Source organism: Parambassis ranga, chromosome 13 (genome assembly GCF_900634625.1).
Source record: "Parambassis ranga chromosome 13, fParRan2.1, whole genome shotgun sequence".
In the NCBI taxonomy this organism is placed as follows: Eukaryota; Metazoa; Chordata; class Actinopteri; family Ambassidae; genus Parambassis; species Parambassis ranga.
The window spans coordinates 11,064,116-11,208,202 of NC_041033.1; the positions used below are offsets into that span (position 1 = coordinate 11,064,116).

Here is a 144,087-nt window from a genome sequence, read left to right on the forward strand (position 1 = left end):
TGGCTAGCGTCAGATGGTGATCTGTATCAACTACAGGCCCATATTTTGTGGAAGCAAGCTTGCATCATTTAGCTTGTTTACATACCATAACATGACAACCCATAATTGGATATGTGGATAACGAGCTGACAGATGATAATAGGTGTTTGTTCCAGTAGAAACGTTAAGCTTTCTGACTCGGGCAATTATCTACGCACACTCTGTCACACTACTACGTAACTGTGGCATTCTGATGAATACGTTGACATGTGTACAATAAACTAACAGAGTTTCCCTGTAATCTGGGGAGAGATATGTCTGCATGTGTGTGCTTGTTCACACAGAGGGATTTAAAACATGTGTAACTGGGGAGGTGTGGGATGATGGGAAGTAGCACTAGCTTAATGTTTTTGAGGTCACTGTAATGTTCCCCATGAAGAACACAAGAGGTGTCATTTCAATCGGTGCGGTATCTACTTTGCAGCAGAGAGCAGGCGTCCGCACACATGGGATAATCATTTATTTATAGTGACGACACAGTGAGAGGAAGAGGGAGCATGAGGGCAAGTTCCATTTAAAGGATTATTCCATTTTATTTCTAGGTGTGTCCTCCATAAGCAATTGTTGTTTTATGGGTCATGCTATCTTTACACTTGTCAAAATACCCCCTGTGCTTGTTACCTTTAGTCTGTAAGGAAGTGTGCTTTCTGCTCAGTCATGAACGGGATAGTAAAGTCATGGTAAACAGTGTTTAAGCACAAAGGCTGTAATGATGCTGCCCAGCTTTGAAACAACACTTACGTAAATGCTAAAAATCTTAGCTTGACATTTTTAATTTTTGGTTTTAAATAGTTCTAATAGAAATGTGAAGAAATCACACAGTTTTACAAAACAAAACAAAGTAACATTTACCTTCTCTTTGTAGCTTAAAACTGGCAAACAACAGCATTCATTCAAAATACTCAATGCCATGTATCAAATTCAGTTTAAAGCATTCAGTTTCACCATAAACAAAATTGTACCTTTGCTTTGACTGTAATGCTGTTCACTCAGGTGTCACTTCACTGGCAGTTATCAAAGTTATGGCCTGAGAGGAACAAGGGAGCTATAGATGAAATTAAAACTCACTCTGTTTTCTTTGATTTGGATTAAAAATTTAAATAGAGTCAGAGGAATTAAATATTTGATAGAGTTTCAATGCAGAAAGGTCCTGGCAGCTATGACTATGAAGTGGTTGTCAAACGCACGTAAGCCTACACTATGTCGTATGAAATCAAATAAGTAATATAACGCAATTAACTTATTTATGTGTTTATATTTACACATGCTCAGAACTGCCACAGATGTGTTGCTCCTCCTAGTCCATCTGCAGTCTGTGTTTCATCTATGCTCTGTGGATAGGCATCTGTGCAGCTGTGACGCTGAAGTCGTAGTTTAGTTACACTATGTTTGTTTGTCTTTATGTCTTCACAGTATGTCTTCTTGAAAAAAAATTGAACTTGTATACAAGTAGGATTATAACAATATAATTCAGGTGACTGAATGTACACAAATATGGCTGTGGGCTGTTGTTTTTGATGGAGCTTGCACTGTATTGGAGTGTGAAGAATGTACCTTTCCTGGGCAGCATTATCCTGATTTGTTCCATCACGTGTGTGAGGCTTTGTTAAGTATTTTGTTGGTATTAGATTAACCTTTATTCCTCTGTGTTTATTTGTTTGTCGTAGAAATTTTGTGTAAATTAATTTTCTAAATGATTTTCATCTTTAGCACACATTACCCCCCCCCCCCCCCCCCCCCAGCCTTTAACACACACACACACAGAGGGACCAAGAGACAACCATCTCAGTCTTAATTGAAAGATGTAATCTTGGAAATGGAAGCCATGAAACATTCAGTGTGTGTCTGTTTGTGTGGTTTCATGTGAGTGTTTGTGTGTATACTGTATGTGTGTAAGCCTCAGGAGACTCACACAGAGACACTTCTATGTGGACGTGAAAAAAAACAAACAAAAATCCACTGGTGACCTCCCCTCATCTGCTCTTTTTTTTAACAATCACTCCTGTTTCCCTGTTATTTCTTTTATTGCTTCTTCTCTCAGCTCATTCTATGTTCTAACTTGTATCCTTCCCTGAATCAGAATCTCAGTTTCCCCCCCCCCCTGTCCCTCACACATCCTCTCTCATCTTATCCTGCCAGCTCCTTTCTTTTTCTCATAGTATCCCCTCATCCCTGATATGTCCCCATCTCTCACTTCCATTGAACCCCTGTCATCCCACACACTCGACCACTCAATCACCCTAATTCCTATACTCTCCTGTTCATGCTTGTGCCTAATAGGTATCACGCCTCATAGCCCCCGCTCATGTTTTTTTATGCAGTTTCATATCGGTTCTTTTTTTTAGGTCCATGTCTTCCCATGGTAACAGCTGTCACTCAAGACAATATTTTGCAAAACAGGAATAACTGTGTTGTTGTGGGAAGGCTCTGCAGCTTGTAAAATACAACTCATATCCTCCATGTCCATCTACTGTATACACAATCTGAAATCTGCCTGTGTGGTAGCAGCATTGACAGCACATAAGTACAGAGGCATAAACTATAGGTTCACAAAAAATCAGCAGTGTTCCTCAATTAGTTTCTTGTTTGAGCTCCTTTAAACTGCAGATTTTATAAAATGGAGAAAAAATGAGTTGTTTATCTTCATCAATTTCTGCTGTGGGTTAAAACTGACTCACATTTGAAAATGCAGCTATCAATTCTCCTAATTTAGCACTCTGCAGTCACTGATGCTGCCACCAACACCAAGCTGAACACTGAAATTCACTTGTACGTGCTGAAAGCATTAGCATTGAAGAAGTGTGTTCTACATCACACAATGTGATGGATGACTCACATGAGCTGCAACAAGCTCCTTAACTAACCAGAGGAAAAGTGATGGAGGATCAGTGTTACAGTAACAGACTGAAAGTGAGCAAGGAACCAGGGAAAAAGTCACAGAACAAACTCATCAGGGGGTTAACACAGAGAAATGTTTACGCTGTTTCCACAAACAAGTAAAGATCAAGAATCTAGACCTCCTTAAAACAGACATCAGAGCCTTAGTTCAGCGAGACAACACACAATAGCCACAAATTTGCTGTGTAGCCACACATCCTGAGACTGACAGAAAGCTGCCTCTGCAGCACCTTTATTCAGGCTTGTCACTGCTGCCTCCACAAGAGAGTTTTTAGTTCTGTTTTTAGTTTTTTCTTTTATGTCACAGCATTAAGCTAACAGGTGTGAGAGTGAGGTAAGAGCAGTCACACCAAGCTGGACCATTCTTTGAGGGATATACATACTATGGATAAAGAAATGACCTGTGAGTGAAGTGTGGAAGAGCTTTAACCTGGGCAGAGCAGGTACTATTGATCCCAAATTAGTAATCTGCATCATGATTGCTTCTGATGGGGTTTTTGGCATGTATTTCTACCCTAGCTGTAGAAACAGTTGGCTAGTTGATTGGTAAGTGTTAAAAATCCCAATGGGGATGCATATTGTTAATGTGAAACCCTGCCTACACCTCAATAACACCATGAGTGTGTCGCCTATGCAAAGCAGAGCAGCAATATTTAAATCACTCCGGGCAAGAAAATCTACAGATAAGAAAAAATATGAGGTAATAAGATAAATGCAATAAAGAAATAAGATGTTTGAGATGATAAAAAATACAAAATAACAAACCAGCTGAGTGAAGACTTGAGTTAAAGAGATGAGAGATAAACAAGTTGAAGGAAGAAAAGCAGCTAAAATATCACTAGGGAATCATAATGATGGTCCACAAAAGAAGAAAAGGGAATTTAACTGAGAGGATTCCTCAGAGGGCCAGACAGAGAGAATCTGAGAAAATGTGTGGCGTGTGATTGAGGGAGGAGAGAAGATTTAATGTTGAAAATGGGAAGAAGCAAAGGACAATGAGCAGAACAAGAGCTATTAACTAATGGTGATAGTGAGAGAGTTCATTCACCAAAAGAAATTGGAGAGGAGACAGTTGAGAGGATGGTCCAGACAGAGAGGGTGAAAAAAAAAAACGAGAGTAAAAAATGTGATTCAGAAAGGATGGGGGTGCAGCAGGCAGAGACCAACTCAGAAAGGGGGCTCTTCTTCCGCTCAGCTGTGTGTCTTGGCCGGCTGTGAAAAGCCGCTCTCTTCCTGTCAGCGCAGGAAGCCCACAGGGCGCCATTGTACCACACTCAGAGAGAGAGAGAGAGAGGGTACTGAGAGAGAGACAGACAGAGGTCTGAATAATTTAGTAAGTTATTGACAAATTTAAGTTTGTGAAGGTTAAGTGTTAGTTGATATTCATGTCATGCTGGTTTGGTATAAAATATATATATACCGTAATATATGTATACTACATGTGCATAGGCGATACCAGGCAAGTCTCATCAGGACTAATCAGAGACTGATCTGTGTTTGCTGGACTGATTAACTTTCCAAATGGCCACAGAGATGGAATGAGCGTGCCTCCAAGCATGGCAGTTGCACTCAGTCGCAGTGAGGCCAGAAACACACTCACCCCCACCCTCTATGCCTATGTTGACGTATGAGGTTTAATTATAGGGAAATTGTACCCCAGGTCTCTGCTTCATAGACTGTCTATTGTCCTCTTTGGTCACATTGGCCTTTAATGTCAGTCAGAGATTAGTTGCCAGAGCCTGCAGTGGTGATTACTTCTCCTCCAGGGAGATGGCTCTATCAAATCCTTTCAGTGAAATGAGAGAATCATTTCATTTTGCTTGTTTTTGTAAGTAATTGGACAAGTCACAGAAGAAGTGGCTCAAAGCAGCAGCGTGCAGCTGTGTATTCACTGGTACAAAAATGTGAATCATCTCTCCTGACTCATTCAAACACTTGTATTAATTGACCCAAATTGAACCTCACAGGATTACAGGACATGACCAAGAGTCTTCTGCAATTTCATTGGTTTTATACTCTTTAATTTCTGTGACTCTTTACTTGATTGTCCCATGTTTGCATGTGTTGCCTCGGGTTGCAGTGCATTTCTTGAATTTCCCTCTAGATTAGTAAAGTATCTATTCTCTTCTCTTCTATTTCTATTAAGCTCTCTCAGCCAATCTAAATTCCTTCATCAAATAGCTGCTTGTCCAACTTGAAGTGACTCAGCTGTGGTACCACAACAGTGTGGCGTTGCACTGCAGAAAAATGAAGACATGTGACAATAGCTGCTGAAAGAGATGTTTACTTGTTGGTGCGTTTATGGGTGTATGCACTCAATATCCTATTCTGCAGTCCATTCCTGCCTCATTTACTACATGTATGATTTGTCTTCTGTAACTTGGATAGTTTGATTTATCTCACAGAAGTGACATGACAATCAGAAATTACAGTAATTGCTAGCAAAGTTTGAGAGATTGAAGAGGCAGAAGAAAGACTAAAAATCAGTGAGCATAGGAGAAGCCCTGAAAAGGAAAAGGAGATGAAGTAAACCAGTGGATAAATTAAATATGTTTCAGCAAAGAACACTCATCAGAAGTGGGGCAAAGAGTTCCAGGGATATCCCTCTGCTCATTCACTAACAATGTTTTCTTGTCCCATATCACAGTTTAACCACCACATTTTACACAGAAATAACAGAAAAGGTCAATTACTAACAATTCTCAAAGGTAGAAAAGAGGCTGACAAACTTTGCAAAGAAGGATGGTGCAGTTAAATTACTGTATTAGACTATTCATTTGTCCCTTAGGGTTAGCTTTAAGGCAACAAAACTACTTGGTAAGGTTTAGAACAAGCTTATGGTTTGTTCAAGTTCAAGTTGATGTTTTCACAACCTACAAGAAATCACTGGAAGGCACAAACACCAGTAATAACTTGCTTTTACCCATCTTTTTAATATGATTTATTTTTGCAACTTTATTCATGTTTCAGTTTTCAGTTTTTTAACATGTTTCTCATTACAGTATAGTGAGACTTAGTCATTTGTATTTTGTTCTTCCCTAACCCTAAAATGTAGTTGTTCAGAATCATCCAATATCAATGTTCTTTGTTCATATTTTCTGCTTCTTTGCTTTTCTGTATTTTCTGTATACCCCTCTTTCATCTTTTCCTTTCCCATTCCTTCCTTGTTCTCCTCAGCTTTACTTCTACTCCCTCATCTATTTTCCCTCCATTATCCTTGCTCCTCTTCTACCCTGTTTTGTTCTCCTTATTCTCTCCTGTTTTGTCTCTAACTCTCTTGCTTCCCTGTTTAAGCCATCCGTTCCTTTCATCTTATCTTTCTGTATTCCCCCTCTCCCATCTCATATTCGGACTTCTCTGACCTATTCTTATTTCTCCTCCTACTTTCTCCTTCATTGCTGCCACTCATTCCTTTTTTCCATTTGCTCTTCTTATTTCGCCATCCATTCTTGGCTTCTTCTTTCATCTTCTCTCCTCTCCTCCCCATCAAAAACTATTGGCACCATTACTCCACCCTGAACAAATGGATCGGTTGTAGGGCAACCACACTCTTCTTATTCACTCCACTGGTTTTTTTTTGACTGCAGTAATGCACTACGGCTGTGACTATTTTATACATAGATGCTAATGTTAGAACAAAACATCTGGGGCAAACTTCTGAAATTCTTCAACACTAATTCTAACTAGCTGCTAGCTACTTAAGCACAGGCCCCGCTGTGCATCAAACAGTTGCACCAGAACAGTGTCAGCACAGGGTTTCCCCTGCTCCTGTTTCCTCCTTTTACTTGATGTAGCAGCTCCCATCTGTGGCTTTTTCTGGTGTTCATTCTCAGCAGATTATCGAGCTGACCTACAGAAAACCTGACAGTTCCTACACTCAAACAGCCCTCTGGAAAAAAAACCCACCAGAAGCAGTTCAGCAAGTGCCCCAAAACATTAATGTGGTGCACAGTGATCATGATGGTGGAAAATTAAGAGGAAATTAAATTAGCCTGCATTGATATATGAATATCGGCTGATTTTAAAATGTTCACTTACACTATGCGCACCCCGCCCCCACTTCAGAAACTCGGACCACATCTCTCCGTTCCTGTACCAGGCCTACAGACAAAGACTCAAACATCAAACAGCTCTGGACACCTGAGACTGAGGGCACACTGCAGGACTGTTTTACTGCTATAGACTGGGATGTGTTTAAAGCTGCAGCCACTCTGGAGGACTCTTCTGTCAGTGTACAGGATTATGCTTACTTAGTTATGTTACTGGGTACATTAGCACTTGTGTAGATAATATCGTGCCCACCATTCAGGTCAGGAAGTTTACCAACAAGAAGCCCTGGTACGTCACATGCTGCGTGCTCCCTCCACTGCATTTACATCTGACTATGAGACTGAATACAAAGCTGTGAAGTAAGGACTGAGAAAGCAGCCAAGAGGCAATACAGAGAAAAGCTGGACGGTTTCTATTCTGCTGCTGAATCTGGGTGCATGTGGTAGGGCTTGCATCATACCACGGACTAAAGGAGCAGCTCCATTACCATCAACGCCACAGACATGAGGAAGAAGTGGAGTCCTCGTCAGTCACTGCTTATCCAGGACTGAAAGTGGAGAGGATGAGCAGCTGTAAATATCTGGGGGTCCACATCAGCGAGGACCTCACCTGGACACTTAACAAAAAAGCAAGCTCAGCAGCAGCTGTACTTCCTGAGGAGGCTGAAGACATTTGGCATGCTGCCAAAGATCCTCAGCAACTTCTACAGCTGTGTTGTTGAGCCCGTCCTGGCCAGCTGTATCACCGCGTGGTACCGCAGCTCTACCACCATGGACCTTAAATGCCTGCAGCTGGTGAAGACTGTGTCTAGTATCACCTGCCCTCGCTGCATTTACCAGTGCAGAGTCCACAGGAGAGCTGTCTCCCCACCAAGGACCAAGGACCCCACCCTCCTCCCCCTAATAAAGTCTGTTCACTCTCCTCCCATCAGGCCAGAGATACATGCGAAGTGCAGGACCAGCAGAGTCAGGAACTCATTCTTTCCCTCTGCCATCAGACTCCTGAACAGCCTTTAGTGTTATGATGCAGTGGCAAAAATGTTCAAATAAATTTTCCGTAGAGCCACTTTGGTGTAAAACTGCAATACAGCAACATTAGAAACACACAAATTGCTTTTCTTCTAACATACACAAAATACTACTTTGCCAGTATTTGCAGGCATTTTAGAGTGTCAGAAAATAAACGAAAGAATGAAAACATTTTGTTAAAAAAGGATCATTTGTGTTTGTTATTGTAAACATCAGTGTCTGCTCCTCTGTGTTAATGCAATTACAATGCACCGTCATATGTAAAATCTTAAGCATGGCGGCTACACATGTTAGTGTGGTGTAGATAGCCAACCATGCATGGACATACGTGCAAATCCACAGATGATGTATAAACACGTGCGCACGCACACACAAACACACACGCACACCACTCCCTGTCACACCCCATTATCATCATGATCATTTATTAAACGTGGTTTCCGCCAGAATGAGTGAGACTAAGAATGAGGGAGCTCAGGGGAAGGAGGGATTGCTTTCTTAATTAAACGAGAGGAAAAAAGAGAAGGAGCACGGCGCCACAGGCTGGGCTCCTTTGAAGAAAAAACATTTATCTCATTCACTGCATTCCCCTGCTCCTCGTTTCTCCCTCTCTGAGTTGGCTTAGTTACTCTGTGGCAGAGAACAACACACATACACACACACACAAACTGCACTGCGGCTCATTTTTTTCTTCTTTTGTAGAGGTGTTACATGAGCATTATTTCTTTCCAGGTCACAAAAAACACATTAAATTACATGATAATAAACATTTTTATGCACCTGCCACACACACACACACACACATGCATACTAGTAACAGATTTGTACTTCTGTGCAGCAATATTATACTGAATATCAACTTCTTCATGCATATAAAGAAAATCAAATCACAAAGTCAGTTAAGTATTCCTGTATAGACAGGAATTGTAATGCTGCTGCCTGTTCGCTGGATATAGTTACCAATGACTTTTACAGTACTAGGCCTGCATCTCTTGTACCACTGTCAAGGATTGATTCAATATTTCTGCTCTCTCCCCAGTGTGGTGTGAAAAGAAAAAAGCTTCATGCTGAACTGCCCTAAACCTAAAATAATGCCTGCCACTGTTACGGTCGGGTTGAGGTGAAGATCCCAGTGACTGTCTCGTGGTGTAAGGAGACATTTGATGAAAAGGCATGAGGTAAGTGGCCTCTCATTATAGTGTAGGAGAGCAAGCGTGGGATAAAGAAGACAAAGATAAGGAAGAGAGCTGGAATGTTTTTTTAATGCATGCCCTACAGCTTGGCAAGAAGGATTTTATGAATTTGTAATCTCATGAAAATCCATAAATATTTCCATTTTTGTACACTTTAAAGTTTGCCATTAAAAAGTATGTAAAGGGAAATAGTGGATTGCTGCTTGTGCAATGCTGTATTATCAGCATGTACACTACAGATTTGAATCAATGTTTACAAATTCAGTAGGCCTAAAAAAAAGTCATCTCAACAGAAAATGAAATACACTTGATGTGCTCATGCAGGGGGTATTGAGCTTCTTTGGCTGAACGGATTTAAACACACACTGTGTCTTCGGCCTCAATCGCTACAGGAAGCATGTTAACATAAAGTGACTGAATACACCTCTGTTTCCAGAAGCTAAATGGAAGGTAGGTGACACATAGATAATACTCTGACCATGTCCAGCACAGAGAAGGGGGACGAAAACAACATAGAACGTTTTTGACAATTTATATATCTGTATCTTTTTTTTCCCTATGCTTCCCAGAAGTATAGATTGGTCATTTCAATACGTGTTTGGTTATGTGTGTTGTCCTCACCAGCTGGTTGTACCTGACCTTTGTATACAGGGGGGAAATCTGATGTGGCAGGAGCAAAACTTTCTGCAAACACCCAAGAATGGACTGTCATGTTGGTTCAAGGAAAACCTCCGGGGTCAACGTCAAGCCTTTCAGCAGATAGGAATGCTGCCACCAGGTTTTATTTTACAAAAGGCAGGTAAGTCTTCTTGCATCACAATCTGAACTGATTTATCAGTGGTCCATTGATGGAGACACAGATAGGAATAATCATATCTGGCGTTTTTCACTAGGCCTGTGCATTTATACACCGATCACATATGCCCAGTTCCTATTACTTCTGCTGATGAGAACCGAGCTTATGAACTCCACTCTGACACAGAGGGAGGCCCAAAGTTATTTTAGGCTTCAGCAGTTACAGATGGGTGATAAATTAAAGGAAAAATCATGAAGTCTTTCGTTGTATTGAAAACTTGGACCACCAAAACAGCAACTTAAAATTCCCTCTGAGTGTTTAACTGACATGACTGCGCTAAATGGAAATGCATGAACAGTGAGCTTGCAGTGCATACACTTGAAAATAATTAGGTTCATCCTGTGAGGACGAAAACATGCGCAGAGGCTGCAAAATAGTGACAGTTATTCATGACATGATGAGGAGGAAAATACATTAATTAGCGTTTCAAATAGGGTTTAAAATAGCAATGGCCATTTTCCAGTCCCTTAACAAATATTATTATTTATTTATTAGACATACCTGCATAGAGAGAGAAGGCTGATTGCACTGCGGATAAAGGTCAGGAAAGGTTAGTGACTTCTCCCACTGCTCACAGGCAGTGCTCAGTCGGAGAATGAAGGGGGGGGGGGGTACTGAGGTTGAGATTGGGGTGGGGGAGGGGGTGATATGAATGAGAGGATAGATTAGTGATTGAGAGAGAGCAAGTGAGCGAATAATGCACAAGAGAGGGGACCTGAGAAATATAGAGGTTAGAACCAGAGGAGAGTGAAAGAGAGAAAAGATGGGAGGATGAGAGAGGGAGAGAGAGAGGAGATTTCAAACAGCAGACCACTGACGGATGGTTGACATTTAGCTCCCCGCTACCTACGGAAATAACTAATTAAGCATAGTCTGGTGTCTGTGTGTCTGTGTGTGTGCGTTTCTTAGAGGACAGATTGTTAAGAGAATGTAGGGGTGGGCGATATGGCAAACATTTTATATCACGATTCTTTAATGATAAAATCACGATCTCAATTTTATCACGATTTGTTTTTACATTGACACTAATTTGCATGTTTCTGTGTAAATGACTCCAGGTAGCATGCTCTGTCACCTCTCAAAAACTATTAGTAGATTTTAAAGGCAAACAACTCTGATAACGTGACGTCATTAGCTGTTGCCTCTGTCTGCATCTGATGTACACATGCGGCCCTCCCACTGCGCGCACACACACACACACACAAGTGTAGAAGAGCTGCTGAGGACAGAAACAGCAGCGAACCTGAATATAACGAGCTGGTAATGTTCAGAGAGGTGGGCGCACTATAATACATGCGGCCCTTCCACTGCGACACACGTCGCGCGCAAACACACACACAGACACAGGCTTAGAAGACGCGCCGCCGCTGCCAGCAGAAACAGTACCGAACATAAAGGTGGAGTTTCACATTAAGCGCACTGAGAGTTGGCCAAGTGAAAAAAACTCATGCGTCTATGCGCAAACATAGAACTGCAATTAATAGAACGTGCTCTATGGACGATAAAACGATCTGTCTGTTCTGGTAGATCGCCGATACGTTCAAATCCTTCACAATCATTTATCGTCAAATCGCACACCCCTAAGAGAATGATTTCATTTAAGCTATAAACGTGTCTACACTTTTTATTTTTTAGGAGCTTTAATCTGACTTTTCTTTCTGCTCGGTCAATTTATACTTCTTTAAAATTAATTAGTTTTATGATACCTATTTGCAAAGGAGCAAAAATGTTTATGAGATTACTGGTCACCAGGTTAACTTAGCCATCTAGTTCACCATTTGCATTGTCAGGATACACTCCTGGAATAATTTAGCATTCACCCCACATAGTTTTTCTAAGGCCACAGAGAGCTGTGGGATTACTTTCATGAAAGTACTCCAACACTGTTACAGTGAGCCGCAGCCACTTGGCAAGTCACAAGATGATTTTTGGAAGGATATTTCCCTCCAACATCCGCTCCAGAGTTCTACATCATCTGGCATAAACTCATGGGATCAAAGTCTGTTGATAAAATACTAATACTAATACTGCTTCTACTACACTGAAGCATAAACACCACATTCATAGTTTCAGCTGTTATCAACATGAGTTCTACCTAATGCCGAGAGAAAAATTAACAGAACATGTAGAAGTTGAAGGCAAAAAATGTGCTTTGAATAATTATCCAATTGCATTGTGCTAAATTATGCTTTTAGACACATTCAAAACACTGCATTATTTATCCACTGCCTATAAATACACCTGTCATCCTCTGCTTGTTTTGTTCACATATATCAATATTAGTCATTAGATATCAAAAGCACAGAAACACCAGATTGCACAATAAAAAAAAGACTGAGTGTTTAGCTAATACAGCTTTTGTTTGACTCTTACTTAATGATTCTGTGTCATCTTGTAGACAGATTACACAAAACAGCTTATTGTTTCCAGTGTATATGATGAATATTGTGTTTGCACAGCCGCAGGATTTCTCCTAAAATATTCTTCTGCTGTCCATCTGGTATCTTCCAGTGAAGTTTTTTATCCTGTTGATCATATGGAGGGCTGCCAATGAGCCGACAGTGTTGTCCTTAGACAGATTTGGTTTTACTAATTAGGGGTTCAGCAGTTTTGATGTATTAAAAGTCTAAAGTTCAGATGGTGCAGAATTAGCTGTGATGTTTCAATTAACGAAATATATACCACACAGCACAAAGACAGATTGGTATGCACTGGTTATAATAAACCTGCTAAAAATGCTATATTAATATGCAGATTTAGTAGTTTATACACAGTATAATCTGTGAGACAAAGCACAAGTGCAGGGTTGTGCCAGAACATATATTAATAGACCAAAATAATAGATAAATGTGTTTAGATAAATCACCTTTCAAACAGAGCCATGCTAAAAGAATGAAGACATGAATCCAGGTACTCAAGTATCTGAGGGAATCCAAAAGCGTCCTTATAGATGAAGTGCTGCTGGTCCTTCTTAGTCAAGAGAGGTCCCATATGTGGTGGCATAATTTGTCCTGAGTGGCTTGTTATGCTAGTTTTTGTGCACAGAGCTGTTTCCAGAGCTAATTGACCCTCCACCAGTAAGCTTTTGTTACATTGGCCCTGTTCTCTATATGTTTTAGCTGCATTAAATTGTTGTGATCACAGATGGATCTTAGATCTTGGTGTCTCTAAGTTGATCTTAATTGTGAAAATCCAGCAGATTCTGGGTGATTCTGCTCTATTTGAGATTTGTTTAGTGTTGCTAAAGGCGTTCATTTTTCAGGAACAGGTAATCAAACTAACAGCATTGTAACGTTGGAAACAGTAATTACAGTTACTGACAATAACACTGAGCAGGCTCTGTGGGAGCTGTGAAGTTTCTTCTTTTATAAGTATAACCTTCTAAGGTAGAGGTCAATTTTATGGTAAACCAATCAGAGGCAGAGAGGGGCGTTACACACATACAAAGTCTCACGCAAAATGAAGAAGTCACACATGCTGCTATGGCGACTCCACCAAACCCGAAGGTAGTTTTTTTTTTTAGGAACAACGTGTGTTTCCACGTAGGTAAGCAATTTGAATCTCATCAGGCACCACTTATTGTCACACGTTTCAACAAATTAGAGACTGTTGATAGCAGCACAAACCCAGGTGTTAACTCTGCTAACAAAGGAGGCGGAGCCTCCACATGCTAGCATACCAAGCTGATATATCTGCTCCACAAAATCTTGTGGCAGACAGAACTAAACAGACTGATAGTCAACACACATTCACATTTACAGTACAGTCAAATAAAGCACCTCAATAAGGATTTCTAGTACATTCTTACACCTGTCCTATCCCACCCAGCCCAAGCTGTGTTTATTAACAGAAAAAAACATGGGAAAAAAGATCTGTCTTAGAGTCAGACATTCTTAAAGATTTAAAAATATCACTGCTTCGCTGACAACAAAGTACAGTATTTGGTTCTTTCAAAGCGCCATAAGGACCATTACTAAGGCATAATGGGTCCTTTAATGCTACCAGGGTGCAATGTAGGCTCTGAGATGTGAGTCAGATGGAGGATGTGGGAACAAGAAACTGAGAAAAGAGGCAGACATCAAGACAATTGACAGAAATGAAGAGATGAAAAGGAACACACAGACAGAAAGCTTTTATACCACAGGGTAGTGACAAAGTGCTCTTGTGAAGGAAAGGGGGGGGGGCAGTCGAACACACTGATGAAAAGCGACAGGTACAGCTTTCCCACTAAACCCCACCCGAAGAGACAAAGAGCTCTTCAAGTATTTTGAGATACTGGCAAACACTTTTCACACTCACACACACGCACACATTTCTCTGTGCGAAGAAGGCTCCATGGATAAATTGCAAACACCTGAGCTACATTCACACTCACACACATTCAGACGTGTATCAGACCTAACACATTCCCATCTTTGCTATAAATACCTATATATCAGTTAGTGATATGCACACAAATGCACACCTCAGTAAACCTTATGTCACTTTTCTCCTGTAGAGTACAAAGGCAAAACAGTCTTTACAATGATGTATAACTAGCACACACACACACTGGCACATACGCACATACAGTACATTTTGAAGCAGGAGTGGAGCACAGACACGAGTTTCTGCTGTTTTACAGTAAAAACAAACGACTCTTCCATTATTCATGTTGATTAAGGAACAGCTCTGTTTCTGTGTTCCACTAACAGGCCAAACAGCAAGACAGGAAGACAGGGAAAACAATTGTCTTCATTCCCATCAGCACATTCATAGTCACAAATGCAGAGCCACATTGAACTACCTGCTTTCCATTTGTAAATGACAGACAGTTGGCCAGATTGCTTTGTTGTAGTGCTGTGTTGGTTAAAAGTATCCTTTTGTCATCACTGTGTAGGTTTGCACACATCTCTGCCTAGGTACCAAATGGACAGCAGGTTTTAAATGAAGTTCCAGGAAATCTACAGAGGAAAATTATTTTTTCATCTAGCATGGTTATGCAAATATTATGTGTTGGTTCATCTCATGCCATTAAACCACTGCAGCACAAGAGGGTGCAACAACATGACTTCGGTTAAAGATGATGGAAAGCAAGAGACAACATGTTTTTGGACATTGTGTTTACATGCATAGCATCTGTGAGGAATATCACATGTCTCCTCATTGCTCCACACAGATATGCTTTCTAGTTAAGCCAAAGCTTCAGAAGCACATTATGTTCTGTACTATAGCATGCTGTTCCAACTCAGCCAAGTATTTTATGTAATAAAAAAATAAATACTTTCATGTATTTTTTTTTATGCTATTGATGACTTTAATAAAACAAAAAACAAGCAAAAACCTCTGCAGCTGAGAAAGCAAAGCCAACATAGGATTGCAAAAACAAGTTCATAGACCTTCACACCTAACTTTACAGCAGGAATAATTTTTATTTAACTCAGTAATTCAAATAATGCTGTGGTTTAAAATTATACATAATTATGTATGATTTATGTATGAAATGGAATAATATTAATATAGAATAATATATTACACCCTTAAGTTAAGATAGGAGCTGTTATCTATTAGTGGGAAACATTTGGAGCCCTGCTTTTATATTAGAAACAGTATTATTGTATAGCCTATATATATATACATATTGTAAAGGATTGAGTAAAAAGTGTTTCCTGATTTTTTCTGGATAAGTTACTAGAGACAAAAATGATGCCAAGGAGTCCTTGTGGTACAATCATATCACAATATGTATGACATCAAGGAGCAGAACTTGGCATTGGCAGTGACAGATCACAGGAGTTCTTAGCTGGCTGTCATAACACAATTAAAGTCATTTCTTGGATTTGTAAGAAAGGGAGAGAACCTTGAGATAACCGAGGGATGCAGTGTTGCTGGCACGAGGAAAACTCTCCCAGTTCCGTGTGTTCTTGCAGGCTGTATTGAACAATTCCTGCTAAATTGCATTTCACATGGTGAACCCAACCATGCATACTGATGAAAGACAAGATCCTAGAGGAGGAGAGGGAGTTTTAGACTAAATGGTTTCTGGAATATGCTGTATCTGAGACACTGATGCAAGAAAGAAACCTATACTGGTGTGCACATATGGAGCATACACCCTATGCACACCCTCCTACAGGAATGCATGTGGGGAATGTTTGTTAGGTTGAAAAGCAGACATTTGGACCAGTTCCCTTCTTTTGAATATTCATGAGCACCTGCCTTCTACCAAACACTACAGATATACTAAGTATACCCCTGTTTGGCTTTGTGTGTGTGTGGCAAACCATTAGAAACCATTAGAAACTTATAAGATCAAATTAAATATTAAGTTATTTATACACATAATATGAATATTTTACACATTTTAAAAATAAAATATGTATAAAATAAAAAAAAAACAGTAGGCCTATATTAAATTAAAATCAAAGAAACTATTCAGCATGGAATCTGATTTTATCCACGCCTAGCTCTTCTTTGGCGGTGCTATAATTACTGTATGTGACTGAACAATAGCAATGCTTAATCTACTTACTGCTCAGAGCCACAGTTGTCTAATATGCAATGCTAAATTAGTACAGCATTATCCTTTGGTGCTTAGAAGGAGAGATAGGACTGTGCATTATTAGTATATAATACACGGTGTTTGCTGAATTGTCCTTTGCAAAACATACTGGCCTGGTGTACTACACAGCTCTTCTCCTCCAACTGTTCCCAACCTTAATGCTAAAAACTTAAATGCTAAAAAATTGACTGCTGTGACACAGATCATTGTCAGACCTGCTTGTTTTTTCTGTGATTGTGTCCTTGGGGAAGACACTTAACCCTAAGTTGCTCACAGCCATTTTGGGTAGGTAGAAAAAAAGTGCTATATAAATATACAACTTTAAGGATATACAAAAGATGCTCTCAGTATTTTCTGTCTAACATGGTTCAGCCTTACATTGTCTGACAAGGGAATCAACAGACAGAACTGTTGTGACACTGTTCTACTTTTTTACTAAAACCTGTATTTGACAAACTGCACCTTTTGATTTTTTTTTTTTTTTTTCCCAGAGAATTGGCATTTTAGTGACAGTGCTCATACCCTCTGACAGTATTCTGCAGGCACCCTGTCACCTGAGCTTAATACCACCACACAAGATTATTGTGATAGAAATGCAGACACACTGGAACATTTTACCATATTCAAAATATGAATGATAATGGTTGCAAAATTCTTGAGCACTGACATGGCACTGTGAAGATCTGGTTACATTAGAAGATTTAAGACACATATTTAGGCTTTTGACCCCCCCCCCCCCCCCCCCCCCCCCAAGTGAGTATTTGAAGTGACATAATCACCATCAAATGTTTAGACTTCTGGTTATGTTTACAGAGTTGCTGATGTTTTGCCCCAGCAGCCATAAACACTTTGCGAGTGTGGTTATCTGTGTGCAGCAGTATTGGAATTATGATGTGGGGTGTGGAGGGAGAGGGTACATTGCTCTGCCTGTTCAGTTATCAGACCTATGCTGCCATTTTACCTATTTTTAAAGCAGTGCTTTGCTTATAAGGCATGTTTTTAGAAATCCTAAATTGTTGGAAACATGGCAGGAAGTGGCCATCACACAAAGTATTTCATGTGTGTACACAATTAAATCTCAGGGGATTTCACCTTTCAATATTCGATTAAAAATAAAAACAGACACAATGAGTTTTATCAATATTTATGACGACGTAATGATTACCATTAAAACTGGATTGCTTTGTATTTTAATCATATTATTGGGAGAGGGCTCTATGTTGACCTCTGGGAACAATAAAGATTGATCTTACTACCAAAAGCTCCCAGCTAATTAACTTTGAAGAGCTCATATTGTGCATGTTTTACTTTAATGAGTAGAAGTTGATACAAGTAAAAGGTCTCCAAAAAAAAAATTTACACAAAGTTTTATATGCGCATCAGAGGATGCATGCCAAGCTCTGTTTTTACCATGCAAAGTGTACGTGCAGACACCATGTGACATGTGTTGTAATAGCCACCCACAAATCGTATTCAGCTGACACAAAAGCCTTGAAGAAAACCTCCACCTCCCCCCCTCCCAATCTAGTAATTTCTCTAAGGTCAGATCTCAGTAGGCACATTCACCTCACAGAAAAACCTACAGTCATTTTAACAGACACACACACACACGTGCTGCTGTCCGTCATGCGCAGGGCTAAACCTTGGGTTATTTTTGAGAAGGTGGGGAGGGGTAAATGGAACAGAGAGACACTCGAATGTGCACTGTTTGTGTGTTAATGCGTGTGTGAAAGAGCAGAAGGATGGATTATGCTTTTAAATGTGCTCCATAAATAAAATGAGTCCATAAATGTTTGTTAAATGGCTTGCAAGAAGGTCAGTCAAATGATCTCAGGCAACTAAGAAGTAAAGTAATAAAAAATGCAGAAATCTTCTTATAGAGGCTTTCTGTTTTATAGTGATGATCAAACAGAACCAGCATTAGAAGGATCAACTTATTACAACTAACTATAATATTGATTTACTAAAATTGTACTGCATTACAGTGCACTTTTCACATGTATTAAAAACGTTTTACATAATCAGACTTCTGATTATATCTTGATGTGCTGAGAAAACACCAAAAAATGAATATTTCAACATAGATTCTTACATTGTTTAATTGTAAACATCTAAAAAATAAAAACGTGTCCATATATAGAATATAGCTCAACATGGAGAACAGAGGAATGCCTGGTTGTTGAGGTTTTTTCCACCATCAACACAGCTGCAGTTTTTACTTTATTGAGGAAGAAGATAGCCATGATGATGATGATAGTACAGTCATACATATTTGAACCAAGACCAGAAACTACAGCACAAGGATCTAGCAGCTTTTTAATTGGATTCAAAATTTGTGTTTCATTAAATTACAAACTCAGGGACCTTTTAATGAATTAATTGGTAAATTCCTCAGTAAAAGAAGTATTTGGTCACCTACAAACAAGCAAGATTTCTGGCTCTCACAGACCTGTAACTTTTTCTTTAAGAGGCTCCTCTGTCCTCCACTCGTTACCTGTATTAATGGCATCTGTTTGGAGTCGTTATCAGTATAAAAGACACCTGTCCACAACCTCAAACAGTCACACTCCAAACTCCACTATGGCCAAGACCAAAGAGCTGTCAAAGGACACCAGAAACAAAATTGTAGACCTGCACCAGGCTGGGAAGACTGAATCTGCAATAGGTAAGCAGCTTGGTGTGAAGAAATCAACTGTGGGAGCAATTATTAGAAAATGGAAGACATACAAGACCACTGATAATCTCCCTCGATCTGGGGCTCCACGCAAGATCTCACCCCGTGGGGTCAAAATGATCACCAGAACTGTGAGCAAAAATCCCAGAACCACACGGGGGGACCTAGTGAATGACCTCCGGAGAGCTGGGACCAAAGTAACAAAAGCTACCATCATTAACACACTGCGCCGCCAGGGACTCAAATCCTGCAGTGCCAGACGTGTCCCCCTGCTTAAACCAGTACATATCCAGGCCCGTTTGAAGTTTGCTAGAGAGCATTTGGATGATCCAGAAGAGGATTGGGAGAATGTCATATGGTCAGATGAAACCAAAATAGAACTTTTTGGTAAAAACTCAACTTGTCGTGTTTGGAGGAGAAAGAATGCTGAGTTGCATCCGAAGAACACCATACCTACTGTGAAGCATGGGGGTGGAAACATCATGCTTTGGGGCTGTTTTTCTGCAAAGGGACCTGGACGACTGATCCGTGTAAATGAAAGAATGAATGGGGCCATGTATCGTGAGATTTTGAGTGAAAACCTCCTTCCATCAGCAAGGGCATTGAAGATGAAACGTGGCTGGGCCTTTCAACATGACAATGATCCCAAACACACCGCCCGGGCAACAAAGGAGTGGCTTCGTAAGAAGCATTTCAAGGTCCTGGAGTGGCCTAGCCAGTCTCCAGATCTCAACCCCATAGAAAATCTTTGGAGGGAGTTGAAAGTCCGTGTTACCCAGCGTCAGCCCCAAAACATTACTGCTCTAGAGGAGATCTGCATGGAGGAATGGGCCAAAATACCAGCAAAAGTGTGTGAAAACCTTGTGAAGACTTACAGAAAACGTTTGACCTCTGTCATTGCCAACAAAGGGTATATAACAAAGTATTGAGATGACATTTTGTTATTGACCAAATACTTATTTTCCACCATAATTTGCAAATAAATTCTTTAAAAATCCTACAATGTGATTTTCTGGATTTTTGTTTCTCATTTTCTCTCATAGTTGAGGTATACCTGTGATGAAAATTACAGGGCTCTCTCATCTTTTTAAATAGGAGAACTTGCACAATTGGTGGCTGACTAAATACTTTTTTTCCCCACTGCATATATATATATATATATATCTATATATATATATATAGATAATATATAGATATTATCATAAACAATACATATATATATATATCTATATATATATGTATTGTTTATGATAATATCTTGATATCAATGATTAAACCTTTATATTGTTGGATGGTGATGGTGTTATAGTATTATTAAATCCTAGATTATAGTGCATTTAAAAAAGGTGTAAGGTGCTAATTAGTCACATGGGCACTAATTATAACCTACAGAAGAGTGAGAGCTTCTAAAAGCTGAAACTTTCTGCACACAGTGGTGAGAGGTAATTGGATTCATGTTCAGGTTCACATGACATTTTTTAAATAGCTCTCATTGGCGCTTTGTATAGCAGCACATAGACAGCATTTGCACCCTGTTTAACCTCTAGGAACACAAAAGCAGTCAGATGACAAACATCTTCAGCGATGAGTAGTTTTTTCAGGAAGAGAGAGAGAAGGAGGCAGAGGTTTGTGACCACTACATTAGCCTCTGTGCTTGTCTCCCTCCAGCACCATTAGCATATCATTAGAAAACATCTGAACTCACAGATGTTGGACCCTTAGCCTGGCAGGCTTGCTGAGAAGCCAACTCACAGTAACACATACACAGGCTCGCTGCAAATCTAGTGCACTCCCAGGGTGAACACACACACACTCAGATACACACACTGTGAACTCCCAGATGTTTTAAGTTGGCCCATGGCAGGATCAGAGACGAGGAGAAGAGAGTTGGCACAGATCTGACTGAGAGGACGGACTGAGTGATACAGAGAACGATTCTGTGTGCATTCATTCAGTAAAAGCCACAATACAAAAGATGGATGTGCAGCCCCAACAACACATGCCAGAGTCTGTCCATTTTCATCTTCCTATCTGGCCTCAAGTAGTTCGATTTGATAGATTGTATGCATAGGAAAGCATGCACAGGCATCAGTGCACCAATTTGTGTGTGTGTTTGTGTGTGAGCGTTTAAAGGCGCTCATATTATAAAGGCTGTTTATAGCCATCTGCCAGCCTTTGGGGACAGTGCTGTCTATGATCTGTCAAACAGTTTGCAGTTAGCCTACCTTGCCAAAACCTGGGCAGAGCATTTAGACAAGGTGTGTGAAGATTCAGGACCACCGCACAAGAGGGTAATCATTATCTGACAGGCACCCAGGGATGGCATTTAATAGTTTTGGCATCGAGCCCAGCGAAGACATTTGCCTGCCGGCTCCATACCATCTTCACAAGGATTATTAAAAAAAAACAAGGTGATAGGGCAACTTAAGACATAAAATACAGCAAATGCAGATTTTGTAGTGTCCCATAGTATGTGAGGGGATTTTAGAAACTAATTGTTTAAGTGCATAAAGATACGTTATCATGAAAATTTTATGTAAAACGTCACCTGAAGCTACAAACTTTTTTGTCATTGCTCTGATGAGATTCTACACTACCGTAACAACACTGTTTGTTCTGTTGACCTTTGATCAAAGACCCATCTACATCCTGCGTGTGAGCACATGTCCATGTATTGTCTATGCACAAATGCAAGGTGCATTGTGCTAAAAAAGTATATGTTCCTCACCCATTAGACAATCATCATTCGAACAATAACCTGTTTCTTATTGGGACAATGATGGGCACATCTGTGCTGCCTTAATCTCTGAATTACTAGCTACCTTGCAGTTCGAGGTGTCTGTAATTTTGCTTGACGTTAATTCTTGCCGTCACGTTGATGCGGCACACTGCCACTCTGTCACTGAGTCAAACCATAATACCATTTATTTACAAGTCACGGTTTACTGGCACAGAGGGCTGTAATTTCACAGGTCTAAGTGAGACTGAGTGAAGTCTGTATCCGTAATGAGCCTGCTGCTTCAGTCAGTCATCAGTGCGCCCAATGAAGACCTCCAGAGCCCTCATTTGCAAAAACTGCATGATGTGTGGCTCTGGCATCAGCCTTACACTGTTATGCAACATTTTGCAATGAGTTGTTGACAGTTTTATTTAGCCTTGAATTTCTTTTATCGATCTTTCCTTTTCATATATGCTAGGGCCCCCAAAGCTTTTAATCATTTGTTTCTAAAGAGCTGTATTTTACCTAATTCCAACAATCACAATTAAAAAGTGTTCTTAACAAGCATTGAGGTGCATGGATTTGCATAACAATGAGGAAAAAAACAACATCCTAACTATGCTGCAAGCCCACTGCCTTATGTTCATTACTAAATATCCATCTTTACAATGAAGGAATCCGCCTGAAGTCACAGGATTGACAATAGCTGCAGCATGTTATAAATGCACTGTTCACCCCCTTCTATTGACTTACATTGATCCTCACCTTACTTAGAGTAATGCAATGAGTCCCCAGCTGCAACCTCGCACTGTAACACCATCAATTGATTTGTATCTGCTAATGTTCTTTTTGTCTGTTTCCAATACGGTACAAGACAGCTCCTGGGAGGAGGTGAGAGTGAAAAAGTCAGCAGAGAGGAGGGCTAAAAAATATTCTTCAGCAAAAATAAGAGGGAAAATGAAAGATTTTCCATGTCAAGGTAGGTCAAGGTGGAGAGAAAAAAAGCTTCAGGGCAACAAGGAGATGAAGAGATAAAAGTAAAAAAGAGGGACAGAGAGGGCTGGTAGATTCTGATACTGCTCTAATGATGAGCCAAAGGAAATGCAGGAGGGTTAAAGGAGGGGATGGAAAGTTGGAGGAATACAGTTAAGAGGATGAGTCACAGGGCACATGGCTAAGGTGGAGAGTAAGGCAGAGGAGCTGTAGGAAGAGGAGGAGTAAGAGGAGGGTAGGGATTGAGGAGGTGATGGAGGACATTTAGATTGATGAGTCATCATACGAAAGGAATGAAGGAGAAAGAGAAGAATGGATGGATAAATAAGCATAGATAAAAGTGGAAGGGAGGTAGAGTTATTCTTGTAACTCCTGTGGTGGCAAGTTGGCTGGATGTCTGCACTAAAGCAACTTGACAGACAGACAGACAGACAGACACTATACTATAACCCCCATATGTCAAGTACAATCAATGGTAGATTTGTCCACACTCTGCATGATGGCAGAGCTCATAGGTATAGAGGTCCTCAAATGAAAAAGCTAAACCAACTTGCTAGCATGCTCCTAATAGCTGTGCCTTCAACCAACCGTTGTTAAATGAAACAGTGTGGCCTATGTAAGGTTTCTCATTGGTGAAACCAAGACAGCTGTAGTTCGTCGCAACAAGGAAAAAAGAAGGCCACGTATTTCCTGTTCTTTCCTCTTCTTCATGAAAAAGCCTTTTTCAACTGACACTGGGGTGTTTGGAAATTTTTATTTACCACAAGTGTCAGGGACAGATTGCCTGATGTCATCTAATCAAATGACAAATACAGCTGCAAAAGTTCGCCTCAGGTGGTAGATGTTAGGGACAGTTGGCAGCACCCCAGGAGTCCGGGGTCTGTGTCCCCCTGAGACCATGAGCTGTTTCATTTTTGCTGGCTGTTGGGGTTATGCAATAAAAGCTACTGGTCAAAGTTAAGCACTAAAACAGAGTAAGGGGTTAAAGATCACAGTTTGTTTCAAAACACAAAAAATTAATAATATGAAACACATTTTACAATGTACAATTGTACAGTGCAGAATGGTTTCTTCTGCGGTCGCCATCATCAGCTACCATGGCAATGAGTCTCTACTCCCATAAACATAGATATGTGGCTGGGGAAATACGCATGCTAATTTTTCCAGAATTGAAATAGCGACCTCATGTTACATTTTCCAGGTGAGAACAGGCTTTGCACATGCTATGTTGTTAACTTGATACACTGATGCTGGATTATTTATAATATTATTAAATGTGCATTTTAATACTCTTTTAATAAGGCATTATACCCCATGACATCACTAACTGAGACACAGCTAATGGCACGTATGTTATTTCACGATGTGTGTGTGTGGGGGGTAAGCAATTAAACACAATTGTTCTGATTTTTCTGACTAGGTGACATCACACGTGTTTCAGCTGTGATCCAGGCAGGGTTGGCAGAGTCTTAAAGACTGGCTGAGGTGCAGGCATTGAGCCAGAATAGGCCATGATATGTTTGAACTCTGTCCAGTGGAGACTTGGCATTAGACTTCTGCAAACATGTAAGGCCATATTGACTATAATTGTAATCTGACGGAAGATATGTTGCAACATGAGATAGGACAAATGTTATTGCTCGTCTGATTGGTGGAGAAATATTCAATATAAAAGGTAAAGATTTCCTCTTCACGTTCACCCATTATAGTTGGAGTAATTGGAGAACGCTAACAGGAGAGTGTCCATTACCACATGCCTATAGCACTCTCTGTTGATGTGTCTGTATTACCAACGTGGTATATTGACTGTGAACTAAGTAATTGACTTGAATCCAGCAGACTAGGAGCATCCCTGGGAAGTTTATAGATGAATGGATTTAGTTATTGACCACAAATATATAGATTAAACACAGTGTAAGATATGATAGAATGAGCAATGTTTTTTACTGTGACACAATCTGCACTGATGCAAAAGTTAACACCAGTTTCCAGTCGGCAGGGTGTGGTGATATAAGTTTCTAAGCATCACAAATATGAGACCATAGAAGAAACTATCATGTTCACTCTTTTTCAGGCAACAAATCCTAATTTACATGGGTCAAACTGTGATCTGTTCCTAAACCTAACCAAGTGTTTTTGACCCAGCATAGAAAAGTACTGGCTTTACGTTACTGAAATCTTTTTACTCAGCTGTGTGCTGGCTTAAATAAAACTTTCAGCTTTTTATAACACTGTAAAGTGTTCTGGAGTCATGGTCCATTTTCTGTATTTTCGCAGTCAAGGAAAATGATAGCTACAAATCTCAGCAAGTGTAGAAAAGCAGGGTTTCAACAGGAGGCACACAAATACAATCATTTTTTTAAGAGCATCAGGAGGGCTGGCACAGGTTCTGTGCTGAAGTGTAAAACACAGACTGTTTGGTTGTTGCTTGCTTGACTAATTGCTTAAATCTTTTATTTAATTCCAGTCTGATCTCAAAATTTAATTTGATCTTCACATGTCAAAAAGTAGTATCTGTTTGCCTGTTTGCCTGAGTGAAGGAAGATTTGGTTTCTTTCATCCTTGTACCTTTACCACTGTTTATCAAGTGGTTATTCAGCAAACTGGTCAATACACATAGGCAATCCATCATTTAAATAACCGATAGATACATAAAACTGCACATGAACTGAACGAATGAATGATGAATGAATGATCTAAACTATGACTCATTCACTCAAATATAATAAAGTGTTTAACTGCGCCACAACCCTCAGTGCCATTCATAAAACGACTTGCAGAGAAATCTGAGGTCCCAAGTCTGCCTATACAAGCATGAAAGAATCCCTTACCTGACAGGGTACAAGCCATTATCACGTTCAGTGAGCAGTAAGTCAATACTCTCCCTTTGCAGGACCTTTTTCCCTCCCACATTTCTACATCTGCAGTGATTGCGAGCTAAAAATAAACTGCAATGAAACATCATTTCCATCAAACAATCAATCAAACAAATGATTGTACAGATGGCTTAACCCTGGTTTCCCAAGAAAAGTTTGAAAAAAATGACTTGACATAGTTGAGTTTCCTTGCACTTGCAGCTTACACACTCTGGGAAGCTGGCTGCTGTACAAATCAGAGAGTCTGCAGATGTTGTTGCCAGAGTTGCAGTACAGTATAAACTCATGTTCCTGCTGGATATACTGCCAGTCAACAACTTTTATATGTTTGAAACACAACGAGAAACCATCAGTGTGGCTCTATTCCTCACTCTGCATAGTGTCCAGTCAAGCTTCCCTGTATATTATTAAACCTTGACCATATTGTTCTGTAATAAAATGTAGCACGTGTTATGCAGCCTCCAAAGCATACACGGCTGATGTGTGTGGCATACGCGTTCATGCGCCATTGGGGCCGCGGAAGAGTCACACCGGGTGACTTTTACTCATTAGCACACCTTTATCCCGAGGGAAACGACTAATCAGCATTGTCTCCCGGTGTGGAGATTGTTTGCAGCCATACCCGCAGACACCGCGCTCTCAGCGGCGCGCGGATCCGTCATCCTGCAGCCTGCCTGTAGCGCAGTTTGACTTCAGCACCATGGACAGAGTGTGCGCAGTGGACAGCATTAAGTTTACAGAGCAGACAGGAGGCTGTGCTCTGTTGGTATATTTTTAACATGTGGCATCTCTTAGCTTATATTTAACTTATCATAGGCGTGACATTCTTTGAGACAAGTAAACAGTGCGCACCAATCAATGCAAGTTAGCCCACTGAGGCAGATATCCAGCAGTCTTAGGCGCAGGCTCTGTGGCTCCTATTTAAAATGCACCTTTAAATTACATTAGGAGCCCCCTGTCTGCACTGCTCTGCTGTGGAAATGCTTCAGTGCTGTGCGGTATAAAATGTAAGACATGTTAAAGTCGCATTTTTCTGGGTTGATTTATTCGTATACGCTCTGCATCTGACCGGGAAAACCCTTCAGAGATGGACAGACCGCATCTTTCAGTGGGACGCGCCGTGAAGCATCCCTTTCGTTTTGCCATCTGGAAAAATGAAACAGTGCTCTCCACCGTGTAACTACACGATCCCAGACCGTCTGTCAGTTTCACCGACCTGCAAGCGGCAGGCTGGATTAAACGAGTCTGAATGGGATACTATGTAACATAGTTCTCTATCAGAATATACTCCAGGCTGGGATTTTTTTTTACTTATTTTAAATGATGGTTCTCACTTTCTATATTTTTTCCCTTTCTGTGTCCAGATGTTTGCGCTCATGAGGTCGTGACGTTGACATAATGATGATTTGAGCAGGTCCCTAGGGCGCCATCAGCGTCCCGCAGCTGAAGGCGGCCTGAGGTTTTCCTCTGTCAGCTGGCCTACCGCACACACACACACACAGGCAGACTGCTGTGGGATGGATTGGGTTTGTACGCTCTGCCACTCATTGCCATTTTGGTCTGCCTCACCAATCAAAAGGCAACAAATCAGAATTGATTCGTATCTTTTTTTACTTTGTTTCCAGACATATGATTTAAACTGTAATGAGCGGAGTGGTGTAAAAAAAAAACCTAACGAGCTCTGTTAGGTTAAAGGCTGTCGAGCGCGCACAAATTTCATGGCCATGAAGAAGTGCGCGTAAATAGTGCGCACACTTGCACGGATGCAGTCCTGCTTCTTTCAACCAATCCTTGTGGTGTTAAGTTAAAGACGACAGGCAAGGAAAGAAGAGTGGAGGGGAAGGAGGAAGAGAGAGAAACGGAGCATCTCACCGAGAAAGAGAGAGAGCGAGTAGGGTGTGTGGCAGAGAGGGAGAAACGGAGAGAGAGAGAGAGGGAGAGAGCCGGGGCGCGCATGTCCAGTTCTTCCATGCAGCCCGTTCACCCAGCTCGCCAATCATTCTAGCGAGTTTCCCCACTCTTTCTCACCCCCGTCTTTACATGTGCTCCGGACACACAGCTCTCTCTTGAGCGGACACTGCAGGGAAAGAGACGAACGTACCCACCATGGAATAGGAATACTGCTGGGGGAAAACCTCTCATCTTTTCTCTTCTTTTTTTTCTTCCCTTTTTTCTGACGTCTTTTCTCTCTTTCGCGTCTCCCTCTCTTTCTAGATGTCTCTCAACAGTTTCTGAAGGGATTGAAGGAAAGAAAAATGAGGATTATGATTTTTTCTTGGCACTTTCTCGGGGTGTATTCCGCCCTTTGGGGGCTGGCGACAGGGGCTTTCCCCAGCTCAGTGCAGATAGGTGAGTTGGGAGGATTGCTGCTTTTACGCACGGACACTCACATCTCCCATCTGACACATTACATTGAATATTCGTGGACGTTTAGCGGGCAGCAGTCAGCGTGGAAAAAGAGGGAGGGGGGGGGGGGGTGCGCACCCCAAACAACTACAGCGCACTGTGAAACACAACGAATCGACACAGAGATGATAACACAGAAGAAAACTATAGAAACATTTTCTTTATGGCGCATTCTGTGGGTTTTTTTTATCAGCGTCTGTGGATCATATGGTTCATAACGGCACACAAAGTCTCTCTGTTTCACTCTGTCTATATGCTTTTACTGTTTTTGCGTGTATTTTAAAAGCTGTTCTTTGCTCATGAATGTTTCAGCGAGCTTTGTTCCCTTTTCGTCTTCTTCAATGTTTAGACACTGCAGTATTCTCTCTCTCTCTCTCTCTCTCTCTCTCTCTGCTACTTCCAGTTACCCGGTGTAGTGCGGGATAAGCCCTCTTAATAGTTCATAGATAAAGTTAACTATATCTAGATTATCGTTGGTTTGCTCAGTGCTTGTGGACCACACATGCATGGAATCTCCTCTCTCTCCCTCTCTCTCTCTCTCTCTCTCTCACACACACACACACACACACACACACATTCATGCAGGCATGTGTGTGATAATGAATGCACTGCATCACTCCTTGTGGGGGGCAGCTGGGAGGTCCTATAATGAGATTCGGCTCCTTGACTCTGTCTCCCTACAGCTGCCAATAAACTTAATGCGCTAAACATTTTCTGCTAGGTACACACACATTTTCACTGATGTGCATGTGTGCACATGCACCATGCACATGCAGTTAGAAAAATGCACATGCCTGTGCACTCAGTGTAAAACATCCAGTGTGCACATATACAGGGAAGAACACAGAGAGTGAACGCATCTGCAATCAGACGTACCAAACATACATGACTGTGCACACTTATCTCCATCCACTCGCCATCCTCCTTAAACACTCCAGTGTACATACATGATCATTAACTCGAGGAGTTATTTGCATATCTCTGCATCGCACACAAGTGTAGTGTCACACTTTCTTTTTACACACTGCGTGTGGGTGTGTAGGAGACAGACAGACTAGCACAGATGAGAATATTCCCATAACTGGCGCAATAATATGCCATGTTGAGATGTATCTCGACTCCTCATCTGGCAGTGTGTATGAACGTGTGCGCTCGCAGGTGCAATTCTACCTGAAAACTTCAAGCCATTTTAATCAGGGGTTACGGATAACACTGAGCTCTACACTTGACCCATAGTCTCCAGCTGCATACATGTACAGTGTATGTGTGTGTGAGAACCTGCAGAGTGACGTGCAGACACACAGATCAGTAACACTTCATGTAAGGATTGCTTCACTCAGTGTGTTCTGCCTCTGGATCCTCCCGTGTCATTTTTCCCTCTCTCACTCATTTTCTCTCGCTCTCCCAAAGCAATGTCAAGGCGTCACAGTCTGCCTGTGTAATCCAATTCACTTCAATTGAGTTGGATTCCAATAAACTTAACGTCAGTTTATTTCAACTCATGATGCGATGTAGAGGTAATTTATGGGATTACGCAGATGACCCCTATTCTGAGAGAAACTCCGAGCATGACACCAAAGCCGTACCTTTCCTGTGCAGCTGCAGTAGTGATGTTTAGAAGCAGCTGCAACAGTTTCAGCCTTGAAGTCTTCCTGCACTTCAAAACATTTTGGGATTATTGTAGCATCCCTCAGATGTTGGAGCTTCACAGTGCAGAATAAAGTTTAAGCCTTAGAAGGCTGTTGTCACAGTCATCAGGGGAAAGTTTCCTCTGTGCTCACGTCAAAGGACGTCACTGATATGTGTGAGGTGGACACTTGAAGATTTATGTAAACATAACCTTGTGTAACTATGTAGATGTTTTTATCTAAAGGTGATCTTTAAGTTGTCCTTGAAGATCTTTGTATTTTGTTGTCAATATATTGATTATGACTCACTATATAACACTCCTCTTGGTGGCAGTGGTTTTAAAATGTTGACTTTTAGTCAGTTAAAGTCAGTGAAGCTCTTTTTAGCCAAAGGCTGGCACATAGCTCAGCCCTAAATGTAACCTTTTTTAGTGATTTCAGCAGGTGTTATGTTACAGTTATCAATATCTTACATCAGGCTCTGGTAATAGAAGAGGTCGCTCTCTTGGCTGAACATGTTATCTGAGAATGCCTGAGAGGATCGTATGACCCCTAATTGAGCCTATTTTTTTCAAGCAGAGGTGGTGATTTTTTATTCTGCATCAACTTATTTTTTTCTTTTTTTTTATCATATTAAACTGCAGAGATATGCTCCCATAAGCCAATGACACTTGCCGCCCTGCTCTCTTACTGCATGGCCCCTGCTCCTCCTTTATTTACCGGACATCTCTTGAAAGCTTTCCTGTCACCTTACTTGTCTCTCTTTTCTTCTGCTCTTAAGTCTTTCTCAGATTTCCTCAATGAAAGGGGTAGTGTGTGAGTCCATGAGTGTGTTTGTATTCATGTTTGTGTGTGTGAGACAGAGAGGGAGGATGTTCTGAAAGACAAATTACTTCCTGTAACAAAGCTAATGAAGATCTTGGCTTTCTTCTCTCTGTCCCCACCTCTTCTTTTCTCTGCTCCCATCTATCGCTCTCTCCTTCATATTACTCACTGTCTTCCTGTCTGTCACCTTCCAACCATGTTCCCACCCCGACCCCTCTCCGCCCTACAATAACTCACTTCCTCTGCTCTCCATCATGTTCCTCTCCTCTATGATCTCCCTCTCTCTTTTGTAGGTGGATTGTTCATTAGGAATACTGATCAGGAGTATACAGCGTTTCGACTAGCTATCTTCCTTCACAACACCAGCCCTAATGCTACAGAAGCTCCCTTTAACCTGGTTCCACATGTCGACAACATAGAGACCGCCAGCAGCTTCGCAGTCACCAATGCATGTAAGTGTTCATATGTGTGTGTGTGCCTGAAAATGAGGCTGAAGGAAATGTTCTTTCTCTCTGTCTTCTTCCTGTCCATGTTTGACTTTCAGTGTCTCTTATGACCGTTGGATAAAGATTGCTTTAAGGATCAGGCTTTATTCTTCTGTAATGCACTTTACATCTGCATTGGTCAGTCTTATTGGAAAAGAGACAATTCAAACAACAAGTGCCAATTTTAAAATGTTAATTTTGGAAACTGTAAGACAGTTTAAAAGGACAGAAGTTTCTTACTGTGGAGAGCATTGCAGACAATCATTGTAAGCTCTTTCCTTGTATGACATGTAATCACATGATGCCTCTCATCTGCTTAAAAAAAGTAATACACAATGTTATTACAACTATAGCCTAAGTCAGGGAACAGTTGCAGACAGTGTTTAAAATGGTTCCTTTGTGTTCAGAAAAGAGCAGAACAGTTGGTACTCGTGTCCTCTCTGATCTTTTGAAGGATGACAGCTAATCTTTCACCATCCCTGTCTGTTCTCTGGGAGTCGAGATCTAATCCTTCACACTCCCCCTCGACCTGGAAGCCTGTGAGAGAGATTTTCTGATGTTTGTACTGGCAAGTTAGTGCTAACAAGGCTGTGTGGGCAAGTCAGAACAGCTTGGCATGCTACAGGTGTCTTGTGTTTGTGTGTTTAGAATATGAAATATGTTAACATGATAAAAATCAATATGGAGTTCTCTGTGGTGTCTCAGAAATACCGCTTTTTTGTGTTAGCCATTAGCAGTCTGTGTTTGCACGTATTTGGCATATTCCACAGAGGAAATCTGTTTTGTAACAATATGTAAAATACGCTTGGAAGTTGAATTTATCCATACAGGATTTTATTTTTCCAACTGTGCCTTATGATCTCTGCAATTCAGAAGTTGCACTTCAGTTTGATTGCTGCCTTGCTGCAGTATCATATTACACAAAAGATAATTTCCATACAGGACAGGGCAGACTCATTGTCACACACAGATGATTGGTGAGGCTTCCTGAGCATTTCAGCCTCAGTTTTCATTCAGTTTGGTTATCTGCTGTCTGACATCTGCTGGTTGTTGTTAGTTTACACCACTATAGTTTTGGCATTGTTTCCACACTGTGATAAAGCACTGCTCATCAGTGAAGAGTGTGATGGTCAGATTTAAATCATTACAAAGAGCGTCAGTATAAAAGCTTGTTTGCAGGCTGTGCTTTGTGTTTGTGGAGGTGTGAGCTTTGTGCGCTCTAAACTGAAATTTCCCTCAAGGATACCATAATATCACGTCCCCTCATTAAGCCCGTCCCACAGTCCATCCATCATATTTTAGGGAAATCTTTTAGTGATTGTGTTGTAATATTTTTAGCCCCTTATCTCATTAAGCTTTAACAAATCGACCACGGGAGCTGTTAACTAGACAGGGCTCCCAAAATCAATACAGTATTATACAACAATACAGCACCTCTCCTCACAATATTATATCAATGTGTTTAACAAGAACAAAGAAATGCTTCTGAAAGGTTTTGAAGATCATCTGGCGATTGATTTGTGTTGTGTTATTAATTTAAACCTCTAATATCCCGGGAGGATCCCAACCACAGCCAGATGCAAGTCACATGCGATCATAAATTAAATCGATGTAATGCAATCTGCAAGTTTATTTGTCTTCTCTCTGCATTATAGACCCACACGAATAAATAGATTATTTAATACAACCTACAATGATTGGAAAATTAATCGTCCATCATCTACTCGCCACCCACAAATATCATCACTGCATCCAGCCCTGTTCACTGTGTGATTGTAGGTGGTTTTCTTATAACACATGGGCAGGAGTGTGAATTTATTAGTGATGAGTGAAGGGGTGTACTGAGGGGAACGCCACAGTGTAAAAGAGTGCAGCAGGTGTTTTACAGTCTGTGTGGATGCACTGAAGCCTGACGGACTGTGAGCACCAGAAACCTTTGTTTCTCTCCTGGTCCCCTCTCCTCTTTCTACTATTTCCTCTTAAATCCCAATGACCTACTTGAGGATATGTTAAAACAGATTAATTCATTGCAGCCTAACATTACTACAAACAGAGAATTTTATTTTAAATCCCACTGAATATCCTAGTATTTCTACAGATGCTTAATGTTGATGAGAAATAGAGCTGTGTATAGTATGACGTCAAATGTTGCAGCAATAAAAACACAGATTTGAATATTTTAGTTGGGGCATCATACAGAGCAGCTTCAATGAGGAGTTGAAACAACATGATACTGAATTTATATGCAGTCAGGCAGTGACAATATATTGCTGGGAAGCTGTACACGATGGCATATTTTTATTTTTGTCAACAAATCTCATTTAAGTGAAGTGATTTTCTAAGAAATGACTAAAGAATGCAGTAGATTCTAAAGCTCACATTACATTCAGTGGCAAGTTGATTCTTTTATCTACCTTTGATACGGTCATGAGCAGTCCTCTCACACAGTAAACCAACATATTGAAGTCACAGTGCTGTATTGGCTGACGTGTTCCTTCCTTGCTGGGTCACAGTCAATGAAATCAATTTTTATTTATCCCATTTAGAAATCCAGTCAAACCTCATCAGGTAAATGACAGCAGTAGTCAAAATTTAAGGCAGCTGAAGCAGTCCAGGGCTACCCGAGCCTCTTTGCTAAAAACTGAGCTAGTAAAAGCTCAGCCTTTTTAGCAGCTAAAGCAACATGAATAATATGTTTTTATTTTTTTAAATAATGTACACTGTTATGTCTGACAACCCTATGGTATGTGAGCTAGCGTCTCTGCTCTCTGAAAAGTAGTCAGGTTGTGTCATCTTGATTCCCTTCCTTCACTTTCATTCATTTTCGCATGCTATAAAACATTAAGACAATTTTGAAGCAATGCAAATGTTTTTACAAGATGTTACTGTTGTAAATATACAGTGATTTAAATGAAAGCAATAATTCAATTGGAAAAATGTGATGAAAACAAGAGGACACCAATCCCTCACCGGAAAAAAATGTCCAGGGTCAATTTACATTTATGTGTCAGCACATGAGGGTGAAAACAGTCTTTCAATAAACGTATTCCTGTTAGAGCAAAGTGTGCTAAAAGCTGCAGTGTCCGTTTGAGGAAATTAAGTATCCCATTTAAAAATTAAATTATATATTTATGATCCAATTTGAAAGATTTATGTCTCCAGCGGAAATGAATGGGCTCAGTGCTCAGAGTCACTGACAGTCAGTGGAGGTGTGTGTTCTTTTCATGGTGCTTATCTGTGATAAGAGAAGTAAAGTGAAGCACTAACCTTTAACAGGAGATATGTTTCTTCTCTTCTTTTCATTGTTTTAGCAGATTTTCTTTATTTTACACGATTTCCTCTCAGTTATGAACTCTCCGGTTGTTTATCTTTCTCTCTTGCCTGTCTCATCCTGTTTCCCTGACCAGAGCCTGGGTCTGTCTACCTATCGTCTATCATCCTCTCTCTCGCAGGTGTTCAGACACACATACACACGCAGACACACACACACACACACACTTGCAGAAGCATGAGTGTTTGGAAAATGAAGCTCTTCTATGTGAACAGTCTGCTCTCTCTCTGCAGGCTACACATAACAAGCGGAACCACTTCTCTCCTTCTCTCTGTCCTTATTTCTCTCTTACACTTTCTTGTCCACTCTCTTCCTTCCTTGTCCCACCTCTCTCTCCTTTCCTCTCTCTGCCTCTTGTCTCTCCATCTCCTCACACTTGTCCTCTTCTCTTTGCTTCATCGTTTTTTGCTTCTCCCCCCTTCACACAGGCGTGGTGAATGGATCTCTAAATTAATCCCTGACTCTTGCTCCGGGTGGTGAGCAACGCTCCATATTAGAATAGGGAATTCTTCCTCTGACCTTGGCTAGTTCCTCTCTAGTCTAGTATTCAGAATGCGTGAATGGATCATAAAAATCCCTGGTCCTCGCCGCTTTCCCAATTCACCGCGGAATACAACCCATTTTCTTGTACCAGGGTCACATACATCCTCTCCTGCTGTCAATGTTACTGCATCTGCGTGCACACACACACACACAAGCCTGTCTCTTTTAGTATATTAAACTTACAGTATATCTGTGTGGGTGTGCATTTGTGTCATACTTTGTTGCATGTGTTTGCTGTATGTGTTTGTCATTTCAATATGTCATCATGACAAACACAGTATTCTACTGGGCTCACCACTGTGTCTCTATGCACTGACTTATTGAAACTAATGTATATGGATTGGCATGACCAAAGGCTGCAGTTAGCACGCGTGTGTGTGGTGTGACATTTCTGCCCATAGAGAATACATTCGTGCAAACCTGTGTGTCATTGAGGTGCATGAAGAGTGTTGCTATGTGTGTGTGCGCTGTGAAAAAATCCACTGAGACAGAGCATGATGAAGATAGACAGGAAGTGATAAGGTGAATTAGGGACAGAGAAGGAAGAAATGGAGGGGAAAGGATTTGTAACAAAGAGCTTGTTCTGGCTACTTTATGGTGACAGAGCTGAGAGACATAATATGGGGCTTCTATGGCAGCAAATGTTGCTTGATGTGTACAAGAAATCTTGTTTTTTGAATATTTTTCCAGCATTAAGACAAATAATGCTGCCATGTTCTATTACTTTACAGTTGTAATCATAATAATGATAATGTGGTTGGAGTGGTTGATTATTGCGGTGGTGCATAACTTCATTTGTCATCTAGAGTTACTATAGATTGTGTTTATGGTAAATCAATAGTGTTTACGTATTATTGACTGCCACAGATTGCATTTACATGCAGGCTGCACCTGACTGTCTTTATAGCCAAACAGTTGGAATCAGAATCTCCTTGGTGTTAATGTTATCAGGGACAAAATGAAAACGTGAATATGATGATGCTTGTTACTTCTCTCATTTGGACTGACATAAGACTCTCTTTACTGACAGGACTTCTAATGAAAGTTATGTATCCACCTTTCCTCCAACCTACTGCTTCAATACCACCACCACCACCACCATCAGTTGTCACTAAATGAAAACAGTGGCATTTCTCCTTCAAGTCACACAGTCAGTTACAGTCTGCACTGCCCATGGAAAGGCCAAATTCTGGTTTTGTTCAAAAATCATTTAGATTTGTGGGCTGTAAAGTGCTGTTTGTTTACACTACTGATTATATGACTACTCTGCTTTCTTCTTATTGTTAGAATGGCATTGACTTTTTACACCCCCTTTGCCCAGAGTAAATGATGATCTAGTGGTTAAAAACCAGCATGTGAAGGTAGGCGGGAAAAGAAAGAGTGGGTTTATGTCAGCATGTACCTTACAATACAACCTGATTAGCTCAGTTTTTCACATAAAAAGCAGCCTGAGTTTAGGATGATACCACTCGCTTGCCAAATGATCATTGCTTCTGCTTCACCTTTTCGTTTCCTGTCTTTCTTCTTCTCTTGATCACCGACCAGACGCTCACAGTACCATCCAGCGTTACAAAGTTGTTTCAGCGACTATGTCTATGTCTTCTTTCACAGAATGTCATTAGTAATATTTCTTCACACACTGTGGATTACATTAGTTCTTTTGTATGTTTTTTAACTAGATTAAACTGCATACTCCACCTTTAAATAAGATGGTAAATTATTCAATGACAATAATGACTGTCAAATGGGGAAGGCAGGGCAGATGGTGGTGGTAACCCAAATCCTGCCCATGTAGAGGAATCCTGGGTCAACCACATACCTCTGAAGTCCATCAGCATAATGCTTACTGAGCACTGAGAACGTAAAGAGTTAAAAAAAAGACCCCACATAACACGCTTCTAACATAATTGTCTCTCATCTCTAACACTGCTCTGTGCTGAATGAATAAAAGAAATGCAGATTGCAATAGTCTCCTCTTTAGTTGTAAAAACAATGACATTTGCCATGTATATTTATCATTAACTTTAATATGCAGTGAGTCAACTGAAAACAATATTTGCATGATACAAGAAAATGACTGGTTCTGTACTTTGTTAAAAGTGTATTGACACCTTGATTATCATAAAGACACACACACACAGACACACACATACACTTTCAAACACCCACTTAGTGTTTCACATATATTTTACATTTCTGGGCTTTGGGCTCTGAATAAATAAATTCCTGTAACAGCCTGCTAAACTCAACAACACCTACACACGCACACACACACACATGCATAAATACAAATGTTCACACAGTCCCTCTCTTGAGATCTATCTCTCTGACACATTGATTTGCCAACCTGTCTGTGTATTTCTGACTTCCTCTCACACACAGCATTCCTCTGAGCCTCTGCCTCACCCACTTCTTTCATTAGATTGCTCAGTCATCTTGTAGATGATTTGAGACACTCAATAATAGCACAGGGCCATCATCTTTATTGGTGACGTTTTGCATGGTTATATGTCGTCTTAATGAACACACCGGGGAAAATAGAGTGAAATGATATCTTGAAGCCCTGGCAAGCCAAACAGCTTTACTCTGCAGCAAACCTTCGCTTGTTCACGACTCTGACAGCACTGTAAATGTTTTTCCTTATATAAGGACACATATAGTTACATTTAAACATCACTCTTAGACTTCCTGCAACATCACTTTGTCACTTTGTATTTACCATTAATGTTTTTGATTCAGGCTGCATTGATTTTTTTTTAAATTAGATCTTTACGATGCACTGTCTGAACTTTTTAGATAGGTTTAGGTAGGTAGCGTGACATGCTGTGTAAATTGCTCTGGTAGGTTCCTTCCAGCTTTGCTTGTACGTTAAGCTGCCCTTAAAGTGTCAGCAGACATCTGTCCACAGTCTGTTGTCCTCTATAGGCCCCTGCCTGTAGCAGCATGGCTTCTACTTAACATTTGGGTGAAAAGTTTTCATTGTGTGCTGCTTTGCGAGTGACGCAAAAGAGACTCTCAGCTCTAATTTGAACAGCCATGTCCTTGGATTGTTATACATCTGTGGAAACTTGTTTTGGACTGATTTGGACAAAAATCAGACTAAGGAACAGGCCAAAATAAAGATTTGGCTGGTAGCACAATGCTTTTTAGTCCTGAATTAACTCAATATTTATTAATTCAATAGATATTAAACTATATAACAACTTAGCACATCACACTTATACCTACTGTAACTTCTGTAATAACAACAGTCCTACAATACGGTGACGTGTCATTATATGAATTTGTCAGAGCGAATTTGACAGACATCATCCTCATATACACTGAGATGCATGCCTGTGTTTTACATTAACAAACCTCTGCAGCTACTGATGCTGCATTTTGTAAGACTTGCTGTGACTGGGATAGAACATAAAACAAAACCAGCAGCAATACAGTGGTTTATATTCAACGCGTGCCTCAGTGATAAAACAGACTGTTTTCCTTGTAGTAGACCTGTGAGTGATCAGCTGTGCGTGGAGCGTAGTGAATACAGAAGGGTCAGACCGTTTTGGCTCCCGCTCTTATGAACAGATGTTGTGCTCGCTGTGGCAAGTTGACATGTGCAGTGCACAGACATGTAGCAGGAGGAGTTCAGTGAGCATTCAGTGTGTTTCGGTGTCAGTTTGTAACTGACTGTGGTGGGGAGAAATCTTAACAGTGTGTAAACTGCACATCATTTACTTCAGGTGATCAGATGTCATTGGTCACGCACGATGCTGGGAAATTTAAGTACGTAAGCACTTTTAGTTGTTGTCTTATGGGGTTTCAGGGCAAGATGCCGTGCATGTATTAAGGAATATCAGAGCTGGCTGGCCTGATTTGCTGTGGCGTGTGTGTGCGCGCCCACCTCAGAGCCCTCGGTGCCATTGTTCTCTGTCCCCTTAGCCGCTGTTAGCTCTCACCTTAGTCTCCAGGCTCCACGCTTGTTCCACAGCAGTGTTCAAGTTGGAGCCACTAGTGTTCCCAATCGCTGGTGACAGGTCATTGGATTTAAAACAAAGACAATAACTTCAAGCAAAAACAAGAAAGGTGACTACCATCCTTGGCTGCAGCCATTCCTTCATAGGTCATGTGAGTGCTTTGCACTTAAGTCACAATCTTGTCTTCCTTTTAGATTAGCAAACACACACACACCCGAAAGGCCGACAGCCAATAATCTGTGTGAGGAGGTGTCAATATAACACTGTTTCTCTTGTTTCATTGAGACTTTCTTAGATGCTTAGACAACAAAGAAGTTGTTTTATAATAGAAAAAGATGTTAGTCAGTTCAGTTTAGTCGCTGACTCTCCTGCTGCTCTGTAAGTTGTTTTATGGCATGTTGAAGCTGTTTATTTGGTTTCCATCTCACAGTTCACTGCAGCTGCTTTTTCTTATTGCTCGATGTCAACATAAATGCCAACAGAGGCAGATATGATACAAAAATGTCCATTAACATGAACAACATGAAGAACATTTTGGATTTAAAGGTCCAACAAAAAGCTACAGCTCTAAAGATGAAAGAAAACTGAACAACAGGCCAGCATTCACGGAGACATACTATTACTAAAGCTGCACTCAAACACATAATAATGAAATTCTTTTTTTGTGGGTCTGCACTTGCTTTAGGCATGATGAGACACAGTGAGACAGTCTTATTGCAGGTTTTACAGACTACCAACCCTGAAGCTGGTTGAATGAAATCCTCCCACGGCAACGCTGAGCTGTTTTGTCTGGTTCAGCCAAGTGATATTAAAGTAACAATGAGACGAACATTTTAATTAACCTGCTGTGGTCAGGCAGAGAATTTCAATCACGAGGGTGGAGGGGTTTTTTGTGGATTTGATTTGCAGGTCAGCAGCGTATTGTTTTGCCTGTTTGTTCAGGCCTTGGTAGTAATGAAGAGTGAATAATATTATTAGACCGTACAGTATGTCTCAGAGAATAGCAGTGTTCCCTCCAGGTAGGCTGACTGTGGCTCTTTAACACACATGCTGACCCACACCTACACTCTTGTATGCACTCAGCTGCCTCAGTCTATCTAATGTGTTTCATTAACAGCTCTTTTTTGCAGTGGGTATCGTAGCTGTGGTGTTTCCTCTGTGTTTGTTTTTTATGCTCTGGTGTTTGGAAGATGAAAAGCATGAGAAGAGATGACAGCGGATTTTAAGTGTTACCAGTCGCCTTAGCAAAACACAGGGGTGTTTATACTGAATGGAGCTGTGTTCGCTGTAATTGTCTGTGACGTCTTTTTGTTGTTCTTCACTCTCTCGGCTTTGCTGCTGTTGTTTTCTTCTTCTGATCAAAGGATTTCCACTTGCAGACTTTCTTCTCTCTGCTTTTTAAACATAAGTACATGCGGGTGCTCGGACTTAATCGCCAACACACCTCTTTTTTCTGCTTCTCCTACTTTTCTTATTTCTGACTTGCAGTTTCACTGAGTCACGGTCAACATCTATCTTTTGTTTTCACTTCACGTTTCCTTCCTCTCACTCTCTCTCTTATGTCTCCCTCACACCCTCCTCTGTCTGTCATTACGTTTTCTCATTACTCATTAGCTGCTATAAGGCTTTTGCTGTGGGACAAAAGCTGTGATGTGTGCGTTGTGGGTTTATCTAAACGCAAAGTGACACATTAGCTGCCGAAGCACACACTGAACATACACCTACGTCTTCACATCTGTCATCTGCAGTGTCTGTCTCTCCCCGTGTTTGTTTTGATCTCCGTACCTCTCAGCTCATCTTTGCTAGTCCCCCATCTTTGCCACAAACTGGGCCTCAGTAAAGATGGTTCATTTTATATTTTCCTGCTTTATTGGATTTCTTCTTAACCGTACAGTGTTTCATTTGATCCCTCTCGCGTGCACACACACACACACATGCACACAGGAACCTCCTGAAACCCACATGTGTGTTTGTTTCCATGGATTTATGATGTGGATGAAAGGAAGGGCATTAGTTAATATTGATGAGTGCTGCCACTCAGCCTTTCTCACTGAGGCTCACTTAGAGATGAGAGACATGACCTTTACACACACACACACACAAACCAATGTGTGCTTCTGCCAACATCAATGTAGACACACACAAAAACCCACATCATTCATTGTTGTATTATTAACATTGAACTGTTCCCACTCTTCCTTCTTAATTAGAAATTCCTGGTGTGTGCCTTTCCAAACACATGCATGCTGCTCTGAACTGAAATCTCATTCGCTCATGGGGAACACAGAGATTCTCTCAAACCTTAAAGCCAGTGTCGGCCTTGAACCAATTCATCCCTAATGGCCCATTGGTATTCAGTGAGTGTAATAGATTCCTAGGTAACCAGCAGGTAATTCATCACACTTGCAAATAGGAAGAGACAGAGTAGGAAGCAAAAAAGCTATTAAACCGATCAGAGCAGGAACAGTGCTCATATGAAGAGAGAGCGAGAGAGAAAGGCTCTCGTGGAAAGAGAAGGAAATAATTAATTATGCACTCTCTGGTGATTATCATGAGGGCAGACACACACAAAGAGGCAGGAAGGCCAGGCGTACATATACGTACACACATGCACACACTCACCTCATGTGGTCATCTAACCTTTATACCAGACAGAGAGATGGCTGCTGTGTATGTTGGGACGTGTTGTTTTTTTTTTGTGTTTACCCACCTTAGAGGTCAATTTTTTTCCTGACAGCATTGGTATTTCTCACCTTAAGCTGATAGGTATACCTGTGTGTGTGTTCATGTGTATGTGTGTGTAAGAGCATACAAGATGTGTGTCTGTGTTTCAGAAGTCACATCACAGTTTGCCCACTCACATTCTGGCTCTTCTGTCTGAGGTAGTGGAATGCATCAAGTAACACACACACACACACCCACACAAACACACACTCAGAATCGATCTGCTCCTTCAGACAGTCACGGTGATGGATGGACACTCCCCTGCTTCTATTTTTACCCCTGATCTCTCTGTGTGTCTGCCTTCTTCTCTCCAGTATAGAAACATACATAGAAAAGCCCTGTTTCATAACAACAAATGTGTCTCTCTCTGCTGGGAAGATTTGTGTGTTGGTCTTCAACCTTACTACTACTGTGTCTTTTTTACCCTGGTAGCAGCCGAGCAGGTTTTTTTTTTTCCCAGGCTGAGCCACATTCAGACGTGCGACTTCTTGTTTAACGGCAGCAGTTGCTGTAGGCACAGCACCACATGGCCAAACTTGTAGCCTCACAAGGAGGCTCCTGAGGACTGTTCTGATCATACAGAAACATGCTTAAACAACACACTGTGAAACACAGTTTCAGACGTGTGTGGTGCCTGGATGTGTAAAAGCAGAATGTGAACTTCCACTTCAGCATGTGATCACCGGGAAAGGAAAACAAAACACTCAAATTTGAATCCGTCACAGATGATCACATCAGCGCATTGATCAGCTGACCATTTGAAAAACACCTCATCATTGAATAAGGATCAATGACAGACTACCAGACAAGGAAAATCAATGAGTGCAATTTGTAGTTACATGTGTATTTTTCATATCCAGTTGCCTGGATTTAAATCTCATAGAAACTGTACTTCAAATTGGCACTCTACACATAGCTATAGCTATTTTCTCTGCAAATTATTTTTGCTTATTATCCCGACATTGCATTGGGGTCATGTTAAACATACTTTTGTGACCAACTCATTACTTATAATCCCACTTATTACACAGCTACTTCCTAAAGAAATCAACACTTCTACACTTCTCATCACGTTAACAGTGAACTGCATCTATAGCAACAGTTTTTTATACATAGAGTGGTCTGTATATGACAACATCCACACAGTCCTCCATAGAATGTCGATAAAAATGTGTATGTAAAGGCTCAGCAATACTAATTTTGTACTTTGATTAAAGTACAAAAAGTAAGTGTTGTCTATGCTACACTATCCACTACGATTTATAGCTTCCTTGCTAATAATATGGATGGATTGTGCTGTCTATTGCAGTTCTGTTGTGAACAAGGACAGTGAATTGAGGGTTTGCTTCTGATTTGTAAAATCTGAAGAGGAATTAGGGGCAAAACGTCAAGCTGCAAATTTCTCTGCTGACCTTCATGTGTAGTATTGTATTGGAATATTGTAACACTCAAGGACAAAGGCCTCTGCATTTTCCTGCACTGTGTTTCCTCTCATTGTAAAGAGCATCCAGACCACAAGACAAATGTTGTTGTAGAGTACGCTCTGACTTTATAAAGTGTTATCATATAAAAACATTCTTTTCACACTCTGTGTAGCAAACATGTTCAGAAGCACTCAGTTGGGAAATGTAAACGAGCTGAGCATCCACATTACCTTTTGGCAATGCAGAAAGAGTTCAAAACAAGGTCAAAGTCTTCCCATATGGGGCCCTTTTAGTTGGAGGAGTCACCAGAGGGTGCTTACTAAATGGGATAACAAACCGCCTGGAGGATCCCACTGCTGCTGCCCCTCTGCTTTTTTTAAGACAGAGGGCACGTTTTGTTGTGTGTTGCACATTTCTCCAGCAGTGTGTGAGGACAAAGAGTATTAATAGGAACACATTTATATTTTTTTAATTCCTTCATAACCTGTCAGTGTTAATGGACCCATCCACCTCTCTGCTTCACATGCATTTTAAAAGCATCATTAGCTGCTGGAGGGATCACTCCAGCTGAAGCTCTTGGTTACACTTGTTAAGTTACAGGAACGTATGCCAAGATAAGATTTAGTTTTCTACATCAATTTCTCTTTGTAGTTGTCTTACTTTTATTATTTGTGTCTTCTTTTCTTTCTTGTTTTGTTTAATCTTTCATTTCTTCCTGCCTGTGTCACTCAAACTTGCATTCATTCATTAGTTGGTGGTAAATCTTTTTTTGCATTTGTCCTTTGATTGATTCTTCATCCTGTCTTGTGTGTCTTTTGTTTGTCCATTTGTTGTCACATTGGTTGGTCTTTCTTTTAAATATGTTTGTAAGGCAGTAGGTGAGTCTAGAAAGAAAATAACTAGGTCAGGTGTTTGAGGATGGAAGAGGAGGGGCTAGAGAGGGTGAGAAGAACCAGAAAGAGATCAAATAAACTCTTGAAATGTTGATAGGCTTTAAAGTCTAACTGAGTCTTAAACACAAGGCCTTGTGCAGTCTCACATAGCCCTGTACTGCTTTGGGAGGAGACTGCACTGCTGCTATCAGTCATCTTCCTCTTAACTGTAGAAAACCCTGTTTTGTTGTCTAGATTGTATGCATGTAAGCACCAATGATGTGAAGACGGCAAGATTCATAAAAACACTTTCACAGACAAAGAGCCACTTCTATGACAATCAGCTCTCAGTGCGGGTTATTACACTTTGTCTTATCATGACAGCGCTGTACAGACTGTGAATTATTGGCACCGATGCACATGTACCAAAACTCTCTCTCATTCACACAACTTTAAACATGTACACACACGCGCACACGCACGCACACACACACACAGACGTCCTACTCTCTTCCCTCATTTTCCCACAGGCTCTAGTCGTCACACACAGTCACATGCTCAAGGGGATGATGGGATGATAGTACAGATGGCATACTAGAGTAATATTCTCCATATGGGGAGGTAATATTGTCAGAGCAGTTGTGTGAGGAGAAGGAGAAAGGCAGATTAAATCAGAGGGTGAGACAGCCTGGCTTCTGTTGTACATGGCCAAAGCATCATGAAAAGCTGCATTTGGCGTGTAGAATAACTGCTGTTTATATTATAGGAGAGTAGATAGTAGTCATAAAAAGAAAGATAACACAGCTGTAGTGCTCATTGGTCTGTGTTATTTTTGTACTTTAAATTGTCATCCAGATTTAATGGTCCTGACATGGCATGCAGCTGTATATTATTATAAGCCACAGGCAAGAATGCAGGTCCAGTTCTGACTCATTCAGCACCATGGGTCGCTTCATTGGTCAGTGGCACGAAACATGTTAGTTTCACATAAAAACCTATATTGCCTGCATTGTCTATTAACCCACACAGCAGCAGGTACCTGTACAAAGGCAGGCAGAAGACCATGTTTGGAAGTATTGGCACATTGTCCCATTCTGGGAGGACGAAGGTTATCACACAGGCTCACTGCTTTTAGTCTCTGTTGGTAGAAACTGTTCACTGAGCAGTGATTTTTTCTTTCTGCTGCCCCACCCCTTCGGGAGACTGTTCACTGGTCCTGAGTCTATTGATTTCAATGGGAAAAGGGAACATGCTTATGGATTTTGGCAGATTCTATCACACTTTATTTATCACCACCACCCAAAGCTCCTTTTTAAGGTTCCCAGGGTTTTAAGACCTACCACAACAACAGCCTCATGTGGACTAAGACTTACCTATTGTTTGAGACAGGTTCCCCATAAAAGATGAGTTTTATGAACTGCAGTTTAACTCAAGTAAACCACATATTTGGAAGTAAATACCAAAATAAGTCACTGCCTAGCTTTTCCACAGCAGTGCTCTTTTGCTCTTATACTGCTTATACTGAAGCCATACATTGGTTTAATCCTTCACAAACCTAAAAGAATTTTTCACTAAATGTTGCTGACAGTTTTCTCCATAACATCTTCTCCACATAAATTTCAACAGTTGTAGAAACAACTCGAAAGGACTGGAGGGTATAGATTGTAGGATCTTTTTATAGAGCATATCTATTTTTCATGAGAAGTATTCTGCATTTGGAGTTCCCTGGACTTTTCAAGGTTGTGCCTGCAGTGGATGCAACATACAATGCTGCCAACCAAAAGAAAGTGAGAAAAGGGAGAAGGAGATCCTGAAAAGACACACGACACTTATACATTGTTATAAGAAGTGGATTTTGGATTTTTCCCTCTCTTTGACATGCAAGAGATGCGGTAATCTTCATGCCTTATAGGCGGCAAATTACAGGATCCACTGTATCTGTGTTCATCCAACTATCCATTTAAGCAGTTGTTACATGCTTTTGCATGTTCTTCTTCATACTTATTCTGCATGTGTAATTATCTGCCCTGTTTGTTTGTGGTTATCTGCCTGAAAACAGCTTAGCCTAGAGAAAGAGAGAGACTGAGTCATAGCTCCTGGAAGCTTGCTGCGCAGATAAGGCTCTGAATGTGTATCCTCACATGTGCGATGGTGTGTGTATTGTATATAAGCCTATTGACGTATGTTAACAGAGTGCTTCAGCTACACAGAAACATAGTGACCAAAGGAACACCACTTATATATTTGAAATTAACCTGCAAGTGACCTGTACCTGACACAAGACACTGGTAAACAGTGAAACACATATTGCTGACATACAACATTGTTCCACTCCCCAGTGTCATTGGTTTGGCCCAAGATCCCAAGCCAATTACTTTTAATTGATTGTCTTTACAGAACTCACAGGGCTAAACTGTGTCTATTTATGTCTTCACTGTTCTTTATGTGTTAGCTACACTTGCATGTGTTTACTAATCAGAAACAAGAATAGTAATCTGAACAATGTAAAACTGAAAAACTTGTCGGACGAATGTGTGTTCAGACTTTGGAGCGAGAACATTGTGGTGCTGTGCATCTCTGATAAACTTTATTCTTTGTATTCACTGGGTCAATCCTCCGCATTCGACTCCCTGCTCATAGAAAATAAATACATCTTAAAAAAAAAAGTGTGAAGAAAAGCTGTGTCCACAGCTGCACAGTGTGACTCATACAGTAACCACAACACCTGTACAATTCTAATGCAGTACTCTGTAATTATGCACAGAGCAGCCATGCTCTATACTTGGCAGCATTCTGGTTGTCATGGCTATGATGATTTAAACCTACAAGAATCAGGGCTTCAGACTATGATGGAGACATGCAGCTCTTAGAACAAGTGTTTTTGCTTTTTCTCTTTTTCTCTTCACTTTAGTTAACAGAGGGTCAGTCGAGAGTGTGTCTGTTGTTCTCTCTTTTTTCAGTCATTCCTTGTTTTAAATCTCTTTGTTATTTGTAATTGAGCAATAAATGAGCAAAGGCCTCACAAGGAGGGGGTCTTCATAGCAGCATTATAGTGCTATTTGCAACAGGAGCCACAACTTAACAGCACAAAAGTAGAGCACTTGTTATCTATTTATTTATTAAAAAACAACACAGTGTTTGTTCTATCTGTCCCTTTTCCTACCCACAGTAACAAAACCTTCATTATTATTATTACTATTATGATAAAATGCTAACAAAAATAGTTAGAACAATTTCTTATGTTGAAGTGGTTCCTGAGTAAAAACTGTTCATTGCTTTTACCAATACTCAAATCAGCCATCAAGCGCCCACAGTTGTGTCTCTGACAGTCTGACATTAAACCCACTGAGTCTTGATTTTTAACCACATTTTGCATGGTGAATTCCCTGTACAGATCTATCTGTGCCAATTAATTGAAACACGACCCACTCACTCATTGTGCTTCAGCAGAATACTAAAATGTAAACAGAGATATTTTGTAATGAAAAGGGAGGTGAAGATCAGGCACCAAACTCAAGCCTAATTTATTATTCCTCCACTGAGAAAGGGCAACATAACGCAATCACAGACCAGGGACAAAGCACCCAACAGATTAGGCAGCATAGTTATGTTTTAGAGGTCAATTTAAATGCCTATGTGAGCAGACTCTGTCCTCCATGTGTGCCTTTGTCTTCTGTTAACTGTGTGCAATCAAGTCTCTGGAGAACCTGTGTTTGTTTAAGCATGACTTGCTGGTGTGTTTGTACAATATGTAACACTGATGCTGTGAGCTGTTAAGTGTAGGTTCAGCTAAGGTTACAGCAGGCTGCCTCCAGGGAAGAAGAAAATTTATGAGCATACAGTTGTAGGGAACAAGGCTAGAATGTGTGCATCTGTAAGTCTTTTCAGCTTTCATCAGCAGTGGCTGACTTTTTGCTCGGAGACAAGGACTGTTCACCCTGCTGCTACCCTGCAGTGTGTCTGTGTGGAGACTCCCAGGGGGACAAAAGTGTAGTTAAACTCTGGGCAGAACAGTGGACACTCAGGAACAAGGAGACACTCACCCACTGTCGTCTCACCACTCTTGTTTTTGGATTCAGGTGGGATCCACATACTGTAAATAAGTGGACAAAACGTATGTGATGTCTCCCATAAAGTGTCTTAGAAATTGGTGTTGTCTTAATAAAGGCACATTTCACAGTTTGGACTGTCACACAGTCCTGACTGTAGCTTTAAAACATGACTGTATATAAAGATCAATGATGCAGCTCCACCCATGTAAAAAATCGAGGCCCAAATATCTTGCATACCAGTGCGGCCATATGGGGAAAAACCCACCATCTTGGAAGTGCAGTACAGGTGATCGCTGTTACATTAAGCTCACCCTGTCCCTTTTGCATAGGGCTGCTGTGCTACTGGCTGCCGATAGCAATGTTGCTTCCTCCTTTTGAAGAAAAAACAATAACCAACCAAGGAGAACTGATCAGTATGATTAAAACTACTTACTTACTTGGGTCTGTGTCTCATCCACCAGGGGGCAATCCAGATGTTTTGTTTCTGTTCTGCAGAGATGTCATGTCGTCTATCTGTATACATCTGTTTCATCTAAATGGTGGCTTCTGCACCCTGCGCTCTGTAGATTTGTATTGTTCTCGATCAATAGATTTCTTTTGGCAAAATGTCCTGTTAAAATGAACTTTTAATATCATTACACACCGCCATCTATATTATATTATTACAAACAGGGGTGTCAACTTCCATTTGCCATCACTATAGTTTAGCAGATCATGAAAAGTAATGAATGAAGTCATCTGTCAAGTTAATCAATGTTTTCTAAACCAACTTGCCAGAATTATTCCCATGTGTTTGTGGCTTATTTCAATCCTTGACAACTACATTCACGCTGGAATGTCATTACCAGACAAGTTTTCTTTAATGATTAATGTGTTGGTTTTGGATTCCCAAACCTTCTGTCTTAGACAGTCTGTGTTTACTCCTGCTGGGACTTCAGTAGACACACAAACAGTAGCCACAATCTGGTGGCTGATTTGTGAGATTTAGTTTTAGTACAATCTTCTGATGTTCCTTTGTGTGGTTCACCATGAAATTCAGTTCAGTCTCTGAAAACGGTTCAGCCTATGTTACACACAATATGATGTACCAATGCACTTACAGGATGATGACTGTAAGGCTAAGACATCTTTTTGTTTTTTACTTTAGTGTGGGGGTTGGTTAAAAATGCTTTAGGAACATGTGGTTCAAATATGTGTGCAACCAAAATAAATTGCACAACAGATGACTGGTCACATATGCTGAATAGAATTCACAGACAGGTCAATGAATGTCCACCGTTAGTAGGTCAGACACTGCCGGGTCAGCTGTGGTACCATGCCCCAGTGATCCTGATGTCTGTGGGAGAGCAGAAACCATATCACTGAATTGGAATGAATACAAACAAATAAGATTTGGTGCTCCTAATTAAATTGCTGTCTTTTCTCATTCTGAGAGAGATATGAGGCACTTAAGAGTTGTGTCCACCAGGCACCTCTTTTTTTAGCCAGCAGCAGCACTTAGCAGATGCTTGGGAAAGTGCGAGTCATGCTTTCTACTGTTGCTATGAGACGATATGAGACTACTTGAAGCACTAAGCTTTTTGGGTGAAATTGGTTTTTAACTTGAATCACAGTGGCACATTGAGTAAAAATATGCTCAGCTCTTGGCACTTTCCGCACCAGAAAGCACTGCTGAAGATTACAACAAACTTGGTTATATACCAAGTGATGCTTCGTTGAACCAAACATTCAAGCTTGCTTAAAGAGTGTAATTTATGAGTATGAGTATGCTTTCTTCCTAAACTAAGTAAAAAATAAAATAACATGAGGAAGTTACAGTATTATTGCTTATCTTTTGCAAAGATAAGGCAGGATTGCTGAGCTTCTTATGTAAAATACACATTTTTATTGTAACATTGTTTGATAGCACACTGGCTTTTGTTGTGAAGTGAATTGACAAGTATAATTGAATGGAAGTAAATGGGAGTGTCAACCCGACAGGACTGAGAGGTCAGAGGACAGTGATGAGAGACTAGGATGAAGACAGAGCAGACCAGCAGGGACTGAGATGGATGGACTGAAGGAAAAATGAAGAACGGTGAGGTGAGCAGTGAGACAGCAGCAGAAATAGGTGGTGGGGTGTCATTTCCTCTCTTCTGTTTATCTTGTGAACACACTCGATCACTGTGTGCCTACCCTGCTGGAGAGGCACACACACAGGTGCCAGGACATACTTTATTATTTTTTAGCACATTCAATTAAGTAACATCCCTCCATTCCATATAGGGATAGGAAAGGACACACACACACACACACTGACATCCATTTTGGGCTAGAATGTGCATCTGTGTGCATGTGTGTCTTTCCCTCCCTCCCATTCCTAATCATGGTACAGCCATGCATTTTATCATCAGAGGAAGAGACAAGGTCAGACATAAAAGTGAAATAGAGTCACAGAAACAGTTTGCATTGTTACAGCAGCAGCAGCAGGCTACAGTGGCTGATCTATAAGAGACGGTTACCACTGACAGCTTCTCAATCCGTCACCTTGTCCGGCTCATTGTGCAGCAGTTAGTGGTCAGTGCTTTGACGTTGGCGCTGCAAAAAATATCTTCTCTCTAAAATGAATCTCTTTCTGCACTGTTAACAGAGAATCAGCCTAGAATTCTAACATGATTGTGTTATTTCTTCAACATGCTCTTAAAGCACGGAACATTTTTATTTACAATTTCTACCACATGCAGCCCTACTCTGAACCCTAGATGCCCTAGATGAACATCTCAGACCATTGAGGCATAGCTGTATATTTGCCTTTTTCACTGCTATACCAAGAACCATTTTTAGATCCCCCTCGATATTTTAAAGGGAAACAGTAGGTCAAAATGTCATTATTGCAATAAAAGTTTGAAATGATTGTGCACTCATTTCAGGACTTATCAGCCATTTCAATTCAAACGGTAGTCATCTAAAGTAACTATGAAAAATGACCGATCTAATTCAAAGTCAGGTGACATTATTATAAGAAGTATGAGATTCTTTTTTTGTCTGTCCTTTCATGCTGACACACATTAAAAGTGTATCATCTTTGTAAATCTGCAGTTCATTAATGTGCAGTATATGTCTCTATTATGATACACGTTTAAGAATTCAACATGTAGTCAATAAATCTAGGAAAAGTTTTATATAGCAGTATGGAGACTTCTGTATGAATGTATCTATGACCTAGTTAGCTCTCTATGTGATTGCTGTACCGAACACTTATCATGTTTACACAGACACTTTTAAGCAGCAGTCATACAGAGTCGTATTACCACTTTCACAACACCTATAGGTAAACCATGTCCAGCCAAATGGCTTTGTGCACCTGGGGTTGTCGAACCAGAGTGTGAAATTAACAAGCTGAGAATATTTGAAGGTTTATGCTCAGCTACTAAACTGCAAGGAAAATAAAAAGCACGCCACAAGAGAGAAAAGTGCATGTCAAGTGTGCTGTGCTGTTGGAAGGTTTTTTTTTTTTTACAGATTTCTCTGTGTGATCACTCCCTCAGAGGGAGATGAAAGCACAGTACTTACATACAGTGTGAGGCCTGCATAGTGAGTGAGCTTCTCCTCCCCTCCTCACTTTCTTGTCTTCTCCTTCTCGTTCTGTCTGCTGTGATAAATGGTTTTGATATCAGCGTGTGTCTGCGTGCGTGCGCTTTCGTGTGTGTGTCTGTCTGTGTGTCTGTGTGATGAATGACTGTTCATACTGGACAGACCCGGGGGGCTTTAGCTACTGTTAGTAGTGCTTAAAGATGACTGGAGTAAAAAGGCTCTCTGTCACACATCTCTCTCTCCTTCTCTCTTTTACACACACACACACACACACACACACACACACACACACACACACACACCCAGATTATCCCTGTTTAAAGGACTACATGTGTCCCAGAGGTACACAGCACAGCACTGTGACAGGTGACATGTAGTTTCCTTCTCTCTTTCTCTTATCGTTTCCCTGCCTCTCTTTTCTCTCTCTATCTTTTATCTCTGTGGTTGCAGACCTCATTGGTGAGGCAAAGATTCTGCGGTACATTGTCAATACTGCATATGCTGCTCCAAGTGTGTGTGTGTGTGTGTGTGTGTGAGCGCATATTTTCTTGGCGTATCACGCTGTGAGCAGATATGCTTTGGGCCACATTTTTGCCTTGAGCCTTTTTGCTAGGTTCAGCATTACAAGATTGATAACACGCCCCAGTGAAGAAAGGTCCCGGGGACATTATTGTTATAATCCTTCCATGAACAAAAACATTGTTTTTTTTTTCTTCCTAAAAGGTCACAAGGTTTAGTACTTATTGCAAGTCGAGTTAAATGTTTAATAATAGGAATCATTTGATGTGGTGACATATTTTTTGGCAGTCACAGACCGAGCAATGTCTTTATAAAAAGGCTTTTTTCTGACAAGCCGATTCAGTAAACAGTGTCAGGCGACTTTGTTGGTGTTTTATTATGGGGAGTATGTTGTGACAGGTGCATGTGCTTAATATGCTGGATGAAGGCATCATACTTGGCCTGTAATGGGTGGTTCCAATTCCAGGAAATGTCTAAAACTCTCGATTTCAGCAGTTTTGTAAGTAAGGCGTTGCGTTGTGATGGAAGAGCAACAACATCTTTGCCAGACAAGCCTGATGTTCCAAGTAATGTGCTGAGCTAAGAGATATGAAGTACAGACACTAATGAGATGTCACCAAAATTTGTTCATTTCCTCATGACTTTACAGAAAAGCAGAAGTGCTGATTGGTGGTATCCATGGCTCATTGGGCTGAGATAGCACTAGTTACATCCTACATCAGTGCTCAAGCTTTTGCATGTAATTTTCTTGCTCCCTATTTTCTTGTTACTTTCCATTTTCAATGTTGAGTAATGCAGAAAAATGCCACAAACATAATATGAAGATGTCATTTTTGAAGCCCATTATTTCCCTAATGTGCTAGGCTTGACACCACATCACAACAGGGTATTAAAAAGTGAGAAGTTAAACCCAGAGTTTATGAAACACCAGTTTCGCTGTCTTGTTGCCCATTTAGCATTTGGCAGGAAAAGAGGGCTTTTTTCCAAAGTATTACATCTATTTAAACAGTATTTGTTTTGCCAAAGGTTGCATGTCTTTAAGTCCTTTGCATCACTCTTTGTAAAAACATAATTAATACTACAGACAATAGACACCTCTTCCAACCAAAAACAGTGTTGTTGGTTCTCAAAACAGACAGGTCAGGGATAACCTCTGAGGTGTGCTGGTAGACTTCCCAGAAAACAATCACACTACAGGAGCCAGCTACTCTGTGACAGTGGAAAACAAACTAAATAAACAGTCGAGTGTGGTACATGTTATCTGGAATTAAATATGTTTCCCAGTTAGGTTGAAAGAATGCAATCTGGGCATCTTTATAAAATGTTCATACACTAGTCAGACATCATTTTTGGAAGGCAATCCAATTTATTGAACATAATTGTAGTAAATCAGTGCCAAATATAAACACATCTAGAAACTCCAGTTTCATTTAAACAATTAGAAAAAACACTAATACAAGAAAGAAATAATGAGCTGCCGCATTAAACAAAATGTACCCAATTTGTTCTACAAATGTGTTAATAAGCATTAAGAATATATTACTTATTGTTTTACTCAATACATCTCATCAGAGCAACTGTAGGAACTGTATGAAGTGGGAGCTGAATGTGGCTGTTGTCAATATCCTTTCCTTGTCAAATATTTGACAATTCTAGACAGTGGAAACCGCATATCAGCAACTGTTAGTGCTCACTATTCACCATCTATGACCAAAGGCACACAGGTAGCTGCCCCCCTATCGACTGCCCTCATTTCCCTTCAATCAGTACTCTTTTTCTTAGAAGCTGTATTCGTGTGGCCTGAGGGACAGGCCCTGAAGGGGGAGCTGGGGGGGGAGAACAGGTGTAGAGAAGTGGAAAGATGTAATCAAAGAGAATATAGAAGTTGAGTGTGGCAGTTTTTACCCAGGAGCCTTTTCTGCTGCTGTCCCCTACCTCTGACCTGATATTCAGCCCTGGATTCAGACATGCGTGTCAATAAAAAGATATTTTCTGAATGCCATTTGAAGCAGCTCTGCTTGTGCGTTGGGTTGAACCTGAATGTGTGTCTATGTACTTCATTCATTTGGCAACTCAACTCCAACCTCACTCCAAGAGCATTTGAAGACTAATTTCTGTTTCTTTAGCTCTCTTTTTTGCCTGTTTGTATCCTCTCTACCTTTTCTCTCTCTCTTTCTCTCTCTGCAGTGCTGCTTGGCAGACTTTACGCTCTCTTGTTACTGTCAGAGCCCCTTGTGGGTTTTGGAACTACTCTCTTCCTCTCTTGCTTTTTTTCCCTCTCTGCATTTCTTCTTCCTTTCCTCTCTGCTTGAGGCAGTTATGTGAAAGAGCGAAGAAAAGGAGAAGATAGACAGCGATAGACAGGAGAAGGAGGCAGACAGAGCGATGAATGGCCTCATTCACAAGCACAGAGAAGCAAACACACACACACACAAAGACACGGCTGTTGTGGCTCAGTTATCTTGTAAACTATGTTCTAGTAGAGAGGATCCGATATGAAATCCATAAGGTGGCTGAATGCCCTTGCCAGATCATTGATTGTTAGGCTTTATCTTTCACTTCATCTTTATGATGCTGCTGTTGAGCACACTTGAGTCAGCAATGATGCTTCAGCAACTGAACACTGCAGATTTAATATAGTAAACGTACTTTGTCATTAAACCAGATAGAAGCCAATTAAAGCATCAACTCTAACTCTGTAGTTGTCTGCCTAGGAGGACAACAAGATGTTTCTGGAACGTATTTTTCTTTATATAACAGTGTCTGCTTACATCTTTGCTTGTGCTTTCTACACAGTGTGTTACAATAGTGTAAGCACAGAATATGGGTCTTTATGCTTACAGCTTGACATCATAGGATTGCAGCTTACAATGGTTATCATATGGAGGAGCGTGTGCTCCTGTTTTATAAAAAACAATATTCAAAACCAGCACAATGATAAAGAGGGTATGTGTGATTTTATTACACACAGTAATGCTGTTTTATGAGCATCATACTTGATAAAATTCCTTTTCTAACCTCTAAGGTGCATTTTGTTTTTCTCAAGAGTTGCTCCATTGTGTCATAATCTGTGCTCTACTATAGAGGAACAAATATGAAATCCATACAGAGACTGTGCTCTCTGCCAGATATTATTGATCCCCAAACTTTGTCTTCTTCCTCGTCTTTATAATGCTCCTCTTTACCAGAGCTGCCATTGTCAGTGCAAAGCTACTGTTTCATTATAGCACTTTTCCAATGCTGTGATTTTGTTATTGAACACTTCAGCATTCGAAACTAAACACATTCTACCAGAGTGGACTGTTATTAAAGATACACAGATGTGGATACAACCTGTTAAGTTCAAAAGAATTTGTGAGCTTTTTCTTTCTGCATTTGTGTTTCACAAAAAAACAAATTACATAAGTCATAATTTTTCAGAATGTCAGAAAATTCTACAATACATACTACTGTATGGATGAAGACATATCACCACGACAGACCAGCTCCACATTTCTTGTGGCTTTGGGATGGGGATGCAATGGCGACCTGAACCAAGTCAGCCAGCTCCTTTTCAATGAGAGAGAGCCAATTTCACACACTACCTTTTCTGTCACTTTTGAGCACGACCCCAATGAACAAAAACATCCAGGGACAACCTCATTATGGCTAAAACACTAGCCCCTCCTACAGAGTGAAACTAAGATTAAATTTGTTTTCATGGGGGCTTTATACATGTTTCCCTGTCAAATCATTTACTTCTGTCTTATATGGTAAATGAATGCAACAAAACACATCTGCAGTGTTTTGGTACTAAGGCACATGGTCCATTTTAAATGAATTGCATGAACTGTGGTGGTTGTTTGGATTCTGAACTTTAACTAAAAGGTGTTATCTAGAAAAAATAGGCAGTTTTATTCAGCAAATAAGCACCATCCACCCATTGAAAGCTGCTACAACCTTCTCAGTCTCCTTCACTGAATGTTCAAGAAACCCATGCTTCCTAAATAAAAGGGCGTGCAACATCATTAGAGAGTGTGAGGCTCAATTCAGAATATATACTGACACAAAATCCTTTCAGAGATAAGGTGTAAAAGCTGACGGTGAAATGTTTTATCATAATGATCCACAGCCATCTGAGCCATTGATCTCAGCAGACTACATCCTTTGGAGCCAAACTAATCTTTCCCGTATTATATTTTTGTCAACATATTGAAGAAATGTGAGCCAGTCCTGCAGTATAATAGCTTGTTTGTTCATAGGAGATAACCATTACTAAATCCCTTTTCTGGTTGCTTCAAGGCCATTGCATCACTTGGGTAAGAATGATCACATTGCTGTAACTCAAGAAAAACAGGAAGAAGTGTTCATTAACCTTTAACAAAGGCAGTGACCTTTCACTAACCTTAACTGAAGTGCTTTGGTTGGCCAACCTAACCAGCCATGTGTGTAGGAACAGCACTCATCCCATTACAAGAAATAGTCACGAAATGTAATCTATTGTTTTGCGCATATACTGACACACATTGCCTTCTTATTTCATGTAACTGTCACTTTTTGGTGCACATATACACGAATGATGGATTCAAGTTGTAAAATTCCGTGTTAGAACTTAAAGAGGATCTGTGGGCGGCTCCTATTCGCAACAGTCCCTCACACCCCAGATTCATATCCACCATCTTTATGACTGCTGCAGCTGTCCCTTCTGTTTAGTTTTCCACTTATCGTTGGGCTTAGGCATTAAAACACAACTTTTAAAGGGTAGACATTAAGAACCGGGGTGAGGTTGCAGGTTGTCGAGCTAGCTGTCACAAAAAGGATTTGCAACAGCCTGCATGAAACAATACATTACATTAGGTCAGTGTTTCAGTTGAATTACTTTTAACTTACTGCTGAATTTGAAAAAAGAACATTTCATGTCATTAAAATTGACTCAAAATTACATGACGGGGGTTGGTAGGAGAGTTGGAAAGAGTCTGTGATTCAGAGCTGAAATGAGATAAAACAAAAGAGAAATTCTGACCCTATAATGCAACTACAATTGTCTCATTCTCAACTTTGAGTATGTCAGGGCCAAGTATCCATTTTTACACCTCATTAGTCTGAATAAAATAAGTCAGTCTGAATAGGAGTCATTTAAAAAAAACATGTAACTGCTCGCTGTACATCATCTTCTCTTGCCTCTCTCCGACTTTGCCTGCAGTGCTTGAACAGAATATATAAAGCGAGGAGACATCCTCTCTAGAGGTTACTACTGTAAATGAGTTCAGTGTGAAATGTCAGTGGAAGGTATTGGACAGTAGATTTCACTCCAATTATATTGCTTATTATTGGCTTTTACCTTCTTCCCTCGCCACCTCTGTAGGTATCAATGTGTTGCACTGTAGGTAGCCTTGAGCAATGCCAGAAAAAATACACCTCATGGCTTTTAAACTAGCTTGGATTCGTGATTTACACAGGTACTTCCTTTATTTTTGGCCGTTGCCTGCAGGTAATGAGAGCTTACAGTATATTTTCGGTGTTTCTGTGGCCGTCTCTCTGCAGCCAGAGGGTTATTATTCAGACTAATGGGCGAGAAACAACTGCAGCATCAGGACAGTAAGTCTGTAGGTTGTGTCTATGTGTTGGAGGCTGTTCTGCATGTTTTAAATGTATATAGGTGACTGTGTGGGTCTGAATGTGCATATTAGTTCTGGTGTTGTGGTGTATTGGAGAGAAATCACAGGTTTAGTTGAGCTGTCATGTGAAACCAAACAAAAAACCTGTCTGCCAATATGCCAGCACTATACTGAGAGATGTGAAAGGAAGACATACATGGAGAAGACTGTAAGGGAGAGCTAAGATATTAGTCTGTGAAATATCATGGTTTCCCTTTTTTAATGCAAATTGAACAAATGGGAATGGGAAAACAAGAAATAAAGGGATGTGTAAAGTATGCACCTGATTGAGAGGGCTTTAAATGCACAAAGACACAAATAAATTTAATCAGAGAGAAAGGCAGGGATGGCTGCAGAGGCTCCTGCAGAGGCTGCACACTGTACAGAGTGATGCAGACAGACGTCAGATTTATGGAGAGGTGTGTGCAGAGAAAGACCGAGCTTTGACAGACAGAGAGGGCAATTAGGTACCCCCTAAAAAATAGGAGATTGTACGCACATAAAGTTCTAACATATGGAGAAAACAAGCGAGGAGGAGGCTACAAGAGGTAGAAGAAGTCCCAGGAGACCTATTGTGTCCAGTGCTTTTACAGTGGTGATGATGCACCGTGCCTCTGGTCCCCTCATCTCATTAAAGCTTTATGAAGCAAGCTTAGCACACATTTTATTACAATGACGCCACTGTCTGGCACATTCCCGCCTTGCGGCGGGGTGGTGTTGGTGAATAGGGTTGCAGAGAAACAAGCCCAAGGAGACATACATTGTAAAGGTAAAACATGGGAGCATCAGAGAAGCAAGGCAAAATCAGAAAGCATGGATAAAAAATAGGCGGTCAGATGAATGAGGAGGTGAAAAACAGAGGAGACAAACAAAGAATGTAGAATCAAAAATGAGATGTTTGTTGTGTAGTTAGGGACTATGTGTCTGGTTGCAGATTTACGTATTGTTTAAAAATGTGGTTTGGGACTAAACCTAAATGTAATTTGCATAGTGATGTCACAAACACTATCTAGGCCAGAAGTTTTGTAAAATTTGTCCCCAGTTGGCTTTGGAGGCACTTGGGAGTGTTCCACACTGTCAGGGCAGGTTCAGACAGAGTGCTGTTTCCTTTCATGCGTTAATCAATCAGGTTGTTCAGTCAGAACAAGTGGTGGCATATAGCTCTGTGGATGGTTCATTATCTGCTAGGATAGTTCAATCAGGACCAAAACAAAAAAAGAATAATTCTGTTCTTATCTCCACCCTGGTCTGGGACCTCCCAGCCTTCCATGTGCACACCTGGGTATGAGCGGGTTAATGGCACCATGACACTGTTTTGAAAGACATCATATGTTGATTTTGTTTTGAGGCGTTTTTTGTCTGCAGCCATTGTGGACGAATTCTCCCTGTGTGTTATTTTATATTTTATCATATAAGCACTTAAATGTAATAACTTAAGTGGCATCTTTCTAAAATAGCACATGCCATTTACAGATTTATCACATAGACTCATCTCATCTCTCACATTGCACCGAAATATCAAATAATCTGAAAAGGTTTTTTTTTTAAAAAAAAAAAATCCTCTTGGAAAGACATTAAGAACATTGACACCATGACTCAGCTCCTTCTGAATGACGCATGCTAAGTACGGCTAGTATGCTAGTTCTCTGAATTGAAGACATTTAGCTCCTGTCATAATCGGAGACTAAATCCCTGCCTTATCGCCTCCTGGGTGCAGGGGCCACGGCTTTGTTTAATTGCCACAAGCTGAACCGTCAAAGCCGCGTCTCTCCCTCTGTGTTTACCCCCACTGAGGCTTATAGCTGATAATGGAATTACTCCTAGTCCCAGGAGGAGGAAGAGAGGGAGCAACAGAGAGAGGAGGCCAGTGTAGACGAGCAGAGGGAGAGGAGATGAAGGAAATGTGGATAGAGGAGTGAATGGAGTGTCAGCCTTCAAAACAGAGGAAAAATGTATGAGATGATGTGCTGCACAAAGAGATTAGAGAGAAAGAGAGAAGATTTTCCAGTTGTTGCCAGAAGGAAAGCCTGCAGTCTCCCTGCATGACTGTTTACTCCAGTGTGACGTATCACAGGGCGGTGAGTGAATTATGACGCAGGATGGAGCTGAAGAATCCGACTGAAAGGATGAATGGAGGGTGAAGATGAAAGAGAGAAGGGGAAACAAACAAGAAAAAATAGTAGATATATTTTTAGTCTAAGGAGTTTTGCGTGCACATTTGACAGTGATTCAAACAGCACACAGATAAACAACACACCAAAACAGAGGATGGGATTTCATATAAGATGTCAGCACTTCTCCGTCATGGTTGAAAGCTTTGGGGTGTTTGAGTCGCATCGCTGTAGTGGAAAATGACTTCACATTTGAAGTGCGCTCGCTGCTCGGTCAAGGGTTTTGTTCCCACACACGTGTGTGTGTGTGTGTGTATGTGTGAGGATGAATCTTAAGGATGTTAAGCTCTAAGCAGGTTGGGTTATTTGACTGTAATTTCCTTAACAACTGTAGAAGCAGCCAGGCCAGTTTTGGCTCGTGGAAATGACTTCATGTTAGTCAGAAAATTTGAAAATGACCAGCCAGGGGCTTATAGGGCAGTCTGATTTCAACCCCTTGTGTGTGTGTGTAAATGTTTGTGCTTATAATTTTTATGCCTGTGTAAATGAAGAGGCAGGATGTTGCTTTACAAGTTGTTTTGATTGATGCCTTTTCAAGATCTATTCAGTTTCATTAGGCACTTTAGGAAAAGCAGTCACACACACTGCTCTGTGGTGTGTTGGTCTAATTAGGACTGAAAAGGTAATGTATGGCTGACACAAGCTGAAAGTGTCACTCATTAAAAGGGTTGACATGTTTGAGATTCCACAGTGTGAAGTCACCTCTGGTTTCTGCTGCGTTCATGTGCAAAATCAATAAAGTTTCACTGAGTCTGCTTCGCACTTTCTTTAATGTTAATCTTATTTATCCTTTTTTTCTGCCTTTTCTCTTCTCTTCAGTCTGTTCTCAGTACTCGAGGGGGGTCTTCGCCATCTTTGGCCTTTACGATAAGCGCTCAGTGAACACGCTGACATCGTTCTGCGGAGCACTGCACATCAGCCTAGTGACGCCCAGCTTCCCCACTGAGGGAGAGGGTCAGTTCACGCTGCAGCTTCGGCCGTCCATCAGAGGGGCTTTGCTGTCACTGTTGGACCACTATGACTGGAGCCGGTTTGTCTTCCTCTACGACACAGACAGAGGTAAATACAACTCTATGCTCAGTATTAATAAATCACTGAGTAAGAAATGTGTTTTCAGAATTTTTATGGGTTTACAGCCTTGCTGTGTTTACATGTGTTCTATCTTGTTTGAGTTCTGTGTATGTACACAACAACATCAAGGCACAGCTACTCCGCATATGCAGGGATATAAATAACCAGGGATCTCATGTTTCATGTAAACCCCAGATCCAGAGTATCATCAAAACCAGGATAAAACATAAAATTAGCATAGCCATGTTCATGTAAATGCACATAGACCTCTACTTCTTTGAGAAAGGAGTGTGCATGGCTGCAGGCACAACAACAAAATGTTGGTTTTCATTGGAGGAGAACTGTCAGGCGAACAGTTGCAGTTGTTTAACTTAAGTTGAAAGTTTTAGAAGAGGCAAATTCAAAACTCGAACTTTTAACTGCTGCTGCTATAATGAGCACTAACTGCTGTTTCTCTGTCCCCAAATGTGAAAGTCTGCAGTGGAAGATTAGTTTTGGTTTAGGATGGTATTATAATATCATCAGCTCACAATGATGTGTCTGAAAGTCTCTTTAAGATTTTTTGCCCCTGTTGTTATTGCCTAATTTTTGCTGTTTTCTACTGTAAGTACAGAAGTGTGTAACAGAAGTAAACACACGCCATAAAGGATCCAGCTGCAGAAACAAGGCTGTAATTTGGCACTAAAGTTTGGCCTCAGCTCTTGCAGCATTCACCTGCCTTTAATTTAGCTGTGCCATCATGCAGTGCACGTAAGGTAGTGGAGCAGGCACAGCTGACGCCCTCGGCCCCAAACCATGTCATGGGAGTACTTGGCACATTAGTTTCCTCATATACACCCACACAAACACACACATACACACACACACTAGCACAGACTAATTCCCTGCCACAGGGAGTGAAACACAGGTCAAACATGACGCAAAGTCCCCAGACCATGGTATAGTGGTGTGTTAGGGAATCAGTGAGCTGCACAGTGTGTGCGTGCATGTGTGGGTCTATGTCGTTGTAGTGTGTACTGTCTATGCTTCTGCCAACCTCCCTGTGGCCCAGGTTGTCTGGGTTAGCACTCGAGGGGAGCAGAGGGAGAAAGAGGAAGCAGGGGGGCGGGGAGGCAGGTTAGGTGAGTCAGGTTGGTGGAGCAGCAGAATGACAGAAAGTAGGAGTCGAGGGAAGAGGAGATAAACAAGGTGACAGCGAAGGGACAGGAAGCAGAGAAATATGGGTGGCAGTGGAGGGAGGCAGGGGGGAGATTAGAGAAAGGGCAGAACAGAGGAGTAAGAGGACAAACCAGATCACAAGCCACTGGGGATAATGCAGTACAGTAGCATATAGCAGAAGGTGGTGTGAGGTATGCGAGAAAAGGGGGAAAAGGAAGGAGAAATGGAGCAGAGGATGGATGCTTAGAGTTTGGGCTGTACTCACCCGTGACTTGGCCAAGGCAGGGCCCTTCATTATAGGCTCCCATCAGGCCCTGCTGCTGGTAATGTGCTGGAAAATGGGCAGTAACGCTGTGATCTGTTTTATGCTCCCTGTCCCTCTTTGCTCCATAGACATCCTGCTGACACACACACACACACAAACCGAAGTATGTTCACACATACCTGCACAATTGCATGAAAGACTAACTGAGGCACACATGTATTGCATGCACGTGCATCTCTGCAAATGTTAAATTAATCCACAGCCAGGCTAATAAATCATGCACACATTAACAACTCACAGACCGAAGCAAATAAAATACATACTTTCTTATTTGCATTCATCATTATTTGGGGTTAGATGGGTAATATGGAGTGTGCGTGTATTAATACACTTGGGAGGGGTGAATGGTAAGTTGTCAGCCTGCGTGTAGCATGCACAAGGTAATAGTGATACCACTACTGGAGCGTTCTTCTTTTTCTTGCAGTATGGTGTTGAATTCAAGCATGAAAGAGAAAGCCTGGAAGAAGGCCCACTGACACCACTCAGGAGACCATTTATCAAACCTTTGACATCTTTAACAGATCAACAAACAAATGTCTACTCACTGTGTCCTGAAGCTAAGTTTTTGAGGCAGGCCCTGTGAGATTTCTTTACAACTTGTGAAATTTGAGTCCATCTATAACAACCTTAAATAGTGGAAACATTCAGAATCAGTAAATTCTCCTGTAAGTGTTTAGCCTCTGTTCTATGGGATGCAAAGAGAGTGCTGCTGGCATACTATATGATAAAGGTAACAGTATTACAGAGGCCTGCTGCACTGATCTCTGGAGACAGCTACAGGATACAATCAAATAGATTTAGTGTGAGCTGATGACAAGAAGACAATGCTCTAGCCCAAAAGCTCACAGTGGTTGCACATTGCTGCAATGCAAGACTGCAGATCTGAACTTGAGTGACACCTACTCTATTCAACTGATTTGTCACCCTTAAAAACTACCTCTGCACAAGTGGTCAGCGCTGTGACAAATCAGTGCTGCTGTTGGCCGGGTCCAAGTGATCCATATGCTCCACGATGGTCGAACAAAGTGTTTAAATGCAGGAGAGGAAAAGGTCAAAACATAAATGCACTAGATTTTCTGAAAAGGACTGCTTGTATTTCAGGACACATTGTTACAGTTATAAAGAATTATTACTGTAATATCATGTCATTCCACCTGTTTTACCCTATTAAGACAGCTGTTGTGTAACTTGTGTTAACATGTTTTTCCACCTGCTGCTCAAAGGATTACATTAACTTTCAAAGTCATCTCACATCGCTCTGAGAGACTTCCGCACATTATTAAGTGCTGCACTTCATCATTTTGAACAAACAGAACTACTTTCAAGTCATAAAATTGATAAGTAGTGTGTTTTCTGATGAGAATTAAAGTTGACTAGAATTTTAATGAAATGATTTGTCACTATCAACAGTATCCCTCACAGTGAAATTAACAAATGATTGTTTCGCCACATAACTCTTTGTGATAAGGTCAGTGTTTTGGTTGATAAAATGACATTAAAGATGGGACTGTTGCTTCTAGTGCTAAACTCTGTGCCTTCCACTTTTAAAGATAAGACATCAGCTTATTGCTTCAGTAAATGAGATGGGCAGAGGAATCTGCAGGGAAGTAATACACCATTTTGTGCAAACTCACTGTGGTAATAAATAGAAAGGAAAATACAGGTGGAAGTTTCTGACTGCAAAAATAGCAAAATATAATTACTCCACTTTCCTACTAACGCATCATCCCACTGCTGCATTAATTCTCTGTTTCTCTCTTACTCTCTGTTGTTTAGGTTATGCAATACTGCAGGCAATTATGGAGAGAGCGGGGCAGAACGGATGGCAGGTCAGGACACACACACACATTCTTGAAAACCTGCCAAAGACACACAAGTACACACATGATCTCTCAGAGCATACATGCACAATGGATGCACATAGTTCTGTTCTTTTGTCATTATTTTTCATGTGCCTTTAATAACCAGTGTGTAGCTTGTATGCACAACCCTTATTCATACACCGTGTTTGCTTTCATATGTCTTGTGAATACATGTGTAAAAACAGGTGAGTGCGATCTGTGTGGAGAGTTTTAATGAGGCAGCATATCGCAGACTCTTAGAGGATCTGGATCGACGGCAAGAGAGGAAATATGTCATTGACCTGGAACCTGAGAGACTGCAGAGCATCCTAGAACAGGTAATAATATTCATGTGATTAACATAAGCTTTAACTGTGACGTCAACCACACAACCATTTTTTTTTCTAAATTAAAAAATAACTTTGCAAATCAAGAATGTGTTGCCCCGTGATGGACTGTCGACCTGTCCAGACTGTACCCTGCCTCTCACCCGTAGATAGCTGAGATAGGCTCCAGCCCCCCGTGACCCTGCACTGCAGGACGAAGCGGGTTCAGATGATGGATAAAGGGATGAAAATCAAGAATGTGACACACTGCTTTAATGGATGCTACACTTCAGTTATTATGTCGCACAGTTACTAACAGAACTGAGATTTCCAGTGACAAGGCAGAGATTACACCACTGACCTGGACTTAACAACAATTTAACACTTAATAATGAGCTACAGCCATGCCATTAGTACAGCCTGAAACCACAGAACAGGATGTGGTAGCTGATGAAGAGGAGCCGCTGTGAGGAAAAATGGATACAATTAGTTTTATGTTACTAATTATTCTTGCATTGCATAATGTTTTTTCACTGTACTGCTAGTGTCGGCCTGCTGTCGGCTCCACTCACTCAGTTACAGCAGCGCTCCTGATGCTTTCTGACATGTGGAAAGAAAACAAGATTTCAGTTTTTCCCTCGAGTTCATAACGTGGGATGAAAAATGTGACTTCCCCAACAGCTACTAGATCAGTGTGTGATTGCTGTAATGACACTATAGCATCATCTCAAGCACAGATTTATAGCATACACACAAATGCATACACTACATCATGGCATAAAGGTTGACACCTTACGCTTGTCTAAGTTCATTAGACTATCTGTCTCGGATGATGGTTTAGACTTGAGGTCTGACAGGTGGTGCATATGTGTGTGTCTGTGTGTGTCTGTGTGTGTCTGTGCGCCCTTTGACTCAGGTTGGAGTGTAACATCCTATTGGTTCTGCCACCTGTCATCACATCTGATCCTCTGTCTAAACATCTGACAAACTCAATGATAAATGCACACATACACACACACACACACACACATACACAAATACACAAATATATTCTTCACTCACAGCCTTATAGCTACATACATAACAGCAGCACACACATTTTTAAAAAGTCATACAGCCACACACACACCTCACACCACACACACACACACCAGGAACAGCATCCGGGACAGACAGACAGTTTCTTAATTGGCTTCTGTAGTGAGTGAACAGGCAGACTGAGACACACACACAAACACACACTCACTTAAGCGTATACTGAGACAGGCATACAGACACGAGCGCACACTCCCATCACAGTCGGCTCTGCAGTGTTGGCACTGGCGAGCGTTCCTGCTCTGAGACAGAGACTGCTCTGTTTGTCTGCCCCTGCCAGCTGCGGTCTGTGTGTGAGTGTGTGTGTACATCTGTCTGTGTCAGTATATAGCTCTTGATATGTGTGTGGGTGAGAGAGACAAAGGGAAAAAAGTGTGATCAGTGTATTAATTAGTTTTATGTGCCATGTTAATATGAATAATGCATAAATCTCGCAATGTGCTAAATTTGCACAGACAGAACATTAAAAACCTAAAATAAAATATTAATGGTTTTTCTGAACCCTGCAGTGATGTTTATCTATCTAGATTGTTTTGGTGACCAACACATAAACAGCAGAATACTGCAGATCAATCACCAAAGTGACACAAATGATTATAAAGATTAAAATGTTGCAATAACCTGGTATAAAGAATCCAAATCAGCACATATAATATGGGCATCATAGGCACATATTTAGGTAAACATCTAGTGTTTCAGTCACATTAAAAGTAACTATTTTATTTATTTCACCACTGAAACTGTTTAAAAGCCTGCAGCGCTGTCACCAGTGTAGTATGAGAGGGCAATAAAGTCCTCATCATTTCTCTTCCTCTAATCAGCATAATAAAAAAAAGACACTGCTATGGAAATGATGTTTGCCGTGCACCGCTATCCTGCTTGTCCCTTGGTTTGACACACCACATGCATATCAGAAGACAGCAAAACAATTATGTGTTCTCTCTCTTTCTCTCTTTCCAGGCTGTCAGTGTGGGGAAACATGTAAAAGGTTACCATTACATCATAGCCAACCTGGTAAGAGCTCTCAGTGGCATTGCCTTCAGCTGTTATTTTGAGATGTTTGTTTACCGTGGCGGTGTTCTGTTGTGTTTTATTGGTTTTACATGACAATAGTTTAGATGTGAGGTCTTTTTAATGCTTTGCCATGGAGCTCTGACATCAGGGTTTTGACCTGAAACTAAAATATTAGCAAAGTCCTTTGCACCAACATTGTGGGACATTTAACATTTAACTTGATGAAGTTGTAGATTAGGGTTAGGAAGGAAAAACATGTTCACACACATTGTTCTTTTTATAGTCTTGCGAAGGCCATTATTCTTCCTACTTGGGGATTGGTATATTAACATTCTGTCTGTCCTTGACAAAGTCACAGCTGTCGAAAGCTGCAGGAACCCATGTCAATAAATGAAGTATTGCTTCAACCTTAATCCCTGAAATCCGTTCAACAGTAGTTCGCTCCGGGAAAACAAAAAAGGGCCAATGAGCTCAGGCCAGGCTAGATAGGCTCTCAGAGCATTCCACAATTAGCATCCATCAAGCCAGGCTAACCCTCACATGTCTTTACCTCTGTCTCTGGCCCTATCCCAAATTGATCCCTCTTCAGCACCACTTCACCATGAAGTGTCACTCTGCATAAAGTCACACTTGCAGCTGTGGAACACACTCCATATTAAGCAGGGGAATAGATAATCAGGTGAGCTGAGCATGCAGGGAGTATGTGGAGTATCAAGTGTCAGCAAAGGTGCGCACACTGTGTGGGAGAGGTTTAAACATTTTCACTTCTCATCATCTAGGATGGTTTTTTTATGCTTTCTGTGCTTGCATCACCCCTGTACTTTTTCATGCTTTTTCTCTCCCAGGGATTTAAGGACATTTCTCTGGAGAGATTCATGCATGGTGGGGCCAATGTAACTGGTTTCCAGCTGGTGGACTTCAGCAAGCCAATTGTCATAAAACTGATGCAGCGCTGGAACAAACTGGATCAGCGAGAATACCCTGGATCTGAAAGCCCTCCTAAGGTAAAAAGAAAAATAAATTCTGCTAGACAGTCTGCCAGAACTGTCATTACCCTTAAGAAAATTACTGGCGATTGCCAGACGTCCTTCAAAAATGTAGATAGATACGGACATGTTTGCAGTGCACACATCCCCTTGCCACTGTCTTTGTAGAGATATCCTTGGCATAGTGCCTTTTACACCGCAGGATCTCATGGCCCATTTTAGGGTGGCCCACCCCTCTGTGGGTTTTCAGACCAGGGACAGTGCTGCTTTAGCAGGAATATTGAGAAAAACACACCTACAAATTAGCAGATATTTAACATCATTTCTAAGCCATTATTTAAAGGGTTAACCTTGAAGAGTGTAGCATTTGGTCCTCATAAAACCCTCCCACACACATTGGCGTCATTACTGAGTTTTCCTTTAGATTTCCAGTCACATGGTGATATGTTATGTTTGAGCGATTCAGAGTGTGATGTGGTACATTTGGCTCAGCTTCTTAACTAATCAGAGCATTGCCTTAGTATATAAGAGAGGTAGAAAGGGCAATGGGTGATTTACTATCAAGGTCAACTTCATGCATACAGACTCCTCAGTCCAAGACTGATTTACATGATATTAAATCCCTTTTGTCTTTTTTTCTGAGCTTTTCAACCCCCCAGTCATCTGTTGTGTACCTCATTTCACATTAGTGTGTCTTTATTTACCGTTCCATTGTCTTTTTGTCTCTGTCTTCATCTCTCCTTCACAACTACACCTCTATTGATGGGGTCTATTAATGAGCTGCAGCGTATTGGAGTTGCATGTATTAACCTGTCCACCCACAGATAAAAAATAAATCATACACCAGCGCTCAGGCCTGTGCTCTCAGGCTGACAGACATACTGTTCAGTGTGTATCCAGAATCCTCTGAAAAGACACAAACAAACAAACAATGCTGTGTATGTCTCTTTCAGTGATGTGAATATATACCAATGGTCATTTTCCATCATTATTGGCACATCAATTTTCACCCAGTGACCTGTGTTAATTGGCTAATCATCATTTTCAGATTCAACTGATGAATTCTCATTAGCAGATGTCAGCTGCATCAATCTTGCCTTACCATTTACACAGCGTTTGGTGTGTTAATGAAGGTAAACCGATTATGCATGATTGTCACAGATAAACACAGTGAACATAGTTGTACAGATGAGAGGCAAACACAGCTGCAGGTGCTCTTACTTTTCAAAACATCTTCATGCATACATGCAAAAGTGCTTTTTCAACTGCAAGCACAAAGCTAGTGTCTTGTTGTTGTCTTTTGCAAACAAGATCCCAATGATTTAACTCAATAACATAACACAGTCTCATACCTACAGTGACAACGGATGCCTCCAAATTGCCCCTGGCTAATTTATGCTGTGTAAAAACTAAGCTCAGTTAGCCTTGGGCCAACTGGTAGCCTCAGGCCAAGTAGAAATTTGGTCTAATAATGTGCAGTGTGAAAAGCACTGTTGGGACTTGTCCCTTCTACACTGGAGACTGGATTTTGAACTGGCTGCTTTTGGCCATCAATCAACATCGCAAAAGCGCTGGTATGCCTTATATGAGTTTTTGTGTGCCTGGAGATGAAAATGATCAGTGACCTGGCAAAGACGTATGTTAGTTTCTTAACAATTTAGACCATAATGCTTATGATATCACACCTCTTTTTCCATGTTACTGTTTTTATGCACCTTCTCTGTAAACAGAATAGAAGAGTTATCTTAATATACAGTATAGAGTTACAGTAAAAGGAAAGCATTCACCTAAATCAATTATTCATTAATCAACCATTACTGTCTGAATGGCTTTATAAAGCAAATGTTTTTTTAATTTCAAGAAAAAAAGTATTAATATTGTCTCGGCTATATTCTGCTCCCCTGTGGAACAGTGCATTGCATGGTGAAACTTTTGACCGTTAATGAAACACACATCTGTGCCACATCACCTCTTAGTGCTGATATTCTATGACACTTCACGATGTGGACAGCTTTATTATTATTGCATATAAAACACTGTGTGAACGGTAACCATGACCTACATGTCAGCATGTTCAATGTCACACGCTCATGTAGCATGTTTAATGTTAACCAACCATGATCCATTACTGTAATGTAATATTAATTATATTGTTAAGGCTGAGGATTATGGGAAAGAAAGTCCTTTCAGTACTGGTCAAGTCAAATGTAGACTTAATGAGAGATGAGATATCTCAGTCTGACCAAACACAGTAGCTGCTTATGCTTGCAGCATCATTTAATCTCACCCAGGTCAGTTCACCTGGTGTAAAGCTTGCATGCAGACATGTACACTCTAAATGTATGCCATCTATTTTTAATGAGCATGCGTGTGAAAAGTGACATACTTTCTTTCACTATATACATAATTTATAAATCTGGTCTTTGGCCTAATAAGGAACAGTTGAGTTAACTTGTAGATGGCTAAATGTTAGTCGTATTTGAGAATCAACATCCAAAGAAGAAGAAAAATTAATCTGAAAGTTTGTGTTTTTCAAAGCTACTGTTGTTTTCTGCATGCCCCAGAGGTGTTCCTGTCCCAACTATGACAGAAACACAACATAGCATGCTAGGTGGCTCGCTTTTGTTGTTGTTCTCCTTGTTTTGGAGTTCATAGTCGTCATCTGTCAGTCGCACGCCTAAAGGCTTCTTTTAGTTTTAAAGGGCAGAGATGAAAGAAGGATGACATGGTTGTGCAGCCTTCCAAAACACACCTTGGAGGATACAAATCAAGGGATGTCAGTAAGAGAAACTACCGGCAGAGGCACAGAAAGTGTCTCATCCAACTTCACCCTTTTCCTCCCATTTTCATCCCCTCCACTTGTTTCCACTGCGATGTGAAGGCAGCCTGCTGTGTGTTTGACTGCCTCCACCTGAGTGGCACTGTGTGTGTGTCCGTGTGTGTTCTAGGTTTGGGTGTTGCTGCGGAGTTTGTGGTATTGTTCCCTGCAGCGCTTTGTCTTACCTATAATGAATTTGTCAAACAATCTGTCAAGATCACTGCCACTTTTAAGAGTTTCATTAGAGAGCAGATACTGATAATGCCTCAGCCGTTCTCTTATGTTTACTCTCTGTCATGTTGTAGTGTTCCCCTAAAACACAGAGATTTTTAGTTGTAATAATTTGGGAGGTCATTTGTAATGGGCTGATGTGGAATATGAAATATTTATAAACCGAGTTTGTGTGTGTTTAAAGGATGACAGAACCATAACTTAATGTTATGTTAATGGTTGTCCAGTGACTGCATTTTAAAACTATAAGCCTGTCTAATGCTGGCACATTTACAGTGATGTTACATTTACTGTGATGTTGATTAATGTTTGTTGGTGTTAACTGTGGAAGTCAAATAAAAGTCAGAGCAGTGAGATTGATTGTGGTGCTGGTCAGTATGTTGGTTCATAAAGAGTTAAGATGGTCTAAGCTCTGATGTGATGCAGTAATTTGGTTCTGGAGATTAATTCGATTCTCATTTTAGAATGTAAATCCCACATTGGCTTACAGTGTCTGCCTGCATTGTTATTGCGTGGTCTGCACTGGGATCAGAAGGTGTCAGTGGTGCTTTTTCTCTGCAGAATTTTTTGGCTGTCCAGCATTGAATAAAGCTGGCTGGAATATTATGTGGAAACAATTTGTTGCAGAAATATAAACACCAAATTTCATTTTCAGGTCAACTGTATTTACTTATTAACATTTCAATACTTGTGTAATAGTATAACAGTTTGTTTGTCTTTATTAGACAGATGCCAGCTAAAAAAACCTCACCATGACAAAAAGGGATTCATTTCAGCTCATGTACTTTTTGTCTTTATTGTAAAGTTAAACAAAACTCCTCATAAAGATAATCCTCATTTCCGTTGTCTCTGTGTTTTTTTCTTTTGACAGTATACCTCATCTCTAACTTATGATGGCGTCCTTGTAATGGCCGAGGCCTTCCGCACCCTGCGGCGTCAGAAAATTGATATCAGTCGCCGTGGTAACGCTGGTGACTGCCTGGCCAATCCAGCTGCTCCCTGGAACCAAGGAATAGATATGGAAAGAGCGCTCAAACAGGTTGGCACAATGTTTGTGTGCATGGATTGGCAGATGTTCAGAAATACACAATGAACAAGCAAAATGCTAATCTTTTGAATTCTATATTAAACCTGATTTCTTGTTATTTGGCAGGCCATTAGCATTAGTTGACATCTTCATTTTCAATTTATAAAGATGTTCTTTATTTAATCAAACATTTGTATGAAATGTAGCAATTTTTATGTTGTGGTTGAGTCGGTTGCCCACTTTGACACTAGAAATAAAGCATATAATTCTGCAATGTTGTTTGAAAGAAATGTCCTAACATCTCATTGTTTACTGAGTATTATTATTACCTTATCTTTTCTCTGTGACACTGAACCATTTTGTGAAAACACTGCCTGTTTTGCTTTGCTACACCACTGGAGCCACTAACTGTTGTTGACTGCAATCTCTCTTATGCAAAGTGTCCTTAGAACTGTCACTGTTATAATTCCAGGTGCGCATTCAGGGCCTGACGGGGAATATTCAGTTTGATCACTACGGTCGGAGAGTCAACTATACAATGGACGTGTTTGAACTGAAGAGCAACGGACCGCGCAAGGTAGGTTCTTGCTTTAAAAACCAAAAGTATTGCATTTCAATTTTGTGTCATATTTTCAGATTATCATGCTTAGAAGCAATGTTAAATGACATTACGATGTCAATGTGATCTTTTAGCTGGAAATTACAACTGAAAGGATGCACTGTTCTTTTTAAAGGATACCTTCTTCAATGTGTGCTGCTTGTTCTTGTTACATTGCTAATTTTTCTCTTTATTCAATGTATTAGTGTAATTATGTATAACTAATACTGAGTCAACAATTGAAGCTAGTGGTTTATAGCTGTGTGCATTGGAGGGCATATAATTCAAAAAAATCTTCTTAATTGCAAAAAGTAGGCGGATATGGCTCAGGTTAAAAACACTTCTAATTTCTCGATATATACGTCTATATCAAAGAAATAACACCCTGTTCCAGCATCTCAATTGTTCCTTCGACAGCAATGTGTGTTTATTGAAGGTTCTTGGCTCACACTCAATATCTCTCAATATCTTCCAGAGTTCCAAAGGGAAATTTGCTGGAGCACGCTCATTCTGTTTGACTTGTACTCTCTCTCCATCTCATTTGCTCCTTTTCTTTCCATCATTCTGTTTTAACCTTATCTTGATTTTATTGAAAGCACCTTGAAATCCCTTTTTTTGTAAATTAATAGAAAATGTATTAGGTTATATTTTCTCTTTTATCACTAATTCTGACATATTCTCTCTCGCTCTCTCTCTCTCTCTCTCCTCCCTGTGTTTACTTCAGATTGGCTACTGGAACGATATAGACAAACTTGTGTTGGTCCAGAATGAAAATGCTCTGTCCAATGACAGCTCAGCGATGGAGAATCGAACAGTTGTCGTGACAACCATCATGGTAATGTATTCTCTGATGGCTTTTATTCTCTCTCTCTTTCTCCATAGTTTTGGTTCTTCAGTAGCTACAATCAGTTTTTGTCAAATCCGTGGCCCAATTTCTTGCATTTACCTGACCTCTCATGTGGCAGCTTGAAAAAAAGAGAGGAAGTTTGGGTGTATTTGGAAAGAAAAATGTCTAACAGTCAGTGATGTCACAGTGGACACAGCCTTAATGTGATTAGACTGCCAGAGCCAGTGTGTTAATTTGAGGTAGGGAGCCCTACAGAAGTTTGCAGGACACATTTATGTGACGGCATTGCTACTTTTTGGCTCAGCTTGGTTTAATCTGGTCACCTTTTAGCTGTTCAGGGCTGGTTTTGACTGATTTTGCTGAATTGCTGATTTGATCATTTTAAGGTCTTCCACACTTGATGTTTTTTTTTGTAAATTTTATATATAGTAGTGTACAGGCTCTTTGTCAGACTCTCTGTCTGGTCAATCAGGTCTGTGCACCTTGCACCTTGCACCTTGAAGCATATTTTGGAGTAGAGTAGAGCTGCCACTGGGACACTACAGAAAAACACTGCAGTGCGCCCGTGCTTGCAATCAGCTCATATCAACTGTATCGCAGCCAGAATACAAAGCAGCTGCCTCCTGTTGCAGGGTAAAAGGTCAGAAATGATTAACCATTTATGAGCACTCTACCTGGCTCCGTCCAAATTCAATGGTGCTCCCTTGTGCACTTTAAGTGTGCACTTTAAGGAGTGTTGAGAGTCTCTCATTTGTAATATAGTTTTCAGCATACTGTATTTGTTTAAATTCTTTGTGCAACCACTGTAGATTCAGACTTCTTACTCTGGACACACACAAGTAACAGCAAAGAAAAGGTGTTACTTTATGTTTACACCCCCTTAGTGGCCTTTTAGGATGCATTCAGTGTCAGAAAGATGGAGGATCAGTTTCAAACAGAGCGTCATGTAGCACACTTTTGCTATCATGGAAGAGAAATCTTGTTGCAACTGAATGAGCCATGAGCAGAAGAGCACTCTCACAGGCACAGCCAGGAGGGAGTGGCACTTGTCCAGCTGGAAGATTACACTAATGTCTCATTAGTAGGCAAATCTAAAACTGACCTCAGATCACCATTTGGAAGTGACCTCTGTCCAGTCTCTTCTAATGGCTTTCACATAGACACTGCTCTGCAAGCACTTTAATTATTCCTCTTTATTCTACAAATAAGGAGAGAGGAGGGCTAATCGGTGGATTTGTGCACATCCTCTGCTTACATTTGATTTCACTTCACCCATCTGCAGCCTTTTTATGGTGGCCATCCCCTTCCTCTAAATGCAATCAGTCTAATTCAATTGGGCATGTAAAATGATGCAAGTGAAAGCAACTCAAAAGACTAATTTCAGCCCAGAGATAAAACAAGCCACAGATGCATGAGCTTCACTATTTTTGTTTCAAGGCACATTGCTTCATCTAGCAAAATCATAAATGTGACCAAAATATCTGCAGTTGTGCTTGCTGTGGTGCTCATGTAAATGCCTAGAAACATTCAAAGATGTGGATTTAATAGTGAGTGAAGGTCTGTAGTGCCTCCGGTGGCCAGAAGCAGAAGAAAACAGTCAGATTCGCAGATGCTGCTGTGCAGAATTTAGAAAAATGATCTCCGCTGGACTCAGAGCATCACCTGACAACTCCACCTTCAGACACACACTTCATCTGCTAATGTGGTAACACAGTCAGATGTGTTAAAGGGGAGATGACAAAATCATTTGGTGAACAACTGTAATTGTATCAATAAGATTATTGCTAGATTATATTACATTACATTCGTCACATTGTTTTTGTGTGGTTGTCAATAAGATTTATGAGAAAAGTGTGTTCTTTCTGTACTCCTCCCCATCCATGTCTGTCCCTATGTTCTCTGATTTTTTTTATCCCCCCTCTTTGTATTCCTGTTTCTCTTTAAATCATCTTTTCAACCCCCTTGTGTTTTGACCTTCATGCCCGCACTCCTCGCATATTTCTCTGTGGATGGTGACCTCAGTGGGCCTTGACTAACATTAGCTCAGCCACCTCCTCCTCTTTGCAGCCTCTGATGATGAGGAAGCCTCTGCTGCGACACTGACGCTGAGTCTGCAGACAGAAACACAGTCACCTGGAGAGACTGAGAACAGACTGAATCTCTCTGAAGCACCGTGCAAAGTCAAAAAGTTTTTTTGTTTCAAATTCTCCTGATCTCATATGGTTGTTTTATTTTGAAGTGGGTTTCCCTGCATAGAGAACAGATGAATGGAGATTCACGCTCTGAGCTTTTCCCTCAAAGGAAAAGCAACAAGAGCTCTGTGAGGGATGATGCTGCCACTGTCAAGGTTTGAGCACACACAAAAAACACTGGACTGTGGAAGAATGCTGTTATTTCTGAACCTTTACACCCTTTTTGAAGGCACCACTGTCACCAACAGCAGCGAAAAATCTATATATTTACATTGTTTATGTTTTTAAGAGAAAGCCTGGTAAGAGAGTGACAGGACTTTCTTATCATGCTGCATTTTGAGCCTTTTGATTTTCCTATCCCTCCATCTTCATCTTTTTGCTGTAAATCTTTTCTCTGCTGTAACATTTCTAAATCTCTAAATGGAGAGGACGTTCTTTTGGTTTTAAATAATACTGTGAATATTTGTCTTTCAACTCTAAAATGACAATTGAGTCAGGGTTGATTCCAGTGATATTAATGGTTTAGTATTTCTCTGGTAAAAATGCAGCTACGCACTCACCATAGGCAGACATACAAAACACGCTGACACCATCACAAACTACAAGTGAAAAGTCACAGATCCACCTACACAAACACTCATAAGCACAGGTGCTTCAATTTACACACACATGTGCAATTCACATTTTAAATCCACGCGGCCATTTATTTGGAACTGTGGCAACCATAGTGGACACGCAACAGAACGACAGACTACTGAGCATGCGCACTAGAGGTGCAGTGTCTGTTGGAGTAAACACAGCGCGAAAACACTAATGCACTCGAATGATCTGCAGAAAGTAAAGGTGATGTCTGAGGAGACAAAGAAAAGATAAATGGAGCGCGATATAGAAAGAGCTAGAACATGGATTATATCAGCCCGGCCAGAGCCTAAAGATGAGGAGGAATGCCCGACTGATGGCACTGCTACTGTTGGACCAGTGAGTAAAGTTGATTAGCTAAATGATAAAGCTAACATGCTAGTTAATTAGCGATAACGCTGAAGACATGTTTGAGCACACAGCTTTAGCTCCAAAGGAGATTTGCCAATGTAATTTGCAGCTAGTCAACAAATGTGCATGTAGAAAGTCTTTAGAACACTTCTTGAAAAAAAATTCCACCATCATCTGGACAAATTGACCAGGTGGGGGACCTTCTGACATTCTTTTTTGAGACCGAGCTGCTATATGAGAAAGTATAAATAAGTGTAAGTCGGTTTAACAGGCATCTTTTTAGCTGGCTGGGTTGTAACTCGGCTTTTTGGCGTATGAGTAGCAAGTCATGTTTTGCAACTGCCCGTTGTGTCAAATTATGTACCTGGTTGATTTAGTAAAAGCCTGACTGAGCTGACTGCTGACATGATAACTGCTGAATTTCCCTATTCCCTTTTTGACTAGATAGCTGGGAGATAAGAAACTGACTCACTGGCTAAATATGTGATGAGATAGATGATCATGCACTGTAATTGCAGTAATTGCTTAGTAAATGAACTGATTGACCAGCTCAGTGACTGAAACAGGCTGCGGCTGACCGACTGCCTGGCTTGGCTCTGTAGGCCGATCTGAATGGATGGCTCGCATGCTGATTAAATGTCTTGGTGGCCCGGCTTTTTTTTTTTCCTGTACTGCCCTGATTGAACGTCTGGATGGCGGGGTGAATGAATGACCGGACAGTTAGGTGGCTGTCCAGTTGGGCGTCTGTCTTTTTCTCTGGCTGGCTAACTGGCTTACATAGCAAGTCCTGTCTGCCTTTTTGGCTCCAGTGTGAAGTGTTTCATGTCTTATCAGCCCCAACCATTTGCTTCTACAAAGCTGTTCTCCCTCTTTCACCCACCCATTTTCCCTCTTTATGTCTGTCTTTTTAGCCCATCCCCTCGCTGGTTTGCTCTCTCCCTTTATCACCATATTTTTGTCATATTCTCTCCTTCTCTTAATCTCTCCTTCACACATTCCTTTTTATTCTTCCTATCTTCTATTCTCCCTGTAGCTATCTCTGTTTATTCTGATCTGCTCCTTCATCTTTCTGCTGTAGTTTCATGCATCTAATGCACCACATCCCTGTTTTTTTCCCATGCCCTCTCCCTCTTTTTTAATTTCCTTTCAATCTCCTGATCTTTGGTTTTATTTTTCCTCTCCTCTCTCCTTTAATTCCTCATCCTGCCCTGGCTCATGATGCTGCAAACATGGTGCTTTCTTCCTAGCAGTATACACATGTGTCTAACATCTGGTATAAACACACACTCACACACAGCATTGCCGTTACTACCTTCACACAGAGACAAAAGCGTCTGGAGCAAACTGATAACAAACCTTAAGGAGGCATTAAAGTGAAACAGTGCCACTGTTGGCGGCACTTCTGCTGATATGTGTGATAAATGTCTGTTATACTGAATTAATTTAACAAAGTAGCCTTTTCTGATGTCAAACACTTGACCTTGTGTCAGAGATTCTCAACACAAAATTAATAAACAATCTCCTTTTGAAACTTAATGATATAAGATGAATAATGAACCAAAAAGCACTTGTGTTTGCATTTTTTGAGGGACAGTCCCTATAAGACAATCTGTAGAACGCTATCAGCTTATCTGAATATGAGCTAGTCAATATAGTAATCAATACAAAGAACCTTGACTGTGCTCCAGAAAGCATCCATTATATTCCGACAATCTCTGTAAACAACAAGCATACAAACGTTAACCTGGCTGTGAAAAAGACACCTATATATAGTTTGACCTCTCTGTAGCTCCCACTTTTGGTGTTGTCTACAACCAGTTTACACCTAAAACAGCATTTTATGAGCTAAATAAAAAGTCTATATATATATATATATATATATATATATAAATAATTTGCAACAAATCAGATTTTTGCGACTGGTAATGTTTTCTACTCGAAAACCTCATCCGTATGTCAACTCAAGTTGGGTGAAATCTGATAACACATCTAATTTAGAAAAGCTTATAAATTTCATTTGCTTTGGATCAAATATGTCCTAATCTGCTGTTTCTTATTACAGCAGAGTTTAACTATAACTGTGTTTGTTTACAGTCTCTTGAAGTACATATTAGTTCTATTTTTGGTCTAAAGTATGGCTCATTAGCTAACCATAACATAAAGTTTGACCAAAATCTACATATCCTGCATTTTTACAGAGAGCTTCTTGATGTGTCTTGACTTTGAGCCATTAATAGTGGTTCTAGGATGTTTTTACATGAAAAGTCAGATTTAAGAGGAATGTAAAATCAGTTGTAAATAGGCCCTTAAAACAGCAGGTCAGATCTGTAAAGGTTAAAAAAACAGCCCATGGCAAAGCCTGGTAATTAACATATATTATATCTTATTTATGTAATCCGTTGCAAATAGTGATCATACATTCTCAGCTGGTCTGCTGTTTGCCTTCAGCCTTGTTGTGCTAAGCTAAGCTAACCATATCAGAGCTGCAGCTTCATAATTAACTCACAGATATCAATCTCGTGTAGCTTACATAAAATGGTTTCATGAATGGTATCTTCGTTGATATACATGAAAAGCTTTTTATTAAATTCACTGGAATCTGCCCTGTACTACTGTATGTTTAAAAAATTGATCACATCCATGGTTACAAAAATGTCATCATTCAGTATTATTAAAAATAACCTGAAATATTCCTTTTGTAGTCAATAGCAGGTCTACTTATTTTGTAGCCTAGAAGGTTTTTGAATACATTCATATTTATTTTTAAACACTGACTTAAAACTAAAGTATTTATGACAGCTATAAATAAAATAATACACTGATATTGTCCTGAAGACACCACATACACTAAGTTTCTGTCCTAATCCCTGCCACAGAGCAGTGGAGATGGCTCTGTTAATCTGTTTTGCTGTTCATTAACATTATGATTCATGTTGAGTCAATGGAATGAGTGCCCCAGGAACTGCTAATGTCTCTGTTAATGACGTTTTAGGAAGGCTGTTTTTGTAAGTTCTGACACTGAATACAAAAGGGAACATTTTTTGCATTTGATGATAATGATGTTGGTGGTGATAAAAATGCAAAGTATTTGACGAAAAATGTCACTCAGCATATATTGAGAAGTTTGTATGATTCATTTTTGGAAGAAATGTTCTTTTTTCACAAATCTTGTGTTAGGCGGGCATTTTGTTTATTTGTGTGTCTTTATGGAAATTTTACATATTGTTTATGTATTTGTTGCTGTTATCTTATGCACAAAGAAATGAGACATGTATTTGTTGAAGTCAAAATTAGACAGCTGCTAGAATGTAATTTTAAAATATGAGGAAGAGGATTTTAACAGGGGAGTGTTTTCAAATTAAATCAGAACATGGTAAATTATAGTGTAGCAGCATTTCCAGCTACCGAGTGAATGCTGACGGACCCAACAAATTCCTCATATTATGCTACATAGGCTATATCCTAGGTGGTGACCATTGAGGGTTAGATATATGTTATGAGTATAACGCCCTCCATGTTGCCACACATGCACTAAAAATAGTGTAAGTGTGGACAAACATGATAATTTATGAGGAAAGTGGGGTTGTCCTTAAACAAAGGTTTAACATGCAAAAATAGCAGTTTTGATGTTTATCAGCTATATTTGTGTTCAGTGTGTCAGAGTGCTAACTAACATTAAACACAATGAACAGCAGGAGCTCTCTGAAAGGCTTTGAGTTTTACAAAGTTTTACAGAAAGTGCGTTTACAGTGTGAATCATGTTATGTTTTCATCTGCTAAATGTCATGTAAGCCCACTGAATATCAGCTGAGAAGATTTTTTTTCTGTTAGTTAAAAACAAGTGCACAAGTGAATGGTTTCATTTCAAGCTCTTTGTTTACTGAAGAGAAAGAGGATCGATGCAGAAGTCCAACTTCTCTCTGCAGGTTTTGTTTGAATTATTCAGCCTTCACTGTAAGATTGTTTTAATCCCTCTGCCTGTTTGTTTCTGTGCTTTCAATGTAATTCAATTTCCTGGATTGAAGATTCTTCTACTGATTCTTCCCAGATCTGTGTCAGAGTGATTTTATTACTCATTTGACCCCCATTTAGAACATGTCAGTATAAAAATCCTCTTTGATTAAACTATACTTGTTTTCAGTGTAAATCCATTTCCTGAATTTAATCCGAAATGTTATCATTCTTTATTGTGCTGTATTATCTCCGTAAACTGTTTCATAGCTTGAGAGTGTTGGATGATATAAAAGCCTGTTTGATTAATTAGATGAGATTAGTCTTTGATTAAAAGGGGTTTGATAACATTTTAATAGGCTTGGTTTCAGTTGGATTACAGGGTGAGCAGCCTCAGGCATAATACTATAACTCACTGCTCCTGATAGATGCGTTGTCACTCAAAAGTCTGTGTGTGTGCATCTTTTCTTTATATCCTTGCCGCAGTAATGTGTTTGTGTGTGCCTGTCCTAATGCACCCACCATCTAACTAGACAACATTAAACACTCTCTTTGTTTTCGTCTAACTGCAAGCATAGAAATCATTCTGCCTCCAACACACTGTGAAAGCATTAGTTTTCTGCTTTTGTGTCCTCTCTGTCTAATTCTTTCACTCTTTGTTGCATTAGTGCTGCAGGTGAAGGTCTCTGTGGAGTGATGTAGACTTAGATGAAGGCATAAAACAAGACAGAAGACATGTGGAGCACACGATATAAAACATCTGGCTCACACAAAACCTTTTCTAAATTATCTGTGTACGTTGACCACGTTAAGCTGAAACAAAAATCCATTTGCCCACTTTTATAAATGTTGGGGGTACACATCGCTGGCATAGGCGAACAAAGACATTTTACTCAATTATTCACAGTAAATGAATGATCCTTTTCCGAACAATTAAGTGAAATTGGATCATTTTTCTACAGCCCGCCTGTTGATCTCTAACACTAGTTTTGTTTCATTCCGCTAATAAAACAATTGTCATGTTGTGTAATCTATGAATCGATTTATCAGGCACACCCCTAATATGTTATAAGATCTAAATTCAGCTTTCGTAATGCTTGATTTCTTTTGCAAATGTGAATGTTTTTTCTCAGTAACTTTTTGTTGTTTCCTCTTGATCGCTGATGTTCTTCCAAACAGTTGTCTTTCTCCCCTTATGCTGCTTCTGTAGGAGGGCCCCTATGTAATGCTGAAGAAGAACTGGGAGCTCTACGAAGGCAACGACCAGTATGAGGGATACTGCGTGGACTTGGCCTCGGAGATTGCCAAACACATCGGAATCAAGTACAAGATCTCCATTGTACCAGATGGGAAATATGGAGCCAGGGATCCAGAGACGAAGATTTGGAATGGGATGGTCGGGGAGCTTGTGTATGGGGTAAGGACAGAAAAACAATGATGTTTTACTGCTTCTAACCCTAACCCTTAATAACATATGGTGCAATTTGATGTACTCTAAATTCTGTCTTCTAAGCCAACAAAGAAAAACCTGTTATAAAACAAACAAAATTGTGTGACTATTTCATGTAATGGGGTGAGACTGGGTTGAAATCCCCCAATATTGCACATTATGGCACGTGAGGATTTGCATAGAGTCAGTACCAAAACTTGAATATTATAATCTCTGTAGAGGTCATACAAACTGCATCACACAACAGCTGAGAAATGCTCCAACTGCTTCTCCTCCGGTATCACTTGTCTCCAGCTCTGCGTCTTCTTAGCTTCCCACCGAGGCTGTGTCATCAAGGGTTCACTTATTTCCTGAGAATTTGCCAAGCTAGCTAATTACACCACGGACTCCCATGCACAGTCTGAGATCTCACATTGAACCCAAACTTTATCAGCATGCAGAAGACAATGTCAGTCATCAGTTTGAGGAAGAGTGAAAGTGGAGATGTTGCTGCAGATTTAATTACCCTCTACAATCTACAGTGGAAGGTGACACAGCAGAACCGCCGCTTTGACTAATGAGGTTTGATGTGCTCCAAACTCTCGCAGTCCGTTCTGATGCCTCTCCTGTCAATCTGCAGCACTTTGTCTCCCACGTCTCTTCACTGTGTACTTCTGCCTCCTGCTTTCTAGCTGTAATTTATTTCATCTTGTTGTTCCTCCTGCTGTGCGTTGGAGATGTTCAGGTCTTTGATATTCCTCTGCCCTCTCCTCCCTGTTTTCTTCCCAAATCACTTCTGACTTCCTTGTTTTTCTGTGGCTGTTTATTCTCCTTGCATTGTGACATCTTTGCTGAACAACTGCAGTTTGATATGCTGTTATTGTAGCTGTATTCAGTTACGACTTCAGACATTGTTTAGACACACGCAGCCATTCAGAAAGAGATAGTGTGCTGAATGAATGATGGTTTTGACTCTTTAGCAGATTGTGTGTGTGTGTGCTCAGGCATGAAAATGTGTGTAAGACCTTGTTGACTAATTTATATTCTGGATGTGTCACTTTCATGCCGGTGTACTGTATGAATTACTCTTCTGTCATTCTGGTTCCTTTCATCCCTTCTCTCTCCTGCCTCTCCTCTCACCTTGATACCAGTCCCCCCTTTGTGCTTCCTTTGCTTTGTTCATGGACACTTCTATTCACTTACCTGCTTTATATGAAGTCAATGTACATTAACTGCATTATAATATGACTGAGCTGAACTCTACACCCCGTGCCTCATCTTTGCAGAAAGCAGAAATTGCTGTAGCCCCGCTGACCATCACTCTGGTGAGAGAGGAGGTGATCGACTTCTCTAAGCCCTTCATGTCTCTGGGAATCTCCATCATGATCAAGAAGCCTCAGAAGTCTAAACCTGGCGTCTTCTCTTTCCTGGACCCACTGGCCTACGAGATCTGGATGTGCATAGTGTTCGCTTACATTGGAGTCAGTGTTGTGCTGTTTTTGGTGAGTGATTGTTATGGCTGTTATGACTTTAGGGCTGAAAGAACAGATTTTCTGTGCTGTGTTTTGATCTACATGACTGCCGTATTTTACTGTATATTTGAATATACAGTCCTACTGTTTGTTTTTTGTTTGTTTCCTGAAGGGACTACCATATTTTTGGCACTTCTGTACTTATTAAAGTATTTTACTTTTCAGAAGTTCTATTTATTTTTACTGTACATTAATCTACTGTATTGCTGTATTTTCATGGTACTACTGTATTTTACAGTATTTTCTTATTGTAACCTACAAAATCTATAGCGATTTCGGGTAAAATGTTGTTTTTTTTCTTGATGATGATCCTCCCTTTCCTCCCCCAACCTAAATGACACTTTTATGACACATTTGTGTCATGAAAGTGTCATGTTTTCTTTATAGTTCTTTTCCTCAGATTTCTTACTCTCTTTATTTGTGGCTTTTATCTTTTTTGTATCTTTTTAACACCTTTGATAAGCTGACATTGTCAAAAACTCTTCCAGTTTCCAGCCTTTTGATCCTCTGGTGTCTTTTAAAGAGCAGTGGGTTTCAGGCTCACATTCCACAAGACTGAGTTGTTAACAGCTATGTTAAATTGTAATTTTCTCTCCGTTTCACTTCAGTAATAGTTAAAATGTTCCATCATCTCAGCAAATGTTTGAAGTGATGTATGTATCAGAACTAACTATTAATATTCATAATCCATATATAATAACTGAAGTTAGTACATATGCTTTAATACAGGAGCAAATGTGTAGCTGCCAACACTTTTACTTGAGGGTTATGTACTTAAGATCTGATATTTTTCTTCCTTTGCCTGTGATTAAATGCCCACTATAATCATCCATATAACCACTGTAAGTCTTGTGAGATCCAACCAGACAAAAATTACAACATCTGTGTGGGTGTGCAGACTTTCAATATTTTTTTTAGTGATTATATTCTTTTATTCTCCTCTAACACCTTCTCCTCCTGTGCTGCCTCAGGTGAGTCGTTTCAGTCCATATGAGTGGCATGCAGAGGAACCAGAGGAGGGCACTACAGAGCAGGGCCCCACTGACCAACCTCCCAATGAGTTTGGCATCTTCAACTCCCTGTGGTTCTCACTGGGCGCCTTCATGCAACAAGGCTGCGACATCTCGCCACGGTAAGGAGGCTAAATGTTGTGTGTCAGAGACAAACAGAGTGCTTTAGTGCACATGTGTGCATCACACTGGGAGAGTAAGAGATACTATTAGTAAATATACTGTATACAGAATGTGTGTGTGTGTGTGTGCCGCTGGGAACTGTCTGTGTGTCAGTCTGTCTGTACTGTCAGAGTGGTGTACTTTAAGGCCGTGGTGATTCACACTGTTGACAATGTGAATCACCTCTATCTACACTTTGCTAGCTTCCACTGAACTGGACTGATACATCAAGACACTGTGTGCACTTAAGACACTTAGGTTGTGCCAGAAACCAAACAAACATGCAAACAAACATAAACATAAAAGCGAGAAGAAAACACCTGCACACAGTCCGCGGTCATGTCCATATGAGTCTGTTGGACGATTTAGGAGTTTGCTAGGTGTGTATGAATTTTTAATGCCCCACTGAAGAGGCCGAGTCCAGCTGTATTTTTAGAATATTTATAAGAATATGGCATTTTATTATTGATAACCTGAGAATGCAGTTTAGTGAAATATTCATAGTGGCATCCTCAAGACCTTTAGGGAGCAAATCTAAGGAGAGAAGGAGCAGCAGAGAGAGTTTCACACCATATGAACGACTGAAAAGTGATGAAGAAAGGAAAGGTGTGAGCAGTGGCCACTGAAAACTATGTGTGTGTATAAATGGAAACGGTGGAGATAGAGTGTCTTCATTCCCCCTAGTAATAGGCTTAATGTTAAAGATTTTTCTTAAGTAACAGGGTCAGGGGAAAAATACATAGCAGAATGGCTGATGCTACATTTGCCAAGCATCAAGCAACACGACTATATTGAAGCAACAGTGGTTCAGATCAATTGCTGTCTTGTGAGGATCAGCGGTTGCAGGTGTATTTAAGGTTTAGTGATAATAGTGAGAATCGATCTCATTGGCTACAAATGAACCTGTGATAGTTGTAAAAGACAGATGTTTCAGCCAATCATCTGCCAAGAAGTCTTCTTAGGAGGCTGTTATTTCAAAACATTTACAAAGATGATAAAGTATTTTAAACGGCAGCTTAAAAGACGGTTCTGTTAACGTAGTGTGTCTAGTTAAGGGAATATTATGAGTCAAATTCATCATTTATCATACTCTAATACTATATTTACACAATAACATACTGTAATGCTGCAACTAGAGAATCCCTAGCTTGAAACTGATTTTTTTTTTTCTCTCAAACTCTTCTTCTTTCTTTAGAACTCATTTATCCCTCCTCCCCACTGCATAACCATTAGTATTTCTCTCTTGAAGAAAGAACAAAAGTTTCTCATCAGCTGCCCAAACTTCTGCCTCTTCCTTCTCCTCCTCCTCAGCTTTTTTGCCCTTCTCTTTTGCTCTTTCATCCATCTCTTTCACGCTCTCTCCTCCTCTCTCTCATTTCTATTCTCGACACCTGTCGTCTCCCTCTTCTCCCCACTTTGCTCTGACTGACAGGCCAATTCTGGCTCCAACACACAAAATGGAAAACCACCAGCCTGCATACACACACTCAAAAGCACACAGACATACAAGGGGTGCACATGAATACACTGGCTTAGCTTGCACGTGTATGCAGAAAAAAAAACACCAGTGTGCAGTTTAAAAACACACACACATACATACCTCTGTCACTTGCGGGCCCTGTGCATAAGCTACAGCTGTCATAGTGATAATGTGATACTTAACATGAAGCCAGTGTTCATCGTATAAATCACTAGGCTTTGTCACTTCCAATACAGCACACCTCCTCTATGGGACAGGATTACTGCAGTCATAAATGCCAGATTATATTCTTACAATGAGAAATCTGTCACTTGTGTAGTTTCTCTGCTTCTGTTTCTTTCCATTTTATTGACCTGCCCTTGTTACGGAAGACAGGATGTTTCCATGCAAATTCCTAGCTGAGATGTCTTTCTCATAAAGAGAGCTCCAACAGTAATTATGTAAATTCAGAGTATTGTTCAAGGCTTCGCGTTTGTAGACCATACTGCTACAACTTGCACAACAGCTGTATTTGCACTCCCCAGCTGATCGTCGGGTAAATATTGTACAGATTTGGCCAGTTTGTTACCCCTGTTGTGTTCATCAGAGCTCTGGTGATGTGGATCTCTTTATTGTCAGAACATGTGCTCTGTGTTGAATGATTGTTTCCCGATGAGGCTGAGGAGGTCAGAGGTAGATTAACAGCATGCACCAATCTTATAGTTTTTATCTATTCGCTTTTACCTCAGTCACTGTCTTTGACTTGCAGAGTTTCAGCCAATGAAAACAGACACTCATCCACTTCTTTAAAAATATTGTACTTTTAAATAACACAAAAAATATATAACCATTAAATAACAGGTGGAAAAGATCTGGGGAACAGGCATCAAATGTGGCTCACAGGCTTCATATTGGTCTAAACTATGAGGTGAGAGACCACTTATTGATGTTGAGGTATATCCTGCGCTCTAGAAGAGATACTGCCTGCTTTTGAGCTTACATCAAATGCACATGGTTGGAAACCAGAAAATAAAAAAAACGTATGCAGGGCATTTTGTTTTCCTGCTTTGTGTGCAGTTTTCCAGTTGACACAGTGTGGTGCATATTCCTGATCCCTACACTGTATAGATGCACTTTGCTTCAACAAGTATTGTATGTGCACGTTGGGATGAAAAAATACAAAGCGACTGTAGTATTGTGCATACACAGAAAGTAAGGGGCAGTGGTCTGTGAATCATGAGGTCTCAACGAAGGGGAAATTTGTTGAATGGACTACAGTTGTTTCTTTTTTTCTTATCATAACAGCATATACACTCATCCATTTAATCTGTAACGCTCTGATCATTCTTTTGTTCTAACAAAGCATCTATTGCTTTACTGTGCATCACTACATCATGATCATTGTCACATCCGCCTGCACCCGGTGAGCCTCACCTTCATAGCCTTTAACCTGTAGCTGCTGGCTGTGGTAAAAAAGGATAAAGGAGGAGAGATGTGTTTGTCCACTAAAGGGACCAAAGAGGATTTATTTATGTGCTTAAAGGTAGGGTAGGAGATTTCATTCTGATGCACTTTTTGTTAAATAAGTGTAACTTCTCTTTACAATCCGATAGCAACTGATTAGTTTGGTAGTTTCGCTTTAAAACGAAGAATATTAATCATCTGTGGAAGCTATAAAAACATCAGCCAATCCTACGAGGCGCACCTGCGCGTAGAGTTGGCTGGTTGGCCGGAGATGGCCGTAGTCACAGACTGGTTGGGAGGCGTGGCTTCGGGGTGAGCTCAGAGAGAACGGGGAGTGTGTTTACTTTATAAATCTGGCTGACTCTCACTGAGTTTTCAAATTCCCCTACCCTACCTTTAAGTATCTTTTTTGCCCTTTTTTTCATTGAATACATCACTTAGTCCTCATCACAATAAAGCTGTTGAATCACATTAGTGATTCACATAAACTGACTTTCGTCACATACATGGTCATAGAGTTATTTAGACATTGGCTTCATTGAATAAAAAAAGGCCTGCCCACCAGGTTGACCAGGCTTTTTGCCATAAAAGCATGTGATGGATGAGCCTCTGTGACAAAGTGCTCTGCAGAAACAGTAGATCATGTCCTTTGAAAAGGAGACGTGCCATGCATATCATAGCGTTCATCATTTTTCTACCCCTTCAGTCCAGTTCTTTTAATCTCATATTGCCTTGTTCACCTTGGCAAGTAAGCACAATCAAAATGCTAACTTCAGTCACACCTGACAGCAGACAGACTGTAGCTGGACTATAGACAAGCATACAGTGTGATATCATATCTTTGACTGTACTTATACTGCAGCTCCTGTTTAACTGTGAAAAAAGTGATTTCATATGTATACAGTATGTTGTATATTATGACATCTATTAGCTGAGCAACAATAAACAACACAATGAAGTAATTAGTAAGTAATTACCCACAGTATGATTCCTTGCTGTGTGTACCTTTCTTGCTGTCTTTTCATAGGAGAACAAATCCACAGGGTCTCAATTAAAGCACTACAGAAGCACTTCTCAGTGTGTAGTGTTAATGTAGGCCAAAAAGGTAGGTGCAGTTTAACATAGAAATCTGGGTTAGTGGCGTTTTACCATTATGTGAAAAATTAAGTACAGCACATGGAAATTGTTGATCCTTTTTGAAATAATGAGTAACTACCCCCTTGGCCTATGAAGCTGTTTCCTTCCTGTTGCAGAAATAACTTCTTGTTTTGATTTTGCATAATCTGCCTGGATTGCTCTTTTTTCCAGTTTGGATTTAAGTTTCAGACAGATGGTCTGACATAATCTTCATGCACTCATTCAAATGATGCAGAATTCATCTTTGAATCAATGACTGCATGCTGCCCAACCCCAAACCATATCAGTAACACGGCCATGATTCACAGCTGGCTCCTGCTGAAAAGCTGTCTTTTGTCCACACCAAGCATTTCTGCTGTGGCAACTCTGGTTTTGATCATTTGTCAAGAGAACATTATTTCAAGAGGTCTTTATCCATATGTTCTTTGGCAACCTGTAGTTTTGTTCTGATGTTATTTTTGGATGGAAAGGCATTTTTCCTGGCACACCTTTTATGTTGGTCAAATTTGTCCAATCTATTTTTCATTTTATGCTTTAAAGCCAAACCTTGTAGACTGCAGTTCCTGTGATTAAATGTTTAGGATCTGGGAGAAATGTCTGCTTGTGTGCTGAATTTGGTCTACACCACCGATTTGTTTAATTTATTATTGAAATGATTGCAGAATGTCTCTTTGATTTGCAGTTTGGTTGGATTACATAACTCTTACTCATAGGTGCTGTGAGGATTAAATGTTAGCTTGTTAAAAAGCCAACAATGTTCATGGGATGCGCACAAAGGCAGCTTGTTTATGCATCAGTGGTCAAGTCAATTGCTTAAAAGTATTATACAAAATGGATTTGGTACAGCCAATGCCAAACGTTGTTTGTTGGAGTAAAATGATCTCATACGAGCTTAAATAAAAAGATGACGTGACATTAGTAGGAGATGTTAAGGAGGTGAACTAATAGCATCTACACCTCCTTATAAAAACTTGATTTACATGTGATGAGATATACATTTGCAGATAGACATCGGAGGATTTTTGCACATCCTTTTTCTTTTGCTGTCACCATAGAATGCTTTTTTTACCCTGGTTTTATCCTCACCCTCCTCCATCCTGCCACTTGTACAGTGCCTGACCAGTCAGCAGGGATCAGGGTATTGAGTTTGACATTTACTATGGAGTTGGGAATAAAGGGGGAGGCAGGAAGAGATTTTCTTACAGAATGGTTGAATGCCTTTCTGTTATATTGTATACGTTTCCTCATGAATGTGTGTGCTTGTCTGCTTTGTAGTCTATTTATAGTACATTTGTGTTGTTCATCTCCACTGCCTTGTATCATTTGTAGTCTTATTACCTTTATGTGTATCTGATGGTGTTATTGGTCCACGTGTTGTGCTGGTTGTTATACACTTTGAAAGTGTGTGTAGAGGGCTGTGTGTATTGTGTATTGAGCTGCCGTAGTAGCTCCATTGGTATTCAGTGTGGGTCCTTCTCTCAGTGCTGCAGTCATCACTGCAGTCTGGGAGACAGAGTACAACACACCCCCCTATTCAGCTCTCCCACTCTCTCTCTCCTCATCTATCTGTCTGTTGGTCTTGAGGACTTTTTGCTCTGTAATCATCACCTTTGTTAATTGATTCCATATTCAGAAATCACATGCAGGAGGAATTGCTTGCTCATTTATTTCGACACCTACACATTCTTTCTCTCACCAACTTGTGTTTCCTTCACCTTTCCGCTCAAGCACAAGGTAATGGCTGGCAGCAGACATGAACATATTTACACACCCGCGCACACATTGTCAGAGTGACCTTGATAAGGCACTTGCACCACCCACCTGTCATCTTTCAGCCCGGGCTTTTGGGCTTTTTTTGTTTTTTTAATGTTGGTGATTGGCCCGGTCGCAGCACAAATGATGGTGGTGCACAGATGGACATTTAATGAATAAATGTTAGAAAAGTGACTGCTTACTTTTCAGAAAGACAAAGCATGAGTGCAGATGAAGGAGAGAGAGGTAAACCGATCACCAGTGAATATCTCACAGGGATTGGATCTGGCTCTGTCAATGAGCATCTGAAATTACAGCTTACTTCTCTTGTGTATGTGTCTGTTGTGTGTGTGCTTGCTGAGGGTGCTTGTGTGTGTTTGAGTGTCATGTGTAAGTATTGAGCAATGGCTGTGGGTGTGTTGAATAGTTAATGGTAGCAACAGATCCAGCTAATGGCATGACTAACTAACTGCAGTGGGGAACTGCAGCTTAATTAATGATTAGTCTCAAGGTCACTGATCAGACTCCTGCCAAGCCGACTGTTGAATTTGAATTTTACAAGTAATCATTTATAGAAGATCTATTGAACATACTACTTATGTCATTATGTTCTTTCATTATACTTTTAATTATGTTCCTGCTGCACCTTTGATCTTTGAACTGTTAGTCAGATATGTTTCCGTTTGCCTTTGTGCCCTTTACTGTGGAGCCTTGCTGCCTCTTTCAATCAATTTGTCTATGTATAGATTTTAGACCTTGACACATTGTAAGAAAAAGATTTTTAAAACAAGCTAAATCAGATGAAAAAAAAACTGATGTAGAAAGCAACTGTATTCCTGAGTTTCTGGAACAGGATAAACAATAGAATGGAACAAATGGCAAACAACATGTATAGTCGTTTGGGAAATGAAGTAGGCACAAACCAAAAGGAAAGGTATATTGTCCCCGCTTGCTTTTGTTTGCAGCTGCTATTTTACGCACAAAAAATTAGGTTTATGAAAGGATGGGTTAAACAAGTTTTTTCTGCCAGTTGTTTGCCTGCAGTAGGGATGAGTCCACTGGGAATGAGTCCCATACCATTTTACGAATGCTCTTGATTGCATAGGACTGCAGGCGGCATTACATCTTCAAAACTCTTCACTACAACATGACAGACTATCATGTCTGTCACCGCCTTTTTGTGAAACATGTCTTTATCCTGGAAACTGTGTGGGTGGGGACAAATTAAAGGTATCTTTGACTGAGCATTAGTTTTGCAGCTAAGGTTGTCAGTGACTGATGAGTAAAACACGTGCAAGATAATATGGTGCATACTGTGCACATACACACAACGTAAAATTGCAATCACTTCAGAAAATACAGATGCATTGCATGAAACGACACAGAACGGTGTGTGTGTGTGTGTGTGTGTGTGAGAGAGAGAGATAGAGACTGTGAGTGTGTCTGCGAGAGAGAGAGGAACAGCATGCCATTAATCTTTCACACAGAGGATTGGGAAGGCAATCTGTTGGCTATCATAGATGATACATGACCTGCTATAGAATGATTCGCCTGTTGAATACCAACACACACATACACACACAAAACGACACACGTCATGTATAGAATCAAAGACGTCACTCTCACCAAAGGACAGCAAAATATATGTGCATACGTAAACATGCTCACGCACTGGTACATACACATGCATGCTTATACATTCATGCATGCTCTCATTTAAATCAAGCACCAAACATATTCTCTGACTTCGCTCCAGGGCCAGACATTACTTATTACTTGCCTTTCTCTTGTTATTTACGCATATCCACACACATACAAGTGTTGTGTATGTGTGTGGATTGCTGTCTGTTATGTGAACATTTTAGGTGTTCCGTCTCAGAATAAAAGCCACATACAGCATGGTTTACCCTCAGTGACATGCCCTGATCAGTAGTGTCACTTACCTTTTTGAATAAAACATTACGCAGACTCCCATGATAAAATGCTCCAATTTAAAGCAGAAGTAAACCTATACCGCTCTTTTAAAACCTCCTTTAACACCTAAGGACATGATAAACTCATCGACTTAAGAATAGATACCAATCTATAGGTTTCTGAAGAGTCATTTTTAGTCCCTATGGGAGGATCATTGCCACACTGGCAGCGTCTTGGTCTGCCTAGCTCCCAGTTAATCTAAATACAGCACTAGTGTAGCATAGGCGGCAGGGCTGCACTGCTTTCGCTGTGTCTTGGTACTTGCCTGTCACTCATAACCATCATTGCCCTTCACTGTGCAATATTTCAAGTCTTAATACAATTGAAAGGAGTAAGCTATATAAAACAGATCTCAAAAAAAGATGTGCTTATACCACAAAACTGTTTTTTTTTTGTACTAGACTCTACACATGTTTATTTCTGCTGTGATATTGGCCATTTTAACATGAAGGTCAATGGGGTATGGAGTCAGCCCCCAAAAGCCATTTCTCCGTAGTTTGAGATTCATTTTGATGTTGAGGGTGATTCATTCTGTACAACTTAAATGTAAATGTGCCTTTGTCCTAAATAAATTAGACTGCATGCATAAAACTGCACTGCATGCATTCCGCTGCTGCAGGTAAATTTATGCATCTCAGATTTTCATCCATCAAGAAAAAAACTGGAAGCAGCTAGTGTTGATAAATACAACACTTGCACATGCTAGAATGAGTGCTTTGCATTTTTAATGCAACAAAGGTCCATTTGAATTAATAGAATGAACAGATTAAAAAATACATCAAATTGTAATTTACTATAGTCTGTACCTTTGATCAGATATCACATGTTCACTCATGTGAAGTGAAAATGCAGCTCCCACTAATCAATGCATGTTTGTGTTCCCCGGTTCAACAGGTTCATCCTGTATGTGCTGCCACATTTTGGCACTTATTATAAGAGTCACTCCGTCAGGCCAGATTAAGATGTTGTCACACTTCATTTACCACTTATCCAATCAGATCACCTGTCCTCATTTAGCCTCTGTAGAATACCCCGTAGGACATATGAAAATTGGTTTCAAATATGTCATCTATTTTTCTTTCTTTATTATTTGCATTGTTTTTGAAATTCAGATTGTTTCAATCCTCCTAAAACTTTAATGTTTGTCTCCTAATAAGTGTAAAACAAAAGCTAACAGCTTTCTCAGGAGAATCCATCACAGCATACGCCAAAGTTCATTAATTCAGACGAACGGATCAATGCCTGAAGGACGAACACCATCAATTCATATTTGTGTGTGAGTGCGTGCGTGCATGTGTGAGGATTAAGAGGTGTGCTGTGTTTTGAACAGCAGCAAAATGCGGAGTTGCCCCTGAAAGGTGACAATTTATGCCGAGTCAGGCGTCAGTGCACCTCTCTGCACTCTTTTTTTCTCTCCGCAGCGCACACTGCTTAAAATTGAGCCACTCTCTAAAAATAGCTCACACATCACAGCTTTCATATCAGAGTGGTTTTATCATCAGTAAAAGACATATTGGGCCTGATTTTCTTTGCATTTAAGAAAATTATAAATGCATATATTTTGCTCTGTCCTGTGTAGGTTTTCAGGTCTCAACTATCATTCCAGTTCTGAGTTTTGAACTTAGCCATGTTCACAATTATTTCTTCCATCCATGTATTTTCTGAACTTGTCTTACAACAAAAGTCTAAAGTATGTGAAAAGTGAGTAAGAAGTGTAAACACTTAGTATTTTCACGACTATAAGGCGCACCTAAAAGTCTAAAATTTCAGCCCTGCGCCTTATAATACGGTGCGCCTTGTGTATGGGTTGAGTACCAGACACGGGACGTGGTGCGTAAACTACGTACGCTGGCAGCAATTCACCAATCAGCTGAACAGTACGTCATACGTACACTACGTACACTAGCAGCGATGAACCAATCAGATGGATACTACATAACACACAGGTTCAGCTGATTGGCGAATTGCTGCCAGCGTAGGTAGTGTACGCTGGCAGCAATTCACCAATCAGCTGAACGCTACGGTACTGGCGCAGCAACTTCCAGCGGATTACAGCTTCCGCGTTATGCAGTGACAACATTGCCAGCAAAAACATCCAGCCCAGCCACATCACCAACATGGATGAAGTCCACCTCACTTTCGACATCCCCGTGAACCAAACTGTGGAGAGAATGGGGACCAGCACGGTATCAATACGGACTGTAGTGGTGGACTGGATGGTAATGGACAGAAACTTCCGCCTATGGAAGAGGAAGACTCTGCCTAAAGAAATGTTTCCAGCAGGAGTCTTCGTTAAGGAGAAATGAGGAGATGAGGAGAAAATGGGAGAGTGGCTCAGGGAAGTTTATGTAAAGAGACCTTATGTTTTTTTTCACGTATCACCCTTGCTGCTGATCTGTGACTCCATGCGCACCCATCTCACCTCTGGAGTAAAAAAACCAGGTGAAGCAGACGAATTCGGAGCTTGCCGTTATCCCGGGAGGGTTAACAAAGAACTTCAACCGCTGGATATCGGAGTAAACAGGGCGTTTAAAGTTAAGCTACGAGCGGCGTGGGAGCGATGGATGGCAGACGGCGAGCACAGCTTTACCAAGACTGGGAGGCAGCGCTGGGCGAGTTACGCCAGTGTATGTGAGTGGATTGTGGACGCACGGACTCATGTTTCTGCATTGACTGTTGTTCGAGTTTTGTGAAAGCCGGTGTAATTTCAGAACAGCCAGCCGGCAACGACAGTGACACTGACAGCGATGAGAGGGAAGCTGGTATGCAAGCACTCGCACAGTTGTTTTATTCTGACACTGAAGATGAGGACTTTGATGGGTTTGCGGGAGAGGATTGATTAAAATGTGAGTCTATTGTACATAGCTGTAATAAATTTCGACTTAACTCTATGTTTTTGTCCCGTTACCTTTTTATTTACCGTACGTACTGGTATCTGGCGTCTTAGCGTCTCAGTGACTGTTGTCCGAGCTTTTGTGAAAGCCGGCATAATTTCAGAGCAATAATGAATTAGGAATCACTGTGGTGCAATTTATATCCAAATGGTCTTTATTTATTAATAAAGTGTAAAGATAAAGTTGGAATCACAACAGGCATTCAGCAGCAGCCACTGCTCTGCCCATAGAAACACACACGCTGTTTCTCTGTCGCTGCCACCGTCGAGCGAGAGGCTGCACCGGCTCCTCACTGATATCCAGCCGGTTTTTACTGAATTTATGTACTGGTATGTTTTAGCGTAACCTGCGCCTTATAGTACGGTGCGCCTTGTGTATGCGCTGAGGACAGAAATAGACCGTGTAACCGACACTGCGCCTTATAATGTGGTGCGCCTTATGGTCGTGAAAATAGTTACATTCCACCACTGACAGCAGCACATTTTGCCACCTCTTCCTGCCTTTCTCTCATTTTCTCTTAATAGGCTCACTCTGGCTCGCTCTCTTCCCCTTTAACTCAGTGCAAACAACTTCATGCAAGAAAACAAAATGAACTGCCACTTGCTCTGATGCTCCTGCTCACAATTAGTAGATAACGAAAGTAAACAGGCAGAAAAGGGAAAGGGCGAATGAGGCTGTGTGAGAGAGAGTAAGACAGAGGAGCGGCCAGATTGCAATCTGTTTCATGTAGCCTCTGTTATTGTTAGCGCTGAAATGGTTTTGGGCTTGAAAGACAATCACTTTGGCAGTGCTGTCAGTTTTACAGTCATGCACACAGCGGTGTTGAAAATGCTTAATGATACTAAAAGTCGGCATTGCATATATTTTATTGTAATTTATTGTAATTCTCTGTTTTCCTGTTTTGCCTGCTCATACCTACTCCCCTCCAAACTTCTTCCTTTCAACTCCCCACCTCTTCCTTCCTCGATCCCCTTGTCTCCCATTCTTCCCTGTAGGTCCCTGTCTGGACGCATAGTTGGAGGTGTGTGGTGGTTCTTCACGCTCATCATCATCTCCTCTTACACAGCCAACCTGGCTGCCTTCCTTACCGTGGAGAGGATGGTCTCACCTATAGAGAGTGCAGAGGACTTGGCCAAGCAGACAGAGATAGCCTACGGGACACTGGACTCAGGATCCACTAAGGAGTTCTTCAGGGTATGCACTCGATTCCCTCCATTCGTTTACATAAGTCTTTGAGAGGTTTCAGACTTTTATTGTGTTAAAAGTTAATTTGAGCTCAAGCTTCAGAAAAGCCAGAAAGTCTCAGATGACATGGAGGAAGGAGGTTGCAATGTTAAAACTCTTAATAATATTCAACCAGCTGTGTTACACAACTTTAATCTCAAAGTTTTAAGGATAATTTATGGAGAGGGAGAGGGGAGCATAAGCGATTGACTCATGTGGTTATTACAATGGAGAGAAAAAGTTACAAGATACCCTGTGGAGTTTTGCCTTCAACATACGCATCAACATCAATCCAGTCAGAGTATAATGGGGTATGGTTTCCATCTAGGGGAGACAAACAGTGGAATTCTGCAAGTGTCTAATGAGTGTGTAAACCGATTTACAATAGTCCAGGTGGGAGGATTGGAATGAGTGGATCCCTTTTTCTTTTCCTGAATTGATAGAGGCTTAAATGTTGGATGTGACACTAAGCTGAAACATCTGCCTTTAACCTTCCATCGTGTTAATGACTTACAGTTGTAGGCCTTCACTCTGCCCAGACTCACATAGGCAGTCAAGACACTGAGAGAGTGCCAAATATGATGATGTGGACCTTTGACCTTTAGGACATGTGATGCCATCAACTTATTTGTGTAAAATTCTTTCTTGATTAGTGCATGTAAATGCCCACAGTGTACCAACAGTTCAGTTGAACATTTGAAGAAATTACTCAAAGTTGTTCCTAAAAAAATCACATGATTTGAATGGACAGATAGACAACAAGATAGAGAAATAGAGAAAATATAGCTGTTTTGTGAAGCCACAGTGACCTTTGATGACCAAAACGTAATCAGTTCACTCCTGAGTGCAGGTAGCAGATTTACTGCAATCCTGTTGCATCTATTGTGTGATGATAAATATATCAGTAAAATTCAACATTATAGGAAATAGCAAAATGAGAGATGGACAGTAGAGCTGGGGCAGAATTGGCTATTACAATTAAGCAGTAAGCAGAAAATCATAGTGGAGTGGGGCACAGAAGCCCAAAGGATACCTGCAGTGGATTCGCACTTTGACCTTTTCACCCATGTGTATAGCAATTATATGAATACTTGTACTAGGAGACACAAACAATGCTGATGAAGACCAATTTTTCTGCCGACATGAGCAAAACCTAGTGTCATCATGTATACAGAAACAAATCTGCCCTGTCACATCATCATGCTCCACAGGCAAATCCAGAATTACTTTGCTTGTGCATGCCGTGTGTATGCAGTCATGCACTATAGTATGTGTATTAGGGGGCATGAGGTGGGATGGGGGGAGCTGTGGCAGACAGTTTGTGCTTCTTTGAGTGGCTCTGGCATCATCAACATAACGAGCAGGCTGAAATCTGTGGAGGGTGAAAAAGCAATTTACTCTCCCACAGCTGAGGGGGATTCGCCACCACCATTAATTATCTGTGTGTGTGTGTATGTGAGTGTACATGTGTGTGTGTGCATTTTGTGCATGTGTAAGCATGCATGTATGCACATTCAGTAACATAAAGTATGCATCCGTTTTATATGTGTATGCATGTTTGAGTGGCATTTCTCCCACAAAGCAGGTCCTATATGTGTGTGTCTATGTATATTTAACAGTTTGTCCACATTGTGTATGCCTGAAGGTGATTTGCAGCATCAATTTTCCCTCATTCACAGCCACACCCATTGTTAAAGAATCTGAGACACGCTGCATTCACACATCCATCTCTCCAAGGCTGCTTTATATGTGCACAGCTAATATCAACATTACTGCCTCTTTCTTTGGATGGATGGATGGATGGATGGATGGATGGATGGATGGATGGATGGATGGATGGATGGATGGAGGTGAAAAGAGGGCGGTGGCAGGCATTGTAGGAAATAAAAAGAAACAAAGGGTCCATCACACACTGGCAACATGTACACACACACACACACCATCCCCCAGGTGCTGGTTTCGGTGGCTGAGGCCGTCACTTGTAGAGGCGACAGAATAACGCTTTTTCACCGGGAGTGAAGGAGAAGAAAGAAACAGGATGCATGTGGAGGGTGACAGTTTGTCTCCGCTGCTTGTTATTTTCACTCTTCAGTACACACAGTTCACACACACAGAAACAAATCATATCACATAGACATATAGACTGGTGCACAGAGCTCTGCACACACACCCACTCACAGTATATACCACTGCATAGTATTTAGGCACTGTAATGCTACGTATTGTATCATGCCAGACAGATGTCTTGTGAAAAGCTCTCCTGAATTTGAAGCTGCACTGCAGATTAGTGTGCCTTCATTCCAGTCATAAACTCATTTAAAGTAAGATGGATGCTTGACTTGTCAAGGAAGACATAGTGTTACATTTTAAATGTGGTTATAAATGTCATTATATGCCAGAGGATCAAAATGGAAGATGGAAGACACAGCTCTCCATCAGCTGGGCAATTTTATTCAAGGACTGAAGAGTGAGAATCAGCTGCAGCAGTTTGCTATACACCATGTGAAACTGTAGCAATAAATGAAATGCAGTAAAAATCTACTTAACACTGTCTTAACCAAGTATAGTTTTTATAAGCCCAACCTCAGTGCTGCACATTTTTTCCTTGTGTTTTTTAAAGAACGGCAGTTGTTTAGTTACTAATTGCAGGTTGCTTTCTCCTTCCCTTCTATCCAGAGGTCCAAAATAGCTGTGTACGAAAAGATGTGGTCGTACATGAAGTCTGCTGAGCCGACCGTCTTCACTAAAACCACAGCAGAGGGTGTGGCAAGGGTCCGCAAGTCCAAGGGGAAGTATGCCTTCCTCCTGGAGTCCACCATGAACGAATACACAGAGCAGCGCAAGCCTTGTGACACCATGAAAGTCGGCGGGAACCTGGACTCCAAAGGATATGGCATTGCCACACCGAAAGGCTCACAGTTAAGGTGGGTGGAATAGTGTAACAATAGGAAACAGTAGCAACGCTGATACTGTACTATTGCTGCGATATTCCACCTACCCTGCTGTGCCTTTAATCAAACAGCTGGTATCAACCTGTCACTGCTGTCAGGTGAAAAGATGTGACCACAAAAAGTCAGGAATTGAATCTAAAATTTGGAATTTGGTCATTAATTGAATGTAAAAACAAACTAGTGCAGCATACTGATTTAAAGTTAATGTCAGCCGTCTGTTTTCACCCAGCAGCAGCGACATAAATGTGTTGAATGTGCTATTTATGGTGTTTCATCACTCATTCTCTTGTTTGCTTAATTTTTTTCTCCTTCTGTCTTTACTTTTTTTGTATTGCATCTAATTCTGTCTGATTCCCTTTGTTGTCCTCAGTGTCCTTTGCCATCTCTATGTCAGTTTATGGCATGTGAGCTCCACTTCACTGTCTTGTGTCATGTGTGTCTCTTTATGCTTGTATCCTTCCTTCCTTTCTTTCTTGCTGCTCTGTCACTCACTCTCTTTCTCCACAGGGCCACCTTTCAGGTAACTCTGTCCATTTGTCTGCTGTCTCATCTCTTTGTTCCTTGATGATTATGATGATGATGATGATAATGATGATGATGATGATTATGGTAGAGATTTATTAACTGTTTGGTCAGGAGGAGGGGCAGAATCTCAGACTGCTGCCACTGCATCCCAAGCCACAAGGGGGGGAATTTATAGACAAACAGGAAACTGGATGTATGAAATAGGAAGCAGAGGGGCCTGGCAAATGGGGGGACCAGACAGTAGACATCATACAGGATCACTCAAAAGAAATACTGAGCGAGAAATGAAAAAAAAGAACACTTCCAGTACAAAATTCTGAAATTGAACAATGCAAAACTACATCATTTTAAATAAGTGACAGAATCTAAATCTGAATAAAGGGAGCCCAAGAGGGAGGAAAGCAGTGAGGAAGCAACCAAAAAACAGTCCTACTGTTGGTCATGTTGTTAAGATTTTTCCTGAGTGGACACTTGCGTTATTTGTTGGTGAAGTAACTGTGCCATTCGAGTAAAACATAATCATCAGGAGATTTTTTTATGCAAATAATGCATTTATTATTTTCCCCTTACAAATGGAGCAACCCTTCTACTGTGTAAACATGACATTTTAGGGCACTTTAGGGCATCATATGTGGAGTTATTTTCATGCACAAATTCGTAATATTGATGCTTACCAGTGTAGCTGCAGCAACCTCTGATGGAACCAACATACAAGTGACAATAACTGTAGTTCTTCAAGGGGCCGTGGTTTGTGACCCCTTTCAATGACAGTAGAAAGCCCATCCAGCTCAGCTCTTTTTTCCTTAAATTGGTGTCACTGCCAAGACAGCGACGATGGCAGCCTCCGATGATGAACTTCTAAACCACTCTTCCAAAAATCTGTGGGGATGTGACATAATCTTTGTCCGTCTCTGTTTACAGTCTGGTCTGGCATGTGGTGAAAGGGGATTGGGTTTTTGTGTTTTCGATGTGACAAGTGCTCACTGAGGTAAAATAATACAGTAAGCAAGTTGGACCTTATGCTCTCTTTTCTCTCCCTCTTTCTCCGTCTCTCGGCACTTTAGAGTCATTGTGTGAAAGGCACAAACGGCACAAGCTTTACATCCTGTCTTATAACTTCCTCCTGTGTATGGTGCAAAGATCCTCAAAGCCCCAGTCACCCTTTGGTTTCACTCTTACTATGTACAAACAAAGTGTTTCCGTTTATAGGGGAAAAGTGACAGACAGCAGGTGGATAGGTGCCTTTTTAAGCCCCCCAGCCCCCCAAATGAATGAAATTTCTGGGACTATCCACGGTTGTCTCTGGCTTCTCTCAATCTGCGGAAAAACACAGTTTCCAGTTGCACACTTGTGGCTGTGAGTGTGCAGGTCAGGTGAGCCTGCCTCTCCTCCTGGTGCACTAATCACAACGCTTACTTGACTTGTTGGCGAGGAGCATGAGTACTCTGATGATTTAAATGATTATTATTAGAGATGTTTCCTGACATACAGCAATGTTTGAGATGCATATCGATTTGTGAGTGTTATCATGATTTACAGATACGTTTGAACTGTTTTCATCTATACCTCTCATGCTGATGAGACACATGGCCCCAGAGGACACTGTCTCTCTCTGAATCTCTTGATTATCACAGCAAACAATTATACTGATTATTTCACAGCCCTTACCTCCGGTTTACTATCAAACCCTTACAGAGATCAGTTAGATAAAGCATGTGTACGTGCAAAGGGGTGGACTGACAAACAAGTGGGCAGGGACTGCAGTGACCTTTTTGTAGAGATAAGCCTGGCTGATTACAGCATCTCAGAGACAAAGGGATGGTAGCAGCAGGGAGGAAAAATGTCAGAGGTGCTTTATGGGCGGCAGTAAAAAACCAAGAAGTGACAGTGACTTTATAAAGGACAAAAAAATAAATTGACAGAATGATCTTCTTCTGCAAAACAATATATTAGACAATTTAATACCATCACGCTACATATACAGAGCTTAGCTGAATACACACACTGTATGAATGCTGGAAATTTAGCTCTGTGTCCCTGAATTTTGTTTGGAGGTCAGTCACCAGTGTAAGCTGCAGCGCTGTAGGAAAATGAAGCCACACATACCCGAACACACGCACACAACTGTGAAGACTAAGGAAGCAGCGGAAGGGGGAAGAGCACCATCAGCAGGCTGCACAGGCCTGGTTAACACAGGGTGTACCAGCAGTCTGACACTCACTGTGGGGGCCGTGTGATGCTGAAGAGCAAAGACTTTTGTGAAAGATATGGAGAGCACCTTTGAAGTAAAAGCATAGTCAAAGAGAAAGAGTAAGAGAGAGCGTTGTCTGGGGGGTACATCTCACCTTCCTTCTCCCTCTCCCTCCCCATCCCCCTTTTCCTTCTCCTCCTGGCTGTGGACCACCATCCATCCTGTCTGTTTGTCCCTCCATCCTCTGACCAAACTATCTTATCTATTCCTCCCTTTTTGTTGTTTTTGTTTTTGAACTTAAAGAAACGCGGTCAACCTGGCCGTGCTAAAACTCAACGAGCAGGGCCTGTTGGACAAATTGAAAAACAAGTGGTGGTATGACAAAGGAGAATGTGGCAGCGGGGGAGGGGATTCCAAGGTTAGCCCTCTCTGTCTGCCCCCCCACCACTAGGTGACGGGGGCCGCTCACCAGTCGAGTGGCTTGCGACGGTCCCCGTCCTGGGAGCGTAACGCATGCATCTGCCCCAGCATAGAGTTTATAGCAGGGGAAAAAGAAAACCCATAAAATCTCCTGAGACACTTTACGGCTTCAAAAATAGGCACAAATGTTGTCAGTGGTGTGTGACTTTTTATATAAAAGGTCCACACAGAGTGACAAAGATACTTTTTAGCTTGTTGAAACACATAAAAAGATTATCTTTTGGTACAGAAAACCCTCAAAAAAATTTTTTTGGGGAAAAAAATCAATTGGCTGTACCTTGTAGAGGTATAGCCAATACAAAATTGCCAGAGAAGATCAATACATCATACAATTTTATGTTAAATTGTCACAAGAAAAAGTGTTCATTTTCATTATAATGCAGGAAAGTATGTCCCTTTTGTGGGTGAGTGCCTGCCAAGATAAATCAAGCACATCTCATAATAATAACCATTTCAAATGTGCTTGGCACTGAGCAGGTAATGTCCCTCTGAAAGGACTGAGTGCAAGGTAATGGGAAAAGGTTTAAGTGATGGATCGCTGGAAAAATTACTGTGAAGACAAGAATATTTGATATTTGCCCCCTAGTGGCAGCTCTGAGAGGGAGAAGAAAATGTGAGAATTTGTGGTCAAATATCACTGTTCCAAAAATCTGTTGATCAATTCTACAGCACATGAATCAGTTTTTTTTATTATTTGAAGCTGAATTGCACTAAGTCAGCAGTTTTCTCGTTAGTAAGGCTGCAGTTTGTCTTCCTAGCGTGGAATAAAGCACAATTGATAAACTGAGTGGTAATAAAACCAGTTTCTCCACAGTTTGCTAATCACTGTTCCATAGAGCTAAATGAGTGCTAACATAATGAGATTTGCCAGGTACACATTCATTGATTTTTTTTATCATGTTAGCATTAATATAAAGCACATCTGAAAGTAGCCCAGGAAAACAGAACAATAACTATGTAAAAACATAATAACAAATGTTCCTGTCTCACTGCAGCTTACTCTCCCAGTCATTGCACAGAGCTAGCTCAACGCCAATAGTCCTGGCTTAACAGTATTTTCTATGGTTGCTTGTTCGATAAGCTGGGGCAGTATGGGTGTGTTACCTGCAGTGACAAAGGTGGGTCCCACTCATATGTCTGTAGCTCGCCTTAGCTCCTCGCTCCCCCCCAGCCCCTCCACAACGAGCATACACACATGTACTCAGTGGGATCCACGCTAGGTCACCTGATGTCAACTGAACTTTGTGACTGAGCTGTGCAATGCAAATGTGAAATACTCTAATAACATAAAATAACATGACCTATGATGTTATTTATGTTATTTTTACACGCGAAGAACCCCGGTAAACCTTGCAGTTTTGAAACTGAGCGAAGCAGGCGTCTTAGACAAACTGAAAAACAAATGGTGGTATGACAAGGGAGAGTGTGGACCCAAGGACTCTGGAAGTAAGGTCAGTCTCACGTTGCTGTGGCCCGCAGAACGCTAGCCTGAAACTGTCATCCTGAATACGCTCCAGATTACTGCAACTACTTTTTAAACACTTTCTTTAGTAGCCTAAAACATCATTACTTATTTTACAGATTATTTTCTACACATTTGATTAAATATGAATATTATTCCTGGTGATAACACATTTATGAGACACCAGAATAAAATGGTATTTAATAATCAGTTTATGTAGCAATCTGTGGCAATCCATCTTCATACCAAAGATATATAAAGTTGATCATCAGCTCATGCTTTTGTTTATATGTTATATGCTCGCCCATTTTTGATTAGCATTATTAACAGTAATTTGTTGCAATAGACTTGATATTTAAATTATTGAACCATATGTTTTTAGTGTTTGGTAATGCTTTATCTTACATGGCCATACTTTTCTCATGCATTGATTTTATTTCATTGAGGGTTAGGTACTATTTAAGGGCAAAACAAGTTTTCAGTGACACAGTCCTGAGATGGTGTGTTCACACAACATACAACTTAAATGGCCAGGCACCACCTATTGACATTTTAAAAGCTAAGACCGGCACTTCATTGATTTGTAGGTCATGCCCTCAGCACTCACTGACTAGTGTCAAACATTAGTTTTTAGCTTTATGTCGCAGACCTCAGCTGGAAATTACTTGTAACTCTTTCTTTTAATAGTCTAATAGTCTAAAGACACTATCAGATGCAGGTGAAGTAGAACAGTTTTCTACTTATCTGCAGCATCTTCATCACATCTTCAGCAAAACAATATGTAAACATGGACACATAAGTTAAAGCATTACCATGTTATAAATTACAGTTAAATTTTCAGTGTAATACAGTATACTGCCTACTTTTTCTCAACTTTAAAACATTAATTTAATATTCTTCCTACTTTAAAGAAAGTTTTTTGATCTAAATGTTCAGGCCAGGCTACTGGAGCCTTTACATTTGACTGAATGTCATCACCGCTCAGATTAAAACCTGCTGTACTATTTATTAATTCATTCTGCACTTTAAGAAACACTTAGAAATGTGAAATGTAGTTTTGCCGAGTGTTGTAGGTGTGTAGTATATGTGTGTGTTAATTATCTTGTAGTAGTTTTGTAGTTTATACGTATAGAATGTAATATTGTAATAGTGCATATTAACACTAAGCTGTGAGTAGCTTTGAATAGTAGTTCTAACCATTTAAAACAGAGTTGTTGTCTGTGTTTTTCTCTGCCAGTCTCCAATCCTTTGTCTAACTTATTGTACCCTGTTGTCTCTGCTTTCTCCCCCTCCTTTCCTCCACCCTCCTGTCCTTCCCATGATGCACCATGTCCTCCTTCCTACACCCACTCAAACTCACCTTCCATCATCTTGCCTCACTTGCATTTTTCATCTCTTTGCACTACTTACTCTCTGCTTCCCTGAATCCACCCTTCGACACTTGGCCTCCACCCTTCCCTCCCTCTTCACCTCCCGTCTCTTCAGGACAAGTCATCCCAGGCTCTCAGCCTGTCCAATGTGGCCGGGGTCTTCTACATCCTTGTGGGCGGCCTAGGCCTGGCCATGCTGGTGGCCCTGGTTGAGTTCTGCTACAAGTCACGGGCCGAAGCCAAGCGCATGAAGGTGGACCTTAGCCCCCCCCACTGCCCCAGCCCCTCCCCCAGCACCCAGAATCTAGCCACTTATAGGGAGGGGTACAACGTGTACGGCTCCGAGGGGGTCAAGATATAGGGGTAGGATTTAGAGGCTCCCATATAGGTGGGGTAATGGTGGTGTTGATCATGGTGGTGGTGCTGTAGATTTTGTATTGTTGAGGCTGTCGCAGCAGCCGTGTTGGTCTTCATGTGGTGACGAGGATGTGGTCAAGCATTGTGGAACCAATGTAGATTTTTTATGTTCTGAGAACGTTTACTTTGGCTTTTTTGTTTATTTTTTTGGCGAATATTTTATTAGATTTTTTTTTTCTGGGCTTAAATCTGGTTTCTGTTTTGGTAAGATTACAGCTAGACTGGGGATAGATTTCTGTGACTACAGATTTGGTTCCATCGTCTTTGGCTGCAGATGGTGATGATGATTACAGTGATGCTCTGGGTTAATGACTTGACAAGACAGCTGCATTATAATTAAAGCCAGTTTTTAACAACGTTTTAAAGAAGCAGGGATGCACAACTCCAACAACACATTCAATGCATTTTTAAAAAAATTATTCTTTATTAACAGTTAAACTGCTAGTTTGAATAATCGTGGCTTTATATTGTCTTTGTCAGGCCAATGGTACAAAACCAAAAATATATTCACATTTAGAAAATAAATATCTACATTGTGATATATTCATTTTAATACTGTATGTACTGCTGCCAACCACATTAGGAAGCATTAAATTAGACATCTTAACTGTATAATAATAAACATAAAAGTATTTTCAGGATCTGTTCTTTCAGTATTTTCTTAGTTAAACTATTCTAAGGTTGAGGCGGGGTTTGGCTATTTTGGTATTTCACTATTCTCAGAGCAGAAGTTTGTTAGTTTGGTGTGCCTCATTAAAATCTATAACTGCTCCTAGCTACAATTTAATTAGCTGCTATGTGGACACCAATTATCATGGATTTAGGTCTGAGACATCTCTTTACTCATAATGTGATAAAGACATCTCAAGAAGAAAAACACGATTAAGGTGTTTTAAGATTCCAGTCTTCATATCAGTTTCTCCTCACTTCTCAATAACACCACTGCAAGGTTGTGAAGCAGGCAAGAGAACAGTGAGCTGTTTGTTCACTGCCTGTTAAGGTCAGTTCACACTGAGCCAATTCAAACTAATTTAGGGCAAGTCTGGTCTTCTGACAGCGTGAGCAAAGTTTCTCCTGCAAACCATTCCCTTAGAATACTGATTTAAACCTGTCCGTTCAGGTAGTCAGCAAACTCTTAAAAGAACAAGTGACACAGCAAGATGAATTTTTATTCACCGGCTCCTAGGTACTGTGTTTGCTAATGACTTTGCAGCACACTTTATTTTTCAAATTAATCTTCTTCACATCCTTTTTTCTGGTAGACTCAGATAGTGATGGTGGGTTCGTTCCATCATCCATTGACCTTTTCTAAGCTCCTTTGACCTGCAGTCAACACTGTGGATAATACCTCACTGTCTCATTCATGTCCCGGAGTTGTGCATCCCTGCTGCCGACAGTCCTGACAGGGAATTGTTCCACTTATTCCAGCCCCAAGAACTTCAAAACAGCCCACTTAACTTAATGTTAATGGCGAGGAATAATTGATGAAGCAAACACTTCATATAGAACAGCTACTTAGTGATGTTGCAAAAACGTGACTCATGTTTATTGATGTAAAAGAGCAATTAAGTCCAAGTGACAAACACTGAGCTTCATTTTATTGGGTCGGCTCAGCCGAGCACTCTGAGACAATGTGAGGTTGTATTTGATGATCACATAAAGATACTCAACAACTAGCCTGCAAGTACAGCAGGATACTAAATATTAACGACTGATTTAAAATAAGGCCTAAAGTTTGTCAAATATGAGAAATATGAGGATAGAAGTCTTTGGATTATACAGCTATGTGTCATTTAAACTATGGTAATATTAACCAACGAAGTTACAAACAGCAGGTAAATCTCATTTCTGGTAGTTTAGTGGTTAGGTGTTTATAGTAGTCAGGTGTTTATGAATTTTATTTTCAGCCTTCCACATGTGTCCGAAGGTCTCTATGTTGCTGAACTTCAAGTTGATAGTGAGCCATGTTTGTTCCTGGCATCATTTACACTTCCTCATAGTGTAGCAACCACAGCACCGTCAACCCCCAGTGAACTCATTAAATGTTCTGACGAACATGAAGCTTTATGGCTGTCACAGATATGAGGTTTTCATCTGTGCTGCACAAACTTTACTGGAACATCACAGAGTAGCCTGTCTATGTGAAGTGTCACCCGGCTCTGAGCAGTATATAGTCAGTCACTCCCTCTCTATAAATCTGAAACCTTGAAAGAAAAATCACTCCTTCACGTTTTTCCTTTTGTCTTTCCAAAAGACCTCACCTTTTTCAATCCTGTCCTGTTCAAATCCACACCTAAATCTTTGACTGTTGAAACCCAGAACCCAGAAATGCATGGTCACCCCTGAAATGCAGATGTCTCTACCCTAAACCTCGTCTACTATACGTTTGTGGATTGTTGCCTGTGTCGTTTATGGTAAAAATATCACTGTGCCCTTGTGCACTGCAGTAGCCTTCTGATGGATTTAAATGTGTAGTTTAGGGCGCATTCACACATTTTCTTTTTAAAATTTTAAATAAACATTTTTTCCATTCAGATTTGGATACAGCCATTATCCTTCGGTTTATTTTCTGCAGGGTCAATGAGCACATTACATGTGGCTGCTGGTGATCTAAACAGAAAGGTTATTCAAGCCACTGCTTCAGGCACAACAGCAAAACGAATATAGTTTAACTTGCAGCTAAAAAATAACTACACTTACAGTTCAATTTATTTGATTACTTCATTGCTAGTTTTGTAACAAGAAGAAATCTGCAGTATTCTCTTAACGATCTGTGTGATTGCACCCTCAGACCTTTCACTTGTTAGTGTCCTTGTGTGTGGTGTGTGCATGTGTGTGATCTCTGCATGTGTTTGTGTAGAAGCCTCTTTGTGCGCCTGGATGCATTTGTTGCACAGTATCCAATGCATGAGATGATTTTTTGTTTTCAAACAATATCTCCACTCTGCTATCTCCACCCCTTCTTTCTCCGCCCTCCCCCTCTGTCTGTCCTCATATAGCTGTCATTTTCTGAAGCCATGCGGAACAAGGCCCGTCTGTCCATCACAGGAAGTGTGGGGGAGAATGGCCGCGTCCTGACGCCAGACTGCCCCAAAGCCGTGCATGCTGGCCACGCCTCCCTCCGACACCCCGGCCTTGCAGTGGTCTCCTCTGGACTGCCCTGAAAACCAAAAACACCTGCCGTGCCTTAACGACACACAACATACAGACTTTGACAAGGACACACCTACATGCAATTACATCAGTCACACACGCACACATTATAATGAAACTCAAATACTCTGATACAGCAACACATTTTTACACACTTGAACACACTCTTTGCATCCCCATTTCACTTTCCTGCTGCCACTGACTGATTTTAGCTGTGGAGTGATGGGTGGACAACGGACAACAATGACGTCTCACTTGCCTGCAGCTTTTTTTTTTTTTTGGTTACGTTTTGTTTTTTTGGAAGGACACCACCGTGACATCGTCAGACCAACAGGAAAGCCAGCACAGATTTACATGAAAGGAACAACGAGCTGTGAACACGACCACACACCTGATCATGATGATGATGATAAAGATGATGATCACAGCTGATGGTTTAAAAAAAAAATAACCAAACGACTCCTGTTCCTGCTCTGTCTTTATTGGACAACATTGGCTAATGCCCATGACCCTTGACAACGCCTTACTTAAGACTACAAACATTGTTTTCATCATCATCATCATCATGGTCATCATCTTAACTTGCCTGCAAAGACTGAGTGCCAGGTATTATAACCCTTAGAAGACCAGAAAACTGTAAGCTTTGAACGTTTGGACTGTGCAAACCCCCTACTTTACCATGGACTGTTGAATGAAAATGCTTTCTTACTTTCCATATAGAATGATTTCCTCACCCCCAAAGCAGCGAGCCAATCAGCCACTTATATAGAACAGAAGTAACCTCAAAACACGTGTGGCTGATCTCGGCCGTTGAACACAAACGGGGAGGGAGGGGTGTAAAAGTAATAGTAATCCTTAATGAAGACCTTCATCAACAGCATCATCATGACAGTAGAAATAAGAAATAGCATCTTTTTTGGTGAGTGGCAAAGGCAAGGGTTAAGCTGTATATTCAGTTAAAAAAAAAGAAGAAAAAAATAAAACATATGGGCAGATCTCAAATGGCTTCTTAACAAAGTGCTTCTCAGCCTGAACATTGCAAAATTTAAAACCTTTCAAATCCTATTGAATCCGAACAGCTGAGGAAAAGGCTGCAGTGCTCTGAGCAGCAAACCATTCATTTCACCGTGAAGTGATGAGGGTGAGAACACCTAGTCCACGTTGTGTGCGCTTCATTTGACTTGAACTATAAAGGCCTGCTGGTACATTTTTCCCAGTTTCTTAGTATGGACTCTGACGAGCAGTTTGGTTGTCATTTGAGATCCTCGGTCTCCTCCAGCGGCTGAGGAGACGTTCCATATCAGAAAGCTTGCTTTTTAAAACTGTTGTAAATACCTGCGTAGCAAATCAGAACTCACCTGTCTTTTTTAATCATCTTAGATAACAATTCATTGCAATAATGAATATAAAAGAAAATGCCACTACTTGTAATTAAAATACAAACTTTTTTATAAATCTACATATTATACATAATACAAATAAATATATATCTATACGTCTATAGAAAGCTATAGAGAACATTGATCACTGATTGTCAGAGGCCATGGCATACATTCTGTTATATGGCTGGTTTTTGATAACTTGAGAGTATTAATATGCCACAGTCTTTGTGTGTCCTGCTAAACACTGAATGTCCATCCGGCACTCACATGGACACACACAGAAACGCACGCACATACATTGTTGCATACACAGGGTCAGCTCAGAGTGATCACTCCAGCACTGTTAGTTATTCACTGCTTTTCAGTGTGTAATAGTCTTTGTAACCCCCAAAATCTTTTTGTTTGTTTGTTTGCCCCAACAAAGTCCCTAGTATCCATGACTGCATCTCACACAGTGACAATACGTGTAGAGGTTTTGACACAGGAGAGGAAGGGTCAGTGTGATACTGTTGGGAAGCTGTCTGACATTTTAAGAGTGTAGCATTTGTGTGTTTTATGTAAACAAATGTGTCAGCTGCAGATTGAAATCCAACTAAACTAACCCTACGGAAACTCCTCCCAAACAATGTCTACTAGCAATCATATCTAGCCAAGGTAACCGAAGCGGTGTGTATACAGATTGTGTAGATCAACCCAAACCCAAAACCTAGCTGGACAGATGTTGGGTTCGGGTTAGGCAGGGGCTCTGTAAGAACACCTAGTTCTTCTTCTTAGTTTGTTCCAAACTAAGTTGTCTTTTAGCCCTTATGGCTAGCCAGAAAATTTGGCTTAGTACTGCTGCAAAGGCAACTGTTTAATATGCATTAATTCAATATTTAGTCAATGGCAACATGGAGGATCACTCAAATACTCTAAAATCTATTTAAGCATTTTGTTTGTTAAAATAAAAGCAGAATATTAGTTTATTCAGTAGTTTATATTGATTGCTATGGTTGCATGCATCTGGCAGTTCTTCCTAGTAAGAATTATTAAGGCTACATACTGTATTTCATTTACCGTGCAGTGCACAAACAACGTTGATTAATGAGCACGGCTTTTGATGATATTTTCTGATCATTGACAAATAACATCTGCCTGGCTCTTTCAGATACTCTGGTAGTTTTCCAAAAATTATAATAATTCCCTTTGGGATATTTGTTGCTGGCTTTGTTGACATATTGACCTATGCTGAGTGTGCGAAAGCTTGCCAGGCTTAGCAACAGTAACTAATGAGGGCGGAGTTTCCATATGGTCAGTTCTGCGATGTTTCTGTTAAAGCGGCAATCTTGAATATTTGATGAAATGATGTGATGGTTCTAATTTATAGTGTCATGAAGTGGGTCTTTGAGGTGACATTGCTGGCAGTTCTGTTTTTGAGCTAACTTTAAAATGATGGACATCCCTCGGTGTTTGCAATGACCACATATTGCTCTAGGTGGGGCCGAAGAGCAATAAAAAAAAACGTACATTATTACAAAATTACAACTGGACTGTTGTATTGCTTACATAAATACAGTGCTGAGTCCTGCATAGTCCTGCAATTGTAATGTGGCCTCAAGTAATTCAGGACGCCACTGGCAGGTGGGTGCTGTCATGTGTCACTAGCATCACCCTCCCTCGTCATCTACACTCATGCTTCCCCTCTTTTTGGATTAGCTGTGTGATGTCACAGTGAGTCATTCATCTTTGAATGCTGTTAGTCGACAGATATTCAAGATTGCCACTTCAGTATCCCCACAACTGTTTACAAAATGGAAAATGATTTTGCAGCATGTTGGTAATACTTTGATCTATGACACAGTGTGATGCTGTGGATGAAGATGGAATATTGTTTCGCCTCTCCTGTCCATCTTTGTGTTAACATTCCCCCTTTAACCCTGGATCCTACCTCCTCCTTTTTTTCTCTGCCTCCTTCAGCATTCATTTTTCAACAGAACTCTCTGTACATAGTGCATCAACAGTGATGAATGACTTCAATTTCTGCCCTAAAATACTGCAAAATATGGAAGGAAATGAGTCGGGATGTTCAGATACCAGTTGACAAGTTTTGTTTTAAACTTTGAATGGTGACTTTATTTTGTTAAACTTACACTCATACAGTACCTCATCATGTATTAGTCCTGTAACACATTTATTGAAGTCAAACTCAACAAACAAAACCAGTAGACATCTTTAAAAAGACAGATTCCAAACTCTCTCCCTCAGCCCAAGGCATCAGAACAGCAGCGCTGTGCACAGGAAGACCTGTGGAGACAGTGGGGTTCTGACACATTTGCAGTTCTCACTAATCTAACCCAGAACAGACACCCCTGGCAGTTACACTGATGCTATTTGTTTCTCTGCCACGTCCAGCACACAAGTTTTCGTGCGTAGACAGCAAGAAGCCGACTGCTGGGCTGTCGACACACTCTGGCTTTAACACTCTGTTTCTTTCTTCCTTTGTTTCTTTCTTTCCATTTGGTTTCTTTTTCTAGTAAAACATCAATGCTGAATCTGCTCTCTCTCTCTCTGTGGTTATTTATCCTCTGGTGTTGTGCTGCTGCCAACCCATCACAGGTGTGATGTTGTTCTGATGGTTGACCTCACTTGTTTTATTTATTTTGACAATGCACAGGGCATACTAGTGAAATGTACACAGTCTGACCTGGACTAGAAACAGAAAGCCTGAAATAGTAACAGCAAGAATCGATGTTGAACTGTACAACAAAACTCTCAGAGGTGGTAAATGAAGAATCAATCTGATATTACATAATATCCTAACATGATATTCTTTGTTTGTTTGCCTCCTTTCCACACGGCCCAGTGAGTCAACCACAAGTTCATTCAGTGCTTTGGGAAGCTCTGTGATGTCTGATGTATTTGTGACTCTCCTCTTTGCTTTTTTTTGTCTTGTCCAGAATCTGCCTTGAGGCAAAAATTAAGAGAATCCATGCTGTGTTCCACCAAGTTGCAAAATTGAATAAGCCAACAGGCTGTGAACACGTTGGTGGTCTAATTCTGTGAAAATTTAAATAGAAACTAGTTTAGCTACGGCCTGCACTGTCAAACCAAACGTGAGAAATTTTAACAGATCCTTGCACTTTTTTATTTTAATGAGAAAATAGACCCATACCTTGGGAGCATAGATTCTGGTGAAATGTCCCTTTAAAAGTATGGTGTCAGAAACTCCAGTCCAGGAGAGTGTAGGGGTGTGAGTGAAGAATAGCAATAACACAGGCCTATTGACTGGATGGTAGAAGTGCTCCTCGTGAAAACATACAGTAAATATCATGGAGGATTTAACAGCAAAGCTTAAAATCACAGCCAGTTCAACTCAATAACTCTGAGGCTTTGAGACATCTTCAAGGACAGCAGGGTTTTTAAGCCTCAGCAGAGTTTTTATGTCTGTGTGTGTCTGTCTGTGTGTGTGAAGCACCGTCTCTGCTCTTGTAGACCCACGGGTTAAAAATTCCCTGCTGTGATTTTGTCACTTGGGCTCCTTTCTTCAGTCCTTGGGGACCTTACACTCCTAATGCAGAGCCATCACTGACAAGCATTTCCCATTATTTCCCATCTCACTCACACTCGAGCAGACACACACATGCACTCACACACCATGCTGGGTTATTACTGACAAGTATTTCCCATTTACCCACAGATGAAGCAAAATAACAGTTTTGGAGAGGTCCCGCCACCCTTTTAACCTCACAGCTTCATGTGCACACACACACACAAGCGCCTTCAGTCTGCCTCTTTTATCATCACTGCAGAGTGAAAGCTGCCTTTTCTTTCACCTTTTAATTCTTATTGGTTGGATTCATCTGGTCTTTCTCAGGCTCTGTCTCTACCTCTCTCCTCATGTCTGTCTCTCTGTTCTCAGGCTCTGCTCATCCCCTCTCCTCCTGTCATACTTCATTTTTGCATCCCTCTCTCAGGGGAATTCATCTCAAACTCTGATATCTCCTCCACGGCTCCCCCTCGCATCATGACCACCTCCCCTGCTCCTTCTTTTTCTTTGAGGCGCCTCTCATGATCTGAAAATTAAATTCCAACACCCTCGGTCTGCACTATAGCAGCTCATCCCTGTGCTGTTTTTTGTTGCTGCTGCAGCTGCTGCTATGGTCTATTTATTTCAAGGCTTCCATTAATAATGGGAAGTGTGGTTTCTATACAAACTGACCAGGTAGTCAGATACAACATGAGATGACAACACATGAGCACGCAGCCGGGATGCTACATCATTTTCTGACTGAATGAATTTAATAATCAGCATTCATTTAACGCCACCTGAAAGTGTGACTAAAATATTTAGACTTCAGGTTCAAGGATGAATCCATTGGAACTGATCACCAGGTGATTAAAAAAAAAAACAAAAGGGTTTTGTTTGTTTTGTTTCTGGATGATTGAGCTCCTTTTGCTGCGAGTAAAAAATAAATGTTACCAATAAGTGTTTTCATCTACGCTGAGATGTGTTAATATTACAGATACAGTGAGGGTCAGAGTGAACACAGTGCAGCCAGTTATTTGAAATCTTTTTTTCCCAGATGGTCCTGTGTAAGCCATCTATTACATCAGGTTAGTTGTGGAGGCATTTATGTCTCATGTTGGGAATATTAATTCTTTTTTTGGGGGGAAAAGATTATTCTTGAGAATCTTAAGAACAGTTTTATTGACCCAAAAAGTACATAAAATTATTCAAGGCAGCTATAAGGCAGGAAAAAGAGAGACAACTTTAACTCATCCATCCAACCAACAGCTGAGAGTTGGTGTACACACTGGACACACTTTCGAAGAAAAAAAAAACACTCACTCTACGGCCACTTTAGAGTCCCCAAGGAAGCTGGAGCACCCTGAGAAATCCCCCACAGCAAGCCGTCTCCACAGAAAGACCAGAGAAACAACATGCTGACCCCTGCACCACTGTGGCAGCACACAACCTCAATATCATTATTGATTATTGTTTTACTGAAGATAATATGTCTCATATCAGAATAAAGAAAAATCAATACCAGCATGTTTGCTCATTGTAGCTTGAGAATCTGATCATGAACACCAACTGAGCAGTTGGCATGTTGACAAAGGAAACATGGGGTTTCATTTCATTTCCTGAAATAGCCAAAGAAGCGCCCCAGTCAAATGAAGTGTCTACCAAAAATAGATTTAATAGACTTAAGTCCATCCACTTGTGTACACCTGGGTATTCTGTGTATCAGGTATGCTTTTAAGGTATTAGACCCCCTTAAATCCTTAGACACAGACCTTTTAGCTGCACCAACAGCGAGCTCTGTGACCTGTGGGTATGCTGCTTTTATTTTTATGGTCTCCACCTGTGGAGGAGTCTGCCAGGAGACCTGGGGGTGTTTGTGATTCATTTTGATAGAAAAGCTTAAAAAATGTAATAATTTAGAATCTGATTGGATTTTTTTCTAACCAGCCTGCTTTTTGTAATAATTAAGCTGTAATACATGTAAAAATGAGCATTGTGTATCTTCACCTCTGGCCAGAGTCCCTCATACAGCAGGCAGCTGAGCTGCTGAGGGACTCTTTTTGTATCCATACAGTGGATTTTCAGAACAGTCTAAATCCAGAGAGGGCTAAAGAGGAGCCTTTTATACGAAGCTTTCATCTCACAGGCAGATGAAAATAAAAAAAAACCCTCAGAGGGGAAAAATAAACTAGTCTTTGTGATTAGATCTTCCTTCCTTGATGACCTAACCGTGACAGTTGTTATGTAAGAGCTCAGGTGATTCACTTGTGACTTTAGATGCTTCATATCATCTCTTTATCAAGCTTTATCCAAGCCTTCCGTCACTAGGTTTCATCAGTTTTAGTTAAAACCCTCAAAAGCGGGGTCTTTAGAGATGGGGGGGGGGGGTTTGCATCAGTGAAATACTCTTAAAGTGATTTTTAACGCTCGTCTCTTCTTATTAGCGTCCATTGATCTGGGAACCCCTGACAGGCTTCCTGAGGAGCATCAATACGGAGGAGACAAAAAACTATCATCTAATTCTCTTTTACCATTATTCTTCAAAGACGATCCATGAGGCATGAAGGCGTGAGAGAGAGAGAGGCTGCAGATCATCACAAGCAGCAAGATAAATATGGAACACAGATTTTATTCAACTTTGATCATCACAAGATTAGTCTGGAAGATTTTTTTCTCAAAGCAGTACAGACAAATATACACAGGTGTTAGGGCCATATGTAAAATAATAAAGTAAACATGATGTAGCCAGAAAGTGGACGGGGACGTTTGGTGTGGATCATAAGTTTATGATTCCTCACACATTTATGGGGAAACAACTGGACGTTCGTGACTTTAAAGTTGTATCATTTCAAGAAAAATCTCAAAATTTGTGAGTTTACAAGAAATTGATTATGATTTTAAGAAACATTGAAAGTACAGAAAACTGCACATTAATTTGGAATTGGAAGAGGCTGTGAAGTTATCAGAGAGTTATTATTGCCATTTGTTTTTTAAATATTGACCCCAACCTCCTTCTGGCTTTGCATTTTTTCTAAATATAGCCCTAAAATACCATCAAACAAGTAACAAACACTCATACGAATAAGTCAAGGAGGGAGAAATCAATTAAAAACATACAAATATATTAATACATTCATACTCTGACTTATAATTAATATAGATGTTGTTAATAATTCTACATTATAATACACAGTAGAGAAAGGATTAGATAAAAAGTAGAATACATGAACACAAAGAAGGGATACTTCCCTTTTATTTTGTTGGCATGCACACCAGGCACCCTGTTTAGTTCAGGATTTCTTCCATACATTTTAAATGGCAAACACACACCACCAGATTTTAAAGTGTAAAGGACCAAAGTTTGAACGGTTGCATTCTGTTTAGCTGCCTTTAAGTTTCAGGGTGTTCCAAACTGGCACGATGGTGTTAACTTCTGTGCTTCTTCAACTATAAAAATCTGAAGTTTAAAATTCATGAACAAATGGTCACACACTGTTACAACAAATTATATTTACACAAGCGCTTGACAGCATCACAGCAACTTTGTCTTTTTTTTCTTTCACTGCTGGAAACTTAAATCATTTAGACGTGCACCCATGCACAACGACGCTGATTTGGCCACAGTAAAAACATCCATTCTTTCATACATAAAGCAGTTATACAAGCATTTGCATTGACAACAAAGGGTTTTAGATCTTATATTGCACTTTCTGTGCATTAGTGCATTTAGGTTTAGAGCATTTAGAGCTGAACATTTTATAAATCAAAGACATGTTCGGGGTATGAGCAGCTCAAAGACGACTTTTTCTTACTACAGCATCGTCTGTTTTATGTAGACAATCAGAAGGCACTGCTTTATCCAGATGGTCATAAATAAACCCCGCCCTCCATCTTCAGCTCCTCCTTGGCCTAATCCAGCAATGATCAGTTAAATGCCTCTGACCTTCCTCAGTGATATGTGTGTTGGAGACTTGATGCTGGTGTAGATACGGTGATGTTAACAGCAGAAAACTGTTGCTTCTCTCTACTAAACCTTCACTGTCTGATGGTCTTTGTGCAGCTGCATTCTCTCTTTCTCCACTTGCAGGCGCTCTCTCTCAATCTGCAGTCTGCCAGCCTCAAATTTAAAGAACTGCAGCCTCTCTTTCTCCAGCTGCAGTCTCTCCTTATCCAGGCTGAGCTTCTGGGCCTCCAGATCCACAGCTGACATCCAGGATGTGCCTCCTTTCCCCCTCTCCCTCTGTCCATCATGCGTAGAAGAGGTGGAGGAAGAGGGTGGGCCTTGTTGTGGCGGCAAGTTAAAAGAGGAGTCAACGTGCTCTGACTGGCTGACAAGCAGGAGCCTCAGCCTCTCTCTCTCCACCTGTAACCTCTCCCTCTCCAGCTGCAGTCGCTCCCTCTCTACGTCCACATGTCGAAGTCGCTCCTTCTCCACCGAGAGCCGCTCTTTCTCAACCGCCAGGCGCTCAGTTTCCACAGCCAGCCGCTGTTTTTCCAGCTCCAACCGCTGCTTCTCAACTGCAACCAGAAATCCATTGCTCATGTTCTCATAATTGTTGAGTCCACCCAGTACGTGAGCTGGCAGGCCCATCTGGCTGCCAGCCAGTGGAAGGTCCCTGTTAGTGGTGGAAGTCGGATCCTTGGAAGAGCTGAGCATGCCAAAGTCATTGTGGGAGTAAACCTCACCAACATGCCCGTCTGCACGGGACTCGATGTCACTCAGGAGGGAGGGAATATCATCCTCGTCCATTTCTCCATCTATTACATCACCATCCAGCTACAAAGAGGGAGAGAGTGAGATTATTAAAGAGACACACGTCTCAACAATGTACTCATCATCAGTCGTACTCAGATGAGAAAATTACCTTGATGAAAGATGCAATCAAATTGCATCATGGGAAATGTGGGATCTTAATACCTACTGAGCACACAGGTGCAGACAGACACTGCTTACACTGCACCTTTTAGACTCACGTTTTTCTTAGGCTGGCATTGATAGAAATTCGTTTCATAAATGATGATGATGAGTCCAGCTCATTTTAGTCAAAATTCTATTTAATATATAATTTTTAATTGTTTAAAGTGTTTTTTATTGTTTAAACTGTAATAAATACAGATAAAAGTACAACGACATGAGAAGTTTCTCAGTAATATATATATACAGACTCTTAATTAATTCCCCCCACGGGGGATCATTATCCATTAAACCGTGTGATTTGATCTGAAAACAGATCTTATGTAATCACAAAAAAGTAACATTTAAATGTCAATCTTCAATTAAACCCTAATTAATTAACACATACTTAATTTGATTTGGTCTCTACCTTGTGAACCTACAGGAGCCCAATCAACTGACGGGATTAACAAGAGACACTTGAGCTACACAACATGTTGCATAATCACTGTGATGCATTAAACATCTGCTGATGAGGACGTTAATTAAGCTAATTAACACATCAGCAATACTTGTGTGTCAATAAGGGCTTCTCGCCTTCACATTACACAAACAGTGAATCCAAGACAGATTGTGTTATAAAATACCTGTATCCTCATTTCAAAGTTATTGAATCTGAATATCCAGGAAACCTGTTGTGACTAGACAAATGATGTAAATAAAGAGTTTGGTTTCATACTCTGTATTCACTGACATCATCCTCCATCTTCACTCCTGGCAGGGTCATCGCAGACGGCCCGCTTGGCTCACCCAGAGACGCCAGTTCTGGCCAGTCGCAGTGACAGTCCTTTGGGAAGCCGGAGGGGTCGAGCAGCTGGTCACACCCAGATTCCAGAGAGGCTGCCTCGTGCTCAGGGGAGGACTGATCGTACTCAGTCTTCATCGTCAAAGAGGAGGATGAGGAGGAGAGAGAGAGCTCAGCCTGCATCTGTTTTTTCTTTGTCAACGCACGCCAGTCCAGGTAACGACGCTTCACCTGTGAAGGACAACGGGAGGAACTGGCTGTTTACTGTTCTAAGGAGGGAGGTTCTAAAATAAATAATACTGGATTTTAGCAGCACCTCAGCAGCTGTACGCAGCTCCCCCTCCCCCAGGGCATTCACACCTTGTGCTACTTCTTCCCATGCCTGCCTCTTCAGCTCATTAATGGCCGTGTTCTGTTCAGTGACACAGAGCAGAGGAACAAGAATAAACAGTTAGATTGTTTTATTCTAATATTTCTAACATGGATTTAAGCCTGAGGTGTTATGTAAGTGAACATGTCAATTCAGGCTCTTAAAGTAATGGAAATGCTAGTTAAAGGGCCAGTGCGTAGAATTTAGTGGAACTATTCGCATAAATAGAATATAACTCATATTTATGTATATTTATGCGTAGTGAGTGGGTCCTACTCTCTTTTTTCTACAGAAGCCTGGATTAGACAAATCCCAACACTGGTACTCACTACTTTTCTGCCCATAAAGTGTTGGTCAGTGGTAGCCTAATGACCTTTTGATTAGCTAGTTAGTGATTTAATGTCTCCAGGAGGCGCTGTATAGTTGGTTAAAGTGCCTGCCATCAAACAGGAGAGCCTTTGGCTGCAACCTCACCACTAGATGTCACTAGATTCTACACACTGGTCCTTTAAAACAAAGCATGTCTGCATTACAAAAACCCTCCCTAGGCCAAGCAATCCTGAATGTTTTAAAAGAAGAGAGTAAAACACGTGGCATCATCATGTGCTATTAAAAATCAAGACTTTCTCTTCACTGTTGGATGAATCCAGCACTGTGTCAGGTTATTAATTAACCTCTCAACCTCAATACAGGATTTTCTAGAATGATGAAAATCTGCATATGCAGGGAATCCTGCCGTTTAAAAACAGACATGGCAGTGCTCTCTGGTGGACAACAGAGATACTGGAGACATTCTTCTGCATGGCAGTCTAATTAACTGACTTATATCTGCCAAGTTGTTTATTGCTTTTCCTTGTCTGACTGTGGTGGTTTAGACTCTCATGAAACAAGCTGCTTCAAAAACTTTTTTCAAACATTCAACTTTGTGGTCACAAAAGACGGGAAGGGTAAAACTGTTGCTAATTGGCTGCTGCAAGATGGGGGGACATTAGCTGAACGGTTGCAGCTACAGTTGTTGTTAATCTGCCCACCTCGACTCACGCTTCACAGGACACAGATCACAAAAAATAAGGGCTTTGTTAAAACGTTTTACAGTGGGTGAGTATGGACATGAAGAGCAGGTGTGCATCAGTCAGTCTAAAACAAAGATCAGAAAATACTGCATGTACCCACAGAATAGAGCTACACTTGCTGTCTGTCATCACTTTGACACTGTATACATTGTATAATGCAGCCTGGGTCATATACTTCATCACATATTCATTAAAAGACAAGAGGAGAACTACACCTGCTGTCTTGAGAACAACACGTCCCTCCTCTTGTGGATCTCCTTGATGAGTGTCTGTGTTTCTCTCACGCTGTAGTTGCTCTTCCTCTTCCTCTTCAAATGCTTTCCTTGCAGGAAATCCAGCTTGGCAGCAAGGAGGGGACAGAAACCCCCAAACAGAGACAGAAAAAAGAGGCAGCGAGCAACAACTGAGGAAAACAAAGGAGAGGAAGCAAAGAATAAAAGAGGGCTGTATCAGAAGAGATAAATAAAACAGGGATGCAAAGACCGGTTAAAGTACAGAAGGGAACCGGGCTTCAGGTGGAGACGTGCAGATGTTTGTTGCCCATGTCTAGTAGTGTAGCTGTCATTCAAAGGCACAAGAGTTTTCATGGTGGAGGAATTCCTCTGTGGCTGGAGCGACCTCTGTGAGGGTTTTCCCCAGATGGAAGAGAGATCCTAGCCGTTACACTGGATGCTTCCTCTGTCCAAGGACAAGTGAGACTTGGAGTGAAGGAAATACAGGCCGGAAGGAAGCGCTGCAGAGACCACACCAGGTTAGTTAAAGGAGTAAGCAGTGAAGGCCTTCTTTTTCCCAGTTTAAGTCGTAGCCACAGAGTATGACTGCAGGGTTCATTTTCTGGTGTGTGCTGCTGCCAGATGAGCTGACTCATGTAAGGAAAGCATCCCAGGCTGAATGGCTCCTGTAGAACACCTGCAGGCAAATCACAGAGCGTGTGCGGTTAAAATGGTTGAATAATCACAAAAGACATATATATATAACACTAATAACAATTAAAGAAGACACTTCACACAACCCCAGCCTGAACCTCAGCAGTAATGGTTCAAGGCTGGTATGCATAAAAGAGCATTAGCAGAGTAGACGATAATGCAGTGTAACAGCAATTAATGTTAGCAAAGTGGGCTAAATGTAGTACAGAAAGTACTCTGTCTGATATGCCTGAACACTGCTAAGCCTTTATATTCTCTGCAGGTTATCAAATATTAACCATTGACTGTCAATTTCTGAATAAGAAGACATTCCGTTCGACAAGAATACATTTATTGTTTTAAAAAAAAGATTTGCTGTAGTATGTTGGTGGAGATTGAGGTCTATTTGGCATGTATGTTTCATTACTCCACAATGCAAAATACCTGTAGCGTATAGCAAATTTAAATTTGTAGCTTCTGTCCTCCCATTTCGAGTTAAAATATCGTTTTTTCCCGTTCAATATTGGCATTTAGATATTTTTCTAACCATGTGTAGCACAACACAATGTCACCCTCACGATAGGAAATGCACGTCTTACCATCACATCCGATAAAACATTATCTGTAACATATAGTGAAAATAACTCACCTTATGCACACAGATTCACCGCAATCAAAACAACAAATGCAATTTTAATGTTGCATTTAAGACAGTTTCAGAAATCAAGACTCTCCACATTTACGTGGCAATACATTAAGCGTTTTATCCGCCTATTGTCAAATGATGTGTAAAATAATACTTGGTATTAGTAGTGTTTCGTTTTCTTACGTCTGTTTAATACAGTTCTATTTTTCCATAATGTCTCAGAGGGAAAGTGTTCTTAAAAATGTGTTATTATTAAACCAACACTGGTGTTTTGCTCTTTACAATATTCCGACAAGCATATGAAGGCGTCGTGAGTGACGCAGCATTTCTGTTGCTCCTATTGGTCAATCCTCCACCGCGCCCACTTATGACGACATTAAATCTCGCCGGGCTCTTCCGGGCATGTGCACCGCTGTCAAATCCGAAGTGTAAACGGAAAGCAGTTTTAGTGTTGAGTTTTGATTAGTTGCCCTCTTTTACCCACTGTCATGTTAGTGCACCATGACAACCTGTATGTCTTATGACTGCTCCAAACCTTTTGGCCAAAGCCTTCTTGTTAACATGCAATGCTAACGTTAGCTTACTAAAAAGTTGTGAGCATCCTAAAGTTGTGGAGGAGTCCAGCAGCTGACAGCGGTAAAGACATGGGATCTGTCCGCTGGGCTTTCCGCTGTGGTTCGTGGACACCGAGCAGGTCTGATTGGCTGTTCGCTGCCCGCTGCATCCAGCGGGAGGAGAAAGACAGGATCGGACAGTTTGTGTTCGCTAAGGATGCCAAGTCAGCTATGGTGAGTCTGTGTTTTCTTGTTTTCAGTCTGCAGACCGTTTCCCACACATTGTTCAGTGATGTTATGTGTGATGTCCATTACACTGACTGCGTCTGTGGCCCTAATAGGCTGGCCGGCTGTTGCTCAGGAGGTTTGTGTGTGAGAAAATCGGAATCCCCTGGACAGAGATCAAACTACAAAGGTCTCCCAGAGGGAAACCTTATCTGGCTGCTCCGCTCAAGGTTACCTCACTTGCCTCTTCATTATAGTTAGTATATCAAATACCATTGTAACATAACTGACTGCTCTGTTTATAATTGAAATATTGACTTTTATCTTACACTCAACCAGTCTGCAGGCTGGAGCGGAGTTTCTGACCACAGCATGTTGGCTCATCAATGTATTGAATCTTATTTTAATGTTTATTCATTCATGCGTCCAGTTGAGAGGTTTCAAGATTTGAGTCATGATAATTAGTCTGATCCATGCTTAGGAGTTGTTTACATTAGATGTAGCTTGGACGCTGAGCATGTTTAGCATAGTCTATGGTCATTGTAAATGTGACTTGAAATGTGTTTATACTTCAATCATGATTGTTTCTATATGTCTGCAGGATTCTAGTCAGGACTGGAGTTTTAACATCTCCCACCAAGGGGACTACGCTGTGCTTGTTGCAGAGCAGGGACTGCAGGTCGGAGTAGATATTATGAAGACTACCATGCCAGGTACATGCTGGGTTTGATGAAGATGAAGATTTCCAACAATTTGTATATAAGTGTGGTTTAAAAACAAAAAAAGGACTAACCAGAATACACATGCGATGTCAGTGTCAAGTTTACATATATAGCACATTTATAAGGACATAGCCTACCAAAGTGCTTTACAGTAAAATACATAGCATTGTGAAGGCAGGAGGGACTCTTTGGTAGGAACCCTAAGTGGCAACTAAACCTGCACATCATCAGCAAAGCAGTGGAAGGGAATGCTGTATTTCTAAAATATCGACCCCAGGGGTAGCATGTAGAGAGAGAACAGCAGCGGACCCCCCAGAACCGACCCCTGGGGCACCCCACAGGTCAGAGGGACCACCGAAAGAAGAAAACGTCCCTGTTCAAACCGAGAAGGATCTGTCCGTGAGAAAGGATTCAAACCACTTCAAGGCAGTGCCTTTTATGTGGACACAGTGCTCTAGGCCAGAAAAATCCTATGATCCACTGTGTTGAAGGCCGCTGTCAGGTCAAGGAAAATTAAAATGGCACAGTTGCCAGAGTCAAGGGTTAGCGGGAGATCATTAAAAACATTTTAGAGGGATGACAGAAACAAGCAGGCATGCTGCAGTTCACACATGTACCCGGGCCCTGATCTCAATGATAACTGAAGACTTAAATAAAAATGCTGTGCAGAACGCTGATGCCACCTTGAAATCGACCTTTTTCAAATAACACTGTCATCACTTGATCAATCAAAAAGTTGCATTTGTGTGATTATTTTTTTTGTCTTGGACAAAAATCTGTTTCAACATTTCACAACAGTTCATCAACATTTGTTGCAATTTGAAGAAAATTGAGATTGTGTTCACACTGGCATCCAATTCTTCATAGTAGTTCTTCCAGCCTGTTAAATGTGTTTGTCATTCTCAAGATTTACCACAAGGGGTCACTGTTGACTCATATATATTATATGTGTGTATGTATGTGAAATTCCAGGCCATGGCAGCTTGTGTGTGCAAATGTGACTGTGTGTTACATTAAATTATACAGTGTTCTGTAATATTTTGAATAAATGGAGCAGTCTAAGCTAAAACATGAGTGTGTGTTGGATTATAATGTGTTTTCCTTGTTTCTGTCTCCTCACCATCTCCATCTCACTTCCTTCTTTACCCTCCTTCCCTTCCTCCCTCCTTTCAGGTAGCAGCTCTGTGCCGGAGTTTTTCCGCATCATGACTCGTCAGTTTACAGCGTACGAGTGGAGCACCATCCAATCAGCTGGCTCTGAACACCAGCAGCTCGCCGCGTTCTACCGCCACTGGGTAACCATGGCAACCATACGACCCTGTCATCACTTTGTATCGGTGCTGGGCCCTGCAGGCGGTGTGTGCGTGCATGTGTGAGAAAAAGAAACATGGGGAGAAAATAACATTGTATCTTCTGAGAGAAACACATTTATACATTATGCACATACATGTGTGAACACCTCAAGTCACGTTTTCTTTAGCCTTGCTTTCACATTTTGTCCTTGTTTCACACACTATAGTCCTTTTTTTCCCCTCTTGTTTTTCTCCTTTCATGCACACAGACACACACACACACACACATCCACAGATGGTCAGCTAAAGCAACAGTGGAGCTAAGTAAAGATGTGAGATTGAGAGGGTGGCACAGAGACGTCAAGCTCTGATATCACCACCACACTGTTGACTAATGGCAGAGCTCAGCAGTTGCCATGGCGATTAGCCTTGTAATAGTGTTTTTGTGGCTTATTGGCCATCGAGAAGTGCTGCCTGGACACACACATTTACACGCAGAGTCTCAGTTTTTGTATATGCACCCTTAAAAATGTGTGCATAGATTCCCATCTGTTTAGCCAACATGAGCTGCACACACACATACACATAAAGATGTCCTTCTCAGTTCCGACACACACAAACTTCTTGTGATGATGTAATGATCAAGTTTACTTTTTCCCATCAAGGCCCTGAAGGAGAGCTTCATCAAAGCTATCGGCACAGGTCTGGGCTTCAACCTGCAGAGGGTGGAGTTTCACCTCACGTCTGAAACGCTCACACAGGCGCGACCGCTACGTCAGACCAAGATGCATCTAGATGAGGAAGAAGAAGATGACTGGGTATTTGAGGTAAGTCAGGCTGAGTGACAGGAACTACAGAAGCAGGCTTTAGGAGTCGGGTGTTCTGCTGTGGGGCCCTTTGAGTACCGTTCCCCTGTGGAAGCCCCTCGCTAAGTGAATCACTTGTTCTTACAGAGAAATAGACAAAATTGATTGCAGCAGAGGGGCTCTCAAGTGCTCCTCCAGCCCTGCTAACACCACCACAAGAGATCAGAGGAGTGAATGTGTCTGTCTGAGCAGAAGAATCATGCTGCCATTCTTGTCTTGTCTCCCTCACTTCCTACATTCATGTTTTCTCTAATATCACTTTAGATATCTATCCATATATTTTTCCTCTGGACTCCTCCTCCTCCTCCTCCTCCTCTTCCTCTTGCTCTTTCCTTCCCTCCCCTGTGGTATAGAGATTAACAAGTGACTGCTAAAAGGTTACCACCGGTTTGAAAAGCCTGCTGTTACCTTACCTCTCCTCTGTGCTCTCTATCCTTTGGGAGGTCGTGGAGGTCTAATGCTGTTTTGATGTCTGTGTTTTCACACCAGGGGAAAATGGAACATGTATCGATCACAGGTAGAGGGTGAAGTAACATCAGCAGCATACAGAATGTGCGATTAGTTAGTGTGCAGAGGATGTAGAGCAAGGGTCAGACAGAACTAGTAATCCAGCACATTTCCAAAGGAAACATTGTGCTTTAGGCAAGGCAAGGTTTATTTATATAGCACCATTCATACACAAGGGGACAGACAGAATACAAAGCAACAAGTTAAATTAGTAATTAGAATGGAAACAACGAAATTAAAATCATAAAAGATTAAATGAGAAAAGTGCAGTTAAGAGAGCAGTCAATAAATAGCTAAGACTAATATATAGGAATTTAGGAGAACGCTGCAGTAATTTTTGATTTCATTTGAAAACTCAGTGAGAGTCAGCCAGATTTTGGAAGTAAACACACGCCCCTTTCTCTCAGAGCTTACCCTGAAGCCACGCCTCCCAACCAGTCTGTGACTTCGGCCATCATGCACGTACCTCTCTGGTGCGTGCAGAGCAGGAAGAGAGTGACAACCAGCCAATACTCCGCGCAGGGGCACCTCGCAGGATTGGCTGATGTTTTTAGCATTTTATAGCTTCCACAGATGATTCATATTCTTAGTTTTAAAGCGAAACTGCCGAACTAATCGGTTGCTATCGGATTGTAAAGAGAAGTTACACTAATTTAACAAAAAGTGCATCAGAATGTGTAGTCTTTGCTGACACACATTTTCTCCTTTTTTTTTAAAGTTTGGGCAATTTCTCTTCACATATATATTTTCATGATGTTAAAAACAACTCGGCTTAGAGATAAAATAGTTCATGTTCTTTGCTCTAAAACATCTCATCAATTGATACTTAGGTCTTGAGTTCAAGATATTTAAAGACGTCCGGATGCTTGCTTTTTTGTTAAAGTTTAAGAAAGACACAGATCAAACATAGTGCACAGCTCACTGATCAGTTGGCAACCATTCACACCTTCAGGCAGTCTAGGATCAGCAGTTCAACAGGCCTGTGGAGAGATGTCTTATATTTACACAAACAGACATATCCAAAGCCCCTGTGGAGCTCAGAGGGCAGATATGAGACTCATTACATCCTGCTGACCCCCAGTGATGTAATAATAATAAATAACACACATAGGAACACACAAAGATGGAAATGTATCAGTGCATTTACTTCTAAAGCTTTTAATATTTATGCATATATGTAAACATTCAGTAAACTGTTCTTTCTATACTCAATTACTTTTCATGTTGTAACCAACCCCCACTGCACATGCCACCACCTGTTACTCCCACATGTACACTTTCAGCTGATAGCATTTTCAGGAATTTAGGAATTCCAGACAGAAAACATACAGAACTACAACCAATATATGCAAATAAATGTCCGAAAAAACAGTAAAATAATAGTAATAATCTGTACTGATTCTACTATGACTATGACTAGAAAAGTTGTGAAACAGATTTAATTTCAGCTGGTCATTCTTCTGGGTACATGCAGTGTGTCTGCTTGGTGCTATCTGACTGCAGCTTCATTAAGGAGCCAGCATGTCCAGCATTTGCTCTGAATTCAAATAAACAGAAAGCTGAATGCTTTGTTATCTCTGCAGTGTGTGTACAGCCTGTGTTTCTTCATGTGTGTGTTACAGGAGAGCTTGCTGGATGCTGACCATCATGTTGCTGTTGCACTTGGAACAGCAGACACACCAGGCTCTGCAGTAAGGACACATAACACATAACGTTTAAATGTCTGTTTTTTTTTTTAATTCTAATTCTTCTCTTCTCCTCTCAGCCTCCTTCTTCATCTCTTCCTCCTCCCAGCACATTCACACTGCTGTCGTTCAGTGAGCTCATGGCGTCAGCCTCACCTCTGACGGACGAGGACCCTGCCTACTGGGACAGCTTCAACGTGAAGACTGAAGCTCCACAAAGACAGAGGGATACACACACGTCCACATGACACGCTGACACTCACCTGCCATACACACACACACACCTTTCAAAAACTTCCCCTCAAAAAATGCACAAATTCACTGACACTGAAGCTGTTTTCTTATTCAACACGAGCCCAGTCAAGTCCTGTCAAGTTTGTTTACCAGGTTTGTCCCAGAGGACGTCAGAACCGTACAGCCTCTCACACCATCTCACTCTGGACCATCAGTTCTGGTGAAGAATCTAAAAATAGATTTATATCAAGCACATTTTTTTCTATTTGTAATAAAAGTTTAGTTTACATGTATAATCTGCCAAAGCAGCCTAAAATGAATGACTTTATTATTCAGTGGACTGTAAATAAAAACTGATTGAAATCTCTATAAAATACAGTAAATGACAAAACAAAGCAAAAGAAGGAAGAGGGAAAAAAAAGCATTTTAAATCTTTATGAAAGACAAATAAAAGCAAGGATAAACTGATTACAGAAGCCATGGAGTCACAGAGTTTAACTCATGCATGCAGGGCGTTGGTGAAGGAAACTCATAATTCACTTGTCTGCACTGGAGATCGATGCCTCCTCTAACAAAGTCATCTTTCCGGAGAAAAGCTCTTATTCTTATTGCAAGTTGAATGCACAGTGACAGATACAGTAAAGCATCAGTAACGTTTGCATGGTCTGTTTTTCATTTGTAATCTTACCAGGCCAGCTACTGTCTCGCATGTCCTTAGAGATGGACAGTAATTCAGTATCCAGGGATTTCATAAAGTATAAAAACCCGGATCTTTGTCCCTTCACAGCCTTCCTTCTCTTTTTTAACCTTATTCTTATCTTGCATGAATCCTCTCCTCCCTCCATGTTATCTCTGCCTTTTTGCCTCCTTTCCTCTCCCTTCTCCATCTATCTATCTATTTTAGTCCAGGACATTTAGTTGACCGTGGTGTTCTCTCCTTTTTCTTTGTAGCTCATTCTTCTCCATCCTCCCTCTCTCTTATCTCCCTCTCTTGAGCGTAGCTCATACTGCCGGCGTCAGGCTGCATGATTAACCACTTTTTCTGCATCACATTACTTTAATCACTCTCTGTAATCACAGGTCTTTTCGCCTGCACACACAGGGAGGAAATGACTGTCTGTCATTGGGGGATAGAGGTCAAACAATGTGTTCAGTGTGGTATACAATGTGATTGGACATTATCTACTTCAACTTGCCCTCTGACCTCTGGAAGGAACACACATGTAAACACCTGAAGTGAAACTGTCCTCACACTGCTGTAATTACTGTCAAATTGTACTGATGAAAATAACCGGATGTTTCCTCAACAGTCGGTAAATAAAGTTATTGGCAGGGCTGGGAAGTAACAGATTACATGTAATTAGAATACAGTCACATTGTTGAAATCAATGGATCAAACATGAAGCCTTAAAGCAGCATCGCTGAGTGTCTGTATTGAGCTGCGGCTGTTTGGTCTCATCCATACTGTTGCAGTGCACATATACTAGCTTCATGTCTACAGTTATAACAGACGAATGTCTTTGTGAAATGGTAAAGTTTGTGCAACAGAAATGGTCAAAGTGTCCAGGAAAGGCTGCAGTTTGTCAGGCTCTGAAGCTGCTGTGTCATATAGTATTTTCATTTTCATTTTATTGATAATTATTTCCTTTTGTCATTAGTGGAATATTTGGTGTTGAAGTAATCCAAAAGTAATTGAAAGTAATCAAGTTACCTTATTTTCATATTATGGTTCTTGGATTACATTACTGAATACATTTTTAAAGCAACCCTCCCAACCCTGGTGATTGGTTATTATATTTCTGACAGGGAAACATAGAATCACCTGAAGTGTTGTGTCCTCACACACACAACCCTAACACCGGGTTCATCCGTGCTCTGTGACTCCACACAGGGGTAAAACCGGCCTGCACTCGCTCTTTTTCCTCATGTCTATCAACCTTCTTTTCACACACAGGACATGTGTGTGACTCCGGGTGTTGATGCAATGAAACTGTCCATATGGCTTCAATGTGATCTTTTGTGTTTATAAGAGTATGGATGTTGTGTATGTGTGTGTCTGTATGATGATGTGCATGGACATGTGTGCTGTGAGTAAACCATCGCCTCCAGCTGCAGTGACTCGTTTGCTTCCTCACCTTCTTAAGTCTTCAGCTCTCTGCAGCAGTGGGGGAGGAGAGACGAGGCGGCGGGGTCAGACTGCAGTCACACAGGCTTTCTTGGGAGAGAGGCCATTTTTAGTAGCCTCAGGTTTACTGGCATGTCAAGAGATGAGACCACAGGAATAGATTTTTTTTTCTTCCTTCCAAATGTGGGCCGGAGACAAGAGTGCTTTGGGCATCAGACAGATGAGAGTTTAGCCTGAGGTGAGAAACTCACATCAGCCTGCTGAGGAGGATAAGAGCAAAGTTTGTGCTGCGGGAGAACCTTTTGTGCCTTATTTAGACTTTTCTACTGTGTTTTTAAAATCAGTATAAAAATATGTTGGTGGTGATGTGTCATCCCATGCATTAGCTGAGCTACCTAACTTCCTCGCCACACTGGGGATACTCCAGATGGATTAAAATGATAAGATAATGTGATGTTGATAAATGTGACATGATCCCCTCTGAATGGTTTGTAAAACTACTTGACATTACATTGAGCTTTTAATTAATACCATACTTCAGTTTCTGATCAAATCTCAGCAGCTTAGCACACTTAATGTCACCTGGTACAGCATGTTGATGTGTATCACAAATGCAGGAAACATTATTTAAAATGTTGGCAGATGATAATTTAACATTACATTCATATATGTCTTCAATCATTTGACTTATGGCATCAATCATCAGGCAACAGCAAAACCATAAACATTGATGAGCATGTATTGGAAAAAAATATAGATATACTATATTTTTTTATATTTGTCCCTGAGTAACAGTAATTCATAACTTCAGTCACTGTAACCATTGTAGAAACACTCTTTATGTTCTCTTGCAAAAAAAGGTAGTAGCTGTTTGAGTTTAAATGGAAGCTTCAATGGTGAGGACTTTCTATGAAAAATAAAAAATCATAATAAAAGTCTGCATTATGCATCATGCACAACAATGTATTTCAGCGCAGAAATAAATTCATGATAGTTTAAAATAAGTAACAGAGAATGTTAGCATGCTATGTTTAGCATGCAATTTAAAGCATTCTGCTTTGAATTTAGACACCAAATTGCTCTTCAACCACTACAGCTGAAGCCTGAAGAGATTTATGGTAGTGTCGATGACCACACTTTGTTATGTCTGTCTGGTCAACCGGAAAATGTATTCAAAGGGCTTTTCTTCTTCTTCTTCTCTCATTGGCACTTTGTTCTTTGCTGCTTCTATAGAAGTGTGATGCTGTTTTGATGTAGCTACAGCAGCTTGGAGTCAGCAGAGGAAAGTTGCTGTGAGTTTTTCAGTCTGAGCTTTAAGCTTCATGTTGACTGAGAAAGAGTGAGCTTGATTTAGCAGACTGGACTGGTCATTCAGGGTGTCTCACTTCTGTTTGTCTCATATAGTGCTCTATGATATGCATGTGTGTGTGTCTGCTTGTAAACTTTAGCTATAACAGATTAACAGCAGCACGTGCAGCTTTTGCATCAGGCTTAGTGTCATCTTTATTGTTTAAGGTGCTGTTATCTGTGCTCAGTCTGTAGCTCAGTGTAAGCCCGCTGCCCACAGAATAATCCTCTGCCTGACTGGTGCAGGTTGCTCCCTATAACACCATTAATACGGTTCCATCTGAGTGCCACAGCACAGAGGAGAACAGAGTGTTCAGCTGGATTGATGACTGTCAGCGATCAACCTCCTATTGTTAGTGCAAATGCTGAGTTATTACCACACACACAACTGGAACCCCCGGTAACACAGTGGAATTTAAGTCAAGCTATGAAAGTGGGTGCACATTGCATCATTACATACATACAACACTGTATTTCAGTATTTATTCTTTGTGCTTTTGTATCTATTTTGGATGTTAGTTGTGTTGTCTTGTTCTATATTTGCTGATGTAACAACACAGTTTCTACTCAGGGATCAATAAACTAACATGCACCTCTGGGTAAAAGTATGTATGGCCACCAATTTGTCAAGTCTGGTCAAGACAATTATTGTAACTGCTGTGTAAGAGCCAAAAAAACAGAACAACAGTACACTGCAGTGGCTGTAACAGTCAGGAGAGGCAGAGCCTGTTCCTGGTTTAAAAAATGCGAGCGTGGTCTTATTTCACAAATCTACTGAATAGAAATCAGTTTCTGGGCCGAGCGTTTGCTGATTTTTCATGAATAATTAAAGAGTGCAGGCTAGTTTAAAAGTTAGAAGATTCAGGATTTGAGTTGGCAGCGAGTTTCTCTCCATTTTGCTCCACAAAGCAGAAGCAGCAAACTGCTGACTGTGCATCGCACATTTTGCAACGCTACGCTTAATATTTATAATTCTTGACCTTAATCCTAAACCTAATAACTGAGCAAATATTCCATATGGAGGCCTGTACGGATTGTATCTTTACAACACACACACTAGCTTTCTAGAACATTCGTCTACCCTTCTGCTATGAATGCAGAAAAAACCTGCAGCCTTAAGACACAAATACACACATTTATACAAGTTCATCACAATCACATCACTGCCCTATTTTCCATATGTAACTGGGGCACCTACATCCAGCCAGCTATATAAATGCAAACCTGTGTGTGTCTGTGTGAGTGCATGTTTTTACAGACGTCTGTACAAATGTGTGATGCAGTGCTGCAAGCGAAGCTTAGCATCAGACACAAGGGCATGATGGGTAGGAGGGGATGGGTAAGGGCAACAGGAGAGTGGCTCAGAGGGAAAACATGGAAAGAAAAGATGTGTGTGACATGAAGCGAAAGCAAAATAAAGAGCATGAGGTAGGACAATACCACCTATACCTACCGATAGGAGTTTGTTGGTACATATGTGGAGAGCAGAACGGGCAGATTATTGGGATGCAAGCAAACACTTCATGCTTCTTACATTGTAAAGGGTCAAGGTCAAATTGTCAATGCATTTCAAAGTCGGATTTAGTGACCTCTTGTGGTTAGTTGAGTACAGTAAATATCAAATGTGTATTTATGAAATAAAACAGTGGAAAAGCTTGTTGCAGGTGTTGTAAAAGTCTTTGCATATCCTAACCAAAAAAAAAAAAAAAAAAATGAACAACAACAGTACCTAGAGGTTACATGAATCCAGACCTCCAGGGTTAACGTTTGGAGTGATGTTATGGCCACCATTCTTTAATATATTCTATACTATATATGGTACACACAATAGGCAGTCTAACCCCAGATATCCATCAGCTGTTATCACGAAAATGTTTTTAAAACCATCGTCCAACACCAGGAAACTACCTACTAGATTGGCGATAAATAAAATCAACAACAGGACCTTAAAGATTCATGATGAAATACTTAGCTGTCCTTCACAGGAAACTATCTTCTTCTGTGGTGTTATAGCCAAATAAATGTGGGCCTCACTGGCTTACATCAGTATCTAAGTAACCTGGTTACAAATGCATGAAATTGCCTCCATACCAGGATACTGTGGAAGTGAAATACCGTCACCACACACTGCTGCCATCATTCAAAAACTCTCTCATAGTCCAGTTGGGAAAATGATTTCTGCAGTTGTTTTGCATCAGAACCATATTTTCAGTGGATGAATGGGAGACTCAAACAGGCTGTGTGGAGCTCCCAGACATACAGGAAGATGAGAGAAAAGGAAATGTGATGGCAAAAGTCACAATCTGTTGTTTGGTGAGTTATTTTCATTGATAGTGTAAACCCGCAGCTAGTGATTGTGAGGGTACAGAGAGAAGTCAGGGCTTCACAAGATCAGTTTAGCTTCAGGCACTGAGGTCCCCAGAACATGTAGCTCAGCTAATGCATGGGATGTCCACAGAACATGGTGCTTCCTTCAGCTTGTCTCTGTTCCTGTTTGTCACAGACAGAATAAGATTTATTGCTACTTTCAGTCATTTGTAATGTTTACAACAAAAGTTCTTAAACAAATATTAACATGGAAACTTTTTGTGCTTATATTTATTAAATGCTTTGTTTTTGCACTTGGAAAAGCTCACTCAGCTTGTGGAATTCTTGTTTACTCTGCTGTTCTTTTTGCAGTTTCACACCGTGCATGTATTGTACACTAGGCTTTATATAATGCTTGTTTGCTTACTTTAATAGAGGTCAGTGCCTGCTGCTGGCACTCCACCTGCACACTGAAGCAGCAAGGTGAAAGCTGACACTGGAATCTGTGGCTCTGCGGAGTGAGCTGGTATTTCACTGAGCATTTCAAGGATCATCATTTTATTCAGCATATGTAAAAAAAATGTTTTCCTTGTAGTTCTCTCCTGCAAATACACATACACACATTGTGGATAGGACATTTTATTGGACATCCAGGAAGTCACTGTGTCATAACTGGAAAAAGAACTATTGTACTCATTTTTCACATCACAGGAAAGGTAATAGTCCATGGTAGCTGGATCAGGTGAATAGGCAGGTATCAGACAGGTTACAATCACTTAAAATGTAATTCAATGTGTAAGTAATCCAAGAATTCAGAATGCGTTACTCAGATTGAGTAATGCAATGGAATACATTACAAATTACATTTTAGGACATGTAATCTGTATTCTGAATTCTGAATACTTCCCAACACTGGTGCTACATCTTACAAGTCCTGATGTTTCATACTCCCAGGAGTCAAGATTAAGTGGAAAGGTTGCAGGGACCAAGTGGACCTCGTGGCCCACAGATACCTTCCAATAGTCGTAGTCACATGTCTCCAGCATGTTGTCACAGTACTGTTTGACGCATTCTCATGGCTCATCCGATAAACTGATAAACACGATGACACTGTGTGATATGAGAAGCCTGTTTTGTAAATTAGTACTGTACAGAGAATGTGTCAAACTACACATCACACCAAAACTACACATTATGCAGAATGTCCCCACGCTTTGAAACAGCTCTCTGAGAGATCTCACCGATCCCCACAGGCTCAGTGGAACTAGGAGAATTGTCATTCTACAATATGCAGCAGAATAGATATGTGGTTCCCAGATATTTCTGACTAAGTCCCTCTTTCTTTGTAAATATTTCTGAATTTCTTGAAAAACAGTGAACTGTTTAATGTTCATGAGCATTATTCTTTTTTTATCTGTTCCTCATGTTTCATCACATATTTTTCTATTTATAGTTTAACTGAAGTGAATTTATAATGTTGTAAAATTCATAACACTGTGATGCTATGATGTTTGATCCAGTTTTGCATGCTGTGTGTTTTTTTTTTAAAAGACCAAATGTTGCAGTAGAAGATTCCTTATTTCCAATTAGAAAGCCTGCAGAGGTGCAAGGTCAAAATGACCACACTGTTCTGTTGAATCATTGCCCATGATATTCACAGGGTAGCGATTCTGCACACACAAAAACAAGAGTCTATCCTCAGCTGCATACATGCACTGTATGTACAGATACATGAAGACATACAAAATAAAACAGGCATGTGCATACCTGCACACACAGTGATTTATGTTGACAGTATGGGGGTTCTGTGAGAGTAACCAATCATGCAACACCCCAAAAATAAACTCCACTCCAGGGTAGGAGACAGAGGGCAGGGACACACACACACAGGCATTCAAATGCACACTCAAAGGGTGAACAAATGTAAAACACGTGGGTGTACACTGGTTTGATTTAAAGGTTAAAAGTATTAGCAGACTGTATCAATGTTCAAATCATGTTGAAATCTACATAAGAAGAGCAACATGATTCACACTTGATCTAAACATTAAGACGTTACACACACATTGTACATGTGAGCGGGGGTCAGAGAGGAGTGAACTCTGCTGCTAAAGGCACCAACTGCATATAAGGGGATACAGAAAAGAGAAGCAAGAGTTTATATATGTATTATATTATAACTTGTCCTTAACAGTGGTGGAAAGTAACTAAGTATTTGTACTTAGTTACTGTACTTTTTGTAATTTTTATGTATTTATACTTTACTTAAAGGTAGGGTAGGAGATTTTGAAAACTCAGTGAGTCAGATTTTGAAAGTAAACACACGCCCCGTTCTCTCGGAGCTCACCCCGAAGCCACGTCTCCCAACCAGTCTGTGACTTCGGCCATCATGCATGTACCTCTCTGGTGCGCGCAGAGCAGGAAGAGAGTGACAACCAGCCAATACTCCGCGCAGGGGCACCTTGTAGGATTGGCTGATGTTTTTAGCGTTTTATAGCTTCCACAGATGATTCATATTCTTCATTTTAAAGCGAAACTAATCGGTTGCTATCGGATTGTAAAGAGAAGTTACACTAATTTAACAAAAAGTGCATCAGAATGAAATCTCCTACCCTACCTTTAAGTAAAAATACTTACTTTATACTTTTACTACATTACATTTTGCAGCTATTACCTGTACTTTCTACTCCACTACATTTCTACAGTGTTTGTAGTTACTTGTTACATTTGATGAACCATCCATCCATCAATGTCTGATTAACATGAATCATAACATGAATCTCAGCAGGAATACTTACACAGTAAAATGGTGAATGCCTTTTTTTATTAGCAGCCTCTCTGTTCACTTGATGCCCACAGCCTGCCTCATGACACACAGACCAGTACTTAAGTAGGATTGTTGTAGCACTTCTACTTTTACCAAGTACATATTTTGCTGGGTATTTGTACTTTTACTTAAGTACCAAGCTTCAGTACTTCCTCCACCACTGGTCCTTAAACACCAAACGTGCAGGAACATTTGACAGAATTTAAGAAGAGGCCAAAATGTATATAGATGTATTAGATGTGTTTGTGTGCAGCGTACAGATTTGCAATATGTTTTCTGTGAAATGTGGAAAAAAAACAAGGAGCTTAGACAATCTTTTTAAAACTATTTAAATTACTTTCCTCAGTCTGACCACAAAAGGTTGAACAATTATCAAAACATCAATATATTCCCATCTGCATATTTGTCAGTGTGTGTGGATGAATGCACGTACCCAGACTCATCATTCTCACACTGTTTTCAGATTGTTGTTGCAGCTGAAGAAAGAAGAGATAAATAGAACAAGTTCACAAAGGTCAGATGTCAAAGAGGCCGGGGGAATATTTGCTGTTAAACTGTATTTAAACTCCATGCGTGTCTACAACACAGTATGTTGTGGAAAGAGTGTGGGTTTAAAGAGAAGCACCAGTGAAGCTGGAGTAAGGAAAAAGAGAGCAGATATGAAGGAACATTCCAGTCCACTGTCCTCACTTTTATCTGTTTATAATTTGTCTTGTGTTGTAAGTTAAGTTGTAATCAAGCTATTCATTAAAGAGAAAATTAATATCCAGGGCCACCATCACACTCTCAAGACAGCTGTGTTGGAAGATGGTTTGAATTCTAAAGAGATGTGTCATTTTGGCACGTTGTAAAAATATGTACAAAAACGACTAGTGTTAGCAGAAACTGGCTCCATGTTTGGGAAAAAAAGGATGCATCTCCTCTCCTGTTTTTTTAATACAATGTCTAGGACTAGGAGTCTTTAGAACATTCAACCAAAAACAAATAAGTACTGTGTATAAGTCCACTTTTTCTATTCAGTCCATCTGTGAGGCTCGACTTATTGCCTCTTTACTTTTGTTAGTCTCAATGTTACAAACTTAAGGTACAAAAAATGTTCAGGTAATAAATGAAAGATGACGATACGCCAACAGGTTCATACTTTTCTTCGTCCAGTTCCAAAGCTCGATTTATATTTTGGGGAATTTAATTTTCTGGGTAACTTATCTTAGCACCACAACAATATGCTAGTTTTTGGTCTGACTTCAGCCTAAAATAACTACCGTACTATAAACTTAGTGGATTTAACAATACAAATCTAACTCTCAGTGAGAGGGAGTGTGTGTGTGTGTGTGGGGGGGGGGTGGATAACACCTTTATGGTTTAAAAATAGTTTAAAGAAATATCCATCCTATTTGGAGTCAACATTTTTACAGATGTCTTTTTTTATACTGGCAGTCTTTGGGGAAAAACGGTGTAAAAATATTACATGTGCTTTAAAGCAAAAATATCCAACAAACACTGAGAACACACACACACACAGAAAACACACAAACACACACACTTGACTGTGAGTCAAAGGTATCAAAGCAAGTCAAAGAAAACAGCCAACGCATCACACAACTTGACTCCTGTAAGTATAAATAGGGTCAAGGTGACAATGCCCTCTAATCCAGCTCTCACTTTACTGCAGCTGCTTATTTATTAGTGGTGTAAATGTGATCACACACACACACAAAGAGCAGTGTGTTACAGTGGCTCAAAACCAGCTCAGTTATAAGGTGAAGAGCACATTTACAGTGTGCAACAGTGAATCCCAGAGAGGGACACAAACACACACAGCAGGTGGTGCATCCCCGGCTCTAATTATCTGGATGTTTGCAGTAATAATGGATTTCTCTCATAATTTATGCGGAATGATTAGATTACAGAGAAATCTGATTGGTCTAAATGAGTATGTAATGAGAGCGTGGTAATGAGGTTACAGGATGTTCCAGGAAGTAGTACTGAGAGTGTATCCTTAAATCAACTAACCCCCCCCCACCACACACACACACACACACACACACACTCTTATACAATGAGAGTTATGTACAGTTTGTTTCAACAGCTGTGTGTCTGTGTCCTGCTTTAAACAGCCCTGGACTAACTTCAAAGCCTTACACACACACAAACGCGCACACACACCAATCTGATAGAGTTAGTCTCTGCAGTGTTAATAGGGGACATTATGTATTATCTGCTGTTTCTCTTGTATCAAAACATTTAGATAGCTCAGATATCTTTATCTTAACCTTTTTTAAAGAACTAGTTGGACCTTTTTTTAGATGTGCTTATGGTAAATGGTTAAATGCAACAACTCTTTTTTCCAGCTCGAGACACAGTGTGGTTGTTTGCTTAGCTTGTGGAACAAAGACTTGGGGGTACAGTATAAGACCTCTAAGCCCTCTTCTGAGATCTAACACTGTCTCTAAGTACAGAGAATCTAACATCACAAGCATGTGAATCTTGAGATCACTATATGAACAATAGCACGTGGACATCCTCTTTTCCTGGTTCACTCTCAAGCCTGTTAAGCATTTGTAAAGTCTGAGGTGATGAGGCCAAGGCAGGCAAGAAGCTGACAAACACTCAACATCTGAATGCTCGTTATATGTTCTATAAACTGCAACAATTAGTCAGTGAATGGAAGTTTGGAACTGTTAATCTGGAAACGGGAACATTTTCAGAACATTTTCCACTGGTTTATCCATAAAATATCAGAATGTATTGTATTGATCAAATAATAAAAAGTATGTATTGACCAAATAATCATATTAATCAGTGGTGCAATCATCAGCTGCAGATCTAACAGACTGCAGCATTAAGGTGTCCTATCTTTACACCTAAATACAAACCAGCAGTACACTAATGCTGCACACAAATAGTGTCCATTTACTTTTGGTCACATAAAGCACCTGTTGGATCCAGTGACCATATACTGTATGTCTGATAGGTCAGATAATCTGGTCGCTCTGTGGCTGCAGATTTTATGTTAGCAGAAACACTGCAGTTCATGGTTTTCTTTAATCCTGAAGGTAAAATCGGTGTCCCATAGATATGTGCTGATCTGTGAGATTAAGTAGTGCTTCACACATGGGTGACCACTTCTAGACTTCCTTGAAAAATATACATTCATGTTCCTTTCAATGAAATGTGCATCACTTTGCTGATCCTGTACAGATTAATGGAAGTCTAATCTCACACAGAAATGCATGCAGCACAGTAATCAGGAGAGTTGGCGGATGTGTCGGGGGTGGTTACAACCTCTCACAGACATACGCATGTTAATAGACACTCACAAAACAGGCCCACTGACGCAAAGGGCATCCTACTCGCACGGCCTTGTGAGGTTGCCTCTATGATCTTTTAATTTGCATGGATCAACACTAATCCCTGATCCTGCTCATCTCTCTTCCACTCTGGTGACGCTTGTGGAAAATGAAGCAGGAAATGTGAATTTTTTGCTTGTTTGGGATGAAGTTGTCGGAGGTTTCCCTTTATGCCAGCTTTTTATTACTTATTTGTAAATTTATACAATTTAGAATTATCCATACATATATTTTTGTGCTTGTTGTGAGCTTTCTTTTTATGCCATTCAACATCTTAACATAAATTTTACCCTCACGTAGTACAGGGCTTAAATATGAGATTTGGAGATAACAAATTAATCAGTTAAATTGTGGAGGAGAAGGACAGAGTGATGTACAGCTGAAGCCACTGCAGAGGTAACCGTAGTAAGTAACGGAACAGAAAAAGATGGCGCGAGATCAGAGAACAGATGAAACAAGGAAATGAGTGATTCATTATTGAAGAGCGCACCACTTGACACACACTGTAATACACAGATACACACTTGTTGGCAATCAGGGTGGTGGGTGTGTGTGTGTGTGTTTTGGACACGCCCTGTCAGCCAGTGCCTGACAGTTTAATACCTAACAAGAACCCACAAAGAAGATGAAGGTCAATCCTTTCTTCATAAATCTTTACTTTACAGATGAATCTTAATCTGATCAAGGTCACAGGACCGACACATACCTGCTGTGTGTGAAGACCTGTTTTCTACTGGGCCTTTTAGAGAATGCTACACTTTTTCTTTCATATTTATGTACAGCACTCACATTCAGTTACATGTTTCTTGGTTCGTTTGTCTTTTGTTTTGTTCATTTTCACTTTTCGCTAAAAAAAATGTGAATAATAGTTTTCAAAGAACACGCTGATCCAATGTTAACTGTACACTGACTGACTACACTCACTTATAGTATTGTGCACATGTCCAAGCTGGTGCTAATTGGTTAGCATGCTATCTTTACTATATATTTCAGCAACCCATTAAGAATATGGAAGATGAAAATATAAGTTATATCTTTCTTTTAACTAACAATCTTTGTTAGATGCATGTTTAAAGTGATGACACATTTAAAGTAAATTGACCTGACCTCTTCACTTTATATTGAGTAGGGAGAAGTAAATTCAATGATGATTATGCAAATGAAAGAATTTCTTTTTAGAAATCTAAACATAAGTTTAAGTACTTTTAAAAAATGAACCTCCATGAAGTTACCATCATGGCAGCACAGATTCCATTCACATTCCTAATTATTCACATCTTTAAGCCTTAATATCTTAAAATCGTGTCAGCCCTACACTAATAGAAGACACTATTAACAACTGTTAGACACAATCCACGCTGTTAAAGGGAAACATTGCTTCTTCACAAACCTGTCCCAATACACTGAAACCATAACAGAGGCAGGGGGTGCATTCTGTGCCTCCATTCGTCCCTCCAGAAGTTTTCCTCATTCTCCCAAGAGGTCCATTTAAAGGAAAACATAGCAAAGCGTACTGTTTGTTCTTAAACACAGATGACACACAGAGATCACAGAGCCTCTCCTCTACAGATGCATGCATAATTAAAGACTACATAATTCATTCGGATGCAGAGTGCACACACCCTCCTGCCTGCACTACCATCATAACTCCTTGTTGAACTGGTAATACTGTCAGTATTCCCATAACTCTGCCTCACTTCATTTGGCTAATATGGCAGGCAGAGTGTGTAAATTACATGACCTTTGTTCATACCTTCAGTCTGTGATTTCAATTAGCACCGCTAGCCTGTGTCATCTCCTATACTCACCAGTCTGTGCAGTGAAGATGGACCATCTGAAATATTCAAACCTCCCAGAGCCAATTAATGTAATGGGAGTGTATCTGCATAAACACATGGTGTGAGGGGGTGATGAATACAGAGAGTGAGAGATGAAGGAATGAGAAGAGAGCATGAAACCGAAGAGAAAGGATGGGAGGCTGTGAGGAAGGAAACCTCACTGGAAGGGTCTGACTTAAAGCTGTCACCACATTACCAGCAAACGAGCACCGTCTGAGAGGATTTGTACAAAGAGATACACTAAAATAACAAAAATAACAGGAGGCAAAACAAAACAAAAAAAACACTGGGTACTTTAGTTTACATGGCAACCAAATTCATTCTGCATATTACACACCGGCTGAATATTACTGGCACCGTTTGAAAGCATCATCATATCTTTGGCAGTTTTAAGCTTGCAGGTTGGATTACATTTTCTCCTTGTTTTTATACAAATATCAATTTTCTGTTTAAGCTGGCTGAGTTAAATGTTATCTAGTATGTTAAACATCCCCTGATTAATCAGTGTGCACATGATACTGCTTATAAAAGCTGATCATTTTAGGGAACAGGAGAACCTTAAAGGATGATAGATTTATATACACTACTAAAAACTATACACGTCAACATTTTGTGTATCACATTTATGAACTTTAAGCCTTTCATGAGTCATTTACAGTGTTAATGGTGTGCAGGATGTTTAGGGTTAGGCCTAAAATGATGTTGTCCTGTTGGCTTTATTGAACCAGGGCCTCCAGTGTGCACTGGGACAGTTTTGCAGCCGATTGTGAAGTGGCTGGGGTGAGAATCAGCACCTCCAAATCAGAGGTTCAGAAGTGAGGGAAGGATGGAACAGGAGATTGATGGCCAGATTGGCACAGCTTCTGCAGTAATGCGGTCTCTGTACTGGTCCAGGAGCTGAGCTGAAAGGCAAAGCTATCGGCCAATCTACGTTCCTACCCTCACCTATGGTCATGAGCTTGCGAATACAAGTGGCTAAAATTAGTTTTCTGGTGGCTGGGCGCTCCCTTAGTGATAGTGTGAGGAGCTCACTCGAGAGGAGCTCGGAGTAGAGCCACTGCTCCTCCACATCGAGAGGAGCCAGCTGAGCCATCCATCTGTTTCAGATGCCCCCTGGATGCCTCTCCAGGGAGGTGTTCCAGGCATGTCCCACCGGGAGGAGAGAGAGCCCCGGGGAGACCCAGGTCACGGTGAAGAGACTATGTCTCTCTCCGCTGGCCGTCTGGATGTCTCTGCTTAGACTGCTGCTCCCACAACCCGGCCCCAGATAAGCGGTTTGAAGATCGATGGATGAACACGCAATGGTAGTAGTAATAGTAAATAACTATGCTTCACAGAAGCAGAAAGTTCACCCTGTAAGTCAGCATTCAGATGTCACACCTATAATTATGCAAAATATAATTAAAGTGTGAGTCTTTCTAGAGCTGCCACAAAAAGGGAAGTTATTAAGAGACCAAATTATTTTTTGAACAGGCTGTAAACATGTTTATTTCTGCAGTGAATTTAGCAATTTAATCATCACTTGTAGCAGCTCCTAGAGGCTGCAGGGTGAAC

At 40.7% G+C, this 144,087-nt stretch overlaps 3 protein-coding genes across 3 annotated transcripts; 2 read left to right on the forward strand and 1 right to left on the reverse strand.

Moving 5' to 3' along the window:
• Positions 1 to 28,122: 28,122 nt before the first annotated feature.
• On the forward strand, positions 28,123 to 112,897 carry gria4a (glutamate receptor, ionotropic, AMPA 4a). The gene is made up of 18 exons (XM_028418866.1): positions 28,123 to 28,216; positions 31,020 to 31,178; positions 60,838 to 61,077; positions 64,349 to 64,401; positions 64,620 to 64,751; positions 66,795 to 66,848; positions 67,694 to 67,852; positions 71,755 to 71,922; positions 72,383 to 72,487; positions 73,233 to 73,343; positions 81,699 to 81,905; positions 83,204 to 83,419; positions 84,421 to 84,581; positions 96,297 to 96,495; positions 99,202 to 99,449; positions 102,496 to 102,610; positions 105,620 to 105,757; positions 108,921 to 112,897. The coding sequence occupies exons 1-18, from the start codon at positions 28,123 to 28,125 to the stop codon at positions 109,083 to 109,085; spliced, it is 2,724 nt and encodes a 907-aa protein (XP_028274667.1). The 3' UTR covers positions 109,086 to 112,897.
• Positions 112,898 to 116,631: 3,734 nt separating this feature from the next.
• On the reverse strand, positions 116,632 to 121,690 carry msantd4 (Myb/SANT-like DNA-binding domain containing 4 with coiled-coils). The gene is made up of 5 exons (XM_028420055.1): positions 121,599 to 121,690; positions 121,319 to 121,547; positions 119,977 to 120,072; positions 119,595 to 119,891; positions 116,632 to 118,738 (listed from the first exon to the last, which is right to left on the reverse strand). The coding sequence occupies exons 1-5, from the start codon at positions 121,688 to 121,690 to the stop codon at positions 117,989 to 117,991; spliced, it is 1,464 nt and encodes a 487-aa protein (XP_028275856.1). The 3' UTR covers positions 116,632 to 117,988.
• A 1,350-nt stretch (positions 121,691 to 123,040) lies between these two features.
• aasdhppt (aminoadipate-semialdehyde dehydrogenase-phosphopantetheinyl transferase) lies at positions 123,041 to 129,215 on the forward strand. Its single transcript, XM_028419653.1, has 7 exons — positions 123,041 to 123,442; positions 123,550 to 123,663; positions 124,035 to 124,146; positions 125,329 to 125,450; positions 126,113 to 126,274; positions 128,443 to 128,511; positions 128,586 to 129,215. The coding sequence occupies exons 1-7, from the start codon at positions 123,299 to 123,301 to the stop codon at positions 128,751 to 128,753; spliced, it is 891 nt and encodes a 296-aa protein (XP_028275454.1). The 5' UTR covers positions 123,041 to 123,298; the 3' UTR covers positions 128,754 to 129,215.
• The last annotated feature ends 14,872 nt before the right edge of the window (positions 129,216 to 144,087 follow it).

What these genes read in the sequence shown, in the direction of transcription:
- gria4a (XM_028418866.1), top strand. Translation starts at nt 28,123, where the DNA reads ATGAGGATTATGATTTTTTCTTGGCACTTTCTCGGGGTGTATTCCGCC. An exon ending in CCGAAAGGCTCACAGTTAAG is followed by an intron (nt 99,450 to 102,495) that starts GTGGGTGGAATA and finishes TTGAACTTAAAG; the next exon opens with AAACGCGGTCAACCTGGCCG. An exon ending in CCGAAGCCAAGCGCATGAAG is followed by an intron (nt 105,758 to 108,920) that starts GTGGACCTTAGC and finishes GTCCTCATATAG; the next exon opens with CTGTCATTTTCTGAAGCCAT.
- msantd4 (XM_028420055.1), bottom strand. Translation starts at nt 121,690, where the DNA reads ATGAAAACTCTTGTGCCTTTGAATGACAGCTACACTACTAGACATGGG. An exon ending in TGTTGTTCTCAAGACAGCAG is followed by an intron (nt 120,073 to 121,318) that starts GTGTAGTTCTCC and finishes GTCACTGAACAG; the next exon opens with AACACGGCCATTAATGAGCT. An exon ending in ATGATGTCAGTGAATACAGA is followed by an intron (nt 118,739 to 119,594) that starts GTATGAAACCAA and finishes CCCTCTTTGTAG; the next exon opens with CTGGATGGTGATGTAATAGA.
- aasdhppt (XM_028419653.1), top strand. Translation starts at nt 123,299, where the DNA reads ATGGGATCTGTCCGCTGGGCTTTCCGCTGTGGTTCGTGGACACCGAGC. An exon ending in TATGAAGACTACCATGCCAG is followed by an intron (nt 124,147 to 125,328) that starts GTACATGCTGGG and finishes CCCTCCTTTCAG; the next exon opens with GTAGCAGCTCTGTGCCGGAG. An exon ending in CCGCGTTCTACCGCCACTGG is followed by an intron (nt 125,451 to 126,112) that starts GTAACCATGGCA and finishes TTTCCCATCAAG; the next exon opens with GCCCTGAAGGAGAGCTTCAT.